Here is a 144,179-nt window from a genome sequence, read left to right on the forward strand (position 1 = left end):
CGGGGCCGTTTGTGAGCCGTGAGGCCACCCCGACCAGTGAGACTCCGAGGCAGTGCTTTTGAAGTTATAAACACTGCTTTTTCTGTCCAAGAAAGACATCCTACGTTGCTGTCATTTTCACTTAAAGCGCTCACGACTGAATAAAGAACGCTAGCGTTACGTTTATAATTAATTCACACCCTCATGGGAGAGTCTTTATAAAATCAGAGAAACGTAAAGCGAGCTGATTCTCTCTTTCTTCGTCGGCGGTTTTCACTGCAGCTGAGTGAGCCCAAGGGAGCAGGTCTTTTCTCCAAGGTGGCTGAAACCGCTGAAGTGTCCATCCGTGTTTAGGCTGCCAGGAGGATGCAGGTTGCATGAACTCAAGCACCGTCTGCTATCTATTTTTAAGATCCAGGCTCTGACCCTGACTCAGCCGAGTGAATCACGCTTGACTTTGATGACACATCAACCCCCAGAAGGGGGTGGGGGGAGACAAGACACAAGGGCCGCGCTGTGCAGCCCCCCACACCCGAGGTGGGGAGCCCTCCAGGTTCCCTTGGAAACGCAGGCACACACGGGGCAGGGCACTGTCTTTACATCAAAGCCACGCCCGCTCAGTGACATGCGGGTCCGCGGAGCTTCTCTTTCTGCGTTTGCCCGCTCAGCTCCCTGGTAGGGTTCAAGGCATCTGCTGATATGCTTTTCCCTTTCTGATTGTTCTCACAAGGAACCGTGTACTGCTCAGTACCAGTCACCCGAGAGAGCCATTATCTGCCCCTGCCTTTCCGGTGTCACCTGCCAGCGACTTTCAGGGGCCTGCTCGTGTGGGCTTCGAATTAGAAATTTCATGGAGAAAGACTGTATTTCCATTAACGCACGGGCTTACGAAATTCAAATACAATACCATTCTTTAACATTTGACAAAATTATTTTAACACTTATCTGAGAAAACAGACAGCTGAGAATAGTTAGGAAATTTTGGCAGAGAAGAAAAGTGAAGGAGGATTTGCCTAAAGACACATTAATTATAACTATGTGGTGATGACATGAGAATACATAGGTCAGTGGAATAGAAAAAATGGTTATAAAATGGGCCCTCAAATATTTAAGATATTAGTATATTATATTTATTTTTAAAATCACAGATCAATGAGGAAAAGATGGGTGTGTGTGACAATTTTTTTTATAAGGTCAATTATTTGGGGAAAAATTCTTACCTTTTATCATATAGCAAAATAAACCCCAAATTCATGGAAGAATTTAAAGTGAAAGCATTAACAAGAGCTAGAAGAATATAATGTTAGCTACTTACCCACTCTGAGGATAGGAAAAGATTTTTGAGACATAAAACTTATAGAAAGAAACAATGGGATAAAATATTGATCAATTTTGACCTCATAAAATTTCAAGTGATGTGTATTTCAAAAAATATAATAACATTAAGAGGCAAACTAGAAATTGAAAACTATTTGTTGGACTTCCCTGGTGGCTCAGTGGATGAGACTCTGCACGCCCAATGCAGGGGGCCGGGGTTCGATCCCTGGTTAGGGAACCAGATCCCACATGCATGCCGCAACTAAGAGTTCACATGGCACAACTAAGGAGCCTGCAAGCTGCAACTAAGGAGCCCACCTGCTGCAACGAAGACCCAGCACAACCAAATAAATAAATATATTAAAAAATAAATGAATAAAATAAGCTACTAAAAAAATAAAAAACATTGACGTTTAAAGACACATTAATTAAAACAATATACTTAAAAGCCATTAAATAAACTAGAATAAAAACAAACCAAAATAGAAACCCACTAATGCCTTAACAGAAAAATAAGCAAAACGTATAAACAATTTCTTCACAAAAGACACTCTAAATGGTTAATACCTGGAAAAAGCGTTCAACTTCACTGATAATTGGAACATTAAATTAAATCACAAGCAAGTTGTCATCTTTCACTTACCAAATGGCCTAAAACCTTTTAAAATAATAATACTCCTTAGTAAGGCTCTGTTGAGACTAACACTTCCCTGTGCTAATGGTGAGAGTGTACATTTCTCAATACGTATCAACTCCTTCACACACTCTATACCCTTGGATATTGCAGTCCCATTCCTGCGACTATATCCTAAAGGAATAAACAGAGGAGCTCCTCGCGGCTGGGGCGCTCCTTCCCTCCTCTCCCCGCTCCCGGAGGCCGGGGCCTGGGCCGCTGACCTCGCGCCCTCTGCACTCCTGCCCATCTCCCCGGGGGGCGCCCACGCCACGCCCCCACCCAGCCACGCCCCCACCCACGGGTGGCAGGGGCCCCAGAGGGCTGGGATTCGTGGCACGTGGCACAGGCGGGCTGCTGGGTGTCCACGGAGGAAAAGGAGGGGGGGGGCGAGGAACTGGAACCAACAGGGAGCAGGAGGCCCCAGGGTTTGGTTTTGGTTTTGTTTCTTGTTTTTTGGAGGTTTTTCTGGCTTTTTAGTTTTTTTGGTGTTTGATTTTTGGGGCATTTTCTTTACGGTTTCTTTTTTCTGTTTTGGTTGGTTATTTGTTTGTTTGTTTGTTTTTCTGAACTCCATGTTTGGGATGTTTGATGTCTAGTCTTGCTTCTTTAAAAATACAAGAGGGACTTCCCTGGTGGTCCAGTGGTTAGGACTCAGCGCTTTCACTGAGGTGGCCTGGGTTCAATCCCTGGTAGGGGAACTAAGATCCTGCAAGCCGCAGGGCACGGCCAAATAAATAAATTAATAAATAATAAATAGAATAAAAATACCACAAAATGGGACTGGGTGAGGGGACGCATGAGAGAGGAAGTCTTGGAGATGCGAGGACCTAGAGCCAGCCGCCCTGGACCTGTCGAAGGTGCTCAGAGAACAGACAGCTCAGCACTTAAGTTCCGCCTCCCCCACCCCACAGCCCCATACCTGCCAGTCGCTCACCTGGGCAGGTCCCTTGTGTCTGCGGTGGAAGAAGGTCTGAACCCGCTGGCTTCCTGCTCACGTCATCACGAAACATGCCTCCGCTCAGCTCACTTCTCTCAAGTCTTTCAGTCCATTTAGTGAGATTCCAAAGCATGTGTGATTCCACCAGACGTACAGCGTGACAAATTCCACCATTATTCATTGGCGCTTCGCTTGTGATCGTGAAAGATCAAAACAGCCCAAGTGTCCACTCACAAGGGGTGTGTTAACTAAGCTGTGGCTCAAACAAGGGGGTTCCATGCAGCTGTAAAATGGAATCAGGAAGCTTTTCTGAACTGATTTTGAGATGATTTCCGAGATAATATTACGTGAACAAAGTAGAGAAGAGTCTCTATAGAAGGCACTATTTGATTAAAAAAGAGAAAAATTAAAATATATATGTGCATTTGCATATATATGCATAAAATATCTATGGAAGGACCCACAAGAAATGAAAAATCTGGGTGGTTGGGGAACAGGGTGGGAGAAAGGCCTTTTTTTTTTTAAACAACTAGGATTTGAGTCCTGATTCTTTTTATTTATTAATATTTTTTATTTTTTTTATTTTTGGCTGTGTTGGGTCTTCATTGCTGCGACCGGGGTTTCTCTAGTTGTGGTGACTGGGGGCTACTCTTCAGTGCGGTGGGTGGGCTTCTCAGTGCAGTGGCTTCTCTTGTTGCGGAGCACAGGCTCTAGATGTGCAGTCTCAGTAGTTGTGGCGCATGGGCTTCGTTGCTCCGCGGCATGTGGGATCTTCCTGGACCAGGGATAGAACCCGTGTCCCCTGCATTGGCAGGTGGATTCTTAACCACTGCGCCACCGGGGAAGTCCCGAGGCTTTTTAATCAGATGTCATTTGGTGCCTTTTGAACATCAAACCAGGTGAATGCATTGCCTCATCGGAAATGAATTAGATGAAAATCTTCATTAGTGACAGTGTGAGTGGTTTTGTCCAGGGACTGCACACAGTGGCCACACAGACACGGCCCTTGCCCGCTAACAACCTTGGACAGAATCAACGCTTAGTGACAGCAGGGGCCCCCACAAGAGCCCCCCCGCAGGTGGAGCCTCACAGCAGGTCAGGATGGCACCCCCAGACCATGTGGCCTCTGCAACCCAGAATGCTGACCTCTGGCTGCCTTGTGGTTTCTCTAGATTCTTGGGTGTTCACGTGTCATGAATTATTTCAGGTTTATTTTCTTTCAACTATGACCTGCCCTGTTCTGATTCATACTTGTAAGAGGAATGTGTTTAGTACCCAGATCAGCAAGCAGGAACTGGATTCTTCTCAGCAGGAATAAGAAGAGAAGTGGGGAAGGCAACACCTCGGAGCTGGCCCCCTGTCTGAGATTTCATATCTGTTGTCACCAGAATACAAGGCACGGAGCTGGGAGAGTCTGGATTTACAGGGCGGCTAAAGGAACATTATCAGTGTGTTATGAACACCATGGCTTACTTCCCACCCAGGCGCTCTCAAATGACCCTGCCATCCTCAAACCTCAGGAAAAATCTAAATTAACTAGGATTTTTATTCTACTCCTGCATCAGAGGGGAAAGAAGCTCATTAGTGTGAGAAATGGGTTATTAAATGATGTGAATACACTCAGCTTTTCGTCTGAGTTCGGCTGACACTTCATCCTCCGCCCGCTCACCCACCCCTTTTATATCACCAGTGAAAATTAATATTCTGGGTGATGACACCCAGAGTCTGCGGGGCCTCAACTGCTGAAGAAAGACCTGCTTGTGTACATTTGTGCAAAGACACTTAAGTCATATTTTAAAAAATACTTAATACAAGACACAGAAAGACAAATATCATATATCACTTACACGTGGAATCTAAAAAGAGGGCACAAATAAACTTATTTACAAAATGGAAGTAGAGGGCTTCGTGGTGGCACAGTGGTTAAGAATCCACCTGCCAGTGCAGGGGACATGGGTTCGAGCCCTGGTCCGGGAAGATCCCACATGCCACGGAGCAACGAAGCCCATGTGCCACAACTACTGAGGCTGAGTGCCACAATTACTGAAGCCCGTGGGCCTAGAGCCCGTGCTCCACAACAAGAGAAACCACGGCAATGAGAAGCCTGCGCACCACAACAGGAAGAGTAGCCCCCGCTCTCTGCAACTAGAGAAGGCCCACACACAGAAACGAAGACCCACCACAGCCAATAAATCAAATAAATAAAAAGAAGGAAATTTATAAAAAAATAATAAATAAGTTTAAGGATCTGTTCGTGCTCCTCCACATGGCTTGGCTAATGTCATCATTCTTTAAAAAAAAAGTAGAGTCATGGATGTAGAAAACAAACTTATAGTTACTGGGGATAAGTGGGGGAGGGGTGAACTGGGAGACCGGGACTGACATGTACACACTACTATGTATAAAGTAGACAATGAATAAGGACCTACTGTGCAGCACAGGGAACTCTACTCAATACTCTGTAATAGCCTATATGAAACTAGAATCTAAAGAAAGAGTAGATATGTGTATAACTAATTCACTTTGCTGTACAGCAGAAACTAACACATTGTAAATCAACTATACTCGAATAAAATTTCTTTAAATAATAAAATTTAGGTGTGTTTATTAAACAGGGAAGGATTCGTGAAATATAAAATATTAAATGAGAAAAGCAGGATGCAGCACGATGCCAAAGCTTTGCGCGTGTGTGTCTGTGTGTGTGTGTGTGTCTGCGTGTGTGTCTCTGTGTGTGTGTATGAAAGAGAGCAAAGAAATTAAAACTTTAGAGAAGTTATCTCTGTGCAATAAGGACTGTGGGTGATATTCATTTTCTCTACTTTCTCAATTTTTCTTACATCTTTGCAAATGAGTTTTTAATATTTTCATAATCAGACCAAAAAAATCTGATCTTTAGAGAAATGTATTTGCATTCGGGTACTCTATGAAGGCGTGGCACGGGGGCCATAAAGTTTAGCAAGACTTCCAGCAACTCCGGAAGGTTGACTCCAGACTATTGGGTTTGCTCGGCCCCTGGCCTCCCTGCACCTGTGGGGAGGGTCCCCATGCTCTCAGCAGTGCTCCTGTGCCGGGCACAGTCTGCTGTGGGCTCTTCCTGAGCAGCTCTGCCAGCGGCTCCCCCCAACCCTGTCCCGTGGGGGTGGGGGTGCGGGAACAGCGGCCGGGCCTCCCACCCAGAGAGGAGACGGTGCGGTGGTTCTGGCCACCCAAGCCTTCCCGATGGACTGAGACCTGCCGGGGACCCGTAAGAGGATGAAGTCGACGAAGAATGAACAGCATGTTTACGCAGCCCCCCTGCAACCCCCGAAGCCCCTGTGCTGCGTCATGAAAGCCCAGATGAACTGCATATTGGAACACAGCCTCAGCCACCGAGATGCTGGCTCTCCTGGGTGCAAGGGGACCGCCGTTAAGTGGAGCCTCGTCCACACAGACAGGAGGCCCAGAGGAGAGCGGAGGGAAAACAGCTCATCCCTGGACAGTCAAGGAGAAGCCCTTGGCAATGGGAGGAATGGAGAAAAGGGTTCTGCTCTTCCAGAAACACCCAGGTCCCCTTGCACCCCCCCACCACCTGCTCAGAGCCTGCCCTCGAGGACACATCGCCCTGGTCAGCGGATGGGCATTTACCGCGGTCCGGACCTCCCTGCACGGCACCAGCCTCGGTTTCCTCATCTGCAGAACGAGGCGGCAGCCCTGGGCTGTGAGGATTGGATACGGTGAAACAGACGCAGCCCCTCACCCAGGCCACGGGGCTGGGGGGCAGCCGAGGGACAGCAGTTCCCTCCCCCTCTGCGCCCTGCAGACTCCCGCGGGCCTCTGCAGCTCAGCGTAAACACGCAGGGAACTTTGTTTTTAAAACATTCAGTGAAGGTCGCCGAGGAAGATGCCCGGAGACTCTGAGCGCCTGGGACTACCAGCCCTGGCACGTATTTCTTGTTCTGGGTCGGAGCGGGCGGAACCCACACGTTCCAGAGCAACGCAGCACGGACTTGGAGACTTAGGGGGGATCGTAGGGAAACGTCACATCTCCTGCGGTTTCAACAGGTCTCCAGTAACTGGGTAGGAAGGGTGAACTCTCGTGCCTCCTCTGGACACCACGGGGGTGACCGCCAGCTCTCAGGCCTGGCCGAAAGTCAGATTTTTTTCCTATTTACCTATCTTACTTAAGCGTAGCTGATTTACAGCATTGGGTTAGTTTCAGGTCTACAGCTTCCGACTCTTTTCCATCATTGGTTATTACAGGATATTGAATGTAGTTCCCTGTGCTGTACAGCAGGACCTTGTTGTTTACCTCTTTTATACAAATCAGTGTGTGTATGTTAATCCCAAACTCCTAATTTCCCCCTCCTCCTCCCCTTTCCCCTTTGGGAACCATGCTTGTTTTCTATGTCTGTGAGTTTGTTTCTCTTTTGTGAATAAGTTTATTTGTATGATTTCTTAATTTTAATCTTCTAATCTTTTTTAATTGAAGTAGAGTTGATTTACAATGTTGTGTTAATTTCTGCTGTACAGCACGCTGACTCAGTTATCCATATACATACGTTCTTTTTTTATAGTCTTTTCCATGATGGTTTATCCCAGGATATTGAATGTAGCTCCCCGTGCTCCGCCGCAGGACCTTGTGTATCCATCCTGTGTGTAACGGCTCCCATCTGCTGACCCCAGACTCCCACTCCACCCCTCCCCCAACAGCCTCCCCCTTGTCAATCACACGTCCGTTCTCTACGTCGGTGAGTCTGCTTCTGTTTCGTCCATAAGTTGATTTGTATTATTTTTTTTAGATTCCACGCATAAGTGATATTGTATATGTGTCTCTCTCTGCCTGACTGACTTCACTTAGAATGACAATCTCTAGGTCCATCCACGTTGCTGCAAGCGGTACCATTTCGCTCTTTTCTGCAGGCACCTCAGTGTTCCCAGCAGCACTGCTGACAACAGCCAAGCTGTGGGGGCCACCTTCATGCCCATCAGCAGAGGAGTGCACAGCGAAGACGTAGCGTACACACAGTGAGCTATCACTCAGAAGGTCTGATTTCAGCAAGACCCGGCGATGCGCGTCGCCCTGCAGTTCATAAGCAGCGGCCTGCAGACCTCAGCAAGCAGCCTGCGCAGCCTCATCTCAGAGGCCCTCACCGTCAGGGTGGGGTTTGCGCAGCCAAGAGGGCCCATGATTTGCCCGAGATCACACGAAAGACACGGAGCTGGAACGGAAACTCAGGGTAGCGACTCCCTCCCTTACACCGTTTTTGACGACTGCCGCCCCAGCCAGCTTCTCCCTTTGCCCCCGCGCCCTGCCTCTCCAGGTCCGAGCGCCAGCGCGAGGCCCAGGCAGCCTCTGCTGGCCAGCTTCCCAGGGCCGCCGCCGCCCTGCCACCGCTCCTGGACGGGCGCCAGCAGCCAGGCTCCGGATGCCTGGAGCAAGCACAACAGACACAAGGGCGCAGAGAAACTCGAGGGCTTGTGGCGGGGCGGGGGGATGGGGAGCCGCCACTAAGGAGCGAGAGGTTTGGGGAGGATACAGACAGGATAGGACAAGACAGGAGAAAAGCTTAGACTTTTCTCTGGACTTCGGCATCTGCTTACTCACCCTTCACTTCTGTACAAAACTTGACAGTTTAGAAAGCCCTCGGATTCTATCAAATGAGATAAAACAAAATTAAATCCCATCCTGGATACCTGAGTCTTTTCACTTTGGTGCTTCACCTAAGTTCTGACCCAGAGGCCTCACCGATGGTGGAAACGCCGGCCGTAGGTAAGGGCCCTTCGAGAGAGATCTGGCGAGCTGTCCCCCCGCAGTGTGATCACACCGCACGGGGACACAGCCTCTCTTCGGAAGCCGGCACCCGCGGAGAAGCTGTCGTTTTTGAACTTGGGAAGCTGGAAGGGGCACTTCTTGAGGAACCACTTCAGCAGCCGGGAAGCATCAGGGGAGAGAAGCCTCCCCAGGAACAGCACTGGTTACCCTAGAGCTGCCTCATTTTCTAGGGCCCTGCCTTTCCTCTACATAAATCTGTTCTGAAGTTAGCTGTATGGACCAAAAAGCAAAGGCAAACCTCTGGCGTTCTCCGGGTCCCTCGTGTGCGCTATTTCATGAAAAGGGCTTCTCTTGTGCCAAAAATCCCAGCAAAGATCTCCTCCCCACACTTCTTCCCCAAATGCTTCTTTAAGACGATGGCTTACTGCTCCAGGGACTTCCAGGAGCCAAGTCTCTTTGTATAAATCACTAGGAACTTTAAAGGAGACCGTTCCCGCCTGAGGATTTAGAAAATACCTAACGAGTACAAAAATCTATTACGTCACAGTGTGTGCATTTTCCAACAATTATTACCAGGATTACGTTTGGGGGCTGGTAGATTAAGACGTGTCAGCCCCAATGCTTCAAGTTCTTCTAAAGAAAAAGGCAAGGAAACCAGTCACTGAGACGTCAGCCTCCTATCTGCTGAGTCAAAACTGCACGAGGGCTATTGTGCTTACTCTAAATCCTTCTGGGACGAGAAGCAAAGCAGAAACAAAACAAGAGAGACAGAAACGTGAACCGTTACCGTTACAGACACCCGTGAACTTTCTGATAAACGCACGCAGACTTTGGAGGCAGAGGCTAAACCAGGAAATCCTCAGCATGTGTAGAGTAGGGCACGGACCTTTGGGAAGGGCTCTCCCCGCAGACTGATCACATGACCAACAAGGGCCAAGGGTATCCAGGTGCCACCAGACACATGGTAGCTTCGCTCACTGACAGTGTTTCTTGGAAATATCACATGAATTTTAATTGGATTTGACATTTTGTATGTATTTCCCAGCAGCATTTTCTGCGTGTTGGGCCATGGGTATAAAACATACGAAACTTCGACACGTCTTCAATGCCAGAGTAGCAATCCGTTTGGAAGAGTCACATGATCGAGGTTTCAGGCCTGGATGGGAGTAACTCCTAGAAACCTGAAAACGTTCTCACAATGACCTAAAGCGAACGGGTGGACACGCATCCCTCCTGACGCTGGGCTGCAGGAGGCCCGGCCACACTGGAGGGCAAAGACCAGTGGCCAGGGAGCACGCCCGCATCTCAGCAGACGCCAAGGGGAGGCGTTTAAGGCATATCTTGCAACAGGCAGGGCAATGGAAAATGTGCCTCTGTCCGCCCAGAGCCTGGGAGGTCATCTTGTCCCCACCGGCCGAGTGCCGGGCCGTTGGTCACGTGCCGGAGCTGGCGGAAGGGGTGCTTGTGCGAGTCAGCCTGGGGCGCTCGGGAGGCCCAGCACCCCCATGACTCTGACCACCGACCGGCACCTCCGGGCCAACCTGGACGTATGGGAGCCAGGCCTGGAGAGGTCCCCGCAGAGCACCCCCCAACCTGACCCCGTTCCTGAGGCAAGACGCAGTAATGCTGTCCCCTTCCTGCCACGCGCTGGCCTGGCCGCTGTGCTGACTGTCCTGGGCCCGAGGGGACGCTGCTGTGCCCGCAGCCCTCCCCTTCCTGGGGTGATGGCTGAGGTCGTAGGTGACAGAGTTCAGAGAGGAGACCCTCCACCTGCAAGAACCCCATGCCGGGGGCTTGTGGAGCCCGGCTGTGGGCACGTGCGCAGGCGCAGGGCTGCGCGGCCGCTTGATGTGGGAGCTGCTCACCTCTTTGCCCGGTCTGACGGCCACGCACGGCCCTCAGGTTGAGCCCCCCAGGCCACCCACCTGCCCCCAGACAACTGGGGTGGAAGCACAACTGCCCTGTGTAACTGAAAAGTCCAGAGGCGCAAAGCCTGCTCAGTCACAGCGGACCTGAAACCCTCAGGCCTCGGCCCTCCCTCTCCCCGTCCCCGTCCCCCACCCCGCGGCAGGCACAGGTCACGCGACCATCCTGTGGTCACTACAACAGGCCACCCCAGCCGGACCCCATGACGGAGGACCGGGACGCAGCACCTGCTGCACGGATGCTGGACAGGCGGGAAAGCGATGAACAAGCGGTCCCCACACGACGGGAGGCTGAGACCGGGGTTCCCTCCCTCGGCCACCTGAAGCCGGTGCGAGCAGGCGGGAAGTGAGCCGTGACCACGGCGGGGCGGACGTGCCAGGAGTCAGCCGTGCGTCACTTCAGTGCGACATTCCGTCCGGATCCGGCGACGTGGTGTCCTCCCCCCAGAGGCAGGGTCGCCTGGGGAGGGGGGGTCCCACCAGAGCTCGGGGTTCAAGCCGCAGCCCTGCCTAGTGGGGGCCACGGCGCCTGTCCCCTTCCCCATGTGGGAGGAGCTGAGGTCCATGGGCCTGTCGTGAGGGGGACCGGCCGGCGTCTGCCAGGTTTGAGGGCGGCGCGCGGTGGTCTCTCTACGAGCAGCGCTGTCGGAGGCGGTGAGGGGCTGGGACGAGGCCCCGTCATGTCCGTGGGCAGCCTCGCCCGGCTCCCGGGCCCTGGGGCCCCCTCTGTCTCTCCTGGACCCGGTAAAGCACCGCCTTCTGGGGTCTGCAACAGGAAATTCAGGCTTCTTGATGTGATGGAGAAAAAAGCAGGGTCTGGAAGGTCGCCTGGGTACCCAGGCCCATCAGGTGACTGGTTTAGTGTGGAGTGATCTGTGTTCTCCATCCTGTCAGCAAGGCCGCGTATCAGGATAAAAACCCCGTAGCCGAGGCCTCTGCTCTGCTCTGCCCGGGGTGACGACCCTGCGGTCTCACCGCCCTGAGCCGGGGACCAGAGGCCGCTGAGTCACGCCTGGCCCGGGTCACTTCCCTGCGGATGAGGGTCTGAGCCCGTGGGGCAGGCAGGCCCCATGCATGCCAAGGAGCATGGGGATCTCTCGGGGGACAGACAGACCACACCCCGAGCTCGGGGGGCAGAAAGAGCACAGGAAGACAGCTTTGGTCGCCTCTCCCCGCCCCCCCCCAACGTGTGTCCCCTCCAGGAGGAAACCAGGAGTGACGGACGGACGTCAGGAGAGGCTGGAGAAAGCTGCCTGGAGACCCTGCTCCCGGAGAGGGCCTGCTCACCTGAGGGGCCAGGACCCCCTCCATGGGCCCCCCAGGCCTGGTCTGCAAATGGTCAGAACCATCTGAGGCCCCAGGATGAGAGCGTCTAGGACAGACAGCTCTGCTTGGGGAGCCGCCAGGGGGAGGGCGCCTGGGGGAGGCTGGACAGCCCTGAGCCCCCAGCTGCCCCACAGCCCTCTGCAGGGACCTGCCTGAACGGCAGCGACACGGTGGGGGCTGAAGCCAGGCACCGGCAGTGGAGTCTGTACGTGTGTGCACGTGTCTGCGTGTGTGTGTGTGTGTGCACACACGCACGCGTGTCTGAGTGTGCGTGTGCAGAACAGTGCACAGCCAGCACTGGCAGCGGTAACGCACGTCTCCTGGTGCACACGGCACCTGGGCACCGGGCACCGTGATTTCCCCACAACCTCTCCCCACTCCTGCAAGCAGACCCGAGGGCCTCTCTCCAACCCCCAACCCCCAGCCCTAGGACCGCTCCTCCCCACGTCCTGCCCCCTTCCTTCCTCCGCAGACCCTGCCCTTCCCCGAGCTGACCACACTCTCCCCTCCTGCCCCGCCTGGGCTCACCCCCCTCGAGTCCCCAGGGCCCCGGGCCTGGCCCGGCTTCTGCATGTCTTGGGGTCTCTGCTCACATGTCCCCCACCCCCCCAGCGAGGACTTCCTTAACCACCCAGCAGAGAACACAGCCCCACTCCCACCACCCCAGCACATTCCACCCTCTTTAATCAATTTGATTTTCTCCACAGCCCTGTCATTATCTGATGCAATAAATATAGATCTGTGATATAAAATGTATAACAGCTAGCTGTTAGGAAATTGATTCATTTTAGATTTATTCAATCACATTTTTAAAAGCTTAACAGTTTCAGCTTCCAAAATTATACATATAAATTTTATAGTCCCATCCGGCTTTAAATGTTATTAGGGTCAAAAACTCTGGGCTAAAATCAAGTGTTATTCAGAATGACCTACAGCCTGGATTGGCACTGAAAAGTGTCACGGTCACTTTCAGATGAGTTCACGTACTCGAACTGCACTGGAAACGTTAACATACTCCAAAGAACGTGCAGTATTGGGCAGTTAATTTGTATTCTCGTTCTGCACTCGTTCAACAGAAAATGATCACAAGTGTGGCTATTTCCTGATTTTCTTTGCAAATGCCAAGTGGACGTGTGAACGGGCTGGTTGTGAGCCATTTTCCGCGTGCTCCACCGTGGATCTGAGCCCTCGGCCAGCGAGAGCCAGGCCAGACCAGCATCAGGAGGCCCTGCGCCGGGACCGCCCGGTGGGGCCCCAGGGGCAGGGGAGCCTCACGCGGACGGCACAGCACGAGAGCCTGTCCCGGCTGCCCGAGGTGACGGAGCACTGGAAGGAACGTGGACGCCGTCTCGGTTGGAACAAGATACCCACTGCCTTTGAGATAAGGAGTAATTTTTAAAATTTTTCTAAAAATTGGTGTGAGGTTTAAAGGAAGCCCTTTCTACTTCAAGAAGGGGCCGTTTCAGGGCCCGTGTGGCTGCTGGCCTGGCCGTCTCCACAGCGATGGTGGTGCTGCAGCGCCTGTGGGAAACTTCACCTGCAGTGTCTTTGGGCCAACGAGGGGCCCGTGGCCCAGGTGGCACCTCCTTAGCCAGGGCCCTCTAGCTGCTTTGCTTCCACAGAGCTCATTGGAAAGTGAGCTCTGCCCTTTTCTGGTGCAGTTGCATTAAAACATCATGATGAAAAAAAGAACCATTTACTGAAAGGTGCTGAGTTAGTGGCTCCTTACCTGCATGGTAGAAAACACCCAGAAGCTTTAAAAACTTACTCGTGGAGGGACTTGGAGGGCATTATGCTAAGTGAAATAAATCAGAGAAAGACAAACAGTATATGATATCACCTCCCTGTGGGATCCAAAAAATACAACAAACTAGTAAACATACCACCAACAAAAAAAGCAGACCCACACAGACACAGAGAAGACGAGCGGTTACCAGCAGCGAGAGGGGAGGGGGAGGGGCAGGAGAAGGGCAGGGGATGAGAGAGACAGACTATTATGTATAAAATAAGCTACAAGGATCTACTGTACAGCACAGGGCATACAAAATACAATATTTCACAGTAACTATAAATGGAGCAGAACCTTTAAAAACTGTGAATCACTATACTATACACCCGTAACTTCCACAACATTGTACATCAGCTAAACCTCGACAGACACTTCTCTTCAAACCCACTGATGGGCATCCCACCCCATGCCAATTAAATCAAACCCTCTGCGAGTCAGGGCTCAGGGGTTAGTATCTTTTCAAAGCTCCGCAGGTGACGCTGACGTGCAGCCAGGTGCGAGCCTTTCTCAGGGGCCCAGGGCAGCATGTCTGCATCCAGATGGCCCGTGTTCGTCATCTACCAGCTGTGTGACCTTGGGCAAGTCACTCGACCTTTCTGTGCTTTATTTTTCTCAACTTCAAGATAGGTATAAAAGTACCTAACTCACAAGGCTGTTGTGAAGAGTCAGTGAGATAATGGATGAGTATTTACTAAGTCCTGATCGTTGTTTTTAGATTTAATGAAGTCGTGGACGACTCTCAAGAGTGGCCAGAAAGGTCTTTCCGTGTCTACTCAGAAGCTGCTCGGGGACGCCGGCACAGAACAGGGCCTCTTCTGTCCTGAGCAGCAGGCTAGCTACACAGTCCCTGATTCGGGTGCTGATTTATCTGAGCCACCGGCTGGCTCCTGGTCGTTGCACGTCCCTGTTCCTCTGCCTAAACGCGACAGTTCTCCTAAATCCAAGTTCTTGTAGAAACTGTTAACAATTTATGCCTCGCAACTGCTTTGTTACCTAAACACGAGGTCAAGAGCAAGCCCTTCTAACGACGCAGCTCCAGCCACCCGAAACAGACGGTGACGGACGGAGCCTCCAGAGGCCACGTTCACCCCACGTTTATTTACCTGGCGGGCCGCAGGATGAGCCCCTTTTGCTTTCTGTGCAAAACTCTCCTCACGTCCCAATTTTCTGGTGCCCCCGGTGACATGTTGCGAAGTGAAATAACAGTATCAAGAACCGTAACTTATTCCTGAAATACACCTTCCGAGAGCTACAGCTATTTCCCGCGGCCACCTCTCTGAGTCTGAACCTGAGCTGTCGCCCGCATTAAATGACTTCCTAAATCAGAGGTGAACGTTACATCATGAAATGCCACCCACAGCCACACCCATCCAACCTGAGGTCTGCGTCGCTCTGTCGACCTGAACTCCTGGGTCCCGCAGTTCACGGCCGGGCCGGCCTGGCCCCCGCGCGTGCGCCACCCTGATGGTGTCTCACGCTAAGAGACGATGGGGCCGCAGCTCGTCCTGCGGGTCCATGAGAGCGCTGCTTCAGGGAGGCTCCGCTCCCGCGATGAGGGAGAGCTGCAGGGTCGACGGGGGATGTACGGCCCCAGCAAGGGCACCCACCGGAGAGCACGGCTCCCGGTGGGCTTGGTGGAGCCTGTAGGGCCAAAGAGAAGCCCTGCTTGGCCTCCACAGGGCCCTGTGCCCACCAGCCTCAGCAGGCCTCCGGCCTGCAGGAGAGGGAGTGGTCGCACACACGGGTGCAGAGCCGGTGCTTAACCACCTCGGCCTTAGGGCTGTCTCTCTGCAGTGAACATCCATCTTTCCAGAAGCTGGATGAAACCAAAGGCATACGGATGCTGCTTTTACTTGGGGGAATACAGTGTATTTTCATAATAAAATTGTTCAAGGAAATTGCATGAGGACCTTGCTTCTACTAACTTTTGAGCCATTTGGGCAACTGTAGATGTGCACACCAAAAGATGGGTTCAAGAACGTCCACGTCGCCATCGCTGTAACGACCCACGCCGGGGAGTAAGAGGTCTCTCAGCGAGGCACGGCACGGGGCCCAGAGGAAAGCAGCATCGGTGGAGTGCGGCCGCACGGGCTCTGAGCGATCAGCTGCGGCGCTTGCTTTTCGCCCATGAATCTGTGAGCTGGTCCAGGCTGGACTCTGGGCGTCGGAGCCTCTACTTCAGGCGTCTCTCATCCTCTTCCTAGGGCCAGCCTGCACATGCCTGTCTCGTGGTGAGGGTGGCAGTACGAGAGCTAATGAGTCCCATCTTCAAAGCACTTATCCAAGACTGTGCATCACTCCTGCCCACGTCCTCTCAGCCAAAGCCAGTGAGAAGGCCAACGCCGTGGCAGGGAACTCACCCAGCCTCGGGGGGAAGGCACGGAAAGGTTACAGGCCCACGGGCATGGGAGACAGGGGGGAGGGGGCAGTCAGTGTACAACTTACCTACGCGTACATGAGTGAGCTGTGACACAGTCACACGGTGGAATACTATACAGCGGTGAAAACGAACAGCCGCGCGTCACAAACACAACATGGAGCAGACGTCAGATGCTAAAGAACTCACAGGTGCAACACCATGCCTGTGAGGCTCAAACAGCCACAACGAACAACGGGTTACCCGTCGGGCAGGGGTCACCTTCCCGCGGGCACGAGGAGGGCCGCCGGGAGTCTGCAATATTCTGCTTCCTTATCTAGGTCGTGGCTACACGGATGTCTCCACATAGTGAAAATTCTTGCAGGACATGTAATTTGTGCATTTTATGTATGTGTTGTGCTTCAATTAAAAAGTTGATTTGAAACATACAGAAGATTTGAAAACAGCTTGCTAGGGAGGATGTCACACCCAGGGTGGATAAAAAATGAGAAGACATTTAAAACACGAACGCCTTAAAGTCGATGATCTCATCATGGTACCCAGAATGGCAGCAAGACGGCTCTCAGAGGGGCGAAGCAAGGAAGGGGCTTCCCACAGTGAGTGTCGTCTTGCCCACCTACAGTCTTAAACAAATGCTCACTGACTAAATATAGACTCAAATGAAACCAGGGAGGATTTGAATCTTGCAGTGGCATCTACACCTTCAGAGAATTGCATTAACGAGCAGAGAGGCTCAGACTTCTCAAATAGGCCTGAGATCTAATCAGGGCTGCACCCACTCCCCAAACCTACAACTGCAGGAGAATCACCCCCACCCCAAGCCTCACTTCCTTCACCTCCGCTTTTAGGGATAACAGCGTCTCCCTCACAGAGCTGTCTGATGAGTACACGAGCAGCTGCATGTACACGGCTCAGTTTAGTAACTGCCCACAGTAAGTGCTCAACAAATGTGAGCTCTTGTCTTTATCCATCCATCCACCCACCCACCCACTCATTCACGCACTCGGCCACCCACCCATCCACTTGTCCATCCATCCATCCACTTGTCCATCCACCCATCCATCCATCCATCCACTCATCTGTCCATCCGTCCATCCATCCATCCATCCACCTATCCATCCATCCATCCACTCATCCATCCATCCACCTATCCATCCATCCACTTGTCCATACATCCACCCACTTGTCCATCCGTCCATCCATCCATCCACTTGTCTGTCCATCTGTCCATCCATCCATCCATCCACTTGCCCACCCATCCATCCATCCACTCATCCATCCGCCCATCCATCCATCCATCCATCCACTCATCCATCCATCCATCCACCTATCCACCCATCCAATTGTCCATACATCCACCCACTTGTCCATCCGTCCATCCACCCATCCATCCGTCCACTCGTCCATCCATCCATCAGTCCATCCATCTATCCATCCGTCCACTCATCCGTCCATCCACCCAGCCACCCATCCATCCATTCATCCATCCACCCAGCCACCCATCCATCCATCCATTCATCCATCCACTCATCCATCCATCCATCCAGCCATTCATCCATCCACTCATCCATCTACTCATCCATCCATCCATCCACCCACCCATCCATTCACCCATCCATCCATCCATCCATCCACTTGTCCATCCATCTATCCGTCCACTCGTCCATCTGCCCATCCATCCATCCATCCATCTATCCATCCACTCATCCATCCATCCATCCATCCACCTATCCATCCATCCACTCGTCCATCCATCCATCCACTCGTCCATCCATCCATCAGTCCATCCATCTGTCCACTCGTCCATCCATCCACCCACCCATCCATTCACCCATCCATCCATTCATCCACGCACCCATCCACCCATTCATCCATCCACTCATCCATTCATCCATCCATCCATCTACTCATCCATCCATCCACTTGTCCATCCACCCGTCCATCCATCCATCCACTCATCCATCCATCCATCCACTCGTCCATCCATCCATCCACTCGTCCATCCATCCATCAGTCCATCCATCCATCCATCCGTCCACTCGTCCATCCATCCACCCACCCATCCATTCACCCATCCATCCATTCATCCACGCACCCATCCACCCATCCATCCATCCACCCATCCATTCATCTAACCATCCATCCACTCATCCATCCATCCATCCATCCATCCATCCATCCATCCATCCTCTCATACATCTATCCACTTGTCTTCCATTCATCATCCAACCCTCTCTTCCACCCCTCCATTTACCGAGATTTATAAAGAAGTGTGATATTTGGAGTTTATAAATCTGTATCTGAAGCCTAATTCTGATTATTTCTCCCTGTGTGATTTCAGACAAATAATTCAAATTCTCTAATTTTTTTGTTCATTTGTCTGTAACATCGAGGAGAGTGCTTATCCTTACATTATAAAGCCACTGTATGAATTAAATGATTCACTGAACTCCCCTCAGGCAACATATCTACTGATTGGAGTGATGAGGTTTCTATGGAAAAAGGAGACACATCACAGTATGAAGATACGAAAGACCTATAGTCCCTCGCACGCTTCAGACTCACACTTCCAGCCGCCTGCCGGACACGGCGCCGTGGGTGTGTCCAGACCCTCAGGCCAGCGGGCCTGAGACTGAGCTTGTCCTGACGGCTCCTCGTACGGGTTGCGCTGCCCCCTGCCCTGTTCATATGCTGAAACCCTAACCTCCAGCACCTGAGGACGGGACCCTATTTGGAGAGAGGGTCCTTCCAGAGATAATCAAGTTAAAATGAGAGGATTAAGGGGGGCCCCAATCCAATATGACCGGTGTCCTAATAAAGGGGAGACATGTAGAGACAGACGTGCACAAGCCCGGGGCGGGGGGTGAGAGGTGGGGGGTGGGGGGTAGACCAGATCCTCCCTCAGCCTCAGGAGGACGCAAGCCCCTGACATCCGCCCTCGGAGCTCTGGCTCCCACACCGGGAGACACTGAGTTCCTCTGGTTTCAGCCGCCGGGTGTGTGGTACCTGTCACGGCAGCCACAGTGAACGAGCTCACCTCCCCGAGCCCCCTTCACCTCCCCTCCTCTGGTTTCCCACCCCAGGAAACAGTGCCCACCCCACCTGGCTGCTCAGGCCAAACGTCTGGACGTCGGTCTTTCCCCCATTCCCTCGTCCCCCCTCCCCAAGTCACCAAGTTTGGTCCATCTGCCCCACAGAACGTGTCCAGGGCCCACTCGCTGTCTTCAGCCGCACCCGTGACCTTGGTCCAGGCTCCTGAGGCCACCTCCCAGCCATTCTAGCCCACGCCGTACCCTGCACACAGACGGGTGGTCCTAGAATCCACGTTTGGGATCCCGTCCCAGCTTAAGACGGACCCTTCAAGGGCCTTGCTGTGGGGCTGGGTCTCTCCTGATGTCCTTGTGAGGACGCCCCAACCTCAGGTCCCCACCCAGCCCCCTGCATCAGCCCAGCCCCGCCGGCCACGCCCCAACCCCACCGTCCTGTAGGTCTGCATGTGCGGTCCCCTCTGATTTGCACGTGATGTTCACGCCCCCTACCCCGCCCCCAGCCAGCCAGCTTCCCCCCGTGTCCCAGGTCTGACCTTGCACACCTCAGACTGCGGGTGGGCAGCCCCCTGCCTGTCCCATCAGGACACCGGCCACACGTGTCACCGCTGCAGTGACCTGTGGTCCTCCTCCTGAAGGTCTGAGTCTCTCCTCCGCGGCCGTCTCCTCAGCCTCTCAGGGCCCCGCCCGCCACGTCACCATCGTTCAGTGAATATTATCGAGACTTCCAGAATCTGAGGGATGGGCAGGACTAGAGAAGGTGCAGAGAAGGGGAGAAGATATTTCCCATCCCAGCCAAAACCAGGAGGCCGGATGCACGGGTTCCCCTGGGCAGCCCTGAGTGGGTGGTGCTCCGGGAGATGGTTGTAGGAGTAAACGCCACGCTCCACTGGGGCATCCTTCTGGAGGCAGGAGCAAACAGGGAAAGTTCCTGAGTAGAAGGATTCAAGGCGGTAAGCTCCGTGACTTAAGAAGAGCCTCCTGGAGGTGGGCGCTGGGCACAGTGGACCAGGGGACCTGGGGAGTGACATGGGGCACCGGCAGCCTCCAGGCAGAGCTGCACCCGCGGGGCAGACGGGGGCCTCCGGGGAGGAAGGGCAGCCGTGCTGGCGTCCGGCCGGGTGACGGAGGCGTGAGGGGGCGGGCAGTGGAGGGAGGCGGACTCTGAAACTGAGACAGTCACCGGCGACACACGGCAGGTGCCGCCCCGAGGGTGACCCTGTGGGCACAATGACAAGGTCTTGTGACTGGTGACACGGAAGGAGGGCGGACACTAAGTGTATGAACAGGAGCGAGACCGCGGACCGGGAGGCAAGACTCATCAAAGGCACTTCCCTTTATTACAACGTCTTATCAGCCACGTGATTCTAAGCGCCAGTGTATGTTCCATCATGGTTCAAACACTGTGACACCCCAGAGTATAAATATATGTACATACAAAAGTTTACAAAGACAATAAAAGGTTTCTGACCAATGAAGTCGAGTTTAGAAAACAAAAGTAAAGATTAAATACTGAAAATTAAGCTAAAACACACCAAACTAATACTTTAGGAAGTTCTTCAGAGAGGAACCACCTTCAGGAAAAGTCCGTGTCTGCACACCTGCTCTCTGTGAAGCTTGACAGCAAAGCGCCACCTGGCAGAGCAGAGACTGTGACAAACACGTGTGCAACCTCAGAAAGAATATAATAAGCTCGAATGCCAAAAAGAAGAAAACGAAAGCACGTCTGTTACACTGTGCCATCGTAAAGCAGCTGAAAACACACGGTTGACTAATGTCGTGAGTAAATACGGGTCCCTGTGTCAGAGCAAGCTCTGCCCAACGACAAAGCCATCACACTCACCCCAGGCACCGGCGGCCGCCTCCCAGCAGCCGTGCCGAGCGCGCCGTGTGCCTGCGAGTGAGAAGGGTAGAGGGAAAGATCTGGTTACTTAAAATAATTCTTCTCCAAGTTCTGCTCGACATCACCCAAGCAAAGTCCCTGGGTATCTCTTCAATTTCCACACATTTCTGCAGTCAAAAATGTCAAACTGTCTCCTCAATGGAAGATCTCCAAAGTACAATACTACCTTTATCACCTGATTGTAGATGAAGGGTTATGGGATATAGCAAGGATCTTTCATCTTCATCAGGTCACGTGCAAACTCTCCTTACATGTTTATCAGAAAAGCATTATCAAGAAAAGACCCAGCCTCTGATCTCCCAGCCCCATGCAACAGCTGAGTGCGATTCTGGCAAAATTTAATTGGTTTTCAGTTCTATTCACACAGCCCCTAACGTGGAACCCCCGATAGATAAAGAAGCGAACTGGTGTGCCGGCAAGCCGCAGCGGTAATATAAACTACACTATACTCAGGAAGCTGCGCCCTGAACACACTGCTCAAAACGGCAACCAGTCCGTCCCTCAAGAAAAGAGCTGCAGGTCCCACGAGGCAGGCTACGCTGCTCCGGGTTCACTTGTTTTGGCAGCTTCACCATAAACCTCTCCACAGCTACTTGCAGGGGACTGAAGATACGGGCACAGAGGTTTCCGCTCACAGGAAATACCTCGTAATCACCACAGTCACCACAAAACCATTCACACACAGGCTGGTGAGCCCACCAGAGACAGCACGTCGGTGTTAAAGGTGACCATTCACAACTCAAGGCAGCGGAAAACCAGAGAGAGCAGCACTCACTCGGCTTTGAACTCCTAATTCCATCCTTTTGTCACCAAGTCCCAATACGGGAAACACCTGTTTTAAATCGTCTGCTGGACACTTCGGGGTGCACGCGCGGCATCTGAAATCAGGATCCACAGTGTTCACACGTCCACACCCAACGGGAGGCCGCCCGCAGACTCGGCGTCGGTGACGTGGCCACGCTGCTCTCCGGCGGCAGGAGACCCCTCCCCAGGGCCCTCCTGGGCAGGCAGCAGGCTCTGCTCTGAGCCCCGCGGGGCCGGGCCCGGGAGCTCGTACACCCGCTTGGGCACACCTCGGGCCCTCTGGGGGCCAGGCCTGCCTGACTCCGGCCGCTCTCGCCCTGCTGCTCTGGGATCCTGATCACAAGCTTCCCAGGCCCCCCACAATCCAGGTCTTTCTTCAGCTTCAAAACCCAGGAGGAGCGAGGTGGCTCGAGACTCCAGCTCCCGTAGGCAGGCTCCGGCGCCTCTGTCCTCAGGGCACCTGCTCTGGTTGTCGTGGAGACCCCTGGCCGAGCTGCACAGGCTCCGGATGCAGTCCTGGAGAAGGGCTCCGTGGCCGGGGCGCCCTGTGTGAGGAGAGGGACAGGGGGTCACCCTCGTCGTTCCTCACCAGGTAGCTGTCACTGTGACGGGACTCGAGACATCCCTGAACTCAAAGTGACCCATCAAGACAATTTCAGGGACGTCCCTGGTGGCGCTCCCAATGTGGGTGGCCCGGGTTTACCCCTGGTCAGGGAGCTAGATCTCACATGCATGCCACAACTAAGAGTTCACATGCTGCAACTAAGGAGCCCACCTGCTGCAACCAATTAATAAATATTAAAAAACAAAAATGAAACAAAACAAATTAGTTTTAAAAAAAAAGACGATTCCAAACTACTTGAGATTATTCAGTTTATCTGCTAAATAAGCAACTTGTCTGTTAGGCTCTAGTAACCGAGGCAGAGGAACTCCTGGATGCTAAGTGGGAATTCAATCGCACTGGTTCCTATGGGTAATTAATGTCAACGAAGGAGCATTGATGAGGCCTCAGTGAATGATCCAGACTGAAAATGAGACGTCTGAGTTTCCTCAGACTGTCAAATTCTGATGAATCATAAACTCCATTTGGAGTACATACCTCTCAGCACAGAAATAATGATTTGAACAGTTTGCTCTAAGCAATGTTTTAACTTCAGGAATTCTGGGGCAAGATTAACCATCTTCTTCAAATCCTGGTATCCAGAATTTTCTTCTTGTACTTGAATTCTGAAGCTTTTCTGTGTAAATAAAGTTCATAGTTTAAAAAATACCTAATAGGCTACATGGTGGTGAGGCTTATTCAAATGATTTTAATTGCCAGAATTTCATCTTCAAGATAGACAGTGAGTTTAATTTCCTTACCCGTGCTTCACTTCTACTGCTACAAGCAAGACCAAAATACAATACTGACAATTACTGCTTTCAAGAGAAATAAAATTTTTAAATAACTTAAAACTAATATCCTATTACATGAGAATGAAATAAAACAGCATTACCTACCATTTATTATCCAATATCATAAAAGATAAATTTAATTTTTAAGAGTTCCAATTTATATCTCCCATTAATTTTATTTAAACAAACATTTTCAAGCCATAGAGATTTCTCTCCTTTGTAACACACTGATCATATACTTAGTTTATAATATTTTTCTATTTACCTGTGACATGAGAATAAAATAATTTCTCTAACTCGCCTGTATTTTAAAAATCTCTGCACATATTGATTATTAAACACAAGTTTTTAGCCTGTGCTGACTATCCGAGGAAAAGCTGACAGTTACTACACCAGGAGCAGGAAGAGAGAGATAAAATACATTAATATCAATACTACTCAAATTCTGCCACTGTTTCATCCATAGCTAAACATAGTTAAGTTAGGACACCAAGAGGAAGACGCTCGAGAGCCACCGCACCTGCTTCCACTGAACACGCACAGAGGAGTCACTGGCTAACGACAAAAACTAAAATAAACACATCCACGCTGGAACCCAAGGAAGTGAAAAATGCGCTGAACAAAACTAAACATAAAACAATTTAAAGCTTCTCTTACTGTTTTCCACTCAGCAAAGAGGTTTTCAAGGGAGTCAATCAATCCCATGGCATTAGCTTTCATCTGTTTGGTAACCTATAAAGAAAGTTAAAATATTTTATTTTACAAATAACTATTTAGAAGTATAAAAATCCTGGAACTCTTTGGGATCTGCCAGGGAGAAGAGTTCTCGTCTAGTAGTCCCAAGACTGGAGTGCCATCAATGAGACTACAATTAAGTGTCTAAATCATGTAAGTGGATTTTCTCTCTAAATAAATCATACACAGGACTTCCCTGGTGGCGCAGTGGTTAAGAATCCGCCTGCCAATGCAGGGGACACGGGTTCGATCCCTGCCCCAGGAAGATCCCACATGCCATGGAGCAACTAAGCCCGTGCACCACAACTCGTGAGCCTGTGCTCTAGAGTCTGTGAGCCACAACTGTTGAGCCTGTGTTCTGCAACTACTGAAGCCCATGCGCCTAGAGCCCGTGCTCCACAACAAGAGAAGCCCAGCAATGAGATGCCCATGCACCGCAATGAAAAGTAGCCCCCCCGCTCGCCGCAATTAGAGAAAGCCCGTGCGCAGCAATGAAGACCCAACACAGCCAATAAATTAACACAGATTCCACATTAAATGTGGATACCCTCTGACGTTTGCTGTAGTACTAGCACTTGTCTATTTAAATATGTATGGGAATGAAATTTCCAAAACCTCCCTTGGAAGGGGTTGAGGTAACTAATGTGTCAAGACTCGCCAGAGTCCCCGGGATAAACTGACTAGGACACGGTATGAGTTCCAGGTGTAGAGCACGATTTGACACCTGTCTACACCGTAGCATGATCGCTGTAAGCAGCCCCGTCCGTATCCGCTCCCTCACAGAGCTACACTCAGTTTTTTTCCTTGAGGTGAGAACTTTTAGGATCTACGCTCCTAGCAACGTTCAAATACACAACACAGTACTGCCAACTAGAGCGGCCACCTCGTAGATGCGTCCCACCCCCGGGACTCGTTTATCTCACAGCTGCAGGTCTGCACCTTCGGCGCCCGCCTCCGCCCACCGCCGCCTTCAGTGCGCGCGGGGGTTTCAGATGCCACAGCCGGGAGGCCACCCAGCAGGCGCCTCCGTCCGCCGAGCTGCTTCCTCACCCGACCCGCCGTTGGTTCTCCCTCACGCGCCTGTCCTCAGCGCCCAACAGGGAACCAGCCCCGCGTCCCAGGTCAGAACCCCGGTGGGACCCCCCCACCCCCCCCATCCTAAGCCTCGTTGGTGCTGCCCGGAGGCGCTCCCCTCGGCATTTCTGCAGCTACGGGAGCATTCGGCTAGCTGTGCGCGCCGAGCCCGCCCCTGGGTCGGACTCAGGTCTCTCGGTGGAAAAAAAAGAGCATCCAAACTGTGTTCTCGCCCTTGACCCAGGCTTTAACATAGAGCTCCAGTACCCTACGTTTGAGCCTGTTCTGTATTTCTTCAGATTCTGTCTTCCTCCTGTAGCTCCTCCCGAGTTTAACTTTCACAAACACGGTGGCCAGCCCCCGCCACGGACGCACAGCTGGGGTCTTCTGCGGGGGGGGGGGGGGGGGGGAGGTCCGCGTGGGGGCGCCGAGCCCACCCGTCCTGCGACCCCGGGCCCGGCCGTTCATTTCCTCCGGACCAGAGCAGCGCGGCGCGCGCCCGCGTCCACCGGGCACACGCGCGCCTCCGCTGCAGCCGAGCCACGGACCGCGGGGACTGACCGCAGGAGCGCGCCCGCGAGGCACGTGGCCGCCGCCGCGGGCGAGGCCGCGCTCAGGGCGGGGGGCGGAGCCGGGGGCGGGGCGGCCACGCCCCGAGGCACCCGTCAGCCTCCGCCCTCGGGTGGGAGGCCGGCAGAGGCTCGCGCTGGGGCCTCCCAGGCGCCGCTCTGCGTCCGCGCGGCTCCGGCTCCGAGCAGCCTTCGGGGCCGGGCGGGGTCGTCCTCCCCCGTGAACGGCCACACGGGCGGCGGGGCGCGCTCGGCGGGGGTGCCTCCCGGCTCTGAGCCGCCCCGGGCGGAGACAGCGCCCCGCCCCCCGGCACAGGGACGGGGGCCCCTCGGGCTCACACGCGCCGCGGCCCCTCGGCTGAGGGAGCCGGGGAGACGCTCAGGCAGAGGTTCTCCTCCGAGGAAAAAAGAAATCTCACTTCCTACACCTTCCGGGAAACAGCCCCCCGGGCGGGGGCGCCAACAGCCCTCCCCGCGACTGCCGCCCCCAGACCACCGACAAGCACCCGCATCTTCACGCACGTGGGCTGACCCCAGGAACCCCAGCATCCCCGAGGAGCGCCCTCAGCCCGCCGACTCAAGACGCGGTTGTAACAATCAGGCGTTACAACAAGATTCTAGAACAGACCCAGCGGGAAATCCACGGTCACAAGCCTTGGGCTTTTACCTCCCGAATCCCCGCTCACTCATGTGTAACGTCACCTCTCAGCAGAGAAACCTGGCGCCTGCACAGCGACGTCTCTGGGGCAGGCTGACTTCGCGGGGCGAGTCGACAGAACGGAACACCCCAGCTCAGGGCGACCCGACGAGCTGCCCCAGCTCAGGGAAGCGGTAACCCCGCCACCCCGAAGGCGGGGAGGGTCACCTCGACTCCATGGAAAGCACCCGGTCCAGTACCTGTTACCAGGAGCTATCTAACAAGGAAACGACTCACAGCCTGTGACACGGGTGTTATCACACATGACAGGTGAAGAAACAGGGTCACAACACTGAGTGACTCGGTGAACAACTGCTGGAAGGTGACAGAGCCGGGTCACACCCACAGGTCCTCCACCGATAAGATCCAGCCTGTCCTCACAGGCCACCTGCGAGCCAGCACGGCTCCTGTGCTCTGACGTGAAGGAGGAGGCAGGGGGCAGGCCTGTTCTAGGAAGCCGCCCACAGCTCCCTTGGTCATGTATCCTGACATGAGACAAGTGACGTGAACACCCCTTGTTCAAGACAGTGGGTCCTTCTCTAGCGGAAAAGCAGAGCCCTAAACAAAGACCAGGAGGAAAAAAAGAAGCGGAAAGGGGCCATTAGGGGTCACCGACACACTGCGTCCTCTTGGAGTTGACCCACAGACCGAGTCCTCGCCGGCAACAGGTACGGCCATGGCAGGACCCGCGAGGCGTCACCCACGAGAGGGGCTGCGAGGGCTCGGGTGTACATTGGGAGATATCCCCTTGAGTGATGATGTCAACACCCTTTTCAATAAAAAATACCCCAACACAAGCTCACATATATACGTTTATAAAAAGCTCACCCACTGCCTGAGTTCCACTACTTTTAGAAACCAGCTTCACATACCATCTGGTACTATATAGGACACGCCTTTGTTCGTCTTACCTCATCCTGCGGACTCTGCCTTGGGAGCTCACGCTTAAGTTCTTGTACTCTGTCTAGTCCGGAATCTAGGAGACTCTCCATTCCCAAGGCTACGCCATCACAAAGTGCACCCACGACATCTTCCTAGAAAAAGGTTTCAAGCATCAACTGGCAAATGCAAGGTCTGTATTTTTTTAAAATTATCAAATAATTAAGTTATATTTTCTGCTTATTTTAGGACTATAATACATTCCAAATTTATTGATTCAACTAAAGCTAAAATAAGAAATAACAGTCCACAAGGGAAAAAAACTAGTAACTCTAATTTATTCCACATATTATATGTTGTAAAGAATGTTTATCATCTTAGGACACCACTGTTGCTAGAACAAACATTTTAATATAATACTATGTTTTCAGTAGCATGAATAATTAAAGCCAGCAAATACACATTTTCTAGAATGACATGCCGGTGTAGTTACACTCTTCACATGTTGGCTGGTTGAGCACCCACCCTCCACAGTGGACAGCTACCAGCAAGCCAGAGACCCAGAAGGTACAGTGCGGACCCAAATCACCAAGTACATTTAACCACTTAGACTCTAACAGCTTTCACTCTTCTGCTAAACTAGTAAAGTATGTGCCACTTCGAAAAACAAACACTTATCCTGCTTAGTGACACCATTATCAGAAGTCTCTACTGTTCCCTGAGATGAAGTCTTTCAACACGAAAGCTGCTGAGTTACCTGGAGGCTGGCAGCGCCGTGATCGCTGCTCTCCAGGAAGCGCAGCTGGTCCCCAGTAAGAGCTGCTAACTGGCCCACGTACTTGACAGCTTGGTGTACAATCTGGATCACTTGCTTTTGCGCCTCTTTCACCATTGATGAAATATCTGAGGAGCATCCCTGTAAGATAAAAATGGACCAGGGTATCAGACACACGAGATTACCAGGGGAGGTGAGGACAAGAAGACCCATCTGAAGAAAATGGGTCTGCGTTCTCTGATACCCTGACTGTGCTTCATGCAAGTCTGATCAGAACCAGACAACGTGCAACCCCACGGCTTCTGATGGTGATGACATGACTAGGATACAGACTGCCCTCACGGAGCTTCTGCGGTAACAGGAGACGGAAGGCAAGCAGGCAGCAGCAAGGCGTGAGAGGATGGCCGAGTGCTCCCCGTGCCCAGGCCGTCTGACGGACGGGTAACAAAGACACTTTCCATTGCCAGGGAAAAGGAGAGGGAGGGGAAGGGAAAAGGGAGGGGGGAGCCTGAAAGCCTTCAAACGAAAGGCTCCCCCACGTGCCCCAGAGGAACAGGGAGGGCGGCTTGGGGACCCCTCCCAGGTCTGCCCCCTGCCCGGGGCAGTGACATCGGGGCATCCCTCCGGTCTGCTTCCTGGAATATGCTACTTGTGTCACCGCAAGGTAAGGATGCTCAAGCTACACTTAAGCAGAGAGTCTAGTTCTTATACCCAGTTTTGCCCACGTAACTTCAGCATCTCCTGAGCTCAGCTGACCTCCCTCCAGGTCACCTGTTCTCTCTGTCCTGATTCCTTACAGAAAGCATTTCTCATAGGGCACCAGGCTGCAGCCCTAAGTTACGGTCAAAGTATTCTTCCTCAGAAACGAAGAGACAGGAGGGTGCTTCACCCCAGTCCCTCTGAGGTCCAAGCCCTAGCCGGCCTCCGCCCCTGGCCCCACCGGTCTGCACCCCGTCCCTCCCTCCCTACGATGGTCACTCTGCCTCCTCGTGACCTGTATCCACAGTGACCCTTCATCCAATGAGAGTTTATAATTAATTCACTCACAAGGACCCAACCGAGCATCGATCACACAAGGAGCCCTTGTGAGAAGACACCACATTCCGTCCACCTGCCGAGAGCTCGCTGCCCACAATGACACGATACGTTAAAAGGCGTAACGGCCGAAGTACAGGGTTACTATCAGAGAAGCTAAGAGAAGGAATGTGCAGCCAGGTCCCGGGGGCCCCTCCTAGGGGAGGATACTGGACAGTGGAAACCACACATGTGATGGCAACATAACCAGGAGATCAGACAGTTGATGAAGAGGCCCTCCCCGGAGGCATCTGGCACGACTGGGCGTCCACTACAGCAGGAGGCTGGCAAGTCTCAGGAGGCACAACAGGATCTGTCCACGTATCTACAACATTTTGCCACAAAGCCTGTCCCGCTGGGTTTTCCGCCTCGGCCCCCGTACGTGCAGGGTCTCGCGGGGGAGGTCCCGGCAGTGGCAGATACAGGGCCTCTCCAACATCAGCCCCCACGTCCTCCTCCTCCAGTCCTCACTGGCCCACGGCTGCCAGAGTAAAAACGCACTCCCCAGGGACACCTGCAGCTGCGTGTGGTCATGCGATGAGGCTCTGGCCAAAGACACATACATAGAGGTGTCACGTGGCAACTTCCAGAAACCTCCTTAAAACAAGGCACTCTCCTTCCTCGTCCCTTCTTCCCTCCCGTGCGCTGACCTCCCCTGGAGCCCTGGACGCAGTGAACACGGAGCCCAGGGCCACGCTTGGGGCTCAGCCGAGGGCTGCATGGAAGGAACTGGGGTCCCAAGGCAGCTGCCAAGCCCACCTCCAGATTTTATGAGAGAAAGGAAGCTTTCACCTTACGTCTTCCTACAACCGAGCTCCATCTTATCTGACGTATGGGAAACAGGGAAACGAACTTTCTTTCCTTGCCCCTGTGCCAGCAGGCTTGTGACTAACTCACCACCAGCTGAAGCCCCACCCGTAACCAAAGCGAGACCCCCGCCTGCCTCCCGGCAGCCCCTGTGAAGGGCAGTGCAGCCTGGGGGTCAGGAGAGCTCTGGGCTCGAGTCCACAACCTGCTAGTTGTGAACAAGTGGACACACCCTCCCCGGCCTCCCCTTCCTCACTGATAAAAGGGTGACGGACACCAGTGCCCATGGCCGGAGCCGCACTGGGGACGAAAGCTCATATTCGTAGATCACTTAGAACTGCCAGTGTCTGGCACGCAGAAAACCCTGGGAATTCTTGGTTGAATAAATCGATTATTAAACATCCACAATCTGGGGATTTCAACACAGAAAGCAGTTCTGAAAATCCTACGGGTCTAATTTTTGGCAAGATGTGAACAGGAGAGTCAATAAGCACTTGCTGAACAGACGACGTCTAACAATAAAATAATCCACGATCACTGTACCTGCAGAAACAGCTGCAAGCAGCCTCCCAGCTTCCTCGCTTCCTGTCTCAGCGCGTCCGGCAGAGCGGCCCCGGCCCCGGGGAGGACGCAGCGTGGCCAGTGTCTGCTCAGCACCACGAGCTGCTGGAAGGCGCTCGCCACCTGCACAGCGAGGGCCTGGGCTGCTGGGTCAGAGAACACTGCGGAAGGAGAAGAAAAGCGAGGAGAAGCAATGCCCTCTGGGCACGAGGGCTCACACACAGTCACCACAGAAACACCGTAAGTGACAGCGCACGACAGAGGGGACGAAGCCACTTGAAACAGCGCAGGGGACGGAGGTGCCACGAGCGGGTCGGCGGGGCCGCTTACGGTTACTCAGACTGTCTTCGTCCTGTTCCTCATGAGCTCTGGACACGGCAAGTATCCCGTCATGGATTTTAAGGAAATGACTGATCAGGCTGTCCGCCACGGTGCCCTCTTCATCATCACTGTGTCCAAGAAGCTCTAACGACGAGCCAATCAATTCTTTGCAAACTCCAGGAAGAAAGGGTTCTGCTGAATCTTGGTAAATGGAGTTTGATTTCCCCACTAAGCCTGTGTCGACAGAAAACAGCCACCTTAAGCCTCATTTCCAGGGACAGGATGAGAACACAGGCCTCACGTTCCAAGCAGGCTATTCCTGTTTCAAGACACCCTTATTTTCACATGCCCCAGGGAAAACACAGTTCCACAGGGCAATCAGTCCACCTCTCAACAGCGTCCACCTGTAGCTTCGTGGCTACGGATACACATAAGAGGGAATCAATACCCCTCGTAACCAGTGGCTTAACCACCTTCATTTAATTTTTGGTAACACCTAAGGAACTGTGAATTGGTGAAAACAATGGCATTTGCATAACATAAAATAATATAAACACAATACATATAAGTAAAATAAGTTTAATGAATTCATAAGCTGGAAAAGCAGACAGTAACAGAGCAAACAACGTCAGAAGGACGGTCTCGGCAGCGCTTCCTACCGCAGCCCCTGCTCTGTGTATCCTACGACCAGAAGAGGCGAAAGCCGAAGGCTCAGCCACCGTGGGTCCAGCACATCTTGGGAAGGCAGACTCTAAGCTCCGTCCAAACCAGAGGCACACGGAACAGCTTGAGAGAGCTCATGTGGCGCCTCTGGAAATAACTTTATCCCAGAATGCTAACCTGTAGGGTTCATTTAATATACGCGAGTCGTTTTCGGGTCCAGTCCACAGGTGATGAGAAACAGCAACCCACAAAGGAAAGTAGAATAAAGGCACCAGCGGGGGACTATCAAGCGTCGAGAGCCACGCTAAGAGCTTGACTTGGGAAGAGAACACAGAAAAGCCGCAAAGCCCAACGCTCCGTCACGACGGGATGAGCAGCATCGTGATGGCGACTCCCGCGGACAGCTAGCGGCGCGTCCCCTGCGTGATGCGATACCCCACACCCAGCATCGGCGTGTCAGAAAGGCCCGCAGAAGTCTAGGTTCAACATGTGGCCCCTAAGGCGAGACGCTCAGACCCTTGCTGACGTTCCAAAGCTGGGACGTGTTCCCTTGGCTCCCCCCCACCCCCAGACCCGTCCTCGGCCCACCTCGCAGTCCCCCAGGCAGGTTCACACTGAATGCACACATGGGTTTCCACCGCCCTCTTTGAAAACTGCAAACAAGCAAAGACCGCTTACATGTCTGACGTGCCCTTGTACCTTAATTTTTTAAAAGGGCCCTTAAAAAAATGACTCTTGAACACCTGAAACTAACAAAACATTGTAAATCAACTGTACTTCAGTTAAAAAAAAAAAAGAATAAAAAAAAAAAAACCATGGCCCTCAAAACAGGTTTAGTAATCTAGAAAAGGGACCTTTATAAAACATCTTACTCTCAAATAATACTGAATACATAAGCTGCTACCACAGATATACAACCTTTTATTTTGCTGGTAAACAGAAAGTCTATAGTATATTTTGCTTTGCCTCATATTAAACAATTAGTAGGATAATAATTATCTTCCTAAAAGATAATTTTATGATTAAAAAAAAACCCATGTCTTTATTTTAAAGTGAAGATGAGATATAATTTCTTTCATAGCTACTCATATTCCACTGATAGCTTTATCAAATAGACCAATACAGTAATAGTAATTTAAAAACTCTTTTTACTAAGGTATAAGTAACATCCTGTAAAGTGTGCATATCTTAGGTGCACAGCTTGTGTCTCACATACATGTACACCATGTAGCCCCCTCAGATCAGCACACACAACACGCCTATCACTGCTTCCCACAGGCTCTGCTTGACCCACTATTCCATCTGAACTACGCGGCTTCTGCCACAATAGACTAATTTTGCCTATTTTTGAACCTCCTATCAATAGAATCACGTGGAGAGTACTCTTTAGTATCTAATTCCTTCACTGAACATAGTGTTTCTGGGATTCATGTGTTTCTGGGTTGTTGCAGGAATCAGTGGTTCTTTTCTGTTGCCGTGTAGTAGTCCGTTGTTACCAGGTAGTAATTCAGTTATTACAGGTACTTACTTACACATATCAATTCACAGCGTGTCCCCTCTTCTATGAAAATTAACACTGTAGTCAATATTGGCATAAAATAATTATTCAGTGGAATAATTCCTATAACTTTTTCTTCTAAAATTTTAAAACTTAACTTTAGACAAATCATGCATATGATACAAAATTCAGAAGGAAATGAAGGGTATGCTGTGGAAAGGACGTCTTCCTTCCTGTGCCGTCCCACCCCCCCCCCCCCACACACGCCCTGCACCACCAGTGCTTTCAGGCCCGGGGGTAGCTCTCCAGGAAGAGCGTATTCATTTATAAGCATGTTTGTATACCTCTTTTTTCTCCTCCTCACACAAATGATATCCTGTAATACATAATCTTCTACCCTTTGCCTTTTTTCACGTAGAAGAAAATAATATCCTCGTACATTTTTGAACAAACACACATCTTCCACATTTGAACCAGTCACTCAACTAAAGGCTTGGAAACACATCACAGGGCACAGAGTTTTAGAGGCGGGAGGGGCCCCTGGTCCACCGCCCTGTTTACAGGGGAGAGGGAAGCTTCCAGGAGATGAAACGATCTGCACAAGGACAGGAAACGAGGGAGTGGCAGAGTTCTCAGGGAACAATTCACTGTGACGGGGAAGCACCTGATGCAGGTGACGTGTGCACGTCCTGGGCCGCCTGGGCCTCGATGCCGCGCAGACAGCCGGAGACCCTCCTGCTCTTCATCAGACTCCGGCTCCTGGAAGACAGAAGCCACACACTGAGCAGCCCGCGGAACAGTGCCGGCGACACCTAGCGTTTCACTCCCTAAAGAAAATGGACGTGCGTGGCCACGTTTCCCATGGAAACATTTTCATCAAGGCTTAAATTAATCTGGTTCACTGAACAAGGATTCTACTATTTCCAGGTATTATTCTAACGCTATAGTTAATTAACTGACTAGAATAAATATTTATAGACGACAGGTGACCCTTGAACAATGCAGATGCCCCCGCGGCGCAGTCAAAAGCCTGCATGCACCTTGCAGCCGGTCCTGCCAGGTGTACGCGGAAGCCTGTGTGGTTCAGGCTCAGCTGTCCTACTACGTGCAGCTCTGGATGCTGTGGTATCTGGAGCAAACATGGTCTCTCGGCTCGCTGAGCTCACAGTCCACAGAAAGAGAGAGAAAATAGGCAAATAATTACACTAAAGTGCGGAGCTGTGAGAGCACGGAGGGCAGCGGGGGTCTCTGGGGAAGAAGCTGGCCCCAGGCCAGGGCCCCCCCCCCCCCCCCGGCACAGGGACACCAAGGGCCAAGCAGGAGCCCGCTGGAGGGGAGGCGGGCGGGGGGAGGCTCGGGAGGGGCTGGGCGTGCAGGGCGCGCCGGGGGCCGGCCTGGATGCCAGCTGAGGGAGCTGCGTTCACCCCAGGCACGTCTTCCCGGGAGGGTTTCCCACAGGGAAGTGGCCCAGGTCAGTAACACTCGAGGAGGCCTTCGCTGCGCAGGCTGAAGGGCACAGGGGGCAGGCGCCCCGCCACGCGGCCTCCGCGGCTCTTTCTGCTGCCTCTCCCCTGGGCCGGGGAGGAGCACGCACACCTCCCCCCGGGGTGAGGCCGGAAGGAGCGCCAGCGTCCGCATCACCACCCGAGGACCGGTTTTCCAAAGCCCAGCCCCCGCTGCCAGGCCGTGACCCAGCCCTCAGCCCAGCGGGCCCTCTGACGTCTTCTCCTCGACGGGCCCCTCTGTACTGCTGACCACTCACCGAAAAACGCGACCTGCTGGACAGACTGTTAAACAACAGCGTTCCATCTGTAGTCGCCTTAATGTTGCAAATATAAAATTTCCCCATGAATCCCAACAAGGAAAACACAGAATCACCACTGACAATAGGCAGAGAAAATGTCAATCCTCACATGTTACCGTTTTTTCACTTAGTAGTGAGAGGAAAGCATGCCTTATCCCAGGAAGTCTGAACGAGGAACACTTATTCTCTCAACACTACTGCAGTTAAACAATGTTTAACCTCAAACTCAAACATGTTCACCGCATTTCTTTCAAAGAATTTTTACTTAACATTGGGGGAAATTTTACTTTTAACCGTCAACAGCACGCATCAAAATTTATAGGCCGCCAAACCGGTCTACGTCACCGCAGAGCAAGTGCGGCACGTCTGCCCAGAAGCAGTTCCATAATTGAGTCTGTCCATCTCGACCACCGGCAGGCACTCAGAGTCTACAGTTCTGCCATAAACATTCTTACAAGGCTGAAACTGCATACACAAGGCTTCTGACCAAGAGCCATATATGTTTTTAAAAAAATGATACTTTTAAATTATAGTTCTCAAAAACATCTCTGCCAAATCAAAACACCTGATTTCAAAATCTTAGAAAATGTTAAGTTTTGATTTTTCAGTAGCAATTTAAGCGTCTGTTGATTCCCTAATTATGAACCTAAGAGTCAGCAGGATATAAGACATACATCACTCACCTTCCATAGGATAAAACTTTCATGTTAATTCTTAATGCTCCTATGTGATCCACAGTTCCAAGTACACAAAGTTTATATATCATAAAACAATAAGAAATCAGTCATTTTTACATCTAAAGGAATCTGTAAAGCTCACTCTAAAGCGCGTGTAGGTCTGGTTTGAGTTCTGGGAGGCTTGTTGTCTGGGCTGGAGCAAGCATCCCAAGCCCTATCGCCCCGCTCCACTCGAGGACCAGGGAGCTCCCTTTAGCGCCAGAGCCCTGCTCTGCTTCCAAGTCCTCAAGAAGAACCACCTGACGACATCCCTCTCTGTTCACTGGAACTGGATCACAAGTCACATCCTCTCTGCGCCCAAGACTTCACGTCACTCAGTACATATCAGGCACCGGACAACAGGAGCGGCCGGGCACGGAGCAGCCACCCACAAGGCTGGACCTCAAACCCTCGCCGCCACCCTGCGTCATCCCCGTCACCACCACCGTTCCGCATCAGAGACCACGGTGGCCACCGGAGAAGCCGCTGCTCCTCACGGACGACCTCGTCCCGTCTCCACCTCACCGATGAGAAAACTGAAGCCTCGCGACGCCCCGTCCTGCACCCCCGGCCACACGGGGCCCGGACGGGACTCAGGACTCCCGTGGGACCTGTGACCCTGCAGGGGATGCACTCAAGGAGCCCAAAACCTACGGAAAGAACACGCTCTGCATTTCCTTCTGCGTGAAACACCTCGCCGTTACGTATATAACGTACACCATAAACCACAGCGTGCTGCGTCCGGGCTGTTTCCTCCTCCGGCTTAGCAGTTAGAATGTAGTAAGTAAAGCAAAAGTCACGGGAAAAAGATCAACATCAAGTAGTTCCACCTCTCTGAGGAAATTTTATACACGCGTTTAAAATAAGCGTGGTCAAAACCAAGAATGGCCTGAAAAGGTTTAGAAACCCAAACGGATTCTGCACTGCAGCTGAAGGCGGGGCAGTGAAAGCTGAATTTGACCAGAAAGACGCTGCTCTCCCCCCGCGACAGAGACGCCGTGATCCGTCCGGCTCAGCCGTGCGGGGCCGCTCTCTGGAGCCACCAGACCTGGGTTTGAGCACCAGCTCTTCCTCTTAGCAGCTGTGGGACTGCGGACAAGTTACGTATCTCTGTACACCCTCCGTTACTTGGTGTGTAAAATGGGGGCAGGACAGCAGCAGTTTTGCAGCAAGTGAGACTCTGCTCGGCACGTGTCCCGAACCCGCGCGATCTATGATGATGCGCCGCTGGAGGAGACGCCGCTGCCCTTCACAGCCTGAAAAGCCCCAAATCCTTTCTTCAAAGTCTTGGACCTCAGCATAAGGACGACCTCGGGAACCTCAAACTCACTGTGTCCAAAATAGCCCCCTACGGTGGACAGTCCCTCGGCGGCGCCGAGACGAGGCCCCACTGGCAGCCCCGCATCAACGCCACCACACCCCCCGGCCGCCGAGGCCGTGATGCTGCCCCCCCCCACGCCTGGTCCTGGAGGACGGGGAGGTTTTCTATTTGTCTCCACATCCCAGGACTCGGCAGCCAGCCGTCTTGCGCAAACACCGACCTGGGGCTGAGCGAGTGCCAGGCCGGAGCGTTCCTGCGGCAGCGTCCGCCTCGGCAGCCTCAGCCCTGGGGGTGGGGGGGGGCCATCTGTCCACGGCCAGCCTGCTGCGTGTTCGATTAACAGGCAACACCCGTCCTGGGCGCGGTCCTGATCACCACGACCCCGACGGCATCTCGAGCTCTACAACTCACACTAAAATATCATAGAATACGCCAGGGTTTTGAGGAGGGGAATTTAAAGTAATAAACACTGTTTGTTTCTATAGGAAATTAGATTTATGCTAGTCTAAGTTGCTCTTAAAACGTATGCAGTAAAATCCTGAGGATTTTTTCTTCATATTCTAACTGAATGACAAATGATTTAATGCCATAAGTGCTGTGATTTGATCAGTGACATACTGGGGTCCCTTCACAGATAGATATCCACCATGACAGCAGGTAGCTCTCTTAAAAAGGAAATGATATATATGTACACGCAGGACAAGAAAGCCAGCAACACAAATGACCTCACCTCCTTCTGGAGAATGAAGAAACTGGAACATCTGTAATGTCGGGCTCCCATTCATCTTCAGGGTCACAAAAGACATCTTCACCCTTGTTACTACCATGAGTCTAAGAAAATAACATAGTTTCTAATGATTATGGGTTAAAAAAGTTTGGCAACTAAGGGGGAAAAATGTACTGTGTTGCATTTACAAAACTAGCAAAATTACAGATTACCTAGATTATGCTAAAAGTAAAAAAAAATCACATTCCTGATAAAATTTTTAAAAATCACGACACTAGGAATTATACTAAAAGAGATCTACTAATAAAAGCAACAGAAATCATTAAATAATTCAGAAATAATAAACGTGATTTAGAAAACAGGAAACAAAAAAGATAGCATCCTCAGGAGAGAAATAAAAGAATAATCTGACAATATTAAGATTCAATCACTTCCTGGTTGAATATATTGATCACAATAATGATCTATACTTTAATTTAAATATTTAAAGCAATACCAATTAAAGTGCTAGCAAAATACAATATAGACATTGATTCAGAAATAACGTAACTATGTGGAAAAGTAAGTGAAACAAACAGTTGAGAGTAGGATGGACGGTAACTCACCCACCAGATTTTAATGTATACATCAAGGCAAGAATTAGCAAATGACCTCAATACAGTTTTTTGTTTTTCTAATTACACAGCAATTCACATTCATTGTAGAAAATCTGGAAATTACTAATACATGTAACACGAAGGAAAACCTGTAAGCCACTCACAAACCCATCATTTAGAGGTTTAAACACTGTCAGGGCTTTGTATGATTCCTTTCGGCCTTCCTGTATTTTCTATTGTGAATACACCTTGTGTTCCTGGAATTAACCCTACTTACTCATGGTATAGGGATTCTCTAAACACAACTTTGGGTTTGACTTACTAACATTTCCTTCAGGATTTTTATAGCTGTGTTCATATTAGGATTGGGTTGTAATTCTCTTTTGAATCACCTTTTCAGTTTTTGTGGGGTTTGTTTGTTTTGATTTTAATCAGTTATTCTAGCATCATAACTGTGACACTTTCTATTCTTTGCTGCGTCTGAAAGAGTAAATGTAATAGGATTTGTCTGTTCTCTGCAGGTTCAAAAGTGCTCACCTGTGACAGTGACTGGGATCAGCATCTCTTTTTTTTCCAATATTTTTTTCAGGCTAATTCACGGACAAACTTTCAATTTATTGCCTGGTTATTCATCTATTAAGGCAACTTACATAATTTCTCTTTTTCTAGAAAAATATTTACTTTCTAGAAAATTATTAAATTAGTATAAAATTTTACATAAAAATGTAATTTTAAAATGCGCTTGTGATCTTTACTTAAATGCTATGCTCATTCCTAAAATCACATGTTCATCTTTTCAAAGAGCCAAAGCTTGAGTTTATTAATTTTAAATTATCAATTATTACTTTTATTTTTAATGATTCCTTCATTTGCTCTCCTTTGTTTTAGGTCTATTATCTTCTAGATTGAGTTAACTTTTCATCTTTCCATTAAACAATTCAAGCATTAAGGCTATAATCTGGCAGCATCCTGTACATTTTTACATATATTTTTATTTCATAAAGTTCATAGAGATTTTAATAATATTCCAAACCTCATAAAGTTCTTTCATTGCCGAAAGCTTAGATTCAAACTTTTCCAGACTCCAGACAGTTGAGACCCCCAGCTGCAGGTTACGAACCCGAATACAAGTGTCAGAACTACTTCCTTTATCTGATACAACATATCTGAAAGAAAAACCAAAGAAAAAATGCTTCTCCTAAAACATACATAACCTAGAGTTTTCCAAATTAGAATACCTTCCATAAAAATTCAGTCCACTGATTAAATCTCTCCATAATTAAGCATTTTTGTTATAGTAATAATCATGTCTAGTATATACTATATTAAAATAACTTCTTATATAATAATTTTTAAGTTAAAAATTCCAATATTATATATTCCCTTTAAAACGTGGAATACTAATAAAGTCTCAACTCAGAAGAAAGTCAGTAAATTCCTAAAACATCTAAAATTATTCTGTTTATAAAATATACTGGTATGTTAACTGCTGAAAGCCTTTTTCACTCCAGAGTGAGCTCCGAGAGGGGAGTCTGGGAGTGCCCCTGGGGGCTCTGACCAGTGTCGCTCCTGGACAGGCATGTGGGATACCATGTCCTTAGAGAAACTAAAACAGAAAAAAATCGCATGAAGGGAGACCAGTTTAAAACAAAAATAAATTACTTTACAAATAAGATAATTACTCACCTGCCAAAAACATAATTCTTTTTTAACTTGTTGCTGATGGCATTGGCTTCCTGAATCATCACAGAGAGTTTCATGGCACTCCAACTGGGCTGAACTAGCAGAGAGCACACGGAGAAGATTCAGAACATGTGTGTGAGCACTAACACACCACCAGGTACAACACGTCCTGAAAAAAAACTGACTTTAAACGAATGGCTTTAACAACATGTCACAGAAGGTAAAGGTGATATCTCAGTAATTTTTCTTCAACCCTCACCAGTGAAATACAATACTCTTCCTACAAAACAAGGTCTGCCACCTGTGGAGACACAGAAGAAAACTCAAGTTCATAGAGGGAGGGTATGGACTTTGTAAGTAAGGAAATGCCAAAGAGGCTGTTTTTCCTTTTAACATTTTTAAAGACCTTCTTTTTTTTTTTCTAATTTCTTTTTTTACTAACTTCTAATTTATTTAAAGTATTAAGTAAAGTATACTACAGGCTTAACTTAAATAGAACCACAATCCTTTTTTATTTTGCCTGAAACTTTAAAAATAGATACATGGATAGACAGACAAATATAGACAGAGATAGAGATAGAGATATATCAGGACATAAAAACAATTTCAGTCCACAATTCCATGTTTCTAAATCAAATTTAAGATTTTATCATAAACATTTTCTATATTGTCCACTCAAACTTATAACCAGTATTCCACTAAAAACATTTTTTTGGAAGATTACAATTCATTATTCATGTGGATAAAAAAAATCAAGTATTCATTGCAAGGCACTGTTTTAGGACTTAAGAAGAATAAAAAGATGTATTAATACAATGATCTTATCTCTTGCAGCAGATATAAAGAGTATTAAGAATTTCAAAGTAATTTAAAAACTGAAGTTATGGAACGTATACAGCACAACTACCAAGTACCCTTGCTAACACACTGCACCTGGATGATGCGTGCTTTGCAGGGCCTGTAGAGACACAGGAACCAGCTAAGCAACAGCCTGAACATACAGTCAGCAAACCCAGAATCTGAGAAACTCAACAGGTAAACAACCTGGCTTCTTCAATTCATGAATTACAAAGGGACAGAGAGAGAAGGGAAGAGCTAGTTGAGGGATTAAAAGAGATTTAAAAGGCACATCTGCCAAAAACAGGGTGTGGACCACGTTTGTCTCCTGATTCAAACAAACCAAATATATTTGTTAAATTATGAAATAATCTAGGAAATCTGAATATGGACTAGGTATTTGATGAGTATAAGAAATTATTATTATTTTTAGGTGTGATGATAATATCGGAGTTATGCTTCAAAGAGTGACAGAGAAAGAGAAGAGAGAGTCCTTATCTAACTTGGAGATACACAGTGAAGTATTTGCAGATGAAGCGACAGGACACCTGAGCTTTAACTTCAGAGTAGTCCATTGGGGCAGGCGGATTGAGCACGGCTGGAACAAAACTGAACTCGCGTGGGCAACTGTTGAAGCTGTATAAGTACGTAAGGGTTTACTGTAGTAACCTCTCTGCTTTCGTAGTTTGTTTGAAATTTTCTACAGTTAAAAAAAAGTTTACATTAAAAACATACTGTGTTCTGCACAGGAATGTAGAAATGTACAAGAAAAAAAAATTCCAAGTGAGAAAGAAAACAAACCCAGTGATTAAGCACAATTTAGATAATAATTGTTACAAAATAAGAATTAAGAATTAGATTAAGATATTTGAGAAAACAATACTTGGAATTTTGTTTACCATTTGCTTATATAACTAAATATTCCAAAAAAGTGAATATTCTAAAAATAATATTCAGATAAATTACCTAGATCCAGAGAAGTCAGAAACATCTAGAATAAAACATTTTGAACATATTATACAAAGATGACTAACATTTTAGTAACACTTCAATAACACACGTAGCTTTAGAAAATGCCTGCTGCCACCGCCCTGTACTCACTTGTGGAAGTGTCATCCCTGTTACTCTGGTTCTGCTGTAGCATTTGCACTTCCTTAGCAATTCTTTGCTTCTCGGCCTCTAAAGCTTCCAGAATTCTTGCATGGCGGATCCTGTGGTCTTCTAAAGCCTAATTGATAATTGATGTTCATTCACGTGGAGCCGTATCCGAGAACGTGCAGAGAGAGAGATTATGAAACCAGACCGATGATGGTAATGCACGACCTGCTTCTCACTTCACCGTATGTGTGTTATTAAGCATAACAGGCTTCAAAATATGATTTATAAAGTATCTTTATAAAATGATTTTTCCCCCCAACAAAATCATTAGGAATTTTTGACAACTTAGATTAATCTTTTCCTTCCCATTGATAGGAGCATAAAAACCTTCAGAGAAAAAGGAAAAAAAATACTCAAAAAAGCCCACACTCAAGAACATTTGTTGACTAAATTAAAAAGTTACACTAAAAAGACACCTAGGGGGCTTCCTAGGTGGCGCAGTGGTTAAGAATCTGCCTGCCAATGCAGAGGTCACAGGTTCGATCCCAGCTCCAGGAAGATCCCACATGCCGCGGAGCAACTAAGCCCGTGTGCCAAAAAAATAAAAATAAAATAAAAAATAAATTATTTAAAAAAAAAAAAAAAAAGACACCTAGGACTTCCTAGGTGGCGCAGTGGTTAAAATTCACCTGCCACCATCAGTCCCGCCCATCAGGAAGCATGCATGAGAGTCCTAGATAGCTTCCTCCACAAGAGAGCAGACAGCAGTATCAAGCAGTATCGGCAGTATTTCATCTTGTGGAACTGAAAACCACAGCCACAGAAAGATAGAGAAAATGAAAAAGCAGAGGACTTTGTACCAGATGAAGGGACAGGATAAAATCCCAGAAAAGCAACTAAATGAAGAGGAGATAGGCATCCTTACAGAAAAAGAATTCAGAATAATGATGGTGAAGATGATCCAGGACTTTGAAAAAAGACTGGATGCAAAGATCGAAAAGTTGCAAGAAAAGTTTACCAAAGACCTAGAAGAATTAAAGAGCAAACAAACAGAGATATGCAACACAATAACTGAAATGAAAAATATGCTAGAAGGAATCAATAGCAGATTAACTGAGGCAGAAGGGTGAATAAGTGACCTGGAAGACAGAATGGTGATCATCACTGATGTGGAAAAGAATATAGAAAAAAGAATGAAAAGAACTGAAGACAGCCTAAGAGACCTCTGGGACAATGTTAAACGCACCAACATTCGCATTATAGGGGTCCCATAAGGAGAAGAGAGAGAGAAAGGACCTGAGAAACTATTGGAAGAGATTATAGTTGAAAGCTTCCCTAACATGGGAAAGGAAATAGCGACCCAAGTCCAGGAAGCACAGAGAGTCCCAGGCAAGATAAACCCAAGGAGAAACACGCCAAGACATATAGTAATCAAGCTGACAAAAATTAAAGACAGAGAAAAGTTATTAAAAGCAACAAGGGAAAAACGACAAATCACATACAAGGGAACTCCCATAAGGGTAACAGCTGATTTCTCAGTAGAAACTCTGCAAGCCAGAAGGGAGTGGCACCATATATCTCAAGTGATGAAAGGGAAGAACCTACAACCAAGAATCCTCTGCCCAGCAAGGATCTCATTCAGATTCGACAGAGAAATCAAAAGCTTTCCAGACAAGCAACAGCTAAGAGAATTCAGCACCACCAAACCAGCCCTACAACAAATGCTAAAGGAACTTCTCTAAGTGGGAAACTTAAGAGAAGAAAAGGACCTACAAAAACAAAAACAAAACGATTAAGAAAATGGTAATAGGAACATACATGTCAATAATTACCTTGAATGTACATGGACTAAATGCACCAACCAAAAGACACAGACTGGCTGAATGGATACAAAAACAAGACCCATATTTATGCTGTCTACAAGAGACCCACTTCAGACCTAGGCACACATACAGATGGAAAGTGAGGGGATGGAAAAAGATATTCCATGCAAATGAAAATCAAAAGAAAGCTGGAGTAGCGATACTCATATCAGATAAAATAGACTTTAAAATAAAAAATGTTACAAGAGACAAGAAAGGATATTACATAAAGATCAAGGGATCCATCCAAGAAGAGGAGATACCAATTATAAATATATATGCACCCAATATAGGAGCACCACAATACATAAGGCAAATGCTAACAACTATGAAAGAGGAAATGCAAGGCAGAGATAGAGACACAGGTGTAGAGAACAAACACATGGACACCAAGTGGGGAAATCAGGGAGGGTTTGGGGGGAATGAATTGGGAGATTGGGATACCGAATTGTATACTCTAAATATATGCTGTTTATTGTCTGTTAATTGTATCTCAATAAAAGTTCTTAAAAAAAAAAATTCACCTGCCAATGCAAGGGACACAGGTTCGAGCCCTGGTCCAGGAAGATCCCACATGCCACGGAGCAAATAAGCCCGTGCACCACAACTACTGAGCCTGCGCTCTAGAGCCTGTGAGCCACAAGAAGAGAAGCCACCGCAATGAGGAGCCTGCACACCACCATGAAGACTAGCCCCTGCTCGCCGCAACTAGAGAAAGCCCGTAGGCAGCAATGAAGACCGAATGCAGCCAATAAATAAATCAATAAATTTTTTAAAAAGTAAATCCAACTTAAAAAAAAAAAAGAAAAAGACAGCTAAATGATGTACAGCAGAAACTAACAACATTGTAAAGCAAACTGAAAAAAAAATTATTTTTAAAAAAGACACCTGGGCTTCCTAGGTGGCGCAGTGGTTAAGAATCCACCTGCCAATGCAGGGGACACAGGTTCGATCCCTGCTCCAGGAAGATCCCACATGCCACGGAGCAACTAAGCCCGTGTGCCAAAAAAAAAAAAAAAAAAAAAAAAAGACCTAAAAACCTCATTTGACACAAATAAGCTGTATAATAGCCCACTAATAATAACTGTTTTCAAGATTAAAACAGTTCTGCTTTTCTCTTAAAATGTCTGCGGTGGTTCCCCAGCCCCCTGTGTTCTAGAATTGGCTAACATGTGTGCTGAGTCCTTATTACCACGCTACCGTCTCGGCACTTTGGGGTCACTGGAAGTATTTTCCTCTACCCCGACCCTCACCATAAACTTAGGAAGAAAAGAAGAAAATCTGCCACTTGAGAGTCAAACTTTAAGATACAAGGAGTGGAAGCAGAGACGAAAGCAGGGGCTCCCCCTCCAGGGCTGTAGCGCAACTCCGGGCCCCACGCCAGAGGCTCCAACTGTGCAGTTCTGGACGCACCAAGACCTGCACGTCCACAGGCGATGCTGAGGCTGCTGGGCCAGCACCTGGAGGCCGCCCCGGAAGCTGCCTCTGCACTCAGAGAGCTGAGGGAGGCAGCGCCTGAGAGCCCGAGGCTGAGGGGTTCCCCGAGGACCCGCAGCCCGCAGCCTGCCCACGGCTCTTTCCGTCCCGGCCCCAGGACGTCAGCGGCCGGAGCCGGGCCACCCCCCTCCTAACGCCGCAGCCCAGGGCCACCTCGCTCCGGCGTCACCCGGCGTGACTGGCCACAGGGGCGCGGTGCACGCAGGGCCACGCCACACTCGGCGGCAGCCTGCTGGGAGTGACAGCTCTGCCCCTTTGAGCAGATCCGCGGGGCGATGCGCGAACACATCGTGAGGGGAGGGACCTGCAGGCAGGGAGAGCCCTCTCACCTGCACCTGGACGGGGCCTCGTCCAGCAAGAGACCACAGGTCTTAGGAAGAAATCCAGCTTTTCCTCACAATAGCTCAAACTAGGTATAAAATGAAATTACCTGTTTTGTAGCCAAAGTCTCCATTTCTAACCGCTTTTTGTTGACGTAGATTTCCTGTTCAAAACGCTGCTTTGCCTCTTCTAGTTCTTCAATTCTGTGATGAGCCTTCTGGTTATTTATTTCCTGGATCTTCTTCCTTTGAGATTCTTCTTTCTTCAAAGAACAATAATAAAACAATAAATAGGGCAAAAATACAGAGCAATTCTTCAAAAATGATACCAAAAAGATACAAAAGTCCCTTTCTAAAGATCAACGCACAAGAAATTGACTCACGGATAGAAAAGGCGCCTGGGCACTTCTCCACCTCATCCGTGGCGACTAACCCAACTGAAAATGACCGTCACTAGTCACACCTGTCAGAGCGCTGCCCTGCAGATGGGCTCCCGGGAAGCAGGCCGGCCGGCCCGGCCCGAGGGCGGGGGGCACAGAGCCTCTCAGCTCCCCCCCTCCCCGCCCCCGACCCCCGCCCCCGGCAGCCTTGACCTCCCCTCCGACGCTTCCGGGCCCTCTCACCAGCTCGGCCTCCAGGACTTTGATCCTGCCCTCATAGGCAGCCTTCTGGGAGGAGAGCTCCCGCTGAGCCACTTCCCGCGCGATCTGGACGCCCCGCAGCATCTCCTCCTGCGCCCGCAGCTGCGCCTCCCGCATTTCTGCCTTGAGTCTGCACAGCAGCCAGACAGCCAACAGTTACAGGGCACGCACACGAGGATCCTTCACGGACGTGCACCGTGACAGTTCTCTGTCACACGAACACGGCTTCAATGAAACAAGCGTTCAAATCGCAAAACTAAATTTCTGACATTCTGTCAATAGCATTCGTAAATTTTTATGACCTTTCGAATTGTTTACACAAAGAAAACATAGAAGGAGGAAAATCTGCTTACCTCCAACTTAGTTACCATTGCAGGTGCCTGATATTTAAGCAAATATGTTTTTCTAATGCTTAAGTGATATGAAAATGACATTACAGTGAACACCGCAGCAAATGTTATAGTTAACATTATAGTAAACACAAAATATGCGTATTTTAGGTTAAACTAACAATGGTTAGGGCAAAGATTAATTCATATCAGTATATTTCCATTCATGTTTAGGTCACAGATTAGGAATATACTGAAACGACTCTACAACCACGACACTCGAGCTGATAAAGCAGAGATTATACCACGTTTCCCCAATCATCTACAACAACTGTGCAAGCAGACAGGGCACGGGGTCCCCGGAGAGAGAGCCAGGCGGGGCTCTCTTGACAGAAGGGAAGCCGTCTTTGGCCGAGCCGTTTTGTGATCTGAGCCTGGACACAGCACTTGACCTTCCACAGGTCTCAGTAGTAATCATCTTAAGGGAACGAAAGAACACGTGTCGTCGGGCAAGAGAAGCACCAACAGCAAAGAGGAGCCGGGAGCGGTGAGGACTCGCAGGTCTGAGTCAGCGCTGAGGGTGAGCCTGACGCGCAGCCACCAGGCCCGCGGGACCCCGAGGGGGGACGATGTTGCCCTTCTGCGACCCCCGTGACTGCGGTCAGCCGAAGCCTGGGCTCTGAGGACCTGTGCCCTGATTCGATGCCGCCGCCTCCCCTGCTCAAGCCCCTCCACGAGCACGCCCGTACCCTGAGCTTAAAACCTCCCCGGTCTCGCCGCGGGGGAGACGCCGCTCTGGGCAAGATCCCGTGTTTTCCTTACTTGCGGCAAGTAATAAATCCTTCCTTCTCCTGATCTTTGGCCTGGTGGTGTCTTTTGGCTAGACACCCACCAAGAGGTGAACCCAGTTTTCGGGTAACAATTAGACATGTTGAGAAGTCAAAACATTAAATTAGCTTTGTCACCTTTCAATATACCAGGGGAAAAGGATCGACGATTATGGAAAACTAAAAGCTTCTTTCATACTCGAGGATGGAAGATGCCTTAGAGGACTGGGGCGGGGAGGGTGGGGGGGACTCGAGGTGGGGGGAGTCAAGGAAGGGAGGGAATACGGGGATATGTGTATAAAAACAGATGATTGAACCTGGTGTACCCCCCAAAAATAAAAATAAAAAAAAAATAAAGATTAAAAAATCAAAAAAAAAAAAAGCTTCTTTCTTCTCAGCAAAAACCAATGCTTTAACCATGGTACTGTATAGAAATTTCCATTCCCAATTTTACCGAAAGTAGAATAAGGATGTCAAAAGAAAGAGGCCTAGGGGTTGCCAGGGCCTGGGCGGGGGAGGGAAGCTGTTGTTCGGTGGGTGCAGAGGCCCAGCTGGGGTGACGAGGAAGTGTGGGAGATGGAACGTGGCTGAGACCGCACAACCATGCACTGAACTGCACACTGAAGAATGGCTGGAAAGGTGAACTGGACGCTATGTGTATCGTACCACAACTTCAAAAAAAAAAAAAAGAGGGCAAAGCAAGGTCAGACTTTTGAAAAGGTGACCAAGCAGGGTTTGTGTGGCCTCACCGGTCATCTCTGCCCCCTCCCTCCATCCTCCGTGCGGATATTTCTCCCCGCCCCAAGATACCCATCTCAGCCCCCAGCCTCCAGCGCCCTCCAGGCCCGGGCCATGGTCACCCCATCCTGTCTGTCTCACGTCTGCTTAAAATTCTCTAACGATCCCGTATCCTTCAAGATAAAGTCCAGACGCCTTAGCATTTTATGTATGTGTACTTGCCCCTGACTTTACAGGGACCATGTTTAAATCAGAAACCCTACACTATTGCCTGAGCTAAAACCGGGGCAAAAGAAGAAAAGTAAATAAGGGTCCACTCCCCAGGCTTCCCCTGGCCGACTCCCTCCCAGGGGACATCTTCTCATGAGACCTTCGCTGACCCCTGGTCGGGCCAGGAGTCACCCCATGAGCTCCACACGGTGCAGGGCTCTGTCAGGCCACTCTGTCTGTCTGTCCGTCAGCCCCATGAGATGACGGGTCCCTCCAGTGTAGGATCTAGGTTTGTTTGTTGAGTGAACGAATGCAAGAAGAGGAAAGATTACGTCACTAGAAATCAGCACCCAAAGAGTGAACAGCTGTGGTCAGGACAACCTGACGACGGCCCTCTGGAGCCTGGCCACATACTTCCTGTGTCGCGTCAGCAAGAATACTCACTGTAATCTCTGCGCCGTGAGCAAGTCATTTTTGGCAAACTCAAAGTCTTTTGGACCCTCGCTCCTCAGAGTCTCTCTACTGGGCGGTCTCTCCCCTCTCTGGACCTCCGCTGGATGATTAAATCTAAAATAATGATCGCCACCAAGAATCACCCGATCACCCTAAAGCACACAAAAAAGTTACTCTTTGAGGTGGATCTGAACCAAAATTCCACGAGACAAATCCTCACGCGCAACAACTCAATACAGTCTAGCATCACTGGCGGTAGACACAAAAATCATAGCAGCCTGCATCCATGAAACGCTTCCCACCTGCCAAGAACTGAGTCAGACACTCCACGCACACATCATCGCACTGACGTCTCACAACCACGCGTGTTATTATCCCTGTGTTAGGAATAAGGACGCTAACGGAGCACAGAGCTTAGCAGCGACGGTGATGAGCGCTCGCTGAGCTCACGGCTTGCAGACACCATATTAAGAGCTATGCATGAATCCTTTCACCTGCTCCTCCCTTACCCTCCCTGCAAGACAGGATATATACAAGTGACCATATGTCTTGCTGTGCCTGCAACAGAATAGTCTATGCCTGTTCTCCTAACGTAACTATTAAAGTGCTCTTGAAAGCGTCCCGACGTGGGTGACATGCAATCACCCTGGCTTTACACCTTTCCAAAGGTCACACGGCAGACGGCAGGGCCAGGGCTTCGAGCCTGCCTGGCCTGGTTCCGAAGCCCAGCTCTTCACTGGACACATAATGACGCTGCCGGTGGACAGCTCCTCAGGGGCTGGTCCACAGTGACAGAACGGTGGTCTCTGCACAAAGGCCAGCGATTCGTGAGGTAACAGGAAAGAGAATGTGGGAACCAGAAAGTCCTTCATCTTGTTCACTACTGATCTCACAGAGGAGAGAACTGGGCTCAAAAAAATTCAGTCCCTTGCCCAAAGTCAAACAACTTCTCATACCTTAGCAGCAGCCAACTTACGTGATGCAACACCGTGGGTTCCGAGATGAGTCTCCCATTTATGTACGTCCTTGCTTCCCCCGCCGGGAGGACACTCACTGTCCCGCCAACGTTGTGGATGGTGCTGTGAAGGCAGGACGCACACTGTCACACTCACGGGACAGACTCACAACACAGATACTGCTCCCTGGGTTATTCCTTTGGCGTTAAGGTTCACATCAATTTGTGACAACAGTAACTTAGAACTCTCTTATTTTCCTCCAATGAGATTTTGAAGTTGTGGTGAAAAAGCCTGGCTTCTCTGGCAATTCTCTCCACCAGTGATGGGAAAAATTTTCATTGTATGTATTTTGATTAAAACTACTTAAAAGAAAAATACCAACCCCTCTCCACACAAAATGGGAAAAAAAATACACAAACATTAAAGGAAAATACATTAAAATACTGACAATGGTTTATTTATGAATGGAAGAATTTTACGTGTTTCTATTTTTTACTTTTCTTTTTGGTTGTATATGACTCCTAATAATGGGACAAACAACATGTTCCTCTTGTGAAAACAGGGATAATGCAAAGGAAGGAAAAGCATGGAGATAAAAGCATGCTCCTCGGACATCTAATTCACTAAACTCTGACTATAAGATGGTACGGCAGAAAATCAGATATAAACGCTACACGTTCCTTGGAGTCTTTTTATTCAGAAAATAGGAAGGAAACTCCAAAATCCAACTCATCTTTGGATAAACTGGACAGAAAGAAAGAGAAAACTGCAGCAAAAGCTGAGCCCCAAACAAAACCTCTAGCTCTAGATGAGGCTCCGAGATCTACAATTAAAGGACAGTAGTTGAACTTGAGCCCCTAGAGAAGAGGACCCGGGAAGAACAGCTCACCCTCCCACCAGCGTAGTGTCCTAACCACGTAAAGGTTTACATGAGGTCTGCTTGTTCTGACACCTTCTCTCTTCCAGTCCTACCTGCTGTCTTCGAAAGCCCTTGGCCTAGCATTCTGGAAACCCCTCCCCAATGTGGCTTCAACCACCAACCCCCCGACCCACCACTATTTCCCATAAGAGCCCCACCTGGATGTACACCAACAACCAGCTTCTCGCCTTTACCTGAGTTGTTCCATCAACACAAGACACCCTCTCCCTCATCTGCGTCACTCTTCAAGGCCACGCCTCTAAGCAGCTTTTTTTAGGGCTCAAGCTACAAGGTGAAGTCTCCTTCTCTTTCTTTACTTTTAAGCACTAAGTAGCTAAGACCCAGCTAACGTTAACATACACTGATGGGTACTGGACTTTGTCCACTGAGCCCCACGTGCCAGGTATGTCAGCAGTGCAGACAGACACAAAGCCACCTCTCACAAAGTTCATGGTCCAGCGAGTGAGACAGACACCGCTCTGTGCACTAACAGGAGAAACACCCAGTCCCAGGCGCGTGGGGGGCTTCCTGGTGCCCCTGGACTCTCCACTCTTTGGCAGCGTGTGCTGTATCTTTGCCACAAAGGTAAATAATTCTGGACATATTTGGTAGAAAACAGTTAATTAACAGGAGAACAAGAGGATCTAGGATCAAGGAGCTGAGCTCCGCCACACTGGGCACAGAGCCATCATGGAGCTCAAGTAACGAAGGCCGTGCAGCATCAGTGAGGAAACACACGCCGTGTCTTTGGAAATGATTTTGCATGAACACTGCAGATCACCAAAAAGCCATATGTTATTTAATATATGGCACTGGTAGAACTGGTAATTCACATGGAAAATCAATGAATTTAGATCCCTACTTCACACCAAACAAAAAATTCCAGATTACTTAAGAACTTAAATGTGAAAGCAAAATTTTAAAACATTTAGAAGGTAATTTAGGAGACTAACTCTATGACCTCAGCGTAGAAAGGACTTCTTAAGACACAAAAATTGACAACCATAAAGGAAAAGACTGGCTCAGGTGCTATATTAACTGAGACCTTTGATCCATTAAAAGGCACCGTAAGAGAGAAAAGATGAGCCACACGCTGGAAGAGGTATTTACAGCACATGAAACTGCGAAAGCTTGGCCACCAGAATAAATAAAGAGCTCCTACAAAGTGTGAAGAAAAAAACAAACAATACTATTGAAAACTGGACAAAGACATGAACAGGCAACTTACAGGAGAGCAAATGAAAACGGCCAAAGAATACATGAAGATGATTAGTCAAGGAAATGCAAAACAAATCCCCGACGAGATGCCAATTCAGAGCCACCTGACAGTGCCAAGTGCTGGCAAGGACCTGGTGCAACAGGCGCCCCAGCGCCAATGGCAGCAGTGGTCATTCCGGAAAATGCTCTGCAATTACCTCGCGAAGGTGACTATGCACGTATTCTACAGCTCATGTCTCTACTCCTAGACACACAACTTAAGAGTGCACCCCAAACGTTAAAACTAACATTACAGGGTAACTGTAAAATCATCACTCACATAGCACAGCGGGGCAAACAGAAAGGCCTGGCACCCAGGTTCCTCGTGGCTGCCCTGGGGGCCTGGCCTCACGTTAGGAAACTCGCTCCAGAGAAGCCCCGGCCGTTTGTACCAGGAGCCTCGCCAAGAGCGCTCAGAGCAGCGCTGCGGAAGCAAAACATGAGAACCCACCCAGACGTCTACCAACAAAGGAGGCAGGCGAGCTCACGCAACAGGGTACGTTACAGCGGGAAAATGAAGCGTGTCAGCGTGGATAAAGCTTGAAAACACACTGTGGAGTAAAAGAGCTCACGTGTGCCATCACCCCAACAGTGCATGCAGTATCATTCAACCCACGTGAACAAAACTTTAAAATCTGTTAATCCAACCACAAATCCTGCCATATATGGTGGACCAAAGTTTAGATCTATCGGCTGAGGGATGATTTCTGATAGAGCGATACTAAGTCTTATCTCATATTGAGAGTAACTAAGCTGCCATCCTTACACAACACTCAGATCGTCTGTTTTTCCTGGCTAAAAGATGCATGTGAAGAGTTATACCAAAGAATCAGGGTAAACGCATGCCGCGTGGGAAGGGCACTGCAGGTCATCGGGACCTGGAAGCCTCCTGGGGAGGCACGCACCAGTGCTCGTCCGCGATCAGCACGCCTGACAGCTGGATGTCGTGGCTCGAGTTCGGCTGACACTTCCCGACCGTGGTGGTCCCCTCCTTGATCAGGTACAGCAGTACCTCCGACAGCTGAGGGTCTTCATTGAGATTGACCAGGTTTGGCAAACGGTTGTCCACTTGAAATGTAATTCCTGCTTTCTAGTAGAAGTCAGAAAAAAAGTTAACCTTGATCACAAGCGTGAAGTTGTTAAACCCACCCAAAACGTTAGACGTTACGTCACGGTATGTGTGAGTCAGTAGACGAGCGACTTCCCGCAGGCGTGACGGCCGCACTTCTGAGGCTCCCAGGATGGCGCTGCCCGCTGTCCACCGCCATCCCCAGCCCACGTGCGGCTCCACCCAGCACCGCCACACCGTGCCTGCTCTCACCCGCCGACCCCCTGCCGGGGCCGGGTCCTGCTGCTGCGCCTCCGCTGCCATGGCCTCGGTCTGGACTCCTCTCACTTCCCGCCGCAGCCACCCTGCCCGCAGGCCCTCCTGGTCGCAGCCCTGCTTACCCCCCACGCCAAAGTAGCCCTCCTGAACTAATTCTCAACGTGCCAATTCCCTGGTCAAACACTCTCAATGACTTCCCACTTCCTACAGGAGATAACAAATTCCTCGTCCTGGAAGCAAGCCCTTGATGAACTAACCGGAACACAACTTCCAACTTTCTCTCCTCAGGACCCGACAGAAGCGGCCTGCTCCGATAAAACAGTCCCACACGCGCCCTTCAGAGCACGCCCTCAGCTCTCCTCCCTCCTCCCTCATGCTGTTCCCCTCCCTAGAACGAGCTCTCCCTCTTCTCTGCCCATCGGATCTTACCCACGCTTCAAGACCCGACGCAAACCTCGCCTCCTCCGTGGAGCCGGACCGGCCTTTACCCCCAGCCCTCTGCACTCTGGAAACACCAGCCGGTCACTCGAGAGACTCCCTTTCCTGCCAGTGCCCCGTGCCCTTTACCCGTCTTCACTCCGACAGGGAGTTCTGATTCCTGTAAAAATCTTCACGTCTCTTCCTTCCTTTACAGAAGGAAAAACAAAACAAAACCCCAAAACTTTTCCCTCCACCTCTCAAGCCCCCCCACTCCCCCCACCCCTCTCACTTGCATTTTCAGAGTTTGTATGTGAGGCTCTGTTCCCTCATCACCTGGTCATCCCTCAACCCCGTCACCTGCCCCTCTCACCACTATAACAGCCTCATAATTTCACAGAGCAAGGCTCACCTTTCAGCAGCCTTCTCTCCACACACGCATAACAAACCCTCTTGCGCCTGCTGGCTTTCCCTCCCTTCTGCGCCCTGAACCCAGCTCCCCTGCCAGCTCCCCCGCCAGCCTCCCCACCCCTGCCGCGCCTGCTCCAGGCGCTCGCCACCTCCTCCCTTAATCGCAGCAACAGCTCCTATGAGCCACCTTCCCAGCCATCCTCTTTGCCCCCTTGAACCCATTTTTCACACCTTTACCGGAAGAATCTATTTAAACACGGGTCTGCTCACATCCCTCCCCTTCCACTTAAAACCCTTCGTGGCTCCCACCCAGAAATTCACGTCCTCACTGCGTCATGGTCCGAGTCACGCCTCCTCTCCAGTCGGACGCGTCACCCACACCCATTCCATCTTAATTCTCTGGACACCACGCTGCGTTGTGCCTCTGTGCTTTCAAACACGGTACTTCTTCGTTTGGAAACTTAGACTTTGGTAAACTAACAAGCTCCTGCTCCTTGTACAAAATCTTGCTTAGCTGTCCTTTGCCCGAAGGCCTCCCGGTGACCACCCTCCGCACAGAGAATCACTCCCGCCTGTCTCCCGCTCCCCCAGCCACTGCGTTAGGCTGAACCACACGATGCCCCCAGCCAGGACCAACCATGATGCAGCTAAGCGACGGCGGCATCGACGGTTCACGCCTGTCGGGTCACAGGCACCTCGCGGTCCACGCGGAGTCTGCAGCCTCCCTCCGCACCTCCTGCTCCGCGTTCCCCTCGGCGCCCCCCTCCCCCAGGCCTGGCACCACATGCACATCTGATATTTGTCGAACCAAAGTGAAGACAACTAGACAGTTTGTTTACATGCAACCTTCCAGCTAGCTCACAGGCGCTAAGCCATCACAGTCCTGACCGTAAGATGTCTAAGGCCAATTCCCTGACAGCGCTGCCGTGCACAGTCAGCACGCGGTGAGCACCGGGCGACCTGCAGCTGGGTAGTTACTGGCACCCTTCTTTGCAAATTTTCAAATCAGCTTAGAAAGTTGAAATGATACCTGTAACTCCTTTGTTACTTGAAGTTTTCTTTTTTCAGCTTGTTCAAGTTTTTCTTTCCACATTCTTTCCAAGGACAAACAAAAGAGTTTAAAAGAGTTAAAAATATCCCGATATAGAAGACAGAATCAAGAGACAACCAGTAAAGATTAAGCAGCCGCTTGGAAACAGGTAAAATGTAACGGTCTGCAGACGGGCTGCCCCACTCACATGGAGGGAGGGACACGGGCAGACTCAGGTACCTCCTCAGCCTCCCCTCCCCGACCCACGCCAGGCCAGCGACCCCAGGCAACACCCAGAGCATCGAACCGGCGGCCGGGCCCACCTCTGCATCTCTGCCATGTCTCTCTCCTGCTGATGCAGCTTCATTCTTAAGGATGTTATTTCTTGCCGACAGAGCCTATATCGTTCAGGGTCAATGTTCTGACTGTTTCTTTGAACAGCTTTTAACTTTTCAATTTCCGCTTTCAATTCTAAATATTTGTAGAAAGATGCATGATTAATAACATTTGATATAAGGTCATTCCCACACTAGACATAACCCTCTGATCTTCTATTTTACTTGAAGTTTTAAATAAAACTAAGTAAAACAGAATACGTGCAGAAATTTTACTTTACCTACAAACCTCTACCTGAAAAACTGCTCCCCTATTCATAACGGTCCCTCCCTCATAAGCAGGATGGCCAAAGTGGGGCACTGACAAGAAGGACCGGGGCGCATTCACCACCTGGGACGACAGCCGTGAACCAGCGCCGCCCCAGGCCAACCTTACTCCTGGAGGCGTGATGCATACGGATCACAGGTTTTCCAAGCTGGGATGCAGAATACCTATTTTTAATGGAAATGGTCCCACTTGTAAAAGAGAAGGGATCCAAATGGAAGAAGATGGAGCACGAGACAGCAAGCCCACCCTTTCTGGCCCTCACCTCTGCGGGATCTACTCGCCTCCTGCAAGGTCCCTGCAGGCAGCGAGGCGACCAAGCGGGTGAGCAAGAGAAAGGAGGGCTCGGCACAGACGAAGGAAGGCCCCTGCTAGAAACTCAGGATCCCACAGGCTCTGGGTCCACCAACTGAGCGGCAGCAGAGCCGAGGGACAGAGTGAGGGCGGAAAGGCCACAGGAAGAAGTGTAAAGGACACGACTGTCCCCGGCTGCACAGGCGCGTGGCTCAGTGCACAGGTGGCTTCCTGCGCTGGCCGTTCCTCCCACCCTCCCCACATGCCAGCTTCTCTGACTGTCCCCACATTATCCTCTTTCCTTCCGCCCACCTCCCCCATCTGCGCAGGATGACGACTCGGAGCTACTACACAGACACGAGGAGAATCCTTAACTTTCTCACACCACATGCTTTCACAACGGACGTGAATATTCGAGACGAAACTCTCGCAAGACAATGTCTAAGTCTGCAGGAAGCTGCTGACCTCGGATGAGCCTGGCGCTCACGTCCTCGTTGACCCTGGCGGCGGTGACAATGGTGCGGGCCTGGGCGGCGTACCTCAGCGTGCTCAGCGTCTCCTCCACGCTGCTGGACGCCGGGCTCACCGTGGCGACCATCGCCGTTTTGGAATTCCCGCTCAGGCTCTCCTTTAGCAGCCTTCAAGGAAAACAGTCACGATCAGACCTTGCTCCTGCAACGGCCTCACGGCGACGACACCCAGAGAGGACACAGTGAAGCGACGGGACGTGTGACAGCACCACGCGCCTCACCAAACACCATTGAGAAGGTTTTGGTATTTGCAGCTACGTTTAGATCTCTGAGCACTTTATTTCATCTCACACTTTTTTTTTTTTTGGGCCGTACGGCAAGGCTTGTGGGATTTTAGTTCCCTGACCCGGGACTGAACCTGGGCCTCGGCAGTGACATCGTGGAGCCCTAACCGCTGGGCAGTCAGGGAAGGCCCTCGTCTCATACTTTCCATATTGTTCTGTGAAGTGACCGTCTGTGCCAATATTTTAGAATGTGGTTAACGGTCCAATATGTCGTGAAATTCCTCTCCCCATCCTAGACTGTGAGCTACTTCAGCAAAGGGGCTGTGTGTCCGGGCATCTTTGTATTCCCAGCGCCACCAGGGTCATTCAGAGCAGCTGCTCCGAAGTGCAGAAAATGAGGAGTGAACACATAAACAAAAGTTTTCTTTTCTACTATAGGCAAAGCTTTATTTTAGAGGGAAAAAGAGTGTGAGACGAAAAGCCTATCTTCGTGAATGCAAAATGAGTTCTTCTTAACTTTTAAGTTATTCTACATTTTCAAAAGGCATTAAAAAAATGAGATCTTCCTCTTACAGGCTCTGAGGTGGCAATTACATTACAATAAGTCAAATATAAAGATGCACACTGTCAACGAGCGAGACAGTCTTATCAGAATTGGGTATTAAATATGTACAGGTAGAATCTGAATGTAATATACCTGAAGTTAAATACACATGCATGAATGAAAACGCTTTTTGAACACTCACACGCCAGCCAGCGTGTGCTAAGCGTCCCTTCACACCACAGCAGTGTGCCTGCGGACGCCACACACGCTCACACAACAGACACGGACACCAGCGAGCATAGTGAGAGTGGCTGATGCGGACACAGCGCACACACGGGTTAAGAGCTTTACGTTCATCGTTCAACCCTCAGCACACCCTGAAAGCCCGGGGCTGCCACAGCCCGTCTGACAGATGAGGACGCGGGCCGCAGGAGCACTGGGCGCTGTGCCCGAGCCACACCGCCTGCGGGAAGCACGGCTGAGGGCACGGCCGCGCAGCCTGGCTCTGGGGCGCGCCCCGCTCGCCAGGGCTCCGGCCCGGAGGCACCCGAGGGCGGTCCCCGCCCCCCCCCCCACACCCCCCACTGTGCTTCAGACAGTGCTTTATCCTCCAAGAGCTACTTGCCACGTGAGGACAGACTCGCGGTAAGGGACGAAGGCTCTCCTCCCGCTGGCCTGCGCGGACAGCGCAGATATCACCTTCCCCAGGGTCAGCAGGGACTTGTTGATACTCACGCCTTCCTGGGGACAAGAGCAGACGCGTCAGCCGAGAGGCAGCGCTCGGCAATAAACCTATCACGCACGGTGTGCTCCTTCCCTCACACGACTACTGAGGAGACACTTTCTGCCGTACGCCGCCAACCTTCCTCGGACTCAAAATTCACTAACGGTCTCTGAAAAGCAACCACACCGAGACCCGCGGGCCCCTGTCTCAGCCCGCGGCGGGCCCGGCTCCCGCGGGAGGGCGCCCCCTCACCTGCAGCCGCGCCCCGCCGGGCTGGCTGCCGGCGCAGCGCTCGCTGCCCGCCAGGTCCACCAGGTTCACGCAGCTCCGAACTCTGTGCTCCAGCTCCTCCCCCTCCACACGCTCTGTCTGAGGCGAAAGGACGTTAAAAGAACACCTCGTAAGTCCTGCTATACGTGCCATCAACCTACGTCTGCAAAACAGAAAGGTACACAAGAGCACAAACCAGCCACCTACATCTGAAAATATCCCTTCTTGAATCTGTGACAACTTATAAGGATGCACTGAGCAGTGATTAGACTATGTCGAATAAAAGAAATGACTTTCAAGGGCAAAAAAACCCATAGCTACTCAATTATATTAAGGAAACAACTATAAATAGAGGAGAGGCTTAACGTACAAAGTGCTGTTGGTCCCAGCACGGAAGTAGCAAAGTATTTAAATGCAACATAAATGACCAACAGCAGAGAAAAATTTGAGGAATTGTAATAGTCAAAGCAATATTACGTCGCTATGAATAACAACATTTCGCAAATAATTTTAATAGCATAAAATTGTTGCAGACTTTGTAAATTTGTTTAAGTGTGATTGTGAAACAACTGAAAGATTATATACCAAAATGTTTAGAGGGGTTTTATTTGAGCAGTGGAACCTATGGCCGAATTATTTAAAATCTTCTACTTTCTGATATGTTTTTTCAGATACTGTACAATTATCATGTATTACTGACAATATATTATCACACATTGATATGACGGTATCAATATCATGATAAGTTAATAATCGCACGTTATTGATTTTTAAAACAGTGAGAAAAACATACTCCCGTATACACCAGAAGTCACTCAGGGTCATCGTGTGTGTGTCCCAAAACCGAGTTATGTTATATGTTTATATGATTGGACTCTTTACCTTTGATTTAAAGAAGAAAATAAGGAAAACATGAAACGTGAATACAGTGACTACCTAAGAAACTCATCCACAACACAGTACCTTGGCCTGGGTCATCACCAGGGAGAACACGGAGTGAGAGCGGGAGCTTTTATCGTTCATGCCGGTGGCCGCGGTCGCCTTCCTCTTATTTCCCAGTTCCAGCCAAATCTAGTGCGAAAGGAGAGAGGGAGGTCAGGTCTGCAGACGGGGACTCACTGGAGCAAAGTAAAGACCAACCAAGTAAAGTGAGCACGCACGCACACACGCTTATAATCAGCTTATAAAACAAAGTTACTAACACATGCTTACTTAATAATCTGTATTCCCACTGCCTATTTTTTTTTTCTCCTGTCACAGAAATCTGAATCAGGAAATAACTAATACCTTTAAAAGGCTATTTCTATAACTCTGACATGATGATCAATTTAAATTTTTAGTTTAGAAAAGTAATTCTTCTGCTTAAAGTTTACACAGACAAAAATCAGTTCGTTTTAAATTAACAATATTAACCTTCTATTTATACAAACAGCAAGTAACGGGAAATGTTCTTACAAATATTTATGACTGATCTTTCTACCTAGTGGGGAGAAGACAAAATACAACCAACCTTACCTGGATATCAGAGTGAGAACTGACAACATTCCTATTTTAAAAAAGCAAAAAGACCAGATCAGTTTCACGGATGACCACACTCTTGTTCTTATAAAACATCAACGAGGGACTTCCCTGGTAGCACAATGGCTAAGAATCGCCTGGCAATGCAGGGGACACAGGTTCGACCCCTGGTCTGGGAAGATCCACATGCCACAGAGCAACTAAGCCCACGAGCCACAGCGACTGAAGCCACGCGCCTAGAGCCCGTGCTCCACAACGAGAGAAGCTGCTGCAATGAGAAGCCCGCGCACTGCAACGAAGAGGAGCCCCCACTTGCCACAACTAGAGAAAGCCCGCTCGCAGCAAAGACCCAATGCAGCCAATAAAAAATTAATTAATTAATTTTAAAAAATCAACCACCTTTCAATTATATGATTACTCCATGAATACCACAATGGAATAATTCATAGGTATTATTATACTGATTCTTACAGAATCTTTCACTTTCTCCATTCTAAAAGGTAGGAAATAAAATGATTTAAAATTTTAAAAAGTATGATTTTTCTTAATATAATGAAGCCCCTTAGCATCTTAACACGGTAATTTCCAAGTCTAAATCATGAGACCAAAAGACAAACTTTAACCCACACGTATAGGCGTAGGTATGCGTACATATGGGTGGGTTAGGCAGAGGCATATGTACAGGTGCACGTACAGGGACATGCGGGTGTGGGTCTGCAGGTGTGCAGGGCCTCAGCACAATCCCAGATTTACTAAATGGAGCTGAATTTTTTCTGGCCACTTTTCTCTTCCTTTAAGAAAGCATTTGGAGTTGAAAGCCAAATAAATGACCCTCAGCCTATTTCTAAATCTAAACATTGAGCTCAGCACCTTCTCCCCACCAAGCTTAAAGGAATAGATAGAAAAAGCGGCCCGAGAGGGAAGGCCTCACTTAGAGGTGAGCAGGGGAAAGGCAGAAAGGCCCAGCGCTTCACGCTCAGCATGACTGGCGCCCCACGCGAGGCCCTGCACGGCTGCTGAGAGACAGAAACAGGCACAGCGAGCCGCTAACACTGTGTCTGGAGAGAGGAGGAACGTTCAGCTGGATAATACTGAGGGCAGACGGCTAAGCAGTGATCAGCGACTCGAGGCTGGGGAGGCCGCTGGGAGCACAGCACCCGCGCCCCGGCCGCGCACTCACGTGGACAGGCCCTCGACGTAGGGGCCGGAGGCCGGGTGCTCCCGCACTCTCAGCTGTGGGGCAGACACGAAGCAGCATTAACAGCAAGACAGGTACGTCTTATAGAAAGAATTTCAAATGATTTTTTTTCTCCATTTTGAGTCTACAGTAAAGAGATGTGTCTCCACTTTACCCAGAAATAAATATAAAGGTCCGCACAGAAACGCGTTTGTAAGGCACTAGGAAACTGCCTCAAGACCACACACTGTTCACAGCTGCACAATAGCCGACAATATACCATAACATCAAACATCTTCCTAGTGTTTTATTCTTCAGTCCTGAGATTGCTATGATTTACATGCTTTTAAATAGCTTCCTGAGATACTTGCAATACACTGCAGACAGGTAACACTTTTTTCAGTTTTACATTATACATTTTAAACTTTGTTAACAGAAATTTTAAGACACGTCAGTCACAGAAGGAAATGCCAAGTTTTGTCTGAGTCTCTTGCTATTGCCAAAAGCAAACTGCATGACATCGAGCAGAGCAAGCGACCACTTCAGAGTTTTGCTTCTCGCTCCCCACAGTCCTTTTCAAAATTAAAAATGTTTAATTCTAATAGCAGTTTTTTAAAAAGTTATGCCTTTGTGAAACGTTCTATTTCACAGAAAATACTAACTGTAAGATATCAATTTGCTAAATAATCCAGGGAAATACACATCCCACAATAACAATACAGTTTTTCAAAGCTTCATTCTTTTTTGGCTTTGCAGACTTTTAGGAATTTGGTATTTGACATAAGTGGTCCAATTAAATCTTGGAACGTTTTCTCTTTAGCTTTTACACAATCCTTGCTTAAGTGAAATGAGGTTACAGTTACTAACTAGTTTAATGTCCACTAACAATACTACTCAGCTTATCTAGTAAATAACAACGTAGTGACACTGTCATTTAATAGCATTTCAGTAATTAAACCACATGTCATCTTGGGAACTAATATAATAATACACACCAATAAAAACAGAAATTAGAAACAATAAGTTTTAAATCTTACTGTTTGCTTTCTCTGCTCATTTTCAGCTTTACAAACCAGAAGGTCGTGAATTTTTTCATTATATACTTCAAAGAAGCTCATTTCAAGGTGATAGCTGACCTAGCAGGAACAGAAACACAGCATACACTTTATTTGAAAGGTCCCTGCATTTTTGACAAATCATATCTGATAAGGGTCTAGTATCCAGCATATATAAAGAACTCCTACAATTCATGACAGAAAGACAAACAACCAGTTAAAAAACGGGCAATGGGCTGAACAGACCTTTCTCCAAAGAAGACACACAAAGGGTCCACAAGCACGTGAAAAGATGCCCAACATCATGAGTCAGCAGGGAAGCGCAGCTCAAAGCCACAGCGAGAAGGCCCTTCACGCCCACTAGGATGGCCGTCACCAAGGAGACGGCAAACGGCAGATGCTGAGGAGGGTGTGGAGCAATCGGAACCCTCCCGTGCCGCTGGTGGGGGTGTGAAATGGTCCAAATGCCACGGAAAACAGCTGGCATTTCCTCCAAAGGTTAAGCACAGGGACGTCCCCGGTGGTCCAGTGGTTAAGATTCAGCCTCCCAATGCAGGGGATGTGGGTTCCATCCCTGGTCAGGGAACTAAGATCCCGCACGCCACAACTACTGAGCCGGTGCCCTAGAGCCCAAGCGCCACACCTAGAGAAGCCTGCGCACCACAAGGAAAGATCCCACACGTCGCAATGAAGATCCCGTGTGCCGCAACCAAGACCTAACACAGCCAAATGATAAAAACTTTTTTAAAAAAAAGGTTAAGCATAGAATTACTGTATAACCCAGCAATTTCAGCCCATCTACCCAAAGAATTACAAATAAATTCAAATAAAAAATGACTCAAGTAAAAACTGTACACCAGTGTTCACAGCAGCACTATTTACAACAGCCAAAAGATGGAAACAGCCTAAGTGTCCGTCAACTGACGAGTGGATGAAGATGTGGTACATACACAGGATGGAATACCACTCAGCCGTAAGAAGGAATGAAGGGTCGACCACGCTATAACACGGACGACCGCCGTGCTGCGTGGTCGCCCGTTCACAGGAAACGTCTAGAGCAGGCAAAGCCACAGAGGCAGGAAGTAGGGGCTGAGGGGAGGGGAATGGGTTGTAACTACTTAATGGCGCAGGGTCTCCTGCCAGGGTGATGAAAATTTTTTTAGACCCAGACAGATGTGGTGGTTGCACAACATATGAATGTATTATACTAAATGCCGCTGAATTTTATATTCTAAAAATGTCAATTTCATGTTATGTGAATTTTATCTCAATATAGAAAATTTTCTAATTTCAACAACTAAAGTCCTTGCATTTCTTATTAACATCCAGGTAATTCACCTAACTCAACTCACCTACTTATTACGCACGTGCTTGGGACTATATTGGAAGGATATACAGATGTACACGGCAAGGTTCTCGCCCATGAGTTTCCATCTCAGGGAAACACAACATACCTTCCAACAGATAAGCCAAGGCAATAGAAAATTCAGAACCAAACGAGAGGCCATGAGCATAAATGAAGCGACTAACCAGAAGGGGAGGCTTGCACGCCAGAGAGGCTGGGGACGGCAGAGAAGAGGATGCAGCGTGAGAGACAGAGCGGCTGGACCCTGTGTGCTGACACCTGATCTGCTAAGTCAGCCTCTTAGATCAGAGCTTTTCTTCCTGATTGCGGCAGAGCCATCACCAGCCTCAGCAGGGCTGAGCTGCTCCTCCTTCTCGTGGGAGGGGGGCTGCGAAAGGTGCTGCGGCCACGTCGCAGAGGAACACACTCTGTCTCCTCCCTCGAGGCACCGGGCACCTGCGGCTACACCCCCTCTATCACCCCACACACGCTGCTACCCTCTACCCCCCTGCATGACCCCAAAGTGACACAACCACAGGCACCTCACTGGGCGCCCGACGGGCCGGGCACTGTTCCAAACCTCTCGTGCAGGTGAACCCGCTTAGCCCTCACGACAGGCCTGGAGGGAGGCATCACCTCCTCGTGCCCTCCCTGTGCTGAAGCACTCCGAGAAGCTAAGGACCCTGCTCGGGGTCACACTTCCAGCAAAACAGCGGAACGTGGATTCAAACTCCGGCCACCGCTGAAGTCCACGCTCTTAACCGTTCCACTGTGCTCCGCTCATGGACAAAGTCGTTCCCTGCACTCGGAGCACCCCAGGTCGGTGACCACGCCAGAGACCCCCACCTCCTTCACCGGCTCTCATCTCCGGCTTCCATCGCCTTCAAACTGAACAGACGCCAGACAGAGGCTCCCGCCCACGGGCCACGCCCCCTCCCTCCCCTGCTCCCACCACACTGGGACTTGCGACAGGTTTCATCCGCAGCCTCCAGACCTGCTCCAATTCCCCACGTCATCGCTTGGGGCAAGAGGCTGCCGGGAGGGGAGGCAGAGGTCAGGCAAGGTGTTCGCAGAGAGACAGGACCTGCCATCTGGTCCTGCTCCTCCTCCCTGCTCTCAGCGAACGCCACCCACGTCCACTCCGGATCCCCAACCACAAACACTGACTCCCCCTGAGACCCTGCTGTGTGGCCCTGTTCGGCCCCATGGTCACCACCTGGGTCACATCCTCAACCAGCCTTCCCTCCAGGGCTCACGAGCTCCAAGCAGGGTCTCCCCACACCCAGCCTTCTCCCCTCGCCGCACTCCCCGCACCGCAGCCAGCACTGCCGCTGCTGTCCGGCGGCAAGCAGCACCCAGGCCTTCCCTGTGCCGCAGCCCACAGCCTCCCGGGCCCCTGACAGCGTGGCTCACAGAGCCCCGCGTCTAGTTCATCACTTCTTATCCTCACCCTCAAATCCCACTCTCAGGGACTTCCCTGGTGGCACAGTGGTTAAGAATCTGCCTGCCAATGCAGGGGACACGGGTTCGATCCCTGGTCTGGGAAGACCCCACACGCCGTGGAGCAACTAAGCCCGTGCGCCACAACTACGGAGCCTGTGCTCCAGAGCCCACGAGCCACAACAAGAAGCCACCGCAGTGAGAAGCCCACACACCACAATGAAGGGTAACCCCTGCTCACCACAACTAGAGAAAGCCCACGCACAGCAACGAAGACCCAACGCAGCCAATGAATATATTTAAAAAAAAAAAATCCCACGCTCAAAGCAGAGCAATTTATAGACAGATTCCCAAAGGACCCCACTTCCTGGTTCTCAAATCGCAGCATGTGCTGCTCCCCTCCACCAAGCTACTAACTGTGATGTTTCCTTCAAGAGCAAGCTCAGCAGTCCCTCCTCTAAGGACCCTATCCCCACAATCACACGTTCCCACAGCAGCCGCTCTCACCCTAACCTAGAATTTACTTTTCTTCACTTAGCATCTCACTGACTGTACTCGGCTGTGTGCTGGCCCGTTTCTCCATCACACTCTCTTCCTGACAGGGACCAGGTCTTTCAACTCCGCGCTCCCACATACAGCAAGATTTCCCTTATCATGAGAATCACCAGAGGAAAAGTATGAAAATTATAAACCCCCAGGCTACCCTCCAAACCAACTGAATCAGAATCTCCAGAAGCTTTTCAGCAAGTATAGAGACACACACACACACACACACACATTCCTGGGGGCTCCTGCCATCAGCAAGGCTGGGGACAAATGGCCTGGCAGGCTGCCCGGCGAACAGCAGACCGCTGACCGAACGAAGGGCTAGGCGAGAGGGCGTGGGCACCCAGCCCTGGGGCAGCTCGGGGCAGGAGCGCAGCCCGGACCTCCACTCTGAGCTGAACCTGCAGGTCGCTCCTCTCTCCCCGGACGTTGCTTTCCTAGCGCTGACGCCTGCCATCCTTAGGAAGTTCTGTGCCCCTACCCCACTGCCAACGTGCACGATGGGGCAACACCACTGCGCCACAAGCCCCACACGTCCGCGGAGGACGTCGAGGACCGCCGAGAGGACCCTCCATCGCTGTCCACCAGGAAGAGCCACCTCTGAGCCTGGACCCCTCCCCCACACCACTGTCCCAAAGGAGCGTGACCGGAAACTACGTCCTCTACTGAGTAGTTCTTTACTGGCCACGATGCTGATTTTAACTTGATGTGACCATTTTCTAGTCTAATAAGAAGGCTTACAGATACTATGAGAACATACCTCTTGGGTTTGTTTTTTGGCTATTTCAGCAAAAAGACCTTCACAAAATCTTGGAATTATTCCTGGTTCTTCACTAAAGCCCATCATCCTGGAAAATACATTATGAATGGGGGGAAGTAAAACTAATTAGGTTTTTAAGTTCTTTGGAGAGAAAGCAAACCTCAATTTCCTCGTCTGTAAAATGGGAATAAATAAGAACTATGTAATTCAGAGCATACAGCACAGGGCCTGGAATACAGTAAGAACTCAATAAATGTTAGCTACTAGGAAATTTGAGTATTTCCTTCTAGGACAGGGATTATTACCATACCTCACAACAATACTTCCAAAATAACCTGTCCGGGCTTCGGTTTACACAAGAAATAGAGTTTACAGTAAAATGGGACCAGCGATACTTACAAGGTAAACAGTATCGCGTGCCTAAACAGAAGCCCAGAGGCCGAGTGACTTGCCCATGCTTGCCGACTGAGCACGTAAACTGGGTGAGACTTGAGCTCAGAGCTGTGCGAGGTCAAAACGGTATTCTTTCTATCAAACCATGCCGCTTCTCACAAAAAACGCAAACATTTCTGGATAATCGGATTTAGGATACAACTTACGTGTAGGACTTTCCAGAGCCAGTCTGACCATACGCGAAGAGACAGGTGTTGAAGCCCTGGAAGGCCTGTTCCAGCAGCGGGGCTGCCAGCGCCTGGTACACGGCCGCCTGGCTGGCGAAGTGGGGGTGACGCGCATCAACGGACCAGAAGGAAAGGTCGTAAGCAAAGCTGAACACCTGTCTCAGGCCGGGCTGCTCCACAGCTACTCCTTCCCCGTTCAGGAAGACGACCTGCGATGCCTCTTCACGCGTCTCTCTTTAAAAAGAAGCGCAGGAACAGACATCGTTACTGTAATAATTCTGAATTATTCCCACACAATATAATAAGGACCCCAAACTAGTTAAGCACAACAATCCCCCAGGGCGAGATGACTCTAGTTTCCCGTGGAAGATGCAAAGCCGCACGCATTGCAACGGTGCATTTCCTGCAGCTCCCGGGCCGCCGCTCACAGGGAGAATGAGTTCCAGGTTCCTCATCTGGAAATCGCCCCTACTTTTACAGGATTTTCCATCTTTTTCCTTGTTCTCTTAAGCTCTCCCTTTTCTCATCCTGCCTACTGTAAACTATCTGTCTCTGCAGTTCAAACCTGGAAACTTGTTTGAATATATTATACAAATCTATATCAAGCTGGCAAGAAACACAAACACAGTTTCAACGAACTCAGATCCGAGTCTGAACCACAAGTGTCTTTGGGCTACTAGTTGCATTTCAGTGAGTCCAAAGGCTCCTCCTCCTCTAAATTATGTCTTCACGTCCATCCTTCTTCCACCTAAGACTCAGGAGGAAATCTTTCTTGCTCTATATCTGCAGAAAAACATGATCAGTCTTTGACTCTAGAGCTCTCTTTCTGCCCCCATCTCTGCTTTAGATGAGAATTTACTGTGGAAACCACCTTCCTCACCCTCCACCACAGCCCTGCTACAGGCTTGTCCAGTGAGTCTGGAATCAGCACTCGGGCCTCGCAGGTCCTCTCCAGGCCGACACCCGTCCTGGGCTTGTCTGTTCTGCCCCTCTTCCCAGCACAGCCTTGAGGGTCTTCAGTACTTGTTCTCTCCCGTCGTCACTGACCCCACATTTTCACTAAAAGGCTCACAGCGCTGTGGAACTTGCCTTAACTGCCAGCCGTTTAGGTTCAAACCAGAGGTCCCTCTGCACTGCAGGGGTCACCCATACCCTCCTCTCATTCACTTAGATCCACAACAGAGTTAAAAACTACTGACTCGTGCAAAGTCTTCAGTTGTCCCTCCAAGTATTTAAAGATAATCAGGACTTCCCTGGTGGTCCAGTGGTTAAGACTCCACACTCCAATGTAGGGGGCCCAGGTTCGACCCTAGTCAGGGAACTAGATCCCACATGCTGCAACTGAGAGCCTGCATGCCGCAACTAAAGATCCTGCATGCAGCAATTAAGATCTAGTTTAGCCAAATAAATAAATTTTTTTTTAAAAAAGGTAATCAGATGCCTCAGTCACACTGGGCAAGTCTGTCGTTTTCAGCCTGACCCGCAAACTGTGACTGTCTCACCCACAGGAACTTTTGGGAAGAGATTTTTTTTGCCGTCAAAATCAAACCTCATGAGTTAGTGTATGTATAACCACCACACAGCAGAGATGATGAGGGGGTGACCGCCACTCTGGAAAGGGTTTTGGAAGGACCTCTTTGGGGAATGGACGAGTGACCTGTTGTGGCTCTTTTTAAGGGAAAGGCAGAAGATCCCACCATACATTACAGATTTGAAAGCAAACTGTGTAGGAGACTGACGTCATTTAGACTTTTAAAAAGCAGTAAATCTAGAGAAACTTACATTTGCAAAATATGGTGGTTTTGATTTTGAAATTTTATAGCCAATCATCAAAAACAATCCACATACTACAACCGGACCGAGAAGTTCTGTCTATAAAAGCACCACCAGCCAGTTTGAAGAGGTGTGAACACGCTGCCTTCCCAAAGGCAGAGAGGGACTGGCCGCGCTCCAGCCCCCAGCCTGGCCTTACAGACGGGGGAACGTACCGTGTGCTGAAAGGCCGGACTCTGACCGCCACGGTCACTTGACTGTTCTCCACTTTTAGGGGGTCTCTTTCTGTAGAGGTTTTCTGAAGTGCAGTTTCTTCTTCAAGAAGGAATGTATTTTCTCGTGACCTTTCCCTCTTATTTGCAAGAAGAGAACTTTTTGGCATTTGCTGAGCTTGAAGGGCAGGCACGTTGCTTTTCAGACCCGGCAGAGCAGGGCTCTTGAGCTGAGGAAGGCCTCGCTTTGGTGTCCACCTGTGCTCTGCAGGAACCCTAGAAGGGGTTCTTTTCTCTAAGCTTTCAAGTTTACGTGAAAGTTTCGCAGCATCCGTCCCAGCACTCCTGTGATATAAGTTCCCTGCTCCTGACACTTTGATGTCTGACTTGCTCTGAACAGGTTTTGCTGTCAGGCGTCCTGACCTAACAGCTTCAGTCTGACTCTGGGAGCCAGTGGGTGCTCTATTGCTTAGGGACTTAAGGGTAACATTTCCATCTGCCCCTCTGAGGGCAGAAAGCGTTTCTTTGCATTTTCCACCAGCCTTCATTTCAAGGTCTTTTGGATCTGCAGCTAATGATACAGAAGGCGCAGCAAGAACGTTTTTAACGCTATTTGCAGTTTTTACATTTATACTAGTTTCTGGAGAAGCACAATGATTTTCTGCCTTGCCTGCCACATTCTGCGTTGTTCTCCACTTTTCCGCAGAATCTGTCTTCACCCGACGCTGCAGCACAAGTCGGGCTTCTGCTGTTTTCAAGGTCGTGTCTCCCAACTCACGACCAAGCAAAGAGGAGTCTTTGCTCCGTGTCGCTCTTCTCTGAAGAGTCAATCGACCCACAGGGTTAGGGAGAAGGGGTGTATCCTCCGGTTTTTTACAGGCAGAAATAACGTAAGTGCTGTTTATGTCTCTGATTTTGCTTGCGGATCTCAATAGCAGATCATCGCGTTCACATCCCAACACATCCGACTTGGAGTGCAGCTTCGGCCGGCTCCCGGAGGGGAGGACACGCAGCGATGAACTCTCCGGGGAAGCAGGGACACCAAGGATACCGCTGCCATTTCCACCACGTGCGGCGTCAACGGACATTGTGGCAGCGAGCTATTTTTAAAAAAGGATATTGCTGAGGAAAATTTAACCTCTTCTTTGGACGTTCATTTGACTTCCGGCCATTTCTTATGCATCAGTTTCCAAAATTATCTGCTAAAGTAAAATAAATAATAAATAAATAAAATGTAGATGGCACAGACTACAAAGAGGCTTTAAAAACATGAGAACCTTCTGTGGCGAAAGTAACTTCTCAGAGGAGTACAGTAGAGTAGGTCAAGATCTCCAGCTCTGACACTGTTCCCAAGGAGCTTCACACAAATCTCTGACCTCAAAGAGCTTACAGTCGTTGCTCAACAAATATGTACTGAGCTCCCATGAGGGGCCAGGCCCTCTGATGGATACGATGGATTCCAAAGACAGGACCCCTATTTTCATTTCCTTAGTCTAGAAGAGATGCACACATAACCCTTATATCAGGCCAATTGTACCAGGGGACTTAAAAGATGTAAAAAGCACATGTTAGAGAAGATATAAGAATGGCCAACAAGCACATAAAAAGATGCACAAGGGACTTCCCTGGGGGTCCAGTGGTTAAGACTCCACGCTCCCAATGCAGGGGGCCCGGGTTCAATCCCTGGTCGGGGAATTAGATCCCGCATGCCACAACAAAGATCCCACACGTGGCAACGAAGATCCCAAGTGCTGCAACTAAGACCTGGCACTGCCAAGTGAATATTTAAAAAAAAAAAAAAGATGCTCAACATCATTAATCATTAGTGAAAAGCAAATCAAAACTATAATGAGTATGGGGATATGTGTATAAAAGCAGATGACTGAACTTGGTGTACCCCCCCAAAAAAATAATAAATAAAGTAGAAAAAAAAAAAAAACTATAATGAGATACCACATCACGCCCTTTAGGATGGCTACTATCCAAAAAAAAAAAAAAAAACCCACAGAAAACAAGTGTTTGGCAAGGATGTGAAGAAACCAGTACCCCTGTACACTGTTGATGCAATATAGTGCAGCCACTGCGGAAAACAGTACAGACAGTCCTCAAAAAACTAAAATTACCATATGACCCAGCAATTCTACTTCTGGGCATATAACCAAAAGAATTGAAAGCACAGTCTCAGAGAGATATGTGCATACCATGTTCACAGCAGCATCCACAATAGCTAAAACGGGGAAGCAGCCTGCGTGTCCACTGACCAGTGAACCAAACGGTGGTATATTCATACAATGGAATATTATTCATCTTTTAGGAGGAAAGAAATTCTTCAGTGTGCTACAGTATGGATGAACCTTGAGGACATCACGCTAAGTGAAATAAGCCAGTCACAAAAAGGCAAATAATATATGACACCACTTACATCAAGTACTTACAGTAGTTAACATCATAAAGACAGAAAGTATAATGGTGGTGGCCAGGGGCCGGGGGAGGGGAGAACAGAGGGTTGGTGTCTAACCGGAGGAGAGCTTCAGATTCACAGGATGACAAGAGTTATGGGGATGAATGGCAGTGATGACCGCACAACAGGAATACACTTAAGGATGTACACTTGAAAACGGTTACGATGGTAAATGTTAGAAAAGAGAACGTGTCAGCAAAGATTTTTTTTAAGTACCCCCGGCTTGGGAAGTCGGGAGGGGGACTAACGGACGCCGCAGCACCAAAGTTAAAGACTGGAGTGAACTTGGGAAGGCGAAAAAAAAAAAGACTGGAATGAAGCATTTCTGCAGCTGCTGCATGTACGTCGCATGCAGGAACGCCTCAGGGAGATGAGTGTGAGAGGTGTCGCAGGGCAGGTTATTCCTCAATAAGTACCAGGGACGATAAATATGATACTGTAAATTAATTGCTTGTATTGAGAAAAACTATGCAAGATTAGTTAAGTAAACAGCCTGCCCTCCAGCCGTTACACAACAAAGTAGACAGGAATGCATGAAAATACGTGTCAACAGTATCTTTCCAGCATTTCTGTTTAAAAGAAAAGAGAACAGTGACGGCCAAGAGACGTGGCTTCTAGTCCACGCTGCGCTGCATCCAGCTGGTTACGCTGCTGTGAACAAGTCTTCACGTGCGCAGGCCTGCTTCTAACTTGTAAAAGGACACCTGACCAAACTATTTCATCCCGAGAGTAAATAAAGGAAGCCTCATTTAAAATGGGGGGGGGGGGTTCTGAACGGGCGCTCTCATGCTCTATCCCTCGCCGTCGCCACCGACGCTGCAGGAAGCAGCTTCTTCACATCCCAGGGCGAAGAGGAAGAGCGGCTTCCTCCTCACCTAGCAACCGCCCGGCCAGCGAGCCCAGGCGCAGCGCGGCCAGCAGGAGGGCATCCCCGCCCGGCGGTCCCCTCGGCCGGGGACCCGGCGCGCCGTCCCGCCTGTCCCCCGCGCGGGCGGACGGTCCTCCTGCTGCAGGCGCGCGGCAGCCCCGCGCCCGCCGGCCAGGGCGCGCTGCCCGGCCCCGTCCGCCCACCCGGCGTCCCGTCCCGTCCGGGGACGCCCAGCGCGCTTCGCACTCCCCCGCGAGACCTGCTTGCGAGGTCGCCACGGGGGCTCGCTGCAGGCTCCGACCACAGCCAGCATTTTCACCCGTGAAGCGTCTGAAAGGAGGGTATATACACCGTGTCTTTAGACAGAAGCCCTGCGGCACGCGGCACAGGCACCAAGGGGACTCTCACGCGAGGCGCGACATCCGTGCCCCGGGGCGCGCGGCCCCGCGGGGCCGGGCGAGCCCGCTCCTCGGTCCCCCGAGAGCACGGCCCCGGGGGCGAGGCGGCAGAGGCGGGCTCTGAGCGAGCCTTCGGCCAAACCGCGCATCGCAAGGGTCTGGGCGCCTCGCGTCTCCCCCGGGCGAGACGCAGGGGCTGCTCCGGGGGCGAAGCCGCGACCGGGCGCGCGGAGGGCCCGCCGCCACCGACGCGGAGCCAGGCGGCGCCCGCTTCTCCTGGGGGGGGGGGCGCTGCGAGACCGGGGAGGGGCCCAGACCCCGGGGCCGTCCTCGGCGGTCTCCCCGGCGCCGGGACGGCCGGGAGGGGTCAGCGGCTCGGTCCCGCCGCCGCCCTCCTGGTGGAGCCCCCCGCCCCTCCCCCGGGGAACCCCCTGCCCCTGCCCCGGGACCCCCTCCCCGCCCCCGGAGAGCCCCCTGTCCCTCCCCGGGGTGGGGGGTTCCCCGAGGTTCCGGGGGCGGGGAGGGGGGTCCCCCGGGGGGCCCCGTCCCTCCCCCGCGACCCCCGCCCCCTGGGAAATCCCCCCGTCCCTCCCTCGGGGAACCCCCCGCCCCTCCCCCGGGACCCCTCCCCGCCCCCCGGGAGGCCCCCCGTCCCTCCCCCGGGACCCCCGCCCCACCCGGACCTCCGAGCCGCTCGCCCCCCACCCCCCCAGCGCCCCGACGCGCCGCCCCCAGGCCGCAGCCCCCACCTCGCAGGCCTCAGGCCGCCCCGCGCCGCTCACGCCTCCGCCGCCGGCCCGCGGTTTGAATGCGCGCCCCGCCCTCTGATTGGCTGCCGGGCGCCGCGCACGCACATCCTCCCGGAAGCGCGCGCCGACAGCGCGGATCCGAGCTCGCATCTCCTAGGCGACGGCCCCGCCCTCCGGCTGCGCGCGCAGGGGGCCGGGAGCGGGAGCCGCGCGGCGATGCGCGTGTCCGGCCCCGCGGCCCGGGGAGCGCGGTGCGGCCGTCTCGCACCGGGGCCGCTCTGTGCGCGCGTGGCTGTCTGCCCCGAGTGAGCAGACGCCTCCACGCTCTCCTAGGACTTCCCGCGCGGAGCCCGGCGATGGGAAGTGCGCTGTCTCACGCGGAGTGCTTCCAGGTAGTCTGGGTGTCTGACGAGGTAAGCGCCAGAGTGACGCCCCGTCTGCAGGTGAGGGGCTGGGCTTAGGGTTAAACTTGTGCAAGGTCAGACAGCCGGCGGCGGTGTAACCAGAATCACCTAGTTTCTATAAACACTCCAGTAAGATTTTGAAGCGTGAAAAAATAATAAAAATGCATGCTGAAAAGTAAGCAGATCGGTGAGAGGGACTAGTCCGGCAGATATTATAAAGCAGCTGTATTTTTCAAACAGCAAAAGGTGCAGATGATGGGACTGTATCCAGTCGGGTAGAAAGAGAAACCAAAATGGACTCCAACCACACAGAGAAATCGAATGGATGGTAAAGTCCTCATTCTAAAACTCGCTCTAAAAATCATGCTGAAATCTATTAAAATTAAGTTATAGAGCAACCATCAGAAAAAAGAATATTATTTATCAGGTCTATGGGGGAATGATCACGTCTAGAAGCAAAAGAAAATGGCAAAGGAAGACTGACAGCAGAAATTTTAAACTTATGTATGGTTCAAAATAATGAAAATAAAATATAATTAACTAGAAAAGTACATTAAATGTGACAAAATGTAAAGCTCTTTTTCAATGTTGTAAGGAAAATAAGTTTATAAATAGAATAAGAAAATAAATAAAATGTGAAAATGGGCAAAGGGACTTCACACAATAAAGAATTCACATACACACAAAAATAATTCAGATAAAAATAGACTGTAAACCCAGCCATTAAATGCAACTGTGAAAAAAATATATGTACAAGTAAAAAAAATGTTTTTTAATTTTGGTGCTAGTGATTTTGCATCAGAATTAAAAGTACACATTTCTAGTGACAGCACCTGGTAAGCTTCTTGAGGGCAGGGACCACACCCATTCATAATGTAGCCCTACTGCTTAGTGTAAGGCCTGATACATAAAAGATGCTTAATGAATATTTGTTGAGTAAATATGAAACTTCTCTACAAACTAATATGGTAACGTATGGAAAGAACCATAAAGAGGTTCATATTCTCTGACTTGGCTACTGCACTACAAAAATTTATCCTTAGAAAATATTTTAGTAGAAACCAGAAAGTTTGTAGACCCCAAACTGGAAAAGTTCTCAATGGCCAACTATGAGAGAATGCTTTAAATGGTTAAAAATGAGGGAAAAGTGTACTACAACAATCATGTGTCTTTAAAGTTACAATTACGAATTACCTAGAAGCAAACAGTGCTTGGCCTGAAGACCAGACCCCGCCTCAGACTGTGAGCCCAGGGTGGATGGGGGCTCGTGTGTGTCACCCTGTCTCCCCAGTGCCTGGCCCAGGGACCTTCATGGGACACTGGCCACAAGCCCCCCTTCTTCTCACTCTCTACGAGGCTCCTGATTCAATTCCAGCCACAGGATAAAACTCCGCAGAATCAAGGGCCGCTTGTGAGCCAGCTCCGGTCACACGAGAGGGATTTGGGTCTTTTGTTTACTCCACAGAAATGGGGCTTCTCTGTTCAGATCCTGCCCACAGCGGACCCGCAGGGAAAGTCCCTTCTGGGGGCCTCAGCTTCCTCACCTGGGGATTGCAGGTGCTGAGGGCCCCCGCCCTAAGGAGTCGTCGTGCGGATTAAATTAGTGCATCCAGAGTGCTTAGCATCGAGCCGGCCGCAGGGTTACACTCTAGGAGTGTAAGCCGCTAAAGTGCATCGCCTAAAGACACTCTCCAAAACGCTGCAGAGCCCTGGCCGGTGCTGACAAACCAGAATCTGCATCTCCAGGCTCTCTGTGATGATGACGACACATCTCACTTTACGTGAGAGAAGGCTGAGGGTTATGATTTAATCCCTAGAAATAACCACAGGATGAAATAGCGAGTCCTTTGGTACCGGACTCCCTGGACTCTATGAAAAATCAGGAGAGAGCAGTGAGAAATGATCTCCAAGGGGGAGCAGAACTAATCTCCATTCTGCTTTAATATGATTAAAATTTTTTAGAGGTTCAGGTGTTCTATGCCTTTTGATGGAAGACAAGAAAAAGGAATCTATACACCTGAAACTAACGTGATATTGTACCTCAACAGTACTTCAATTAAAAAAAATAGTAAAATACTATTGAACTTGGAAAAAAAAGAAAAAGATTAAGATCAGATTCAGCCACACAAGATTCCACGGTGAGCAGCCTGAAGACAGCGCATTTCGTCTCAGCTTCGGGGCCTCTAGTCCTGGCCTCCTACCGAACTTGGAGGACATGCAGCCCCTCCAACACCGTACAACGCTGGCAGCATCAGAGCTCTGCCTTCCAGTTCAAGCAGAGGGAAGACTTCCTTACTGGTGACACAGCAGCTGCTTAAAACGCCCTGTAGTTCAAACCTGTTTTCAGCTTTGACTCATTAAAATAATAGCTCCTTCAGAAATATAAAGTCGTGCAATCTGCTTGCCACTCAGATCACTTTACCTCTCTGACCCTTGACTTCTTGGCCTGTAAAATGAGGAGGTGATACATCAACAATAGCTAGAAAAATCGAACTAGATAATGCATGTGAAACCATCTGAAGCACGTGGCACATCACCACATGTAAATTTCAATTGATACATGTTTTGACTGTATATAGTTAACTCAGATATTTGTGAGAATCAGAATAGGTAATGAACCTAACCTAGTGGCAGGGCAGGAATAGAGATGCAGACATAGAGAACGGACTTGAGGACACAGGGGCGGGGGAATCTGGGCCGAAGTGAGAGAGTAGCATGGACATATACACACTACCAAATGTAAAACAGATGGCTAGTGGGAAGCTACCACAGAGCACAGGGAGACCAGCTTGATGCTTTGTGAAGACCTAAAGGGGTGGGATAGGGAGGTTAGGAGAGAGGGGATATGAGGATATATGTATACATATGGCTCTTTCACTTTATTGTACAGCAGAAACTGACACAATACTGTAAAGCAATTATACTCCAATAAAGATTTTTTTAAAAATAAATAAATAAAATAAAATAAAAAAATAAAATAGATAATGTGAGGACTTCCCTGGTGGTCCAGTGGTTAGGACTCTGGTGATTTCACTGCCAGGACCTGGGTTCAATCCCTGGTTGGGGAACTGAGATCCTACCACACACATGGCAAGGCCAAAAAGAAAGATAATGTACATGAAAATTGCACACACATTACATGGAACACAAGGCCTCCATACATGGGAGCTAGGAACCAGCTGTGGCTTTCGTCATGTAAGGTAGAGCTCGTGGTAATATTTTTCTTGGTTTGTGATCTTATTTGCTACCAGCTGCAAACTTTTCTTCATTTAAGCCCTTGTTTAGTGCTGCCCTCAGAGAAACAGGTGCTCTGTTTCTCTGCTCCTTAGGGCCAGTGCCACACCTGTATCCTGGATGCAGCTTCCACGTCTGCCCAGGGACCTCTCTGCATCACATCCCCGACTTCCCTCTACCTTCAGTATCTCTCTCATCTGAAAAAAAATTTTTTTAAAGATGCCCCCAGCCCTCTCCTTGGCCTCTGGCTGCTGTTCTATCTCTTCACGTCTGGGCTCCCTTACAGGGGGTGAGTAGGTGCAGGGGGGAGCTGCACGTTGGGTTCATGTGATGGAGACCACATCAGGCAGGGCTGCCACAAGCGTCAGGAGTGAACAGGGCTCAGTCCCTCCCATCAGGAAGCACACAGGAGGCTCCTAGACAGCTTCCTCCACAAGAGGGCAGACAGCAGTATCAAGCAGTATCGGCAGTATTTCATCTTGCAGAACTGAAAACCACAGCCACAGAAAGATAGAGAAAATGAAAAAGCAGAGGACTTTGTACCAGATGAAGGGACAGGATAAAGCCCCAGAAAGACAACTAAATGAAGAGGAGATAGGCACCCTTCCAGAAAAAGAATTCAGAATAATGATGGTGAAGATGATCCAGGACTTTGAAAAAAGACTGGATGCAAAGATCGAAAAGTTTACCAAAGACCTAGAAGAATTAAAGAACAAATTAACAGAGATATGCAACACAATAACTGAAATGAAAAATACGCTAGAAGGAACCAACAGCAGATTAAGGGAGGCAGAAGGGCGAATAAGTGACCTGGAAGACAGAATGGTGATAATCACTGATGTGGAAAAGAATAAAGAAAAAAGAATGAAAAGAACTGAAGACAGCCTAAGAGACCTCTGGGACAATGTTAAATGCACCAACATTTGCATTATAGGGGTCTCAGAAGGAGAAGAGAGAGAGAAAGGACCCAAGAAAATATTGGAAGAGATTATAGTTGAAAGCTTCCCTAACATGGGAAAGGAAATAGCGACCCAAGTCCAGGAAGCACAGAGAGTCCCAGGCAAGATAAACTCAAGGAGAAACACACCAAGACACATAGTAATCAAGCTGACAAAAATTAAAGACAGAGAAAAGTTATTAAAAGCAACAAGGGAAAAATGACAAATCACATACAAGGGAACTCCCATAAGGGTAACAGCTGATTTCTCAGCAGAAACTCTGCAAGCCAGAAGGGAGTGGCAGGATATATTTCAAGTGATGAAAGGGAAGAACCTACAACCAAGAATCCTCTGCCCAGCAAGGATCTCATTCAGATTCGAGGGAGAAATCAAAAGCTTTCCAGACAAGCAACAGCTAAGAGAATTCAGCACCACCAAACCAGCCCTACAACAAATGCTAAAGGAACTTCTCTAAGCGGGAAACATAAGAGAAGAAAAGGACCTACAAAAACAAAAACAAAACGATTAAGAAAATGGTACTAGGAACATACATATCAATAATTACCTTGAATGTAAATGAACTAAATGCACCAACCAAAAGACACAGACTGGCTGAATGGATACAAAAACGAGACCCATATATATTCTGTCTGCAAGAGACCCACTTCAGACCTAGGCACACATACAGATGGAAAGTGAGGGGATGGAAAAAGATACTCCATGCAAATGAAAATCAAAAGAAAGCTGGAGTAGCGATACTCATATCAGATAAAATAGACTTTAAAATAAAAAATGTTATAAGAGACAAGAAAGGATATTACATAAAGATGAAGGGATCCATCCAAGAAGAGGAGATACCAATTATAAATATATATGCACCCAATATAGGAGCACCTCAATACATAAGGCAAATGCTAACAACTATGAAAGAGAAAATGCAAGGCAGAAATAGAGACACAGGTGTAGAGAAAAAACACATGGACACCAAGTAGGGGAAGAGGGGAGGCTTGGGGGGGAATGAATTGGGAGATTGGAATACTAAATTGTACACTCTAAATATATGCTGTTTATTATCTGTTAACTGTATCTCAATAAAACTTTTTTTTTAAAAAAAAGTGAACAGGGCTCTGCTCTGCAAAAAAAGTGCAGAGACATCATCACCAAAGTCACCAGCCTCATTGGCAGCTCTAATAAAAGTCAACCTGCAGAGCGCATGCGACTTGAGCCCTGTGCAGCATCTAGATGACCAGTCACTGCTTCTCCTGTTTTGTGAACTCTCTCTCCTCAGCTTCAGTCTCCTGCACCTCCCTGTCAGTCTCATTTCACTGCTCTTTCCTCTAGTGAAATGGGAAGCTAAGGAACAAAACAGAAGAACTGGTTTGGGGGTGAGAATCAGTTAGTGTATTTTCTGGGAAAGATTGAAGTGCCAATGTAGATGTCCAATTGGATAAATGTAAGTGATGACCGGAGCTCTGGCAACTACTTTGGACCATGAGGACAAAGGCCACACGCTAGGGATGAAGTAGGAATTTTTGGAAGGAGCCTGGATCCCTGATGACAGGGAGCTCTATGTTAGACCTTGGACTGCCTACTTCCTGAATTCTCTTACATAGATAGAAATAAACCTTTTGTTTTAAAAGCTACTTATTTGGGTTTCCTGTTTTTGCAGCCTGATCCTAACTAATGCAACTCCCGTTACCTGCAAAATAAAATTCAAACATAACTTAAAAATCCCTATGACTTGGTCCCTGTTCACCCTTCCACTCCATCTTTTATCACCACCTTTCACCCCTAATCTCTTGTACTTTATTCTCAGCCATTCAAACCACACATCATTCTCTGAGAAACACCTCTGTGTCTTTGCATGAGCTTCTTAGTGTCGGGGAGCAGGTGCCTTCCCTGAATCTGAGCCTCTGCAGAGGTTCCCACCCAGGAAAGATAGTTTTCTAGAAGTTCCACAACATGAACCAGGCTGACAGTAGACAAACTCTTAACTTAAGCAAAACCTACTCCAAAAAACCTATGGTTATTCTGAAAATGAAAGGAAGTATTTTTTTAATCCACCAGAGGGAGACAAACCAAAAGAAAATGTGTAGAAAGTGTGCAGAACTAGACAAGCACAGCTGAAGGCTTCTATTGTAAGATTAAAGAAAAATTAACTCATGCTAATTAATGGTCTCTTAGGATACAAGTCTATTACAATTTACCCAATTTCAAATTTTTTTAATTATTAAAATGAGGATTATTTTCTGGCTTTGTGGGTGTTTGTATCTGGCTGCATTTGGGGTCCACTGTGCAAGAGGACTATGGGGATTAATTTTAAAGCTCAGGGCAGAAGTAGAGGAGAAGTGACCATAGCTGAGCTCCTTTGTCGCGGCTCAATGGAGGGAACAGAGGTGGGTTTCCCTGCGCAGTTTCCTCACCTGTGAAACTCAGTTACTGGATTAAATTATCCAATAAACCAGCAATTCCCGAGTCCCTGCTTTACCTAAGATGCGTACATTATCTCATTTAATCTCCATAACCCTATAAAGCAGGTACTATTACTGTGATTGTTTTACAGATGAGGGAAACTGAGTTCCCAGGCAGTTAGATAACTTGCCTGATCTTATTGGCCTATTAAGTCACAGAGCCAAGTTCAGAACTCAGGAAATGGGGCGCCATTGCCGGTGCCCCTCACCACTACCCTGAACTGTTGTTTTTATAAAGACTCTTTCTGGTTCTCACATTTCGGTGGCACTGTGAACAAACATATGGACACCAAAGGGGGAAAGCAGGGAGGGTTGGGGGGGAATGAATTGGGAGATTGGGATACCAGATTGTACACTCTAAATATATGCAGTTTATTGTAAAAAATAAAAAAATAAAAAGTTAAAAAAAAAAATTTTTTTAAAAATTAAAAAAAAAATAAAATAAATAAGATGTCCAGACCACAGACTTCCTCCTTAAAGTCTGTGGTCTGGACATCTCTCTTGCCTCACCCTAGTCCCAGCCATGTCCACATCTCCAGAGCACTCTTTCATTTCTCTCTCTCTCTCTCTCTCTCTCTCTCTCAGGCTTTTTTTCTTTTCTCTCCACTATTCTACCCTCAGAACTCTGGGATGTTGTGAAGAGTAAATGTACTAATATCTGTAAATGTTTATTACATGCTTAAAACATAAAATGTGCTCAATAAATGTTTATTATTATTGTTAAAAAAAAAGAGTTGCCTAAACTGATACAAATTTAGTTGTTTTTATAATGACTTTTTAGTTTGTGTGTCATGTGAGTTTTCTCATTTAAAAAACAGCATAAAAAAAGGTTGTGCCAAGTGACTGCTCCACTTATTTGTGATTTTCAAATGGCAGTTGCGAACTGGGAGGCCACCTGGTCGGCAAGAATTAGATATACATCACACCAGCCTTTCAGCGGGAGGAAGGGCGTGCTCCACAGCCTCACAGTCACACATCATTCACACGCGGCCACATGCCTTTACCCGTTTACAGGAGGCTGCTTCTTTTTTTTTTTTTTTTTTTTGGATTAGGCCACAGTGTGTTCTCTGACTCACTCAGGAAAAAAAGAAATCCACCATCAGAAAGAGTTCTGCATCTTTTTCTTTTCAGTTCTGATGGTCTGGGGCACAACAGAGTAGTGCTCTGTTTGGATTACTGTTCCTCAGTTCCCTGCAGCACAGCGATGAAGGATGACGGCGTGTTCTGTCCTCTGTGGTGACAGTGTTTCCCTCAAGCCGTGGCAGAGGCTTGTGGGCACTTTATGGGTTTAATTCATATGAAACGATATGAAGTAATGCCCACAGAATTTCTCCACTGTCCTTTATCTCTCCCAGCTGCATGTCTTCAATATTATTAATAAAATTTCTGTACCGAACCTGGTCATCGGCCCCAAACGTCCACTCCGATCGACAGTAATCAGGCCTGAGCAGTTTGACGTCATTTTCCTGAAAACAGAAAGCGAAAACAAGCTTCTGGCTGATGGCTCCTGACGTCCAGGCTCTTGAATGTAACAGTGGAATCTGTGCCGCTATTTGAAAGTCTAAACAGGGCTGTCCGATGCAGTGTCAGCCACAGGAAGACTTTAAATCTTGTGGTAGCCATGTGAAGAAAAGGAAAGGAAAAGGGTAATTCACTTTAATAATATAGTTTATGTAACCCAACATATCAGAAATATCATTTCAATACATAATCAACAAGTTTTTTAATTGAGGTACAGTTGCTTTACAATGTTATATAAATTTCAGGTGTAAAACATGGTGATTCACGGTTTTTAAAGATCACACCCCACTCACAGGTATGATAAAATATTGGCTGCGTCCCCTGTGCTGCCCAGTACATCGTGTAGCTTATTTATTTTACTCACAGTAGTTTGACCTCTTAGTCCCCGGTCTAGCCCCTCCCCCTTCCCTCTGCCTGCGGGTGACCACCCGTGTGTTCTCCGTATCAGTGCGGTCTGTTTCTCTTCTGTTATCTTCACTAGTTTGTTGTGTTTTTCAGATTCCACATGTAAGTGATATCATACAGCATTTGTCTTTCTCTGTCTGACCTGTTTCACTTAGCATAATGCCCTCAAGATCTATCCGTGTTGCTGCAAATGGCAAAATTTCATTCTTTTTTATGGCTGGGTAGTATTCCATGGTATACATATGCCACGTTTCCATTCATCTGGTGATGGCCGCCATAAAGATATTTTTTTTTAAGAGCACCACTAGCATTCACTTTTTTTTTTTAATTATTATCTTTTTATTTTTGGCTGTGTTGGGTCTTCATTGCTGTGCACGGGCTTTCTCTGGTTGTGGCGAGTGCGGGCTACTCTTCATTGTGGTGCACAGGATTCTCATTGCGGTGGCTTCTCTTGTTGCAGAGCACGGGCTCTAGGCGCATGGGCTTCCGTAGTTGCAGCACATGGGCTCAATAGTTGTGGCTCACGGTCTCTAAAGCACAGGCTCAGTAGTTGTGGCGCACGGGCTTAGTTGCTCCGTGGTATGTGGGATCTTCCTGGAGCAGGGATCAAACCCATGTCCCCTGCGTTGGCAGGTGGATTCTCAACCACTGTGCCACCTAGGAAGCCCACCATAAGAATATTAATGAGAGATTTTATGTTCTTAGACACCCAAATGTGTGTTTTACACTTACAGGACCAGCCACATTTTAAGCGCCCAAGAGCCACAATAATGGACAGTGGCAGGTGTAGGGGCTCTCTCTCTCTCTCATTGCATATAGGATGAGAGCAGGGTCTTAGGGTGTGGGTTCAAAATGTACTTCGTCACTCATGGGGTAATGGCATTCTAGCTGGACCAAGGTGACAGTTCCACAGCCCCGATCTCTGGCCACAAACTCCATGGCCTCTCTCCTCATCTGTCTGGGCTTTTGCTGGTCCTGCTCACGGCAGGTCTGTAGTTGGAGGCTGCTTCGGATTGCATGAGTTGTGTCAGTAGCTTGCTCACAGCTCACAGGTACCTGATTCTGCTCAACTAATGCTAATTTCAAAATCATTCCGTGTCCTTTTTCTCAGTTCAAATCCCTTGCTCTCTCCCTGCAGTTCATTTAGAAGCTTTCTTGCAAAAATACACAACAGAGAGAAGTACCAAGTGAGCAAAAGAGTGAGGACAAAAGCATGAAAAGCATTGTGGGAACCCCTCTAGGAAACTCGACACACCTGAGGAGACCAGTGCAAAGGTTCTCCTGTCCTCAGCTTGGGAAGAGGGTGGAAATGCCTTTCAGAAATATTACAGCAGGTTCCTGAGCTACAGGCCAGCCTTCACTCTCGTTTCTCCTGCTCCCCTTTTAACACGAGACTCCACCATTTCAGAGTAGCTGCAAGCCCAGGGTTGCACCCCGGATTCTAAATGGGACGCGAGAGGCTCCTTTACGGAGAGGACCCGGTGCGTCCACTGCTCTGGGAGGAAGTCCTGTTGGCAACTAGGCTCTGGGTGATACTCTTATTTTGCCCTTGTGCTCTTTCCTCGTTACTTTCAGCAGTTCTCCCCATTAAGGCTCTGTTTAAGTGTGTTGTGGATTCTGCTTGAACGCATGACCTTCCAGCTTTGTGAGACCGAATTTCATTAGCCTCATTTCTGCCTGTTTCCCTGAACAGTTTGAATGTTTAGTAATCTGGCCCATTCCTGGAATGTGGCAACTGATAGGCCTTCCTCACCTTCTTACCTGAGGACACGATGAACTCGATTCTGCCTTGGTGTGGCAGGTACCCAGCCCGGGGGCATCAGGATGACACAGGGCATGTCTGGCAGGGCGATGGGCGCGTGTCTGAGTGTGGGCGCCTGGTCTGGACCCTCTGGGCTGTGCGCCTCTCTCTACCCACCATGCACCTTAGAGGTGGAAAGAGGGGAGGTGGATTCCACATTCACAGTTGGAGTTTCCTCTCCACGCCAGGTTTCCTGCCCTGCTGCCACCCTCAGCTCTACTAAAGTTTCACTTCTGCTTCCATTTCTAGGAGGGGAGAGGTTTTCCTTGAGAATAAAATAGGCAGTGGAGGGCGGTCCCCTTTCTCTGCACCATCCCCCCCCACCCCCTGCAGGTGCCTCCCTCTCCCCCACCCCAGCTTTAATGACGGGCTTGAGTGATCCCCCACACAGACTGAGACCCGGGGGGGCTGCCTGCCGTCTGGGGCCCAGGCTGGTGCCCTGGCCACTCAGTGCCCTGCGCTCAGCACCTGTTTAACCACATCACCCGGTCTGCTGCTTACAAGCACGCGAACTCCACACTTCCCTCCGCTCCCAAATCCAAAGGAATTAACAGGAAATTTAGTAACCATTTACCCATAAATAAGGAAATATGAAATCTGTGCATTATTTAAAATTTTTTGAACACTATTTTTTTAATTCAAGTATAGTTAACTCACAATATTATGTTAGTTTCAGGTGAACAACAAAGGGATTCAATATTTTGTAGGTTATACTCCATATACAGTTATTATAAAATATTGGCAATTTTCCATATGCTGTACATTACGTCCTTGTAACTTATTTTATATCTAGTAGTTTCTTTTCTAAAAGTTTTATTGCAGGGCTTCCCTGGTGGCACGGTGGTTAAGAATCTGCCTGCCAATGCAGGGGACATGGGTTTGAGCCCTGGGCCAGGAAGATCCCACATGCTGTGGGGCAACTAAGCCCATGAGCTGCAACTACTGGGCCTGTGCTCTAGAGCCTGCGAGCCACAACTACTGAAGCCCTCCTGCCATAGCTACTGAAGCCCACGCGCCTAGAGCCCGTGCTCTGCAACAAGAGAAGTCACCTCAATGAGGAGCCCGTGCACCACAACGAAGAGTAGCCCCCAGCAGCAACTAGAGGAAGGCCGCACAGCAACAAGACCCAACGCAGCCAAAAAGAAATAAAATAATTTAAAAAATACAATTTTTTTAAAATAAAAATTTTATTGGGGTAAAGTTAATTTACAGTGTTGTGTTACTTTCTGCTTACAGCAAAGTGAATCAGTTCTACATATACGTATATCCACTCTTTTCTAGATTCTTTTCCCATACCGTGCATTATTTTAAAAGGACATATAGCGAAAATCTCTCAGCTCTCTCCTCACAGGCTACACATTTGCCTTCTTACTATTCTTCCTAAGGTACTTTCCCTGTGTGTGTGTGTGTGTGTGTGTGTGTGTGAGCACACACACGTGTGGACACATGCGTGTGGACACACACGTATGTAAAATGCTATTTTCAATTAGGAATTTTCTGCATCGTTTACATTTTTACACTCATAAAAGGCATTAATTGTGCGAAACGTCTTAAAAATCATCACAATGGTTTACTAACTTCCAGATTTCCTTCCCCCAAGGCACCACAATGTGGTCATTTCATTAAATGCGCTCAGTTGCCTAACACAGCATAGCAGCTTTGTCAGCTCGAAGACGCTGCCCTGGTTTCGGAATTCGCTTTCCTATTATTTCCTGATTCCAAGCACGTCTAGTTCTCTGTACTCCCAATGTAAAAAGCACCAGGATTCAAAAATAGAAAAAAACATGCTAAAAGCGTTCCCTCCCTCATGAAATCGCCCTTCCGTTCGCAGATTCTTGGCCTTCCTTAGGTTGTGCTGGGAGACCGGGAGCACAGCAGCGACACGTCCGCTCCGAGGGCCAGCGGCTGACTGTCGCGCGGCGGGGGCGGCCCCGGATGCGGGATGCGGGGATGAGCCGCTTCATCCCGCAGCGGCGGTGCTGGGTGCCGTCCCAGCGCAGAGCAGGGGGTTCCCGCCGGGGAGCCGCGGGGAGGAGGCTGTCCCGTGGACTCAGGTGGCGCAGGGATCCGGACCCCGGCCGCAAGGACTCAGGTTTGCTGTCGCTGTCAACAGGGCGCTGAAGGTTTCTGAGCGAGGAAACATCAGAGGAGGAGTGCAATGATCCTCTGAAAACATTCCCCTGCTCTGGATTAGAGGGCTTCTGAGTGACAGGAGTCCTGGAGTCAGCACAGCCAGTTTGGAAGCGGCTCTTAGAATTAGATTTGAGGTGATGGAGTCTCGGGCTTACGAGGTAGCGTAAGAATGCGGACACTGGTGACGGAGACTAGGGAGAGGAGCTGATGGTGACTCCCTGATCTTTTTTTCTAATTGAAGTATAGTTGCCTTCCAGTGTTGTTTTCATTTCTGCCGTACAGCAACGTGACTCAGTTTGTGTATATATGTATATGTTCTTTTTCACATTCTTTTCCATTATGGTCTATCCCAGGATTTTGAATACGGTTCCCTGTGCTCTACACTGGGGCCTTGTTGCCCATCCGTTCTATATGTAATAGTTTGCATCTACTATCCCCAAACTCGCATCCATTCCTTCCCCTCCCCGCCCGCCTTGGCCACCACACGTCTGTTCTCTACGGATGACTCCCTGGCCTTGAGCGTGGCTGGAGAGCAGCCACACCACAGGCAGCAGGGATTTTGGAAAGAAGGAAACTGGGTTTTTGTAAGGAAGATGGTCAGTTTGGCTCTAGACAGGTCCAATCTGAGCCAAAGGCTCAGTGGAGAATTGAAGATCTGTAATTAGGGCACAAGTCAAAGGATAGGATTGGAGATTATATATATACACATATATGCATGTTTTTATTATGGAATATAGTGTTTCAGACACATCAGATGTAGACCAAATAATAATGCATTACCACGTCCCCAGCACTTGGCTTCAATAATGATCAACTCCTGGCCCACCTAGTCTCCTCCAGACCCCCCCACCCTGTGCGATGCTGAAGCGTATTCCAGGCAGGGAGAGATTTCAAAGCAGGAAACACAGAACATGTAGATTTGGGAAGACCTCAGAGAAGTTTAAAGCAGAACCTTCTCATCTTACAGATGAGAAAAGCTGAAGGTTGGAGATAGTAATTAATTTCCTCTAATGAAAAAAAAATTTGCAAAAGGCTTTGCCAAGTTTTCATCTTTCTGAGATGAAGTGAGGAAAAAAAGGATGTGCAAATTTTTCATAAAGCTAAAATTCAAATTTTTAAAATCACTGTTTGTAAACATTTTACAAATAACTGTCAACATACTCAAAAAGTAAACATTTGTCTTATCTCGACTTTATTTGTAACTCTGTCCAATAACACCACACGTGCCATTATAGAATGGGTCCTCACACCCACAGCAGAACAAGAGAAGTGTTTCCTTAACTATCTTTGGTTGGTTTTCACGCTGTGGCCCTAGGGCCTGTGGGGTCACTCTCAGTGCGCCTGGGAGACAACAAGAGTCCTATCTGTCCAGAGTTGGAGTCGGTTTACCCGTGGCTGCCAGGAAATTCACCTTGAATGACCTGTCACCTCTGGTTCTACACCTGCCTAGTTTATGGAGAGAAATTTGTGTTGACTGTGGGAAGCAGAAAATATAGCAAGGCAATAAGGGCCGTATTGGTATTAATTCCAAAGAAGGCACAACCTGAATAATACCCAGCCTGCCAACAGAAAGTAGTGATTGTTTTATCGGAGAATATGACTGCTCTGTGGCCAAGTTAGATTTGTTAAAGCAAACTCATCAGCGTGAGTCATAGTTTAAACATGTGGCGATGTTCTCATAAAGATGTTATGAAACCACACACACACACTTGGGCATTTGGGAAAAAATTCTGATTTAAAAAATGTGCTTGGTATTAGAAATATGAACAGGACGCCACTGAAAGTACCCTGTAAAGTGGCATACTGCAGAGTCTAAAAGCCACTTACAATTCCATTAAGGGGTTTGACATATGAAAGATGTTTGCTTCCATCTGGCAATACAGCAATTAAAAAGTAAGTTCAGTACCTCTGTCATATAACAGAATTGGCAGAAGAGCAAAACAAACGTCTGAAAGCATACATGACTAGTTATTTCAGCTAATTAAAATTTCAAACTGTGTAATAATTTGTCACAAACATCTATTACTTAGAATTTTATCACATGGCTCATCGGTGTAAGGTTGCCATCTGTCCTTGCTTGGGAAGAACCTGCTCTTATTCAAGAGAGTATGTCCTTCCTTCCTGTTCTGTATTTCACGTTCCTGCTTTCATGAAATGAAAGACGGTGGCTTTTTAAAAAAATAACATCTTTAATTGGGAAGAAAATATTAGCAACATTGGGACCGATGAAAACAAGTTTCAACTTCTGATCTGTAAACTGTTGCTACATTAAGGGAGGAAACCACTGCCTTGCAGCCACCCTTCCCGACAGGATGGGAGATGTGAGAGGTGGAAGGTGTTGCCAAGATCTCAGGGGGTGAGAGGCTGGGGTTTGGAGGAGCAGGAAGAACCAGAAAGGGGGGTGCTGGGGATGGTGCGGGGAGGAGGAGCAAGAGCAGGCGCTGGTGCCTCCCCTCCACCCAGCGCTGCTGTCTGGTCCTCACAATAAGCCTGTGAGTCAGGGCTCCCTCCCCACCGCTCTCTCCTCCACCTGCTGCCTTAAGAAGCGAGTCTCAGAGAGGGTGGCCCACATGCCCCATGCAATATAAAAAGTGAAACGGAGAGCATGTGGCACACGTGGCTGGAAGAAGGCAAACATGGACATGGAGGATCCTGTGCCCAGCGGTGGGAGCAGAAGCTGGCTGCCCACCTGTAGAGCTGACCGGGGGGTGATGTTACAGCCCAACGGTCTTTGTTTTTGCTTAAATGGGGTCCCCTGCACATGCTGATGTGCAAAGCTTGCTTGCTTTTCTGGTCATACTGTTTTTATCTATAAGCACGTCCGAGTCTCCTGCGAGGCCGCCCCTTCTCTGGTGCTTATTAACCAGCACGCTGGCATCCTGGTGCTCCCAGCACCACTGACGGCACCCCGGCCTTAAGGTTGCCCAGCCTGGTCCCTTTCATGGAAGCAGCTGGCAGCCAGAGAGGAACGAGGCGAGGGGGGGTCCCGAGGGCTCGCACACTCAGGGCAGACGCTGACCACACTGCTGCCTTTGGGCGGAGACCACAAACACCAGGGTTTAGTTACTGCATTGGTCCCTCACCCCCGGGGAGAATGCTGAGGAGGTGATGCTTGTGCAAGAGTCAGCACGTATGTAACGTACCTCTCACCCAGCTAAGCTGATACTAATTTTTTAAAGAAATGAATGTATTGCTGTGTCAAAGCAAAATGCCCATCCTTCCTCCCAGTGTTTAAAGTCATCAGCTGAGAGATTTGGAGGCTGAGCCCGGACGGGCCAGCACCTGCATGTTTCTCAGGCTGACCCTGGACGCCATGTGTTTAAGACGGTGCCACCAAGAGATGGACGAACTCGGACCCGGAGGGGAGCTGCCAGTCCTGCCGTAAGTGAGAAACACGTCTCGGTTTTGTTAAATGACCCAGACTCTGAGGCTGGTTCATTATGCGGCCTGTTTGCTCTGAGGGCAGGGACAACGTCCACTCGTGTCCTGAGCACTGAACAAATGTCCAGGACATAGGGTGAGCTCAGGAAAGATGTGATGATACACTAATACACTTTTTAAATTTATTTTTTAAATAAATCAACGGAATTCGCAAGGTGGCATTAGCATAAAGCTACATATTGCAACACAACAGTCATATAACGTGACATCATTTTGACGAGCAGCCCGTGGAAAATGGAGAGAGAAAATAGATATTTTCCATTTCTTTGAAAAGAAGCATGGAGCACTCCTCCCGTTTTCTATCCTGCACTTTTCTCCCGACAGGAGCCCACGCGCAGGCAGCACAGCGGACACAGCAGAAGCAGCGCTGCCCGCGTCAGGCCGTGCGCGTTTCTGGTTCTGACGGCAGCTACGAGGAAGCTATTGGAAAGAAAAGGACTTTTCCCAGAGAGAAGGAATTTTTATTTTATTCACTTTCTGATGTTTTTAATTTACGAAAATTAAAAAGGCAAATAAATATAATATTGCTGTATAAATTTGATAGTCTACTAAAACTTCTTACATCATGTTAAGTGTTTCACGTACGTGTCGCAGTCATCAAGCCACCCAGGAATAACGTACAGAAATTTCACGGACAACATACAGTAAAAATCATTCGAGGTGGTGCAGCGCATCACTTCTGAGAGTTGCTCTTGTCGTGTTTTCTAATGAGGTCCATGAGGTCAGCCCCGGCCACCAGGTCACCGTGCGTCTGCGCAGCCCTCCGCTGCTCCTTCTTCTTCTGCTCGTGAAGGTACGGGGAGTTCAGCAGCTGCGGCGGCAGGAGGGAGCCTGTGGGCGTCACTCGCTTGGCAACATCCCAGAAGAGTCTCTTCGAGCTGTTATTGATGAAAGTAATCGCTGTTCCGTTTTGACCTAATCGCCCCACTCTTCCAACCTGAAATGAGAGGCAAAGGGTGTTTTCAAAATCTTTATGTCTCTTGAAAGAAAATGAAGACTCGTATTTAAAGAGGCTTCACTAAGATGCACATTTGTCCAGAGAGCATTTTCTGAGTTGTCCCCCTCAATATACTTGTGAAGTCCATTCAGTGCGCTGCCGTTCTCATGCTTGTACAGAAACAGCCCAAACAGAAAACAGGAAAATAAAAGTAATACAAGTGAGTGCTGTTTGTGAAGCTTGTGTTGCAGGTACACACGCGCGCGCGTGTGTGTGTGTGTGTGTGTGTGTACGTCAAGGGTGATGACACAAAGATGTTTCTTCCTGCGGGAGGGTGAAGGTAAAAGCTTTGTGAAAGCTATTGCATTAGGAGAAAGGACTGTCTTCTTTATGGTACTTAAGTCCCTTGAAATGTGAGACTGAAGCAAATCCATTTGCTCATAAAGTTATTTCTCATTTTGACAGAACTAAACAGATACAAACTTGAGGAGACCCATGATAAGGAAAAGAACTGACGTGTCTACAGATACACTGAGCAACTCTCCAGGAGCGAGGGAAACACACAGTCACGCCCAATTTCTGCTCCTTAACTGAAATGCAGAGCTTAAAATACATTCAGATTATCTACATGAATAGACGGTTCCTGCCAATATACAGAACATTTTTAATGCTGTAAAAGAAGAAACCTCTGAGAAAGTTGAAAGGGGTGGCCTACAGGGAATGAGACTTGGGGGAAGTAAGGGGGGGATCCTGTTTTTCAGTATCGGCTTTTATTTTTACCTGATTTATTTATCTTACCGGGTTGTTCCAATAAAACTAAAAATTAACATAATAGCTGCAACTCACAGAATGGGAAAAAATATTTGCAAATTGTCTTCTAGAATATATGAAGAACTTATACAACTCAAAAGGACAACCCAATTTAAAAGCAGGCAAAGGGCTTAAGCAGACATTCCTCCAAAGGTTTACAAATGGCCAATAAGTATGTGAAACGACATGCAACATCACTAGTCATCAGGAAAAGGCAAATCAAAACACTTCCTGCCCAGGAGCCTGGCTATGATAAGAGAGACAGCTACTATAAATGCTGATGAGGATGTGGAGACATGGGCACCTCACACTTCGCTGGCGGGAACAGAAAATATGAAGCTCCATGGGAAACCGACCTCGTGGGTCCCAAGATGTTCAACACGGACCCTGCAATTCCATTCCTACATGTGTTGCCAACAGAAATGAAAACACATGTCCACACACAGAAGTGGCCCTGCGTGTTCACAGCATTATCCACAGTAGCCAAGAAGCGGAAACAACCTCCCCACCTAGCAACTGAAGAGTGGACAAATGCGGTGTGTCCTCACAACGGGACACGGCCCGTCAATAAAACACTACAGCACAGCTGGACCCTGAGAACACGGCGCCAAATGAAAGAAGCAAGTCGCAAAAGACCACGCACCAGGTGACTCCATTTACATGACATGTCCAGAAGAGATAAATCTGCAGAGACAGAGAGTACAGGGGTGGTCACCTGAGAAGGAGGGTGTGTGCACGTGTGATGAGGAGTGGGGGTGACTGCCGGGGGGGCGGGGGTTTCTTCTGGGAGTGATGAAAATTTTCTAAAATAGATTACGCCAACGGCTGCACCACCCTATGACTATACTAAGAACCAATGAATTGTACCCTTTAAACTGGCGAATTGTATAGCATGTGGGTTATATCTGAGACACAATTTATATTAGATATTTTATACTGAGAAAAAAAGCTGTTAAAAATTAACTGCAACGGTCTCCAAATCCTAAAAGATAGCTAGGATTTCCCTAGCTATTTCACTGCCGTAGCCGGGGTCGATCCCTGGTCGGGGCACTAAGACCCCACAAGCCTCACAGCACAGCCAAAGGCAGCGAATGTTAACAACATAAAACGATTCCCCCAGAAGCTTCCCACCCCTGAAATTACAAAGCAGATGTGTGGGAATACTGATTCTAATTTTAAATATCCACATCTCCTGACCCAGCCGTCCTCCCACCAGGCGTTCCTCTCACAGGTGCACCTGCAGGAGAGGCTCAGGGGCCTGTGCACACAGGTGCTCCCTGCAGCGTCATCTAACAACACACACTGGGCACATCTGACCGTCCAGCAGGGAAGTAAATTACAGCACGTCCTGCAACACATTCCCATGCAGCCACGGAAACAGAACAAGCCAGATTCGACAAGTGAAAACACTCACAGAGCTTGGAACCATGTCTGGCCTTAGGCCAAGTACTCAACACACATTAACACTTGCTAAACGGCACCCAGGGGACCTCCCTGGTGGTGCGATGGGTAAGACTCCACACTCGCAATGCAGGGGGCCCGGGTTCCATCCCTGGTCAGGGAACTAGATCCCACATGCATGCTGCAACTGAGAGTGCACATGCCACAAGTAAGAAGCCAGCCAGCCACAGCTAAGAAGCCTGCCTGCTGCAACTAAGGAGCCCTGGAGCCACGACGAAGGAGCCTTTCTGCCACAACGAAGACCTGGCGCAACCGAATAAACAGCTTTAAAAAATGGCACCTGGTGTGGGTGCTGATAAGGAGAGCTATGCAAGATCTACTTAATAAAGAGAAAGAAGGCAGAGACAGATGAACGGATAAAGATGAGGTACACACACATGGGAACACCACTCAGCCACCAGAAGGACAACGTGCTGCCCTGTGCAGCAACATGGATGGACCTAGACGTTAGCACACTGAGTGAAGTCAGACAGAGAAGGACAAATGTGATATCACTTCTATGTGCAATCTGAACAAAAAACTACATAAATACATTTATTTCCAAAACAGAAAGAGACGCACAGAAAACAAACTCATGGTTACTAAAGGGGAAAGGGGGGATGGGACGAGGGACAGATTAGGAGGTTGGGATTAGCAGATACACACACGGCTCTACATGAAGCAGACAACCAGCAAGGACCTGCTGCGCAGCCCAGGGAGCTCTACTCAGGATTTCCTAATAACCTATGAGGGATGGGAGGGGGCGGGGGGTGAAGGGGAAACTGAGAAGAAGCGAGAGAGTAGCACAGACATATATATACTACCAACTGTAAAAGAGTCAGTGGGAAGTTGTTGTATAACAAAGGGAGTCCAACTTGAGGATGGAAGATGCCTTAGAGGACTGGGGCAGGGAGGGTGGGGGGGACTCGAGGCGGGGGCGTCAAGGAAGGGAGGGAATACGGGGATATGTGTATAAAAACAGTTGATTGAACCTGGTGTACCCCCCAAAAAATAAAATAAAAAAATAAAAAAAAATAACCTATGAGGGAAAAGAATCTGAAGAAGAGTGAAAATACAGATGTGTAAACATACATACATATATGTAAATATATATAAATATAAACGTACACATGTGTAACTGAATTTGTGTGCTGTACACCTGAAGCTAACACGATACTGTTAATCAACTATACTTCAATAACATAGGTCCCGTTTCTGTGGCAGGTGTGCAGGGCGTGCACATCACGTGTGAGTACACGCACACATGCATTTACAGTTTCTGCAACGCTAACTGGGGGAACACTCAAAGGTAGGAGGTCTTCTTTGCAAAGACTTACTTTTCATTTTATATCTTTCGTTATCTGCAAAATTTGCTATTGTGTGTATGTGTACTTCAATGACTGAAACAAACAAACAGAAAACACCCAAATACAGAACGAGAAAAGCAGAAGGATCTGCGGCCCCTCTGAGGAAAGGTACACGGCCCTGCACCCGTGGTAAAGGTGCTTCGGGAGTTTCAGTGGGTGACCCCAGTGAACGTGACATTCAGAGGTGATTCTAAGAACATCAGAGAAAGGCTGTACTTGAAGAGGCTGTAAGCGATGCCAGAGAAGGAAGGCAGGTAGCGGTCAGTGAGATAACGCGGGCTAAGAGAGGCTCTATTTCTGTGAGAAAGAAGAGCTGCTGTTATCTCTGGCAGCAAAGGGAAGGAACCAAACTCTGAAAGGGGAAAGTCTAGAGCAAATAAGGATATGAAGAGGCGATGAAGACACGAATCCTAAAAAAACAAATACCTCAACAGATCGGTTTTATTTTGGCCAGAGGCAGCAACTTAAAACAAGCTTTTTAAACAAAGCCCTCTTTTTCTGACTGTAAAGAGCCGTTTTAACATGCTCATTGAAGAAAACAAAAAAATATAAAGAAAATAAAACTAAACCAAAAGCTAATCACTTAAATTTTTTAACAAACATTTTAGCTTATTATTTCCAACTAATTTTTAATGCATCCTAGGCATAGCCATACAGTTTTGAAAAACATACATATATTTTAAAAGCAAAAATATGTGCACTTTTACGTCCTGCTTTTTTTTTAACTTCCCACTATGCTGACAATGCTGTGTAAGGAAATTCACGAGCAAAGCGGTGGTACCGCACAGCGTCCCTTTACCTGGTGCACGTACTCGTCCATGCTGGAAGGCATGTCGAAGTTGACGACCAGCTTGACGCTGACCAAGTCTAGGCCTCTTCCCAGGACCCCCGTGCTCACGACAACGTCACAGTCTCCTTCGAGTAGCCCCTTTCCAGAACAGCAACAAATGCATTACTCACAATTTATCTTACGTGATTTCTGTCACTGAGATTATCCTTTCTTTTCTCGACACCTTCTTCAACACTCTTGTTGCAATACTTCTGCAGTAAATAAAGGACTTTGTACACCTGAAAGACGTACATAGCTCACATTCCTTCCGACCCCCACCCAGAATTTTTTTTCTATTAATTTATTCAGGCAAACCTTTCCCAAAGGTGAACCACTCTCTGCCTCAGTCCCAAGTGACCTGACTTCAGAGACGGCAGATTCTGAATGATTTATCTATGCAGGAGACCATCCCTAAGGCGACAGGCTTATTGCTCCCAAAACACAGAAGCCCGGGCAAGAGGAACAACTAACTCCAGGCCATGGCATGCCTGACGTTCTCAGAGTCATTAAAACATGGTCTGCTTTAAAGAGCAGCTGGAATATGGTATCTCTTGAAAATGAGGCAAAACAGATTTCTGGGAAAGAAAGAACACAGAACGCTGGGTGTCACCTTCAGTATGTTGTTCCTTTCTGTCTGTGACTTCTCTGAGTGCACAGAGGTGCTTTTTAGACCTGTGATTTTCTGAACGGCCTCGCTCAACAGATCTGCTCCCAGTCTGCAGTCCACAAATACTAACACTGGCGGCTTAAAGAGTTTCTTATCCTGAAACAGTAAAACACATATAGAAAATTACTCCCATGACACAATTTACAGTGGACATTTTCCGGAGAGCGTTGGTATGAGCCAGGGATCAACAGGGTTACCAACGCTGCTCAGGAGGGGACATGGCACATCCGGGTAAAGTGAGTGTTCTCGTGAAAATGTGCACGAAGAGAAGCCACACAGCGGACGTCGTTTACGTTTCTGCATCACCTCCTTAATACTGCAAAAATAATTTTACAACTTCAAGTGCAATTTAAAATTTCCAATACTGTTCATAAATCAGTATAAACCATATTTAACTTAATACTGTATTTTTTTCACTTATTTATTTATATATTGGCTGCACTGGGTCTTCATTGCTGTGCGTGGGCTTTCCGTAGCTGTGGTGAGCAGGGGCTACTCTTCACTGTGCTGCGCGCCTCTCAGTGCGGTGGCTTCTCTTGCTGCGGAGCACAGGCTCTAGGTGCGTGGGCTTCCGTAGTTGTGGCTCATGGGCTCAATAATTGTGGCTCAAGGGCTCTAGAGCACAGGCTCAGCAGTTGTGACACACGGGTTTAGTTGCTCTGCGGCATGTGGGATCTTCCCAGACAAGGGATCGAACCCGTGTCCCCTGCATTGGCAAGCGGATTCTTAACCACTGTGCCACCAGGGAAGCCCTAATACTGTATTTTTAATAACTATGCTTGTACACACCACCCACTTAACCAATTTCTGCTTAACCTGTTACTGTTAAAAAATTTTATTTCTCAAGGACAGAACAGCCAGGAAAAAACTTGCCTTTACCTTACATATAAAACTACTAAAAATTTTTGAAGCAAAAAAAATATTCTTTAGGAATAGCCGTGATATTTAAATACCTTTGTATAATAAGGAAAAGAAAACCAACCTTGCATCCATACTGCATGTTTTCACAACTAAAAATTTATTTGAACCCTACAGAATTTTGAAGTAAGCAAAGCAATTTATTATTAAATATCTACAGCAGGTTCCCCCAAAGCTGCATCTAAAAAGCATCTTGGGACTTCCCTGGTGGTCTAGTGGTAAAGAATTTGTCCTGCAATGCAGGGGACGCTAGTTCAATCCCTGGTCGGGGAACTAAGATCCCACATGTGGAGAGCAATTAAGCCTGCACACCACAACTACTGAGCCCACACACCTCAACTAGAGAACCTACATGCCACCAACTACAGAGCCCGTGCCCTGCAGCCCTCGCGCTACAATGAGAGAGAGAAAACCTGCACATGCCACAACTAGAGAGAAGCCTGTGCACCACAACAAAGATCCCGTGTGCCGCAGCTAAGACCCACACAGACAAAAAAAGAGAGAGAAAGAAAGCACTCTCTTAAGAACTGTGGGGACTTCCCTGGCGGTCCAGTGGTTAGGACTCTGCGTGCTCACTGCCGAGGGCCAGGATTCAATCCCTAGTCAGGGAACTAAGATCCCACAGGCCGTGTGGCCAAAAAAAGCCCCCCCAAAACAAAAACCTGTGAAAAATGCAAACACAATGTTCAAAGCAGGGCTGGCTGCTTTACCACTCACGTTCAAGATCTCAAACAGCTTTTTCTTCTTCGCTGGCTCCTCCACCCACAGCACAATCTGGCGCACGCTGGGGCAGGGCAGGTTCTCCCCGCCGGCGATGACCCTCACGGGGTCGTGCAGGAGCTGGCCTGCGAGCTGCTCTATGCTGGCTGGAATCGTGGCCGACGCCAGGAGGGTCTGAGAGTCAGGAGGCACGTGTTCCAAGATGTCAAGCACTCGCTGCCGAAAGCCCATCTTTAACATGGTATCAGCCTAAAAGAGCATCACCGTAAAGTCAGCCCCACATGAAAACCCAGAGCCACCCTAGAGAAAGACGGATACAACTAAGAACGTGAAAGTGTAAAACCTGACATGGAAAAATAGACCACAATGCCAGAAAAGCCAAAGGATTAACTGGGAAAAATACATATTTATATAAAACTACATATCGTGTAACTACGTTTACAACAACATACACAAAGGTTTTTATTACGGCATTGTTCACAGTGGCCTGTACAGCCTAGACATCCATCAGCAGGGGACCTCTTTAGTAAATTACGGTGGATCTATACCATACGACACTGTGCCAGCACGAGAAATGACCAGAAAGCTCTTTATGACGTGACCATGAATCACGGCTGGGAGGAAATAAGCAAAATACAGAGCACTCCATATAACATGAGACCACCTGTGTGTACACGCCAGAAACACAACTGCTAACTCTGCGGAGGAGACACGTGAGCTGGGGTGAACAACTTAATTCTTCATTTTATAGCTTTTTGCAAAGTTTGATCTTTTTTATTTTTATTTTTTGGCCACACGGCGCAGCATGTGGGATCCCAGTTCCTCAACCAGGGATCGAACCCGTGACCCTTGCATTGGAAGCGAGGAGTCTTAACCATTGGACCACCAGGGAAGACTTTGATTTTTTTTTACCATGAACATACATTTATAATAAAATATGATTTCAAATAAATAAAAAATTTTATTTTGGGGATTTTCACTTCTGTATATACCTCTGCATTGCTGATTTTTAAAAACGAGGGGACTTCCTAGGTGGCGCGGTGGTAAAGAATTCACCTGCCAACGCAGGGGACACGGGTTCGAGCCCTACTCTGAGAAGATTCCACATGCCACGGAGCAACTAAGCCCCTGCACCACAACTATTGAGCCTGTGCTCTAGAGCCTGTGAGCCACCACTACTGAGCCCATGTGCCACAACTACTGAAGCCCATGCGCCTAGAGCCTGTGCTCTGCAACAAGAGAAGCCACTACAATGAGGAGCCCGTGCACCACAATGAAGAGTAGCCCCCGCTCGCAGCAACTAGAGAAAGCCTGTGTGCAGCAACGAAGACCCAACGCAGCCAATAAATAAAATAAATAAATAAATAAATTTATAAAAAAAATAAAAAAACAGGCATTTCTCACCTTCTGAGATGGCCCACACTCTGCCTGAAGAGTGTTTCTCTCTAAATCTCTAAATAAACTTCTTATCTATCACTTTGTCTCTCACTGAATTCTTTCTCTGATGAGACATCAAGAACCTCAACTTCATCAAGTCCTGAAACCAGGTTCACAGCTGGAGAAGAATCTTATCTCAGGATGAATCATACCTCGAGTCTCACCCGAAAGTGATTTAGATGATATTTAGATGACACTTTGGACTTTAGAGTTGATGCTGGAATGAGAAAGAAGGTCTCCAGCCAATAGATAAACTGGGGGCAAACGGATAATTAACAGACTGGGACCCCAATTACTGGGAGGCCTGACATCAGCTATGACTGTTTTGAAATAATGTGAAGGAAAAAGAATGCAAGATCTTCACCATCAGGACTTCCCTGGTGGCACCGTGGTTAGGAATCTGCCTGCCAGTGCAGGGGACACAGGTTCGAGCCCTGGTCCAGGAAGATCCCACATGCCACGGAGCAAATAAGCAACTAAGCCCATGCACCACAACTACTGAGCCTGTGTGCCACAACTACTGAGCCCATGTGCCACAACTACTGAAGCCTGTGTGCCCGTGTGCCTCTGTGCTCCACAAGAGAATCCACTGCAATGAGAAGCCCGTGCACCACAATGAAGAGTAGCCCTCACTTGCCACAACTAGAGAAAGCCTTGTGCAGCAATGAAGACCCAACACAGCAAAAAAATAAAAAATAAATAATAAGTAAATCTAAAAAAAAAAAAACCTTTCACCATCTGGATCCTTATCACATACCCTGGACTGCAAGCCCCACGTATAAAATCCTCCCTGACTTCCAAGGGGAGGGGGCACAGTTCTTGAGGCACTAGCCTGCTGTGTCTTCCCTTCTGCCTGGCAGAAAAATAAAGCCATCTCTCTTCCTCCAAAAAATAAATAAATAAATAAATAAATAAATAAATAAATAAATAAAATAAAAAAACAAAAAAACAATGAGGGACTTCCCTGGTAGTCCAGTGGTTAAGAATCCCCCTTCCAATGCAGAGGAAGAAGGTTCGATCCCTGGTCAGGGAACTAAGATCCCACATGCCATGGGGCAACTAAGCCCATGCCCCACAACTACTGAGCCCACATGCTCTGGAGCCCGTGTGCCACAACCAGAGAGAAACCTGTGCACTACGACAGAAGATCCCACGTGCCGCGACTAAGACCCAACAAAGTCAAAAATAAAAATAAATATTAAAAAAAGAAATAACTATGGTTATTTATGGTTATTTCAACGGGAATATGGGTGTCTTCCTCCTGTTTCCAACCTGTCTGTAATGCACATGGATTACTCACAGAACAACAGTTGTTCTTCCAACTGCACAATGAACGGGCCACGAATAGCATTCTTTTAAAACCACAAAACAGGACAGGACAGAATAAAAAGCATCATAAGAGAAAAATCACACTTTGCAAGGGTATTGTTTCATGAAAGTTCTATTTCATTTACACACACACACACACCCCAACATACACAATATTCATGACTGGTTCCCATCTAAACTATATTTTTTGAAAGCCACTATCAATTGGACCTTGGGGAAACCTTTTTCTTTCTATACCTCTGTTTCCAGTTATAAATCTATTTCTTACCTATCTTAAAGGGATGTTAACAGATTAAATTGTGGGGGAAAATGTACTTAAAAAAACAAAAAACTCTTAAAATTACTACCTAAATTTAAGGTGTTTTAAACATGAGAGCCACTCACAATTAACATAAGGCTACTCTGAAAATGTCAGAGTCCCTGGTGGGGAGACAGCACTCGGGTACAGGGTGAGCAATAAGAACAGACAGAGTAAGAGGTGAATGCAGGGGCCCCCTAATTAAAAAGCAAACTTGGCCTAATTTTCTGGGAACTGCTCTTGGTGTCACCTGCATTTCTTCACTGCTTAATCCTGGACAATCCGACTCCCATCTGTGCCACCAAAACTTCACTCCGGAGGGTCCCCAGGCCAAACATTCACTCACTCACTCAGCAAACCTTAACGCGTAGCCAGTGGTGGCTGACCGTCCCTGTTCGCCAGGCATTTACTGGGCGCCACGCACCCCTCCAGGCAGCATGGCTCAAGGGAGGTGGGCACTGCCGTGATCCTGTTTTACAGATGTGGAAACGGAGGCACATGACACGGTGCCTACGACGTGGTGGAGCTGGGGCCACTGGCTCCAAACCTACGTCACACACACCAAGCTCAACTGCTGTGCGCTCAGGGATGAGGACATGGGAGGAGACCCCACCTTTCCAGAATTTAAGGGCCAGAAGGGAAATCTATGACATTCGTATCCTTGACACGATACAGTTAAATGACAGCACGTGATGTCCCTCAGACACTGCTTTTCTTCCCTCCCTGGCTCCCCCTTTCTGGACAATCTCTGTAGGTCGATGCGCCCACGGGCTGTGACCCTGGCCCCCTCGGTCCCCACCCGCGCTCTTTCTCCAGGAAGCTCACGTTCCAGGGCTCTGAGCACCGCCTCAAAAACGCCCCAAACCTCATTCGGGCCTCCCCGAACTCACGTGGTGTGACCTCACTGCCCACTTAGCGGCCCCACCCGGACCCCAGGGCCCCTCGGCCTCCCAGTCCTCCTCCAGCACGTGTCACGGGAGACGGCACCAGCCCCGTCGGGTCTCTCCTCCTCATCACCCCGCGTCTCGTCCGTCCCCAGCCCCGTGGACGCTGCTCACGGGTCTGCCGACCAGAACCCGCTCACCTCAGGCAACTGGACAGACTCCCGCAGCACGTGTCAGCGGGGCTCCTCCTCGGCTCAACCCCCAAGACCGCCCATCACGTTCAGGAGGGAGCCCGCCCCACCCCGGCCTCGGGCCCCGCCCCGCCTCTGACCCCATCTCCCACCGCACAGCCTCTCCCTCCCCGGGACCTGCCCCACCTGTCCCTCCTGCCGCCTCCCCCCCCCCCCCCCCCCCCCCCCCCCCCGGCGGCGACCCTGCGCCCTCTGCAAGTCCATCCTCCAGACGGACCTTCACGAGGCGGCGCCTGCTCCTGCAGCTCTCGGCCTAGAGGTCGCCCCGGGGGGCCCGCCCCACCCCTGAGGTGCCGCCCCTCCCCCGCGCCTCTGTGTGCCACCGGGTATACGCACCTGGGTCCCCGCTCATCTCGCTTTCCATCGCATCCTCACAGCCAAGAACAAGAAGGGCCCGGAAAGGGACCGGAGAGCTAAGCACGCGGCACCCTCAGCACAGAACCAGCAGTGACCGCACGCCGGGCAGCTCGCTGGTCGGTGCCCCAGGCCCCGCCGCGGGCAAGACGTCCCAACGCTCCCGGGCTCCCGCTCAGACCCACAGAACCAGCGCGTCCGAGCACGCGGTCTGGCTCTGCACCTGGGTCACGGGGGAACAGGACACAGGGCGCCCGGTCGCGGGGCGGGTAGGGCACACACTGCAGCAGAGGCAGGAGGGGCCTGAGGTCTGCGGGCGGCTCCAGGGGAGGGCTCTGGGTCACCCACACGGAGCGAAGGAAGAGCAGGCGGAGGGGGCGGGAGGGGGCTCTCAGGACACAGGCAACACGGAGGCCTAAGTCTCCTGCCTGGCCGTTCCCGTCCACCCCCCCGCCGCCCGCCACCGTCCCAGCCCCGGGATGACAGCGTTTGCTCCCAGTTCCCTCTGGGCTCTGGGACCACGTCTCTGCTCGCTGACTCACCCCCGACGGCACAAGGCGCCTCAGCCCCGCCGCTGTCTCCACCGGCCCCCCCAGAGGAGCCAGCACGCCCCGCGGACTCTCCCGCACGCGCCTGGCACCTGCCCCTCACCCATCACCCACGTGAGATTCAGCATCTCCAAATCCAACTCACGCGTCCCTGCCAAGCCCCAGCCCTTTCCCGCAGGCCCTCAATCAAGGCGCACCCCCACCCACCTTCGTCCTCTCGCATGTCTGGTCACCACACGACTCATGAGTGATTCCCCGTGACCCTCGGGTGAACCCCGACGGCTGTCTCCACCCCGTCCCTAACCCTCCCTGGCCTCGCCTGGGCCCCCGGCTGGCCTTCCTTCCTCTGTGAATTCCCTGCAGGCACCGCAGAACGCTCTGAACCACCGCTTTCCACGTGTCACACCCACCCAGTAATCTAAGCCTCACCACACCCACATCAGAGCCAAACTCCCCTGCGGCCTCCCTCCCGGGCCCACCGTCATCGACCCCCAACCACCAGCTTCACTTCCTGTTACTCCTCACGAAGGACGCTTGGGCTGGCGGGTCTCTTCCGCCCGCCCCGCACACATGCACTGCTCACCTCCGTCTCTGCACCCGGGACACTGGATGCAGCCTCCAGTTTTCTAAATCCTTTTCCCTCTGTAGGCTCAGATCAAGTCCCATGACCTCTGAGAAGCCAACCCACCGACCCTCTCCCTTCTCCTGAACACTGAGCACATCACACAGTCCTACTGACAGCTTACGTCAGGGGAGGGAAACCACGGCTCTCGGGACAAATTCAGACCTACGCCTGCTTTTGTAAACAGGGTCATTTTATGGGAACAGGCATACCCGCTCACGTCCCGTCTGCGGCTGTCGTTGCAACAGAGACCACACGGCCCCCAAGCCTACACCATTTCCTCGCTGGCCCTTCACAGAAAGAGCCTGCTAGTCCCTGGCCTGCATCACACATGTTGGTGCTTTTGTATTTCAGTTTATATGACAACGTTTCTGCCTCTTTCAAGCATGTGTGTTTTTTTCTCCAACAAGATTTCAGCACCTTGCAGGCCTGGACAGTGTTTGTGACGCCATCAAACATCAGGGCTGGTCCCCTGCACCCACAGAGCACCCTGTGCTGAGCCTGGTTTCAGAAGCTGACCAATCACGCTGGCGACCAGCTCCTCACCCCTGGACCACACCGCAGCCACGTCCCTGGAGGCCGAGGAGCTGGGGCATCGGGCACGTCTGCCGGGCGACACTCCTCCCGCACCATCACCCTGAGCGCAGCCCTGCGGTGCCTGCAAACCTTGTTAACGTAAGAAACGAAAAGGCTCTGAAGAGAAGGGGACCTCAGCAAGTTCTCTACGAAGACCACCTTGAGGCTTCTGAGAAGGGGGGAACATAAGGACATGGGCTTCCCCAGAAGGGGAAGCCCAGCCCCGCGCTCAGGGTGGCAGGAAGGGGTACAATCCATGCAGTAGATGGTCCCCTGGAGGCCGGCCAGGAGAACGCTGGCTGAGCAGCTCCTCCGAAGGCCTGGACGTCATCTTACACTTACACAGGACTCCTCCACGGGAGAGGTTTGCACAACCATCACTTCTTCCTCGCCACACCTCTGGAAAATGAAACCACCTGCCCGAGGTCTCACAGCAGCTGGAGTAAAGGCTCAAACTCCCTCTTCAGGGACTTGGCCATGTTCCTTCCACACCCTCTGCTGTCCCGCTGCTACTTCCCGGGGCCACCGGCGAGGGCCAGGCTGCCGTCACCGGTCGGCACCCGGCACCCCACGTTTCCGATCAATGCAGGGTAACCCCAGGCCTCTGCCCCGTCATGGCCAGGGGACAAGCGTGCAGGTAAGACAGCCGTGCCCCATCCAGCTGACACAGGATGGAACATCATCAGATAATAATTAAACAGGCTCAAAGCATAAAAATGCCTATTTGCTCTCTGTAACACAGAAAACCACAAAACAGACACCTGTGTCCACATAGAAAAAAATAAAAAGGCTCCTCCAACCAAGCACCGTTAGTTACTTCCAAAATTTCTGCTAAGTTATCTGCCCGATTTCTTTCTTTTCTTTTTTTGTAGACAAATGATACCAAGCACGTTTTAAAAAAACTTAACACTGAGAATACAGTATACCTGTTAAGTTTACGTTTTCTATCAATTAGGAAAAGACAGCTGTGGTTTAATTTTAGCGTGCGATACCTGAGTTCAGCTGCAGTGCTACCCAGGAACCAGCTTAAGAACTACTACCGCCAGTTAAAAAAAAAAAAAATCCCTGAATTGTTTTCCTTCCGGAGAAAAAATGCCTGAATACACAATGCAATTATATAACACGCGTTTCATACATTATGTAAAATTATGTTTTTAAACACCACTACTTACTTCATCCACCACTACAATTTTTATCCCGCCGAGTTCTACAGAGCTCTGCTTTATGATATCCAGAAGTCGCCCGGGAGTTGCTATGATAACCTGAATAAAGAGAAAAGGCAAATTAGATAACGTTCGTTCATGCATGTATTCCTTCATTCCACACTTACTGAGTGGCAGAGGCTGCCAGACACTGTGTTAAGTGCTTGGAATTCAGTGATGAGTAAGTCAGACTTAGTCTCTGCTCTCATGAAAGTCCTAACACAGAGGAAGAAACAGAACACGTGCTCACGAGATCAGGACAGGATGCAATAAATGGAGGGACCATCCCAGTGCTGCTAAAACACAAGCCAACACCCACAGGAGTGATGGCCGTGAACAAGACGGCAGCTCCAGGGAGAGGGAAGGCTGGGAGGCAGGGAGGCCGACGCGGGTGGAGGATGGGGCAGCTGAGACCTGAGAACCCCGCAGGGGCCTTGACCGGGAGGACCCTACACGCTATTTGGCTCCATGAGCAAGTGCAAAATTCCTTGCCCTCTCTGGGCCTGCTTTTCAGTTTTAAATTACGAGGCTGGGTACAACGAACTCCAAGCTCATTCAAGGCTCTCAACAGTTTTGCGACATATTAGCTGAAGTCATGGTTAAAAGTAGGGGCTCTTCTATGTGCTGCAACTACTGAAGCCCACACGCCTAGAGCCCGTGCTCCGCAACAAGAGAAGCCACCACAATGAGGAGCCTGCGCACCACAACGAAGAGTAGCCCCCACTCACCGCAACTAAAAAGAAAGCCTGTGCACAGCAAAAAAAAAAAGACCCAACACAGCCAATAAAATAAATAAGTAAATTTATTAAAAATAAAAGTAAGGGCTCTTTAGCCCAACTTCAGCAGGACTCTTGGCTCCAGCACTTAATTGTGGTGTGAGTCTCTGCTCTCCCACTGCAAAACGGAAAAGGTGGTAACTACTGTGACGATTAAACAAGACAGTGCCGCGATAACTCCAGCGCAGTCACGAACAACCTTGGCGTCCAGTGGTGCCCACCTTTCCAGTCCACATCCACACAGTGGCAACATCGCTGTGGATGATAAAAGGTCTGTATCCCCAGAGCACAGGACTCAGTGAAGGTACCTCAGACACCCACAGACATCAAGTCAATCTGAACTACCGTGACTTGAGTTCACGCCTTCTCGTCCCTTTTCTATCGGTGGTTTGGAAGTTATCAACGTTTTTTCCATTCTTCGAGTGCTTCCCCTTGAACATCAACAAATCTGTAACTTAGCAAAAAGCTACTCGACACAACCAGCTTGCTCCTGAACGACCCAAGGCGAGACCCCGGGCGAGCACCGCCATGACCCCATCTCGCCTGCACTCACACGCGGGGTGGGGCGTGTCCGCCCTGCGCCTTAAAGCCCACAGCTTGTGCCTGTCACTGTTCGCTGGGCCCATGGGTTCAGCTTCGCCCGCACGCTCGCTGCCGCCTGGCACCAGCTTCCTTCCGCCCCCACCCTCCTCTCTGGAACCTTCTTTATCTGCAGGATGGCTTCCTCCGATGGCCCGCTGGCAATAAACCTCTCGGTTCTGTCCATCTGAGCAGGTCTTCGTCTTGCCCTCACTCGCGAAAGACAGCTCTGCTGAGCAGACAGACGCTCCGGTCACTCTTCCTCCCAGAGGGTGAGCGTCTGTGAGGCCTGGCCGGGGGAGCAGGGGGGTGGCAGCCACATGAGGCGGGGGTGACTCCAGGGAGGAAGGCATGGCTGTGGCGGAGGGCCGGTGGCAACACACAGGAGGACAGGGCAAATAACTAACCACGTAAAGGATGAGGGGTGGCAAGGTTCTCGTCGTCAGAGTTACAAACATGGAAACAGAAAACGTAAAAGGAATCTTGTGATGAACGAGGACTGGAAGCATCCACACGAACACGGGGTCTCGAACAGACTAAGGTCCCAGAAGCAATGATCGCCCAATAGCAAGGAGCTCAGGCAGAGCCCAGGTCTCGGTTTCCGAATACTAACTACTCCCCAGGGCCGAGGCCAGGAAAGAACGAGGTAAGCATGGCACATCTTCTCTAGATGGCAAATGAGAAAGCACTCAGAGAGGGACAGGGACACAATAAAAGGACACAGAAAGTGACTGGAAGATGCTTCCATTGGTCAAACAGATTATAACCCTGTAAATAAAACAGGGAACCATGAATCTGTACGGACATAAGAAAATTAACAAGTGGGAAGTCTGGTGAAGTTCAATACATTTACAACCTGAAAGCGCTCCCCCTAAAACACTTATTCAATACAAAGGGTACAAAAAAACTCTAGTTACCTGACAGATAAAAGCACCAGTAAAATGACAAATTGAAACTGTGTGCCACCTAAGAGGATGTCATGAAAAGAACAAAGCATCTCCTGTGCAATGTTCTGTCAAACACATAACTTGAATCTACTCAAATGAGAGCCGTTCTCCACAATAAGTGGCTTACCATCCTTAAAAGTGCCAAGATTATGAGAAAAAAGGAAAGATCGGTTCCAAACCGAAGACGCGGAGAAAGACACGACAGCTACAAACAACGACTGACTCTGAACCTAATGAAAAAAGCTGACGGGACAACTAGGAAAACCTGAGTGGGGTCAGAGACGGTGCCAGCAACGTCGATGCCTGGTGCACGCCGACGGATCAGCGTGAACTTTCTGAGGCTCTAACTGGGCTGTGATGATGAAGGACAACGTCCTTGTTCACAGGAATCACGCTCTCAAGTGTATCAGCCACGATGCTGAGATAAAGCGCATCTTCCGGAGACTCGTCCTCTCAACCATGAAAAGGGACATGCCAACACGCCTCCAAGAGCAAACGCGACGATAAAAGGAGGTGACAGATCAGAGAGCACCCGACTACGCTGGGCACATGAAAGGCACCCCCTAAACTGTGCTCCTGTCCTTTCCCGTATGAAACAAACTTTAAAATTAAGGCTCACGTGGCAAGACTTTAAAGGCCACTTAAAATCACACCCTGAAGTTCCTGGGGACGGGGCGGGGGGGACCTCGGTTCCTTCATGGATTGGATCCTCTGCAGAGGCACTGTGTGCAGGGAGCCCACCTGAACGTGCTGGCGCAGGCGGTGGAGCTGCGGGGGCGCGGGCAGGCCCCCCACCAGCAGCGCGGTCCTCATGCGGGGCAGGCCGCGCATCAGCTCCTGGGCCTGGCGCTCTATCTGGATGGCCAGCTCCCGCGTGGGCGTGAGGATGAGCGCGGAGGGCGCTTTGCTCTGCAAAGATGCGAAACACACCAGCCATGAGTTCCTGCCGCTGGGGACGCAGGCTGCAAAGCAGCCCAGGAGCACCTCCCCCTGAAAGCAGTCCCATCAGCTCAGCTGCCTTCTGTTCACTGCAGATGTCTCCTCCAAAACCATGATAATGTGCACCCGTTTGCCGCGTAACACAGACATACGACGGAAGATCAGAACCAGGACCAGGGAGAGGCGGCTGCATTCACCACGGGGGTGGGGAGGCTGAGGCTCGTCCCTCCGTCCATGGGCCGCACGACCCCAGCCAGCCTCCTGGGAAGAGAAACCCGCTGGTCGCCCTGGTGATCCGGGTGAAGCCTGGCGCCCTGGCCTTCCCTTCCCCTCCGTGCTCTCGGAGGCTCACTCTCTTTGTCTAAAGACCCTACTTATACAAACGATCTATCTTGGTCTTCCGCTGAGTTTCATCTACGTTTTGAACACCTAGTCCTTTATTTTTTTCTCATATTATCTTCAATTATTGTCTAGTTTTACACATTTTCTTCCTTTACCTCTTCTTCCTTGACCTATGTTTTTCACTTGCCCTCCCCCTCACCATACTCCAAAGCTCACAGACTCACTAGTACTTGGCCAATAATGACTCAAAATGCCTGTTACACTGATTGTGTGGGCGCGCTTATACACTGACGCGCAAGGCAAGGTGGCGTCATTCATTCTCAGAGGAAACGCAGATCACGCTTCACGGTAAATTCTGAAACTACAACACTGTTCTGACTTCGGTATCAGGTTTTCAAAACACACAATCGAAAAAGGCTACCCTGACACAAAAATCACAGCTCATCTGGTCAGCAAGACTCCCCCCCCCACGCCAAAGCCTGCCCCTTGAACAGCAACGTTGTTAAAGAGAAAACGTTCCGTGAGGAAAGCCCTTTCTTAGGCCTTCAGTGAAGAGGCTGGTTCCATAAACTAAAACTGAGTCCCCGGGAGCAAGGGCGGGTCCGTCTCCGTCCGCAGCCACGCAGCTGAGGCCGACGGCCGGCGGGCGCCGCCTTACCTGCCACAGCGCCCGCACGATGACGGGCAGCAGGAAGGCGGCCGTCTTCCCGGAGCCGGTGTCCGCGCTGGCCAGCACGTCTCTGCCCAGCAGCCCCGCGGGGATCATCTGCATCTGGATGGGGGTGGGGACCTCGTAGCCCGAGGCCTGCAGGTTGAGGTTCAAGGCCTCGGGGAAGCCGCAGTGCTCGAAGTCCACGATGGGCCTGGGGACGCCCTGCCCTTGCACCACGATTCCCAGCTGCCGTCTGAGGTTTTCGATCTGGTCCTCGCGAAGGTTCGAGACGAAGGCGTGCTCGGCGTAGACGTAGGCAGCGGGACGCGGAGCCGCCGGGCCGGCGCCGGCTCCCTGGGGACCGCGGGGCTCCGGCGGCCCCTCCGCCGCCCTCACCCGCAGCAGGTGCTTGGCTTTACACTCGAGGCTGCACACGTCCTCCCCCGTGTCGTCGCAGATGTACTCTCCGTAGCGCCCGCACACCGTGCACACCGGCTCCCCGGGCTCGGCCCGGCGCTGCGTTCTGGAGAAGGACCTCACGGGCTCCTCCGTGAGGCCGCTGTCCCGCGGCCCCGGCTCGGCTCCGGCCGCGCTCGCCGCGGGCGCCCGGCCGGCAGGCCCAGGAGCAGGGGCGGCGGCCGGGCCGTCCCCGCCTGCGTCCAGCCGGGGCTCTTCCGCTTCGGGTCTGCGCTTCTCGGCGGCAGCGCCTCCGCCGTCCTGGTCGGCGCGGCGCTTGACCTTCAGGGACCTGGGAAGGAACATCGTGCGGCGCCCTGCGGCGGAGGGCGCCCCTGAGCTCCGCGTGCCCCGCGCCCCCCGGGCTCCCCCGCGAGCGCGCAGGCCCCGCGGCCCGGTCCCGGGGGGCTCGGCGCCCCTCACGGCGCGGCAGGCTCCCGCCCAGCGACGGCCGCCGGGAGGCAGCCTGCCAGCCTCATTCCCGGGCTGCCCGACACGCGCACGGACGTGTTTCCAGGCAGAATGCTAGGCGCGCACTGCCACGTGCCCGCTTTCCGGGAAAACTCCAACCGACATGCACGCGGGGGCCCACGGGGCCAGCCTCGAGCCCCCGGAGCGGCCGAGGGGCGGGATGCGGAAGGACGGCTGCCCGCGCGCGCGCGCGCGAAGAGCGGGGAACGCAGAACCGCCGGCGGCAGCCAGGCGGCGCGCGCCAAGCGGCGGGGCCGCGGCTGGGGTCCCGCCAACGCCCCGCCCCGCCCCCGCGGGCGTCGCCCCTCCCCCGGGCGTTGCCCCACACGCAGCGCCGCACGCGGAGGCGCGTGACGTCACGGCGCTGCCAGGACCCGGGCGGGGCGCGCTGGGCCCGAGGCAGGAGGGGGCGGCGGCGGGGCGTGGGGGTGGGGGCGGGGGGCGGGGTCAAGGCGCGGCCCGGCGCTCGGGTCCCGCACGCGAGGAGCAGGGCGCCAGGCGGGCCCGAGCGCGGGGCCGGGGCACGCTCACCCGCGCGGACTGCGGCTGCGCCCGCTTCCGCCCGGGGCGGCTCCCCCGGGAAGCGCCGGGCGGACTTCCGGCCGAGGAGCCCGGGCCGCGCCGCCTCTCTGCGGCTGGGGACGGTGCGGAGCGCAGCACCCGCTTCTCCCGGTCTTGCGCGGCGCCGCGGCAGGGGGCGGGGCCCGGCGGGGCGACCGGAAGGGGCGGGGCCGCTCGCTGTCCTCGCCCCCTCCCGGCTGGGGGCGGAGGGCTGAGTCCCGGAGCCCGGCTGCGGCGGGCGGGTTCCCTGCGGACTGGCTGGCGAGGGCAGCGGCTCGGAGAAGCGGGCGTCCCCGAGGGGGCGGGGCTGGAGGCAGGGCGTCCGAGCGCGTGGCAGCGGGCGGGGGCGTGCAGCCCCGCGCCCCGGGCCGCCTGCGGCCGGCGCACAGCTGGGGGTCGCGGAGCGGGTTTGGTGCGCGCGCGCGAGGTTCTCCGGGGGCTCCCAGCCGACGGCGGGGACGGCCACCCAGTCACGTGCCGGACGGGTCCCCGCGGGTCGCCCCTCGCCGGAGCCGGCCCGCGGGCCCCTGGCCGCGGAGGGCCGCGGGGCTGCAGGGCTTGGGCGCCTCGCGCGGCCCCACGTCGAGCGAGCACGTGAGCTGTGGAGCGCGGCGACGGGGCGGGAGCCTGCGAGCCCGCGTGCAGCGGGGGTGCCGCCGCCCCGGTGGCCTCCTCGCGGGCGGGCGTGCCTTGGCCGTCTCCCTGCCCCCCTCCGCCGGGCTCTGTGGGGGCCGCGTGGGCTTCGCTCCCGTGGCGGGACGTCCTCGGCTCGCCCGCGCCGCGGCGCCGTCGTCTGCGCGGCCCTCGTGAGCGCGCTTGCTGCCTCCACGGGCGGGTGACGGTCGGGGGCAGGCTGCCCGCGGGGCGGGGGAAACGCGCGTCCCGGGGCCGCTCACCCCCTCGGGGCTCCCGCGCGGAGGGGACCGGCTCCCCGCGAGGCTCCCGCGCCCGCCTCGGGGCTTGCGCGGCGGGTGGCGGCGGGCGTGTGGGCGCAGGGCGGGCGGGCGGCCCCGGGGGCCTAGGCGTGCCCCGGCGGCGGACACGCGGCCCGAGACGCCGGCCGCTGGGCGCGGGTCCGAGCGCGCGGCTGTGGGGAGCGGCCGGCGGAGGGTGCGGCCCTGCGCCCGGGCTTCCCTCGCGTCGGGGCTGCGGTCGCGCCTGCTCGTCTCCACGCGCGCGGTGCGCGCCTCCCTTACCGCCGGGCGTCGCGCGCGCGCAGGCCTGTCACCGGGCCGAGTGGGTGCGTCGCAGCCCTGTGACACCGCCGCGGCGGGTCCGTCTGCGTGGGAAGGCACGCGCTGTCTTACATCCCAAGGATTAATGATAGATGTTCAGTAAACTACGTGAAAGGGGGGGGGGCCGATCTTCTCATGTTCTCCATGGAGAGCACTGTTACGGAAATCATTTTCATGTGAATAGAGGATTAAAGAGGATGGAGCCAAAGGAAGGAAGCGAAAGGGTATAGAGGTGTGTAAGACAATTTAAAAAATAATATGGTACTTTCCTGCGTTCTGTCACATCTGTGACTTGTGTTTTCTCTACAGTTACATGAGGTGGTGCCCGAGGAAACCCGAGTCTGCCCCTGGTGATACTCCCAAGGCTGGCAGGGGCCTTCCTGTGCACAGCCCTTGGACCTGTCCCATTTGCACCCAGGAGCAGCATGACTGGGTCAGAGGGATGGGGTGTGCAGCTTTACACGGTGATGCCAAAATGCTTTCAAAGAGCTGGTACCAGTCTGCACTGCCACCAGCGCGGATCAGCCCTTTCCTGTTATTCCACACTCTTTCCCAATCCTTGTTTTGGTCAGACTTCTTAGTTTTTGCTAGTCTGCTGAGAATAAATTGGTACGAGACTACGGTCTTAATTTGCATTCTCTAATTCCTGATAACATTGAACAGTTTTTTCATAGACCGATGGTTCATTGCTGTCTGTTTTCTTCTAAGCATTTTGCTTTTGAAACCATATTGTGGGTAACAATGTTCTGTCAGTTGTGTAGCAAATATTTTCTCCCTGTTTATAGCATGTGTTTTGAAGTTTTTAAAAATCTTTTGGATTTTTATTCTGATAAAAAGAATTAAACTTACGGAAAGTTTTCAGTACTAATACAGTGAATTCCTACATACCCTTCATATAGATTCACAGTTTGCTGCACTTGTGTGTAGAGAGACAATATATATATTATTTTTGCTGAACCATTTGAGAGTAAGTTGCAGTGTCCGTCTCCGAAAACAAAAATATTCCCTTATGTTTCCACAGAACACTTTGCAAGTATAGGTAGTTTAATGTTGATATAATATTACTATCTAATATACAGTTCACACTGAAATTTCATCAGTTGTTCCAACAATGTCATTTAGAGCAATTCCTCCCTCCCTCCTCCCCCACCCCCCAGGCCAGGGTCCAGTCCAAGATCTTTTCATTTTCCTCGTTTCTATGCTATCTTTTGATGAATAAATGTTCTTAAGTTTAGCATAGTTAAATATGTGTACCTCTTCTTTCGTAGTTAACAATTTTGATGTCTTAAAAAATCCTGGTCTTGCCAGGGGTTGAGGGCAGGGAGGGATAAATGGGCAGAGCACGGGATATTAGGGCAGTGAAACTATTCTGTGTGATGCTGTCTTGGTGGGCACATGTCATTGTACTTTGTCCACATCCATAGAATGTACCACACCAAGAATGAACCTCATGTGAACCATGGGCTCTGGGTGATGATGGTGTGTGTCTGCAGATTCATTGTAGCAAACATGCCATCCGGTGGGGGATGTTGGCAACGGGGAAGCTGTGCCTGGGCAGCAGCTCGTAGATGGAGCATCTCTGTACCTTCTACTCAATTTTGCTGTGAACCTAAAACTGCTCTAGAAAATAAAGTCTATCAAAGAAAAAAAAAATTCTTGCCTACCCTAATATCAGGAAGGTATTTCTTAGAATTTGGGGGGAAAGTTTTAAAGTTTTGCCTTTTACATTTAAATCATTAATCCATATGGAATTGAGTTTTGTCTGGTATGAAGTACAGATCCATTTCCTTTCCTTTCCTGTTTTCCAAATGGTCAGCCAATTGTCCAGACACCATCTGTCAACTACAGTCCTTTCTCCAGTGACCTGTGGTACCATCTCTGGTCGTTTGTCACGGCTCCAAAGTGCGCACGTCTGTTTCTGGACTCACTACTCTCTTCTTAGTTTTCTGTCCCTGTGCCGATAGCCTTCTGCCGTAATTACTGTAGCTTTATACATTTTGCTGTCTGGTTGAGCAAGTTTGACTCAGGATTGTCTTGGCTATTCTTGGTCCTTTTTTCTTGCATATACATTTTAGGATCAACTTCTCAGTTTCCACCAAAATAGTCCTGTTGTGATTGTGAGTGGAAGTGCATTGTCTGTAGGTCAGTTTGGAGGAGAAGCGAAATTTCTATAATAATGTTTTGCTATATATGTCTAGTTATTTAGGCTTTCTTTACTGATTTCTATAGAATTTCTACTTTTCTCTAGAGATACTTGCTCATCTTTGGTCAGATTTATTCTAGATTCATTACAGCTTATATTACTATCATAAATGGTTTCTTAAACTTATGTTTTTGAGTTATTTGCTGGTTTATAAAAATTAAATTGATTTTCAGGCTTCCTAGGTGGCGCAGTGGTTAAGAATCCGCCTGCCAGTGCAGGGGACACGGGTTCGATCCCTGTTCCAGGAAGATCCCACGTGCCGCGGAGCCTCTAAGCCCGTGTGCCACAACTATTGAGCCTGTGCTTTAGAGCCCGTGAGCCACAACTACTGAACCCATGTGCTGCAACTACTGAAGCCCATGCACCTAGAGCCTGTGCTCCGCAACAAGGGAAGCCACGGCAATGAGGAGCCCGCACACCATAACGAAGAGTAGCCCCCACTCACCACAACTAAAAAGAAAGCCCGAGCACTGCAAAAAAGATCCAACACAGCCAATAAAATAAATAAATTTATTTTAAAAAATGAAATTGATTTTCATATATTGTTATTTTAGCCACCTTACTAAATGCTCTTCATATTTCCAATAATGTATAGATTAGTTTTCTATTTAGAGGGTCACATCTTAAGTGATGACAGTTTTGTTTTTCCTTTCCTTTTCTCTCCCTTACCTTATTATGGTGGCTACAGTCTCCAGTACAGGGATGAACACGTGATGAAAGCAGACAGTCTTGTCTAGTTCCTGGTTTTAAAATATTGATACCTTAATTCAAGTTTCCCCATTAGGAATGACATGTGTTGCAGGTTTTTCAAATACCCTTCATCAAGTTAAGGAAGTTCTCTTTCATTCTGAATTTCCTAAATTTTTTGTCATGAATGAGTATTGGATTTTATTAAATGCTTTTTTCTTTCTCTTTTTTAGTCTGTTGAGATCAGCAAAAACATTTTCCCCCTTATCTATCAATATGAAGAATTGTATTTATAGGTTTTTCAAATGTTAAAAACACCTTTGCATTCCTGAGATAAATCTAATTTGGCCATAATATGTTATCTTTTATCTACCTGCTATTTATGTTAACATTTTGTTTAGGATTTTTAAGATTATAAGTAAGATTGACCTCTAATTTTCCTTTCTCACACTATCCATGGTTTTACAAGCATCAAAGAATGAGTTGGGGAATATTTCTTTTTTTCCCCTCCTTTATTCTCTGGAATAATCTATAATAATCACAATATTGAAATGACCCGTCTGCTGGAGGTTTGGCGGAGCTCCCTATAAAACTATCTGGGTGTGGAGTTCTTTTGTGTGGGTGGAGAGATTTTTACCTTTAGATTTATTGTTTTTAATAGTCATAAAACTGTTCAGCCTTTCTTAAGGAATTCTTGAGTCAGTTTTGCTAAGTTATATTTTTTAATGTTCTTTTTAACTGTTTCATATTTACTTTCAGGAAGTTCTTTATCCTCTTAAAATATGTTTTATATATAATATGCCTCTTTTTCATTAATACTAACTTGAACTTTCTCTCCTTTTTTTCTTAATCTCACCAGAAAATTTGTCTCATTGTGTGTTTTTCAAGAATCAAATATTGACCCTGTTGATTCTCTTTTCTGCAAGTTCGTTTTCCATTTCACTGATTTATGTTCTTTCTCTCTCTCTACTACTCTCTTCAGATTACTTTGTTTTTCAGTTAATGAGTTTAGCATGTTCATTTTAAATCTTTTTATTTTTCTAATATAAGCGTCTAAGGCTATAAGTTTTCCTCAAATGACTACTTTCTCTGCATCCTACAAGTTTTGATACATAATATTTTTATTCAGTTCTGCTATTTTAAAATGTCCATTATTATGTGTTCTTTACACCATGAGTTACTGTAGCCTAGTGAGTTAAACTCATTTCTGTGTGTGAGTTAGGCATGCTACATGAAGCCTGCTATTTAACATCAAGCACTTCAGCTTTTGGGGTTAATAAGTCAACCTCAGAGCCACTCAGGTCTCATATGTATGATGCCCCACCATATACTCTTTGATAAAGAGCTCAGATTCAGATTTTGTCTTAGGTCTCACTAGAACACAGTCTAATTAACCTAAGCTACGATTCCTGCTTTCTGCACAAAGAGTCTTCACAACGTGATTTTCGGACGGTCTCTTAATCGTAGGGCCACGGAAATCCTTACCTATGGTAGTTCACATGGGAATCACAGATGATGAGTGCATTGCTATTATACATTATGCTTTATTGCGGGGAGGGACAGGAAGATGTGCAGGGTGACTCAGGTGGGTGACTCAGGTGGGTGACTCAGGTAGACGAGAGTTGTGGAATGTGTACATCCTGCATAAGCATGCTAAGAGTGTGCCTTTGGCTGTGTCTTAGAACCGGAAATGCTGCAAGAATGAGAGCTGACCTGTATGTTACTCTCATGCACTGTTGAGACATGTACAGAGATAATAATGCCTATCATTCTTTCATCCCGGGACCTTTAGTCTCACACCTATTCGTTAATAGCCACTCCTAGTCTTTTTTTTAAATTGCATTATAGTTGATTTACAATGCTGTGCTAGTGTCAGGTGTCCAGCAAAGTGATTCAGTTATACATACATATATTACTCCTTATTCTTTTAATATGAGAGGCTTGGAAAACCCGTGTAACTGACATCAAGGTGAAGACAGGAAAGCACAGGTTGATAGCATTTGGCCGCCATGGATATTTTTTTCACTTGTATCACCACAGTGAATCAGACCACAGCTTGGACTCAACTACTTATTGCCTTCAGCAGTAAGTACCCAATAAGCAGTATGACAAAATCTTCAAGTTCTAAAAATTGATTTACTCATTCAGGGGATTTACAGCATCTACCGCGTGGCAAGCCTAGGAATACGACGACGAGCAAGACAGACATGGTGTCCGCCCTACAGTAGAGGAGGAGGGACAATTACACAGTAAGTGCCGTGATGGGGGATGTACACAATGTCAGAGGAGTGCGTAGGAAGGGCACGCAAACCAGACATGCGGAAAAAGAGAAGGCCTTCCAGAGGAGGTGACATCTAAGCTATCTGATGGCCGAAGGTAAATCGGGACAATTGGAACAGGTAAAAGAGGCAGAGGGAAAGGCCCAAAGTGAGAGTATGGTACATGCATGGAACTGAAGGCAGCTAGGTGTCGTCTGTGTAGGCCAAGTTATGCTGCAGTAACAAGTGACACCACGTCTCGCTGGCACACAGCAACAGTGCTTTCTTTCTCATTCATGCTGCCATGTGGAGAAAAGATTTTGGGGGGTAAAACAGGGAAGGAGGAAGCTGAGGCGGTAATCCAAACTGGAGAAGACGTGGCCTGAACTAAGGTAGTCGCCATGGGGATACGGAGGAGTGAACGGAATCAAGAGATGCGTTGAAAGTAGAGTTACTAGCTCTTCCTGGTTGACTGGCCGTGGAGGGTGGAAGAAAGGAACCATGGTTGTGACTCGAGTTGCTTTATACGGACCACGGAGCAGAGCAGGAAGATTACAGCTTTTATAGAGATGAAATTAATATGCACACTAGCATGATAAATACTGTTAATCATTTTAGAAACGTCTTCCTACTAATCTTGAACACATCGTAGAGCTGATGATCTCAGTGATCGATATTATTTCTTCTGCCCAAACTCCTGGCCCAGATGTAGCCGTAGAACCACATAAGCCTTGGCAGTCAGGCTTCTGGAATGCCAAATTAGGAGGCGCAGAGTTAAAACTAGGTGTGCGTTATGTATCTAAAACTTCATCCTAAAACTTGAACTTACAGGACTTCCCTGGTGGTCCAGTGGTTAATACTTCACCTTCCAATGCAGGGTGTGAGGGTTCCATCCCTGATCTGGGAGCTAAGATCCCACATGCCTGACAGTCAAAAAGCCAAAACATAAAACAGAAGAAATATTGTAACAAATTCAACAGACTTTAAAAATGGTCCACATCAGAAAAAAAAAAAACCTTACAAAAAAAACCTTGAACTTACAAAGATGTCATTGGATGGTTAGAAAAAATAGACTGGTACCGAGCTATTGTCAGGGAGGAAGAAATTTCCCTCCACCCTTCTAGGTTCTTCTGGCTGGTCTAAGAATTAACTCGACATGAAGCAGATTAACAGGAAAAAAATAATGCAAAGTTTAATAGCATGTCTACATGGCAGAGACCCAGAAAAACTGAGTAATTCCCCCAAGCAGCCACAACCCTCACCTTAAACATCACCTGCAGCCAGGGCTTCCCTGGTGGCACAGTGGTTGAGAATCCGCCTGCCCATGCAGGGGACACGGGTTCGATCCCTGCTCCAGGAAGATCCCACATGCCGCAGAGCAACGAAGCCCGTGTGCCACAACTATTGAGCCTGCGCTTTAGAGCCCGTGAGCCACAACCAATGAGCCCACGTGCTGCAACTACTGAAGCCCACGGGCCTAGAGCCCGTGCTCCACAACAAGAGACGCCACGGCAATGAAGAGCCCGCGCACCGCAATGAAGAGTAGCCCCCACTCACCACAACTAAAAAGAAAGCCCGCGCACAGCAAAAAAAGACCCCACACAGCCAATAAAATAGTAAATAAATAAATTTATAAAAAAAAAAAAAACACCTGCAGCCAAAGACAAAAGAGGAGCTGGGGGTGATGCTTTGGGACTTGGAAGTGGAGGAAGTAGGATCACGTGGAGCCGGAAAAGCAAACGTGTGGGGAACCGGTGCCTGCTGGGCCAGGAGACACGATGGACACAGACGGACTCGGGTCTCCAGCCCCGCCCATGCTCTTTGCAGAAGACTCTGGCGATAGCTCTATTTTGGAAACAGATTCTCTATAGAAGTTCTTTTAGGCCTTTGGGGGAAGATCAGAGTTTCTTCCTGCGTCTCTTGGGCCTTGATTGCTTACAGCTCAAAATAATCCATATCCCAAAGAGACATTTTGGGTGGAAATTTTGCTCCCCTGCACTATAGTCTGCATTTGTAAACTTGAGCAAAGGGAGGTACGTACAGTTTTCATTAGATTAAACACTGCAAAGCTGTCATACTCTGAAGACATCATACAAGAGCCGTGACAGTTGGAACACCTAGAAACCTGCTGCCAGTGTTCATTTGTTTTCCAGAGGGAAAGATGCTGTATGGACTCTCCCTTTCAAAACTAGGCCTGTTTCTGGGACATTACATTCTCAAGAGATCTTAAGTTTTTCCAAGGCAACTCTAAATTTCTCAGCAGTGGACAAATTGAGAGCAACAATCAGATATTCTTTTATCTGGCAATAATCTTTCCTCCCAGCTTTTCCTGTCCTACTTTTCCTGCCATGATCATTTTCAACCACACTGGGACCACTAGTCTATTAATTTCTCTATTTTCTCCCCACATGTGTGCCATCTTCCGTCTTCCTTTCCCATCTTACACATCTTAGATTTTGTGCTGTGGGGCTCAACTTCAGCACACTTGCCGCAAACCTCTGTGGCTTCATTCGGTTACTTCATTTCAAATGTTCTCTTTCAGTGGCAGCTTACCTTGTGCAGCAGAACAAATCAGTACTTCATGTAGGAAAAGAAAATAACATTAAACTGAGATTTTTAAGACATGAGGAAAAGTTGCTTATTTAACTTTGTCAAGCTATCAAAAACTATTAGTTTTGAGATGTCCCTCTTTGTGTAAGTCTATAAGAAAATGTGAATTCAAAATTAGTCAAGATTTCATAACAATAACCTCCGTCTTTATTGAGGGTGTGGGGAAGCTTAAGTTCTTGTAATGTGTCAAGGACTTAAAAAAATATTCATACCTAGCAATTCACACTCCAGGTTTTTTCCTTATAAACTAATTACTGATACACATAAAGGTATATTTGGGGGGTCATTTTTGTTACATTATTTGATAATAATGTTGTGGGAACAGCCTAAATATCCACCAAAATGGAATTAAATTAATGTTGTATATTTGTACAGTGGAATAAAAGGCAGTCATTAAAAGTTATGTTGAATAATTAATGACATGAGAGGATGTTAGTGATTTCTTTTTTTAAAAAAAGGTTAAAAACTATAGTATGATCCAATTATTTTGAAAAATATTAATATACACACAGGAAAAAAAAGACGAAGGAAGACTCATGGCAAATATTAATAGTAGACATTTAGATCAGTGGAATAAAACTGAAAGCCCAGAAATAAATCCTTACATTTATGGTCAGCTGTTTTTCAATAAAGGTGCCAAGAAAATTCAATAGGGGAAAAAAATAGTCTTTTCAGCAAATGGTGGTGGGAGCAGAAATTCACATGCAAACGATGAAAGTGGGTCCCTGACTCACACCATCACCCTACACAAAAATTCGCTCAGAATGGATACACTCAAATGTAAGAACTAAGATTTTAAAACTCCTAGAAGAAAACATAGGAGTAATCTTCATGACCTTGGGTTAGGCAAAGCCTTAGATATGATACCAAAAGCACAAGGGACGAAAGAAAAAAAATAGATCAGTTTAAAACTTTTGTGCTAGAAATGTTAAGAAAGTGAAAAGAAAACTCACAGATTGGGAGAAATGATTTGTAATTCATATATCTGATAGCAGCCTTATATCCAGAGTATATAAAGAAGTCTTACAACCCAATAATAAAAAGAAAAGTAACCCAATTTTTAAAAGGGCAAAGGGTTTGAATAGACATTTCTCCATAGAATATATACAAATAGCCAGTAAACATAAGAAAAAAATGCTCAATACCATTATTTATTAGGAAAATACAAATCAAAACCGCAGGGAGAGACCATTTCACACCAACTAGGATTGCTACTTTAAAAAGAAAAAAGACAATAATGAGTGTTATATGGAGAAACTGGAAGCTTCTCACATTGCTGATGGGAGTGTAAAGTGGTCCACAGCCATTCTGGAAAACAGTCCGGCAGTTCCTCGAAATGTTAAGCACAGAATCACCATGTAACCCAGAAATTCCACTCCTGGACTCCAAGAGACTCGAGAACAGATGTTGAAACAAAAACTCGCACAGGAATATTCATGGCAGCACTATCTCCGCCAGTCAGACCATGGAAACAATCCAGTGTCCATTATAAATGGATTTTTTAAAAGGTGGCGTATACATATATTCCATACATTGCAATATTATTCAGCAATAAATTAAGTACTGGTACATGCTACAGTTTGGATGAATCTTGAAAACATTAAGTGAAAGAGGTCAGTCACAGAAGACCACCTATTGTGACTCCACTTACATGAAAGGTCCAGAATAAGCACACGTATGGAGACAGGAAGCAGGGCGGTGGTTGTCTAGGGCTGAGTGGGGCGGGGGATACGTGGTAGGAAAAATGGGAAGTGACGGCTAATGGGTTTCTTTCTGGGGTAACGGAATGTTCTAAAATTATATTATGGCGATGGTTGTACAACCCAGTACGTACATTTTAAAATATTTAATTATACACTTAAAATGGGTGAATTGTGCGGTATGTGAATCTTTTAAAGAGTCAGCAGTCGCTCTTCCTGGATGGTGAGCTTATGCTGCTTCTTACCCTCCTGTTCATCTGTATCTTCTACAGTGAATGAGTGTTTCTAGTCGTAAGAAAAAAGCAAGTTAGTTTAAATGCTTTGTCTCAGCGAGGTGACGTCTTAGAATTAATTATAGAAGTTCTTGGGTTTAAGACCATTCTTAAGTTAAATACCTGTGTTCAGAAGAAAACTGCTCGGTTCTCCCAAGCCATTTGCACACCTTCTCATTGTCCTCTGCTGCAGAATAGAGGAACATTTCTTTTTCTGTCCAATAATGAAATCTGGTGGGTGTTTCTGCTTTTTTCATTTTGTGTGGTGATTCATTCCAGGCTGAATGCCTTTCCATTTTTTACTTTTCATTGTGTGCTGTATCCCAAGAATCTCTGAACTTTAAAATCTTAATTTTGGCTGGTAATACATTCGTTGTGGTTTCACAGATTGGGTTTAATACTTTAGTCCACTGTAGCACATCCTTCCTTACGCCATGACCGGTGAGCATTTGGTGACAGTCCCTTCGCAGGAATAAATACAAGCAACAGTGAGTGCATTTTGAGAAGAAGAAAATCTCAAATTTCAGTTTAACAGTATAATAATATACTGTGGGAATTAAAGTGACTGTGTTAAAATAGATTCTAAATAGTCTGAAAGATTACATAAAAGCATTTTAAAGAATTGGAGATTTTATTATAGCATATGCTAACGTGTTGATTAATTCTTTTTTGCAGGTGGGGGGACCAAGTCAGGATCAGGTGATAACTGGGCTTAAGGAAAATAACTGTCAAGTCATACTTGCTTAGAAGAGAGCTACTTAGTCGAAAGGCTACGTTGCTTATACAGTGAGAAACATCCATGAATAGGCAATGATATCAGATTTTCTTCTTAGATATAGACCCTGAAATTAGAAAGGACTACATTAAAATTGGGGGCGGGGCGGGGGCAGACAGACCACAAAATCTGCTATAATTCATAGAAAAGCACTTCCAAAAGTTAAAAGCACTATAAAATATAAATTATTATCATTATTATGTGAAGCAAGAAGATATGTTCTTAGCATGAACATAAGCCTTTGCAAGAAATTTCAAGTTTAAGATTTTTGCTTCTGTTGAATTTTTATCCTCGAAGTCAGTGTTCTGCAGGAGTTCTGCAGAGGCGCCTGGAAATCGGGAATGTGGGTAGCAGCCTTCAGTTTCCTACCAAGGGGTGATTTCATTTAAGTACTGGAGCTTAAAAAAAAATGGAAAAAAAGCTTGGAAAGCAACGCTGGTTTTCAGTGACCCCTTAGGTAAACATTTACATCTTTTCAGTTGTGACCTGCTCCTGAGTTCTGAGGTGGAAAAGGGGAAGCCCTTATATGGTGATGCAGGCAGACCCACAGCCGGGCCAGAACCCGCTGTCAGAAGTATTCCTTACATAACAGCCCAGAGCTGCGTGGGGAGCTGTGGATGCACGCAGCTGTGTGTGTGCCCCGTGGAGACCTGGCTTCAGCAGGAGACCAGCAGCCAGGGCGTGGAGGTGGAGAAATGCTGTGGCGTCAAATACAAGACCCACGTTTCCACGCAGGATTATTACGTGATCACTATTTTGGGGGAGAAAGAGTCACACGGAGGCTTTGTCAGAGCCCCTTGCTAAGACTGCCCCCCTGTCTCCTGTCTGCCTCTCCCACTCTGCTGTAATTCCTTCAGGGCAGAAACGCTGAATTTTCCCCTTTGTGTCACTAACAGCTTTGCAGTCCTTGGTACATCAAACATATGTGGCTGTTTTGCGAGGATTTAATAATCTACCAGTTTTCCGACTAAATGATAAGAATTTATTTTCCAGTTTAAGGTAATGTGTGGCTCTCAGAGTAGAGACAGCTGCTGACAGGAGCCGTTTGGGGATTTTCTTTGGGTAACAAAACAACCAAAGGGAGTTGCTGGTCCCTGGTATTTTTCTCCCCCTTAAATATTCTTGTCCCTACACCTAGAGTATCTCTGCTTTTTATAAGAGTGTGTTGTAGAAAAGCTTGCACCACAAGCCTGGTTAGCTTGTGTCTCTGGAAGGTAATAGATTTAGATGTGTGCCACTTGGATTATTCCTAAAAAGCAGTACAAATATTTCTGGATTAGGATTCGATTTTGAGAAATCCGAAGATGCTACATTTCCTAAGTCAAGTAAAATTTTACTATACATAAAGCTTCACCTCGCTTGCTTTCTGTAAATAGGCAAGTATCAATTTGTATGTCTATAATTTCTTAATTACAATTTTCATCTTGTGAGTAAGAAAATCAGTATTTAGTTTACCTTTCAATTACTTAAAAAAAAAATGCTGGTGATCTGAATGTTTGTGTCCTCCCAAATTCATCTGTTGAGATCTTAACTCCCAACACGATAGTCTTAGAAGGTGAGACTCTGGGGAGAGAGTCGCTTAGGTCATGAGGGTGGAGTCCTCATGAATGGGATTAGTGTGCTCATAAAAGAGACCCCACAGAACTCCCTTGCCCCTCCCACCACGTGAGGACACGGTGAGAAGGCATGGTCTGTCCACCAGGAACTGGACTGTCCTTGGACACTGAATTGCTGGCACGGTGATGGTCTTGGACCTCCCAGCCTCCAGAATTATGAGAAATAAATTTCCGTTGTTTATAGGCTGCCCAGTCTGTGGTATTTTGTTATAGCATCCAGAGCAGACTAAGACACTGGAGTAGCTTACGCAGTGGGATGTGGAATGGATTTCCTTTCACAATGTTAAAAATTGAAAAATGAGTGTAATAAATAATTTTACTTAGACGTTCTTATGTTTCTCTTTTATGCTGATAGATTTCATGATGACAGAAAAAAAAAAAAGAAGAAGAGAAAAGAAAGACTCTTGAGTCACCCACGGAGGATGCCAGGGAACTGTGACATAATAAGAAATATGTATTTGGTCTCTGCACCGGCGTCTTGGCCCGGAGCTCCTAAAACACTTGGAATTTCTTGAGTGATAGGGTAAAGTGAGGCATCTTTGCTTATTTATAACTAGCCTCTTTCAACCACACCTGAGTTTATGTTAATGAGGTGACTTAGAAAAGACCCTAAGGATGGGACTGAGGGGGGGCCGGAGCGATTAGAGGGTCAGACCTTTCAGTGACCTCGGGAGGAGGGGGGGGAGGGGGAGGAGCTGGGAAAGGACTTAATCAGTGGTGGCCAATGATTTAGTCAGTCGTGCCTGCGACACAAGCCTCCGCGAAAACCCTGAACAACAGGCTTCGGGGCGCATCTGGGTTGCTGAACACGTCAGAGGGCTGGGAGGGGTGGGTGTGCCCCCCCCACACACACACACACACGTGGCCTGTGCATCTCGGCCCTTCGGCTGTTCCTGAGTGACTTCTGTGAGCCAATGATCGAGCTGGGGACAGGGTTGTGGGGCTCCCCAGCTTATATCCCTCTGGTTGGTCAGAAGTACAGGTACCCAGGATTTGCAGCTCGCATCTCGGGTTGAGGGCGGTCTTGTGGGACAGAGCCCCTTACCCGTCCGTACGAACTCTGGGTCTTTCGTGTCAGAATTGCTCCGTGGGACAGCAGATCCCACGCATCTGGCCTCAGAAGTTTCGTGAGTAGAAAGAGTCATGTTTTTTCTTTTAGGAACCAACTTATTATTCTAACAGCTTATAAATAAAAAGAAAGACCCCAACAATTGTCTTTCCAGTACAAACCGTATCCGAGGGTAACCATTAGTTGATGCAATGGTCTCCCTCTGTTGAGAGGTTCCAGCTAAGAAGTGAAGCAGGCCTGGTAGATCCAGAATATCGCAGGGCTGCAGCCTCCAGTTAACGGTGGGTGTGAGCAAAGATCACCAACGGCGGCTAAAAGCCTCAGATGAAAAGCGGACAGAGCTCTGCGATGTATGAGTCAGCCCGGCAGGGCCTGAGCCCTCTGAACGATCCCAGCGTCCCAGAGAGGGACGATCAGATGTTCCGTGCTTCCCCACGCACGTACACAAAACCACTTACACCGTACTCACGCCAAAAAAATGGAGCCTAAATCTGATTGAGCCTCTAGGTGTATCAATTTACAGAAAATATGAGAGACAGGGAGGCTTTTAAACAACATCAGTGGCATGCAATTAGCAAAATTCAGACTGTGGAAAAACAGGAAAAAATGACAAATACACTTAAGGAAAAGAAAGGGAGGGTGGCAGAAACAGAGGAGAAACCCATGGTCTAGAAGAGACATATAAATGAAATGTAATGCGTGACCCTTATTTGGCTCTTGACTTAAACAAACTGGTCATAAAAAAAAAAAAATTCCACAGCTGCCAAGAAGGCTGTCTCTACCAAAGGCAAAAACAGGATCACAAACCCCACCCACTCTCTGACTTTTTTTGGTGTAAATCCCGTAATTAAAGAGGTGCACCTTTTAGCTAAGGCTTCTTGTCTAGAGTTAACACCCTTTAAAAGTCGGCACATTCAACCTCATCAATCACTGATTCTCAGACTTGGCTGAGTTCATGAGCTTATTTCCCAAGGGCGGGAGTCAGTGAAACATCTAAAGCTTGAAGATGATTTTTTTAAAGGTCCCTGGAAAAGGGGCGATGGTACAAAAAAAAGGGAAAACTCAGAAATCAAATATCACCGACTTCATGAGTGCACTGGGCTCCCCAGTCTTTACACATTTGGTCCCTCAGAGTCATTGCAGATGACACGCTGGTAGAGGAGGCCTGGCAAAGAGGGTGATGTCGTTCTGGTTTTTCGTCTGTTTTGTCTTTGGAATTTTTTTTTTTCTGTATGTCTTAGTAAGAATGAACGAGAGGTCAGAAGACCAAATATTTCAAACCAAACGATGAAGCCATTTGGTGCAGTTTTGACTCCAAAGCAACAAGACAGCCTCCTGGTCTCCCAGTGCCACGTGCCCTGGGTCCCTTTTCAAATTAAGGTGAATGTTGAAATCCAAGTGGAGGTGGAAAGGCAAGGTGTGAGCCCCTTTGACAGCATCCCTGGTAGGTAAGTATCCACTCTCTACATAAACACCTCCGATAGCAGGAGATCTCGGCCACGTTCCGTGTTTGGCAGGAAGGTTGTTATGAAGTTTCACTGCTGTCTCACCAGTGATCAGTCCACCCCGTCTCCCAGGACAGCACTCCGAGTCTTAGCGACAGTGTTCTCATCCTCCCCACCCTAAGTCAGTGATTCCCACCTGCAGTCTAGGGAGCGTGAGGGGACAGCCCTCCTACTGGATGGTATCAGCTCCTTGGAGCAGGAAAGGTAGTGGTTGGGGGCTTTTCCTTAGATGCCGTGATGCTCTGTTGAAGTTAAAAAGTTATCAAGTGGGTAGAAAGCGAGAACATACACTAAAATCTTTAAAAATGGTTTTAAAACCACTCTCTTAAGGTTTCTTTTCCCCAGAGTAAACATTGCTTACTCTTTGAAATATTGGTAATACGTTTCTGTAATTATTTTCTTTTTTAATTTTTCAAATTTTTATTGGAATTTGAATGATTTTACAATGTTTTGTTAGTTTCTGCTGTACAGCAGAGTGAATCAGTTATACATATACATACATCCACTCTTTTTTAGATTGTTTTCCCATATAGGCCATTACAGGGTATTGAGTAGAGCTGCCTGTGCTACACAGCAGGTCCTTATTAGTTATCTATTTTATGTATATTAGCATGTATGTTTCAATCCCAATCTTCCCATTTATCGCTCACCCTCCATATATTTTAAATCTAATAATAAATTATAAATTATGTAAAGTTAAATATATTATATTAAAATGTACATGTATATTATTAGAAAAGAGTAGCCTAACCCAGGCTCACGCTTAGGACAGGGCCTGGAAACCATGCACATCACCTCTGCTCACATCTCATTGGCTGCAACGTTGCCCCGTGGCTGCACCTGGGAGAGCTAGTGTGTATCTGGGGAGCCAGGTGTCGGGATGAAATTTCCCCTCCTCTGCAAGGAGGAGGGGAGAACGCAGGGTGGGGGGCTCTTGGCACCTCTGCCACGATACCTCTAAACAGAAGTTTTGCGACCATATATCATAATGACACTGCGCCCCGGTGTTGCCACCAGGCCCCGCGGTGCGGCCGGGTAAGGATCACGGGATTGGACCCACAGGGAACGCAGCCGGCATTCAATTCTGGCATCGCGGGTTTCGTGCACCTGGTGCGCACAGAGCACAGCTTGGTCAGGGGAGGGAGAACAGAGGAGGGTTCCGACCGCGCCGGGGCCAAGCGTGGGAGGAGGCGGCTGGGCACCAGCAGGGCCCCTGGCTGGTGATGGTCTCCGGACGCCTGGGGGTGGGGCGCCCCTCGGCCCGGCAAGGGCCTCCGGCAGCGCCTGGGACGCGCAGCCGCGGGGGGTCGGGTCCTCCGGCCCAGGGCCCCCCGTGTCTGGCTCTGGGGGCCGCCCAGGCCTCTCTCTCCAGCCCTCTCTCTGCCAGCGAAGGTTTCCATGATGCCACACGCCGGACCCCCCACCCGAAGGAGCGCTCCGCTCACCCCCCGCGCAGCCCTCCACACGCTCGCAGCCCCGACCCCACGCGTCCTGGAAGCCGGCAGTGGCCGTGGCGGCTCCGCCTTGACCGCTGAGCAGAGCGTGAACCGGGGCGATTCGCAGCGGGCGCGGGGGAGTCAGACCGCGCGCGGTGTAACCGCCCTGAGCCCAGCGCATCGCTGACACATGCAAACACGCGTCACGCGCGCGAAGGACACCGGCTCTAGGCTGGCTAACACCCGCTCGGCCCACCTGCGGTCTCAGCTCCGGTTTCGTTCGGCAATCTAGCCTTCCTCTCGGTCCGTGGGGCTCTGGGGGCGGGGGCTCCATTCCTGAGTCCCGGGGTGGCTTGTGCCCTGGCCGAGCCTCTCGGAACCCCGCAGCGCCTGGACCAGAGTGCCCGGGTGCGCACTGGCTCGTGGCTCATTCCAGCGACCAGGAAAGCGGGTTCCTTCAGGTCTGCTGTCATCTTGCCACGTGGAGCGTGACACTAAAAGGACTTTTTTTTTTAGCCCGGGATCCGGCCACGTTTGGCGGCTGCTCTACACTGCGGCTCCTTAGCCACGAGATCCAGGAAATCCTCTTCTCCATCCCTGCTTTGCTTTGGTCCTTACACCAGTTTGTAGTGGGTTTTCTGTAACTTGCAATAGGAAAAAAAAGTCCTAACTGATACATTTGAGATGATTTCTAAGTCTCCTAAATGGAAAATTACACAATAAACAGTTAAAATAATTAAATACGATAATTAAAAACAAAGTAAAATTTCTGACTAGTCCATATATTTAAATGAATGAGCTATTATCATATAGCAGAGATATACAAAGCCTCGTTGTTCTACGTTGCCCTTTCAGAATCTGAAGCCCTAGCCTGATCACAGGCTTCAGGAATTCTTTGTCACACATTGCTAAGTAACAAATAATACTACAGATTTAAGAGCTTAAAAACTCAGTCATTATCACGAATTCAGCCTTAAATCTTTCTGGAACAAGGTGGGAATATAAATAAGTTTAAAAGGCATCAAGCCATCCCTTCCTCTTTCTAACAGCTTCTTCTCTGGAAGTCAAAGTCTCCTTTTAACACAGACTCCTTGTTCTCATCCAGTAGTTCTTAACAAGTGCCAACAATAGTTCGTCTTACCACTTAGAGTGAATAAATAATTCAGAGTAAGATAATACCCAATGGAACTTAGAACTAATAATCTTCTTCCAAGTCCTTTAAGAAGTATCTTCAAAAGCAAACACTGCAGGACAATTTTACAGATTCCTGTATTGTTTCCAATACTGTCAAGAAAATGAGAGCGCTCACGCTTCACGTCTGTTCGGCAAAGTCCCATTTGATGGACAGGGTGGTGCGGGTGGCGGCCACACGAGCCCTGCAAGGCTCCTGCCTTGTGCCCAGTGAGAGGACGCGGGCAGGAGGGAGCGGAAGGGTCTTCTATCACATCTTCTCCTCTAACGAATGACCACATCAGAGTTACCTTAGAAACAAGGGGCTCATCTCATCTTGAAGACGGGCAGAGGAGGGAACTCCATTCCTCTTTAGTAGCCCATGTAGGTACGTAACAAGCCTCACGAGAAATTCATCAACTGTGTTTTATCCAAATCCTTTGGGTTGAAATTCCTTTGTCCTCGGTGGAAATAGAAAGCTATGGGCTGTCTTCAGTGTGAGGGCCCTTCATGTATTTGGAACATGTAATTAAAAACTCTGCTCTGTGCTAAATATCTTTTTTTATGATTTCTTTTTTTAAACCATTTTTAAATGGAAGTATAGTTAATCTACAATGTTGTGTGGATTTCAGGTGTACAGCAAAGTGATTCAGTTATATATACACATATACATATATATTTAATTGTATATATATATATATACACACATATATATTCTTTTTCAGGTTCTCTTCCATTATAGGTTATTACAAGATATTGAATATAGTTCCCTATGCTCTACAGTAGGTCCTTGTTGTTTATCTATTCTGTATAAACATGTTAATCCCAAACTTCTAATTTATCTCTCCCCTTGTGCTGAATATCTTAACTCCTTTAACTCAGTCATTCTCAACCGGGGTGATTTTATCCCCAGGGGACATTTGGGAATGTCTGGCGACTTTTTGGTTGTCACAACCAGAGGGCAAATGCTACTGCGTCTACTGGGTAGAGGCCAGGGATGCTGTAAACACCCTACAACACACAGGATGGTTCTACACACACACGGACACACACACACACACACACACACACACACACCCAGTCCTCCCAAGAATTATCCCCTAATGTTAATAGTACCAAGGTTGATAAGCTCTGCTACCTTTCTTAATATACTTATTTTCCAGATGTTTGCAATCATTTGAATTTGCTTTGAACCTCTTCTCCAACTTACATCACCCCACTTGGATTTGGAGCTGTGACTTACACGCAAGCCTGATTGTTACTGAAAACTAAGGACACGGACTTCATAATTGCTTCATAGTTCCCTCGTCTGTGATATTCCCACTAACTGAATACGTTAGTGGCGTGTCCTGTGTGAAGGTTATAGACACACACAACTGCTCAGGGGGTATAAATGAGCCACTTCAAATGCCCGTAGGCATCTGGATGAATCACCAGGACACCCGAAGTCCTCCTCCAGTAGGATCATCAGAATATCCGAGCCTGACAGAAAAGGAGAGGGGCTCAGGGTGGGGGGCAGGAGAGGAAGTCTCCCTGAGCTGCAGGCAGGGGAATAAGAGGGACAGAAACAGAAGGGGGGCCCCCAGGCTGGCGCTGATGACTCTCTACACGAGCAAAGAAGAAAGGCGCTGCGTGAGGCCTCCCAGCCTCAGCCACGTTTTACTGTGGCCCAGGGACACCACGTATGTAAGGTAGCTTTTGGTAAGTTCTTAAACTTCTGTAACTTTTCCAACGTTTGTTTACTTTTAATTCCCTGTTTCTCAATAACGTGGAGCAGTGAAAACCCTTAACATGAAAAGGCTCGTGTCTGGCTTCAAAAACGGCAAGAGTAGCCCCCTTTGAGGCCAACCTTGGAGAAAAGGATTTCTGGAAAAGAAACCAGACTGATCGTGGCCAAGAATGGGAGCCCTCTGGGGAAATCCTGGGATTGGCAAGAAGAAATCTGGGGCAGTGAGGGGCTGACGCTGGGCTGGAAAAAGCGCCTCGAGTCTTCAGAAACGGGTGCCGGGTTCTGCTTTACACAGTGCCTCGCTCGTGAGAGGGTTTAATGCACGGTTTTCTGATTTTGATTAGCATTTTGCTCCTAACTACTGCTCTTAAATTCAAATTATAGCTTTCCAGAGCATAAAAAAGAGAGAGAGAGAAGAAATATGCTGAGGTTTGCACAGAGACAGAGATCAAATAACCATTCCGTTCTGAAACCATAGCTTCTGCCGTCGGTCCCGTTTTTATGCCAGGTCCGACATTTCTCATAGTTGATGTCTACATATAAACATTCACATTGGAGAGTCTGAACAAAAATCATGTGGTTGGCTGGAGTTCTGTAAGGAGTCTATAACATGTTCCTTGGAATCTGAGTTCCGAGTATGCTTTTATATTTAGATGGCTCGCAAACACTTCATTTGCACACTCTCCATTTAGCATGGAAGATGATCCGGATGAATGTGAAAACATAATTAATTGCAAGTTGACACAAGGGGCAGGTTGCAGCGTACTGTCTCTCACAGTCCCTCTGCTTCCAACTGCATTCCAACAGCTTCTGCTGGGGCCACTCCGTAGGTAAGAGGTGTGGGAATCACAGCCTTGCGTGACGCCTTCTTCCCAGGACAGGACGGGGGTAGGGGCAAGGTAGGCTGGAACTGATGTGAAGAACCAAAAACGCTGATGTCTAGTAGCTGGACCCCCGAATGGTGCCAGGATAGCTGGCCTGCCACGGGTTGATTTCTGCCCCGTGTACTTGGGTATATTCTTGTGGACCCCAAAGAGCTGGAGAAGAGCCAAACCGAGGCCAGGAGAAGTAAAGGAGATCAGGGAGCGAAAGGGCTTCCTTCCTTCCTGAGGACCTGCCTGCCGCTATACCATCAGACAATCAGAGACAATGGTCTTTCCACCCTTCTGGACCACTGATACTTCAGCTTCTCCCAGGAATTCCACAACCAGAAAGAGAAGGAGCAGATCAAACAATCAGACTAAGTCCCTTAGGAAATACAGCTTCTGGAAGAGACGGATAACAACTTGTAAGAAAAACAGTAAGAAAAAGCTAATAAGAACACGAAAGAGATCTAAGTGCAGCATAAAAGAGGCTCTCGAGATAAATCAAACCTTTATTTTCAGACTGAAATTTTAATAAGATGAAGGGCATTGCTGAGACTCAAATTAGAGGCCTGGAAAATTCAATGGAATAAAATCTCAAATGACAGAGCAAAAGTACAAAGAGATAAAAATTGCATGAACAAAAACATAAAGATAAGAGATTTAGAAGATAGACCCTGGAGGATAGATTCTAGAAGGAGGGAAAGGAGCAGGTGGAGGGTGGAGGAGAGATAAAAACAGAAGAAAATGTTTTTGTGTTGAAGAAAGATTAGAGTCTGCAACTTCAAAGGCTAACTAAGTTCCAGGCATAAGTAATGAGAACAATATCTATGCATATATGAGTAAAATTCTTGAACTTCAAGATAAAGAGAAAATCTTATGACTTTCCTGGAAAATAAATGAGCAAACTATAAAGAAAGAGAATCAGACAGGCATGTGATTAATCTTCAGTTCTGGAGGCTAAAAGACAGTGGAGCAAACTTTGCAAAGTACTGAGAGGAAAGGATTGAAATCTAAGACGTCTATACCCAGGTGAGTTATCACTTACCCATCAGCTTGAATGAAAGATACTTGTAAATATACAAGGATTCAGAGACTATATCATAGACAAACCACCTGTTGAGGAAAAGACTTGAGGAAGTGAGCTAAAATAACAAATTAATCTGAACAGAGCTTATATATATTGTATTAGTTACCGATGATGGATAACAAATTACCCCAGAACTCAGGGACTTGAAGCAACGCTAAGCATCCATCATCTCTCACAGGTTTTTGTGGATCAAGAGTGGCTTGGCTAGGAGGCTACAAAGATGAACTCATGGTGTGAGTTAGGGATGCAGTCGTTTAAATTCTCACCTGGAGCTGCAGAATCTGCACCCAAGATGTGTCACTCATAAGAGCAGCCAGTTGGATGGCTGTTGGTCAGAGGTCTCCATTCATCTGCACGTGGGGAAATCAAGCAACATACGTCTAAACAACCCATGGACCAAAGAGGAAGTCTCAATGGAAATTTTTAAAAATATAAATAATGGAAAGAAAAATATTACATATCAAAATATGTGGGACGCAGCCAAAGCAGTGCTGAGAGCGAAATTTACAGCACTGAACACTCACATTAGAAGCAAGTGAAGGTCTTAAACCAATCATCTAAGTTCCTACCTCAAGAAACTAAAAGGAGAAAAAGAAAATAAGGCCCCAGCAAGTAGAAGGAGAGTTGAAGAAAAAAAAAAAAGAACAAAAATTAATGAAAACATAAAAAATCAATGAAAAAGATCTGGTTCTTAAGAACAAATCAATAAAATGGATCATCTCTAGCAAGACTGACAAAGATAAAGAGAGCTGACACAAAAGAGAATATTAGGGCTACTACTGCAAATCCTGCAAGGAATACCATGAACAGCCTTATGTTCATAAGTTTGACAACTTAAAAGAAATGGACCAATTTCTTTTTTTTTTTTTTTTTTGAGGGGTACACCAGGTTCAATCAACTGTTTTTATACACATATCCCCATATTCCCTCCCTTCCTTGATGCCCCCCCTCGAGTCCCCCCCACCCTCCCTGCCCCAGTCCTCTAAGGCATCTTCCATCCTCGAGTTGGACTCCCTTTGTTATATAACAACTTCCCACTGACTATTTTACAGTTGGTAGTATATATATGTCTGTGCTACTCTCTCGCTTCTTCTCAGTTTCCCCTTCACCCCCCGCCCCCCCCCATACCTCGAGTTCTCCAGTCCATTCTCTGTATCTGCTTCCTTGTTCTTGTCACTGAGTTCATCAGTACCAAAATGGACCAATTTCTTAAAAACCACCAACTACCAAAATTCAATCAAGATGAAATAGAAAAACAAATCATTCTATAGCCATTAAAAAAATGAATTTGTACTTTAAAATTCCCTAAAAGAAATTCTCAGTTGCAGATGGCTTCACTGGAGAGTTTCATCAAATATTTAAAAAAGAATTAATACAGGACTTCTCTGGTGGCACAGTGGTTAAGAATCCGCCTCCCACGGAGCACTCCCAAACTCATTCTACGAGGCTACCATCACCCTGATACCAAAACCAGGCAAAGATGTCACAAAAAAAGAAAACTACAGACCAATATCACTGATGAATATAGATGCAAAAATCCTCAACAAAATACTAGCTAACAGACTGCAACAGCACATTAAAAAAATCATACACCATGATCAAGTGGGGTTTATCCCTGGGATGCAAGGATTCTTCAATATACGCAAATCAATCAACGTGATACATCATATCAACAAATTGAAGGATAAAAACCATATGATCATCTCAATAGATGCAGAAAAAGCTTTTGACAAAGTTCAACATCCATTTATGATAAAAGCTCTCCAGAAAATGGGCATAGAAGGAAATTACCTCAACATAATAAAAGCCATATATGACAAACCAAAAGCCAACATCGTTCTCAATGGGGAAAAACTGGAAGTATTCCCTCTAAGAACAGGAACAAGACAAGGGCGTCCACTCTCACCACTATTATTCAACATAGTTTTGGAAGTTTTAGCCACAGCAATCAGAGAAGAAAAAGAATAAAAGGAATCCAAATTGGAAAAGAAGAAGTAAAATTGTCACTCTTTGCAGATGACATGATACTATATATAGAAAACCCTAAAGACTCTACCAGAAAACTGCTAGCACTAATTAATGAGTTTAGTAAAGTAGCAGGATACAAAATTAATGCACAGAAATCTCTTGCATTCCTATACACTAACAACGGAAGAGCAGAAAGAGAAATTAAGGAAACTCTCCCATTCACCATTGCAACAAAAAGAATAAAATACCTAGGAATAAACCTGCCTAAGGAGGCAAAAGATCTGTATGCAGAAAACTTTAAGACATTGATGAAAGAAATCAAAGATGACACAAACAGATGGAGGGACATACCATGTTCCTGGATTGGAAGAATCAACATCGTGAAAATGTCTGTACTACCCAAAGCAATTTACAGATTCAATGCAATCCCGATCAAATTACCAATGGCATTTTTCACAGAACTAGAGCAAGAAATCTTACGATTTGTATGGAAATGCAAAAGACCCCGAATAGCCAAAGCAATCTTGAGAAGGAAAAATGGAGTTGGTGGAATCAGGCTTCCTGACTTCAAACTATACTACAAGGCCATAGTGATCAAGACAGTATGGTACTGGCACAAAAATAGAAAGGACGATCAATGGAATAGAATAGAGAACTCAGAAGTAAGCCCAAACACATATGGGCACCTTATCTTTGACAAAGGAGGCACGAGTATACAATGGAAAAAAGATAGCCTCTTCAATAAGTGGTGCTGGGAAAATTGGACAGCAACATGTAAAAGAATAAAATCAGAACACTTCCTAACACCATACACAAAAATAAACTCCAAATGGATTAAAGACCTACATGTAAGGCCAGACACTATAAAACTCCTAGAGGAAAACATAGGCAGAACACTCTATGACATACATCAAAACAACATCCTTTTTGACCCACCTCCTAGAATCAGGGAAATAAAATCAAGAATAAACGAATGGGACCTCATGAAACTTAAAAGCTTTTGCACAGCAAAAGAAACCATAAACAAGACTAAAAGACAACCCTCAGAATGGGAAAAAATAATTGCCTATGAAACAACGGACAAAGGATTAACCTCCAAAATATACAAGCAGCTCATGAAGCTTCATACCAAAAAAGCAAATAACCCAATCCACAAATGGGCAGAAGACCTAAATAGACATTTCTCCAAAGAAGACATACAGATGGCCAACAAACACATGAAAAGATGCTCAACATCACTCATCATCAGAGAAATGCAAGTCAAAGCCACAATGAGGTATCACCTCACACCAATCAGAATGGCCATCATCACAAAGTCTGGAAACCACAAATGTTGGAGAGGGTGTGGAGAAAAGGGAACTCTCCGGCACTGTTGGTGGGACTGTAAGTTGGTACAGCCACTATGGAAAACAATTTGGAGGTTCCTTCAAAAACTACAAATAGAACTACCATATGATCCAGTAATCCGACTCCTGGGCATATACCCAAAGAAAACCATAATCCCAAAAGAAACTTGTACCATAATGTTTATTGCAGCACTATTTACAATAGCCAGGACATGGAAGCAACCGAAATGCCCATCAACAAATGAATGGATACAGAAGATGTGGCATATATACACAATGGAATATTACTCAGCTATAAAAAGGGATGAGATGGAGCTATATGTAATGAGGTGGATAGAACTACAATCTGTCATACATAGTGAAGTAAGTCAGAAAGAGAAGGACAAATATTGTACGCTAACTCACATATACAGAATCTAAAAATGGTACTGATGAACTCAGTGACAAGAACAAGGATGCAGATACAGAGAATGGACTGGAGAACTTGAGGTATGGGAGGGGGCGGGGGGTGAAGGGGAAACTGAGACGAAGCGAGAGAGTAGCACAGACATATATATACTACCAACTGTAAAATAGTCAGTGGGAAGTTGTTGTATAACAAAGGGAGTCCAACTCGAGGATGGAAGATGCCTTAGAGGACTGGGGCAGGGAGGGTGGGGGTGACTCGAGGGGGGGGAGTCAAGGAAGGGAGGGAATACGGGGATATGTATATAAAAACAGATGATTGAACCTGGTGTACCCCAAAAAAAATAAAAAAATAAAAAAATAAAAAGTACCATGAAAAAAAAAAAAAAAAGAATCCGCCTCCCAATGCAGGGAACACAGATTCAAGCCCTATTCTGGGAAGATCCCACATGCCTCAGAACAACTAAGCCCATGTGCTACAACTACTGAGCCTGCACTCTAGAGCCCATGAGCCACAACTACTGAGCCTGTGTGCCACAACTACTGAAGCCTGCATGCCTAGAGCTCAAGTTCTGCAGCAAGAGAAGCCACCGCAATGAGAAGCCCATTCACTGCAACAAAGAGCAGCCCCCTCGTGCAGCAACAAAGACCCAACGCAGCCAAAAATAAATAAATAAAAATTAAAAAATTTTTAATTTAAAAAGAATGAAAAATGAAAAAAGAATTAATACAATTTTACATAGTCTTTTCCAGAAAACAGAAACAGAAAGAATACTTCCTGACTCATATTTTATGAGACCAGTATTGCTTTGATATAAACTCAGACAAAGATAGTAGGACAAAAGAAAAATGCAGACAACTATCTCTCATGAACTTAGACACAGAAATTCCAACAAGGGACTTCCCTGATGGTCCAGTGGTTAAGACTCCATAATTCCAATGCAAGGGGTGAGGGTTCAGTCCCTGGTCGGGGAACAAGTTCCCATGCAGTGAGTTAAAAAAAAAAAATCGGACAAAATATTAACAAATTGATTCCAATATAGTGTTTAAAAATAATTATCCACCATGATCAAGTGGGATTTATTCTGGGTATGCAAGGCTGATTCAACATCTGAAAATCCCTCAATGTAATCCACTATCTCAACAGGCTAAAGAAGGAAAATCATATGCTCACAGTGATCATAACAATTAAGAGAGAAAAGGCATTTGACAAAATCCAGCACCCATTCATGATCAAAAACAAAACAAAACAAAATCTCAGGAAGGTAGGAATAGAGAGGAATTACCTCAACTTCATAAAGAATCTACAAAATCCTACAGCTGAAATGATACTTAATGGTGAAAGATCAAACGCTTTCTCCTTCGTATTGGGAACAAGACAGAATGTCCACTTTTATTACTATTTTATTATTCAGAGTAGTCCTGCAAAGTCTAGTCGCTACTCTCGGGCAAGAATAAAATAAAAAGTATGTCATCTGGAAAGGAAGAAATAAAATTATCCCTATTTGCAGATAACATGATGTCTACCTAGAAAATCCTAAAGAGTCTACAACAAACAAGCAAACAAACCCGAGAAGTGAGTTCAGTGGGGTCACAGGAGACGAGATCAGCACACAAAACCCAGCTGTCTCCACATACTAACTGCAAACATGTGGAAAAGAAAGTTCAAGCACAGCACTGTTTACAATGACCCTCCCAAAATGAAATACTGAGGTATATATTTAACAAAACACGTACAGACGTGTACACTGAACATTATAAAATGTTGATGAAATAAATCAAAGAAGTCCTAGAAAATGAAGTGACATTCTGTGTGCGTAGGCTGAGCGACCACACAGTAAAAATGTCAGTTCTCTCCAAATCAATCTATAGCTTCAGTGCAGTTCCTATCAAAATCCCAGCAATGTTTTTTTAGACATGGAAAAAGCTTATTCTAAAATCTATATGGAACAGGTCCTAGAAAAGCTAAACAATCCTGACAAGGAGGAAAAAAAGGGGAGGAATGACTCTGCCTGATAGCAAGCTTGTAATCTAGCTACCGCGACTGAGAGTGTGAAATCGGTTGAGGGAAAGACACGTAGTTCAATGGTTTGTAACAAAGAACCCAGAAATAGACCCACGCGAAGATGCTCAAGTAGTTTTCGCCAAAGATGCAAAAGCGAGTCAATGGAAGAACAGCCTTTTCAACAAATGGTGCTGGAACAAATGGGCACACATAAGAAAAAACCTGGACCTGATTTCTCACCTTACACAGATATTACTTCAAGTGGGTATCAGACTTAAAAGCAAAATATAAATCCATAAAACTTTTTAGAAAAAATAGGAAAAAATCTCTGGGACTTAGGACTAGGCAGAGTTCGTACATTTGACACCAAAAGTATAAACCATAAAAGGAAAAATTAATGAACTGGGCCTCATCGAAATGTAAAAACTTTTTCTCTCCCAAAGCCCACGTGAAGAGGGTGAAAAGATAAACTACAGATGCTGGGAACTATTTCAAAACCACACATCTGACAAAGGATCAGCATCTAGAATGTATAAAGATCCCCTTGAACTCAACAATAAGAAAATCAAACAGTCCTAGAAAATGGGCAAAAACGTAAACAAACGTTTTGCTAAAGACGATCTGTTGGTATCAAATAAGCACGTGAAAAGATGCTCAAGGTCATTAGCCATCAGAGGAATGCAAATTACAACTGTGATCAAATTTCACTGCACACCCATCAGTATCGTGAACATAAAATTAGTGACAACAGCAAGTGCGGGCAAGGATGCAGAGACCAGGACCTCTGGTGCATTGCTGGTGGGAATGTGAAATGGTGCAGCCACTTTGGAAGACTGTCTGGGAGTTTCTAACAAAACCAAACATGCAATCACCATACAAACCGGCAATTGTACTCTTGGGCATCCATCCCCAAGAAATGAAAACTTATGTTCCCGAAAACCCGTACATGAATGTGCACGGCAGCTTTATCCCAGAGAGCCCAAACCTGGAAGCAGCCCAGAGGTCTTTCAACAGGTGAGTGATTGAAAAAACTGAGGTATGTACATGCTGTGGAATACCACTCAGCGATAAAAAGGAACCAAGGATTGAAACATACGAAAGAACTTGGATTGGTCTCCAAGCTATTATGCTGAGGGCAAAAAAACCAATCCCCAAAGTGTTACATGCTATATCATTCCATTTATGTAACGTCTTGAAATGGCAAAATTATAGTTTAGTGGTTGCCAGGGACTAAGGATAAGAGAGGTAGGGTGGGTGAGGGTGGTTATAAAAGAATAACAGGAAGGTTCCTTGTGGTGATGGAGTACATAGTATCTTCCCCTCCACCCCTCTTTCACTGAGTAAGTACTTGGACCGTGATGGTGGATACACGAATTTACATGTAGTAACGTTGTATAGAACTAAATATACCACACACAAACACACCCCCCCACAAATACAAGTAACATTGGGGAACTCTGAGTACAGTTGGTGGATTGTACAATGTCCATACCCTGCTTCTGATATTGTGCTACAGTTTTGCACAATGTTGCTATCGGGGAAACTGGGGAAAAAGGTCTATGGGATCTCTCTGTATTGTTACTTAAGACTGCTTGCTAATCTATCATGATCTCAATTAAATTTTCAATAAAAAATAATAGCTTCTAAATTTTTTCAGTATTTCAAAGGGCACTAAAAATGAGAGAAATACATACCATTTGTTATTGGAGGTATGTAGCTATGTTTTTTAAAGGCATAGGGCCTATATGAAGAAAAGTAAAAAAAAAACCTTATTGAAGGGCTTAGAATGAGATCTGAACAGAATGGAATGATTTACCATGTCCTTGGATGGGAAGACAGTTTAAAAATGACAAATCTCTCAAAATTGACAGAAATTTAGTGCAATTCCAATTAGACTTCTAACTAAGATTGTGGTTGTTGTGTCAAGTGGGGGCGAGAAAATGTGGGATGAAAATATCTCAGAGCTCACAGGGAGAAACAAAGCTCAAGAACATAAAAAAAGTGTCAAAACGAAGGCTCGCAGTGGAGAGCTTGCCTCCCAAAGCGTCAGAATGCAGCCACAAAGCAACTGCAAGCCAGTCTCTGCGGCAGTGGTCTGGGGCCACTCAGGTCAGTAGAACACATCGGAGTCCAGGAATAGACCCCAGGGCACGGGTGAACTTGACGTAAGGCAAAGGGTGTTTCCATTTGGGGGGAAAGACTCGTTTATTACCATATGGTGCCAGCATGACTGGTTCTTCATCTGGGAAAGAACACCACATATCCTATGCCATACCGCATGGAGTTATAAGACAATTAAAATGTCACGGGAATAGCTAGGTGACAACATGTGGTCTTAGAGCGAAAGACCTTCTCAACTAAGATAGGAAAGTCCAGATGCTGGTTTTCAAAAAGACCTATTTGGCAACACAAGGATTAAAAATGTGTGAATGGCAGGTTGTGCCAGATACAAACGCAGCAAATAGATCAAGAAGCAGGAAAGCACACTGACTGTGCTTACGACAGGAAGAGGGCTGCTGTCTCCAGCACGCGAAGGGCTATAGCTGATTGGTAAGGAAAGCCCCCACCGCACGCACAACCCCCCCATGGGCAGAGTGCGTTCCATGCATTAAAGAGCAATTGTAACGCAGCAAATGTAAGCGTGTTCCCTTTCCTTGTGCCTTCCTCTTCCTCGGACTCCCACTGCCCATGTCACAGGACGTGGAAGGAGATTTTGCCTCAGTATTTCAGCCAAAGCCTCAAGGCTTGGACAACGGGTGACAGTGCACCCGTATTTAAGAAAGAGACTAGACATCCCGCAGGACTAACTAGGAGGTGACCAAATGGGTCCATCAATAATCAATACCATCTCCATTTCCAACCTTCGTCAGAGAAGAGACTTATCAATGAGATTCTTGGTGGTAAAGGAACTCATGTGAGTACAGACTCTTGTAGCTTGTTTCCCCCCCCACCTCCAAACCAAAAGAAGGGATCCCAGTTGCTCCGTTTATAGAGATTGGCGCCGTCTACGAGAGGGGAGATTGGAATCCCACTTTCTAGCTGGATGTTTTGCTACTACAATGGAACATAACTTTTGGGGGAGAAAATGTCCCCAGGAAACTGGGTCATACAGGATGAAGGTAGAGACTAGTATCTAACTCTCCCCAGGAAAACTCGTAGGGTGGGGAGGCGAGCTGGAGTGGCCCGTGGAGTCAGGGCAGGAAGAAAAGGCAGCAGAGGGAACAGTCTGCTGCTATGGGGAGCATCATCCAGTTCTGGGGAGAAGGATGTGCGATGTTCCTGTGGACCAAGTGGTACCATGACGAGTAGCTGGGAGAGGATGGCCTCGGAAGAACCCCATCCAAGAGAACTGTCTGCCTGGATCCCAACAGAGGATGGAGGAGATAAAGGCCAGAAACAGTGCTGTGTCAGGACCTCCAGTGGGACTTCCAGAGACCTCGCTACGTGCCGTGTGAAAGAGCCAGTATTTGGGTGCCCACCACGCACTAGGTGGCCACGCGAGAAGCACAAACGCCACCAGGTGTGAGGAACAGCCTTTGCCTCTTTCCCTCTAATCCCTTCTCCTCCACAGTCTCCAACCCTCAAGAAGCCAAGAGCCATGGTGGGGAGGAGACAGAGCAGGAACGGAGCAGATCCCAGCCGCTGCTGGCTCCCAAACCGTGGGTCTGGCCTGAGCTGAGGGCAGCAGAGGAGCTCCGACCGGAGGAGGGACGGGCATGTTTGTTTAGATTTAGTCAAAGCCCTACGTTTGCCCTGAAAACTATGGGCGCTGCTCAAAAGGTCACTCCCGGGGGGAAGAAGAGAAATCTTATTTGGAGTGCGTTTTCAGAAAGTGGTGATGGGTAACATCACTTCCTAATTGCATCCACCCAAGTTCCGCCCATTCGATACCTGTACAGTCGTACGTCCTTCGCCAGCATTCAAGGCCCTCTACCACCTGGCCCTGACGTGCGCGTCAAGGTTACTTCTTAATGACGTGTTCCCACTATTCCAACCAATGTTACGTGGATGTCCCACACCCATGCCATCTCCTCATCTGTTGTCACGCCTCCCTTACCTCCTGACTGGCTTCGCTCCAGTGCTCTTTGAAGTCTTCCCTTCAAGACACGCCTCCTCCACAAGATCTAACCAACCAGCCCAGCTGCTTAAGAATCACCCCTTCCTCTGAACTCCATACTGCTGATCAGCAGTGAAATGAGAGATTCCGTCCACAGAGGTCCCCTTAGTCCACAGGACCCAATTTCATTTGAAAAACGCGCTCACTGTACCCCTAGCCTTATTACTTTGTGTTGTCATCTGCTTTCACATCTATGCCCCGCGTCTCATTAGAAGCTCCTCGAGGGCAGTGTCTAATCATGGTAAGTCATTTGTTTTGGTCTTGTGTCTCCAGACTTAGCCTCAGTGGATTCTCGGGCGTGTTTCTTGGTGGTGTGGATGCTGCTGAAACTCAGTGCTTTCCCGCCGCCTGGGGGCCTCCTGCACGTCCTCAGGGCCCCTAAGTTATCTTCTGGACCACCCAGCTCTGAAACATCTCGACACAAACCAAAACACAAGGATCAGTCATTTCACAGCCACTCCCAAAAGGCCAGAATGACCTAACTGTATTTCCAATGAAGGAATTTCCCAGCTGAAGGCACGAAGCGTTTCAACACGGAAGAGCCAGGAAACAGGAAAGAAGGCAGCTCGTGAAACCATGGGAGGCAGGGCAGAGCGCCCCCGGCTCGCTTCCCGTTTGGCCAGTGATCTGGGGGCCGGGATTCTAAAAGGGCTTTGTGCCACTTTCTCTGTTTTTGAAATGGGAACAACAATATATTTTCCTCTACATAGTCAGTAAGCATATTAGTGGAACCGAATGAGGTGATGTGAACTGTTTTGCTCTGCTAATCTGGTTATATATCATTAGCCCTCTACAACATCATTTCTGGAGAGCTACAGAAATGATCTAAAAGGATGCCAGTTTCTCAGAGAAAGACTTTCACTTTTTTTACTGTTGTCAGTTTAAAAATCAAAATGTCAGTCCTTTAGAAATAAAATAGCTGGGCCATGAGTCAATCACGATTTATTTCAAAGACTGAAACGATGTAAAGAGAGGCTTAACCCAAAGGCTTCTCATTCTCTAAAAGTTGAAACTTGTATCCTAACTTCCGTTTTCCAATTCTTTCCCCATTAGTCACCAGGAGTCCTTTGAGCTATGACGGCACAGGGCAAGTTAAGGACAGGATCAGCGTTTGCTCCCCAAAGAAGCAAAGAGCCATGCTTTATCTCGAGAAACTGCCAAATGAAAGATGATGAGATTATCTGGTGGGTTGTTTTTTTCATGGCCACTTGTTTTAATATTGAATATGTAATTGGTATATGAGATTCTTTTTTTTTAGCTCTTTATTGGAGTATAGTTGCTTTACACTGTTGTGCCAGTTTCTGCTGTACAACAAAGTGAATCAGCTGTATTTATACGTATATCCCCATATCCCCTCCATCCCGCAACTCCCTCCCACCCTCCCTATCCCAGCCCTCTAAGTCATTACCCATCATCGAGCTGATCTCCCTGTGTTATGCAGGAACTTCCCACTAGCTATCTATTTTACATTTGGTAGTGTGTATATGCCTATGCTACTCTCTCGCTTCATCCCGGCTTCCCCTTTGCCCCTCACCCCCCAACCATGTCCTCAAGTCCATTCTCTACGCCTGCATCTTTATTCTTGCCCTGTCACTGGGCTCATCTGTACCATTTTTCTAGATTCCCTATATATGCATTAGCATACAGCATTTGTTTCTCTCTTTCTGGCTTACTTCACTCTGTATGACAGACCCTATGTCCATCCACCTCACTACAAATAACTCAGTTTCATTCCTTTTTATGGCTGAGTAGTATTCCACTGTATATATGAGCCACATCTTCTTTATTCTTTCCTCTGTAGATGGGCATTTAGGGTGCTTCCACGTCCTGGCTATT

At 48.4% G+C, this 144,179-nt stretch overlaps 2 protein-coding genes across 2 annotated transcripts; both read right to left on the minus strand.

Moving 5' to 3' along the window:
- Positions 1–20,451: 20,451 nt before the first annotated feature.
- KIF14 (kinesin family member 14) lies at positions 20,452–73,144 on the minus strand. Its single transcript, XM_057729854.1, has 30 exons — positions 73,025–73,144; positions 68,552–69,747; positions 66,543–66,797; positions 65,944–66,031; positions 61,835–61,933; positions 60,801–60,853; positions 59,618–59,648; positions 59,066–59,173; positions 58,085–58,201; positions 57,734–57,849; positions 56,276–56,448; positions 55,180–55,327; positions 54,857–54,920; positions 52,577–52,761; positions 49,516–49,618; positions 48,531–48,691; positions 45,965–46,112; positions 45,452–45,604; positions 41,666–41,792; positions 39,731–39,824; positions 39,078–39,210; positions 37,452–37,552; positions 33,545–33,639; positions 30,729–30,953; positions 30,381–30,559; positions 27,939–28,097; positions 27,214–27,336; positions 23,885–23,959; positions 22,932–23,070; positions 20,452–22,377 (listed from the first exon to the last, which is right to left on the minus strand). Exons 2-30 carry the CDS (start codon positions 69,634–69,636, stop codon positions 21,929–21,931), a joined length of 4,986 nt encoding a protein of 1,661 aa, XP_057585837.1. The 5' UTR covers positions 69,637–69,747; positions 73,025–73,144; the 3' UTR covers positions 20,452–21,928.
- Positions 73,145–89,487: 16,343 nt separating this feature from the next.
- DDX59 (DEAD-box helicase 59) lies at positions 89,488–110,389 on the minus strand. Its single transcript, XM_057726833.1, has 8 exons — positions 110,255–110,389; positions 108,803–109,569; positions 107,605–107,772; positions 104,532–104,621; positions 97,058–97,309; positions 95,366–95,518; positions 94,726–94,854; positions 89,488–90,309 (listed from the first exon to the last, which is right to left on the minus strand). The coding sequence occupies exons 2-8, from the start codon at positions 109,556–109,558 to the stop codon at positions 90,046–90,048; spliced, it is 1,812 nt and encodes a 603-aa protein (XP_057582816.1). The 5' UTR covers positions 109,559–109,569; positions 110,255–110,389; the 3' UTR covers positions 89,488–90,045.
- Positions 110,390–144,179: the final 33,790 nt, after the last annotated feature.

The sequence above is a fragment of the Hippopotamus amphibius genome, chromosome 3 (assembly GCF_030028045.1).
Source record: "Hippopotamus amphibius kiboko isolate mHipAmp2 chromosome 3, mHipAmp2.hap2, whole genome shotgun sequence".
In the NCBI taxonomy this organism is placed as follows: Eukaryota; Metazoa; Chordata; class Mammalia; order Artiodactyla; family Hippopotamidae; genus Hippopotamus; species Hippopotamus amphibius.

Coding starts and splice junctions, on each gene's coding strand:
- DDX59 (XM_057726833.1), bottom strand. CDS start 109,558: ATGTTCCTTCCCAGGTCCCTGAAGGTCAAGCGCCGCGCCGACCAGGAC. Junction 107,773..108,802: donor TCGTGCGGGCGCTGTGGCAG/GTAAGGCGGCGC, acceptor GCATCTTTGCAG/AGCAAAGCGCCCTCCGCGCT. Junction 94,855..95,365: donor AAAGGAACAACATACTGAAG/GTGACACCCAGC, acceptor TGTTCTGGAAAG/GGGCTACTCGAAGGAGACTG.
- KIF14 (XM_057729854.1), bottom strand. CDS start 69,636: ATGTCCGTTGACGCCGCACGTGGTGGAAATGGCAGCGGTATCCTTGGT. Junction 57,850..58,084: donor CCGGCGGGGCGCGGCTGCAG/GTGAGGGGGCGC, acceptor TCTTGTCCCCAG/GAAGGCGTGAGTATCAACAA. Junction 46,113..48,530: donor CTCACGGCGCAGAGATTACA/GTGAGTATTCTT, acceptor GCTGCTGTGCAG/ACTCAAGGCAGAAATGCGGG.